Consider the following 121896-nt stretch of genomic DNA (forward strand, 5'->3'; position numbering starts at 1 on the left):
AACTGAGCTCCTGAAAAAATAAGGTGGACAAACAATAAGTACTAGCTGGCTCTCCTGGATCCCCAAGCTAAAGCTGAGGTGAAGGCAAGAACCCGGGAACAGCTTGGAAGGTGCAGACAGTCAAACCCGCTCTGTGCCGGCGCCGCAGCGGCTGCAGAAAGTGACATCTGGTCCGGGATAATCTGCCTTTCCTACAGTGGCTTTATGCGAGGGAAGCACCACTGATCTCAGAGGACTTGTTCCAGATTTAGCTCCGTGTGGGATGAGGATGAGACCGGCTGCAGCTGCTCCAGGCTGCAGCCCCGAAGGCCGGGGCAGCCCCGGGTGGGTGCCGCAGCATCCCCCGAATGCAGAGCTGGGGGGCTTCAGTGCCAGGGGTGGATGCAGCCAGCAAAGGAATTCCTGACCCCCAGGCACAGATTGGGCTTACCCCAATCTCCTGACACACATCACAGCCCCGCAGCTGGGAATGGCCTGAGAGAGGGGTGGCAGGTCACCACACGCTGGGGCTCTGTTTCTAACCTGTGCGTTCAACATCCTTCTCCCGGAGCTCACATCACCGATTTAAAGCCTCTGGGTGACAGATTTCTCACCCCAATCCTTTTATCGGTATCTGGACACTGTTTGTTTTTGTTGTTTGTTTTTCTTAATTTGCTCTTTGCTATCCCAAACCCTTTAAGAATTTCAAAACCAGAGGTGGAGGAAAGTCCCTTTGTGCCCTCTGGCTGTGGCACAAGGAATGGAGATGGTGACTGGTATGTGCAGCCAGGCATGTCAAGGTGTTATGATGGCAACATAGAGTTAGTTTGACTAAATAATATCCTCTATGACAAATTTCCCAAAAAAAACAAAGAAAAAAATTAATATTTTTTAAATATTTAGGCTTCCCTGGTTTTCACTTTGAACTTCTTTCTTGCAAACTTAGATTAACATGTAAATATGCATATAATTAGGCCATTACATACAAAAAATTATCCTGACACCATGGAAAACAGACAGGTTTCCTTTTGGATATATTTTAGGTAAGGGGTCTGATTCTCATTCATACTACATTCTTCATGTTGTGCCAGCAAAATGATCTTGGTTTTAGGCCCATTTTGCTTTACTGAAAAGATGTAAAAAGATACAAAATATCTTTTGTATAGGTGAGGGTTGAGAATGTCCTGTTGTTTTGTGAATTAGAATTGTATTTCACCTGAGTTACAAAAGAGAGAAAAAAATAGTTCAAATACTAGAGAAGTACCACAATAAAATACAAAATGCATGAATTTTAACGTGTATTACTGAAATGTTTATTGGTTATCAGTGGTCATCAATTTATGCTTTCCCCCCCCCATGACCTAAATGCTTGGTTTTTACAAGACAAATGTGGATTTCTTCATAACAAAGTGAATTGGTATGAAAGAATTAGATGAATGGCAACTAAACCACCCCAAATCCTGCAACTCTCATATTCACATGGAGCAGATTTTGCCCTGCTTGGGACCTGTGAAAATTGTCCTAAGAATCTATATTCCTCCTGTTGTTATGTGCACATAATTTGCATTACTGGTAAGGGTTGTAACAAAAAGAAAATACTCTTTAAAATCAAAAGAATGTTGTTCTATTTTTGTTCATTCTGTGGCTTAATTGCATTCTTCATTTGGTGATATGGTTGTTTGTGGCAATAGAGATTTTACAGTAGGATAAAAAGAGCTTTCTCCCTGCTTTCCCATCAAAGGAAAAAATTGTGTTATGAAATACTTTTTGAAAAGCATTTAAATCACCTGACCTTATATTTTCAAATTAATCCAATTATTTTAGTTGATAGAGTGTTTAGTATGACACTGTAGATATGGCCCTGGTTTTAAATCAGTAAGTCACAATAAGACATTTTTCACGGTAAATACCGTGATTTTTTATTCTGAGATGTAGCTGGTCCTGGTCCTGAGAGCTCAAACCCTCCAGCAGTGAGTAAAAATAGTGAGAGAGATCATTCCTTCAGCTGGGGAAGTCCTGCCCTTTGCTCCTTCAATCTGTTACCTGCCCATGATCAATTTTTTTAAATCCTTTCCTCTAGCACAAGAGGACTGGATCAGGTACTTTTACACATACACATGTTCATGTACACTGGTTAAGACCTCATTAATATTTTAAGATTAAAAATTCCTTGTTTTAACAAATTCCTCAGAATTTACTCTTCTTTTCCTTCATTTCACGTGATGTGTCATCCCTCCATCATAGGAGACATCAGTCACTGCCTCTCCCTAACCTGGTCCATCTCAGGGCAACGGCAGGACTGGGGAGCAGAACAAGCTGGATGCCACACTCCAGTTTTCCACATGTTTGGATTTTGAATTTCCAGGGTCCCTGAGTTAAAATCAGGAGGAGAGGAAAGAGGCTGTCCCACAGAGACTCGTGAGGCTTTTGCTTTATTTATAGAGCATCCAAACCTAGAATATTAAATACTGCTGAGGAACAAGTCTGGGCACAGCAAGACAGATTTTGGGATATGCTCCTCTCTGTCACACCAGGAAAAGATGTCAAAACACAATTGAGCTTTCAGTCTAAACATTACCAGCACAATCAGATCCAGCCTCAGAGAGAAACCATAAGCCTACATTTCACTCTCCCAAGAGTCCCTCTGTATCAGGAACCAATTCAGCCAGACTTGGGTTCAGGTTTGAACCAAAACCCCAGCACTAAACTCTCACTGCACAACTGCTTCACAAGGCTCCCTCTCACATCAGGGACAGCTGCTGGAGATTCAGGAGAAAAAGAGCAGAGAAGAACCACATGGCAAGCTCCCTATCTGAAAACACCAACATTTGCCCATTGAAGCCTGGATTTCCCCATTTATTTTCTATACTGACAGCTCACACCACGGTACCTACCCAGGGAAGTGTGGAGATGCTGACATGGCCTCTTGGACCAGGGACCAGCAGCAGACATGTGGGAATTGCTGCTCCTGGCCAGACAGACTGAGCTGGAGACTTGTGCCTTTTCCTGGCCATGTCACACCACTCAAAGTTGTTATTTGACACATGAACAGCCACACCCTGTCCTTCTAGTCACACTTGCTGAGCTCCCTGCTTAAGACCAGAACAGCTGGATTTGGTGATTTGGTCACACACAGCCTTTTTATGGCTTACAGGGCTAAGGGGAAACACTGCCAGTGAAATCATTGTTCCTTCTAAGTGCTAGGACTGTCACCCACCAAAGTATGGGGTACAAATACACATCTCTGTGGGTGTATAGACCTATCTATGTATATATATATATATATATATTTAGATACACTTCCCCATCCCTGGAAGTGTTCAGGGTCACTTTGAACAGCCTGGTCCAGTGGAAGGTGTCCCTGACCATGACAGGGGTGTTGGAACTGGATGGTCTTTAAGGTCACTTCCAACCCAAACCATTCTGTGATTCTCTGTGCACACATGGAGATTGTCTACAGATCTCCAGCCTCTCCAGGAAGTTCTGGTATACAGAAATAATAAACTCTATGGCCTCTATAAAGACCAGACTGCTCTAGAAGTTGCTCCTGCCAAGGCAGATTTGGAGAAAAGCAGTGCAGTATCACTACACCGCCTTTTGTTGACAACAGCCTGGGGATAAAAGAACTTCTTTTATTTCCTTCTCCAGCCTCCCATTCTTCTATAGGCCTAGCAAATGCTCTCAGACAGCCTGAGCTTATAATTTCTCCCAGATAAGTTATTTCACATACTCAAACCTTTGTTTTCTATTCCCCAGAATGATTCTGTGAGAGCTGCCATAGCTCCCAGCTCCTTCTGCACCTGAGAGATGTCCTTGAAGGACTTCAAATTATGAAAATTGAAGCAGGAAATGTAGTCAAAAGCCAGAGTCTGAGGAAGAGAAACAAGAGGTGATAACATATAAGCAGGAGAACAGAAAGAAAGAAGATGCTGCATAATTCCCTTCTGCTACTACTTTTTAAAGGCCTCAAAACTCAAGATCTTTGCCATATCTAAGAAAAATTACCTTTAACAAGAAAAGAAAAATTCATGTCTCTTGGGAGGCACATAGATGTAAAGGTGATCAAACTAGGAAACACTCAGCAGACTACCCAGACTTAGGAACAGCTCTGTGCATAACCCACTGCTGCCTTACACAAAGCTCTGTTTACCATTCTTATCCCCCCAAAAAAGGCAGTTGTCCTGCTGGGGGTCTATTCAGAGCTTTCCCCACCCCTTGCTGATTGATTTAACAAGACTTTGGGAGGAGAAAACTCAATATAATCCCTCTCCCCAGTACAGATCTCTCTACCTCTTCTCAACAACAGCTATTTGGGATTTTTGTGATGGGCTGTGTCTGCTTTCTTTTTAAATACTGTGTTGCTTATATCTCTGAGTTTTACATTCCATTTTGTCATTTTTCCACCCATATTTTTCACTTCATATTTCATGCTGCTTCTTCTGTTTGGTAACACCCTCTCACTGTGGGTTTTGTGTTAGTAGTCCCTGCCTGCTCTCTGTCCTGCGGGGTCCTCTGGTGTTTCTTTTTCCATCAAAGTACTGGGGTCTGAGTTCTTCAAAACAAAACCAAAAGTCACCTTCTCTGTAGCATCAGGGACTGATGGCTGGTTCTAAGAGGGTATTTCTAACCAGATGGGAAAGCTAATTTACCCTCATGAAAACTGTGTGTTGCTTGGTAAGTAGGAATAATACACTGGCTGGCTCTCTGTGTTTTACATCCCTTAAAAAATCATTTTAGGAGTATTAACTAAACTCCCTCAGAAACAAACTGAGAGCAGGATCTTTCCCCTTTCACACTGTCCCTGGGGCAGAGGAGAGCCTGACCAGGGTTTGACTAATGGTGAGGATCCAGTCTCTGCTCCACTTTTGTGGGTACATGTGGAGCTGTTGTGAAGTCCTTGGTGGGGAATTAGATTTCAGTGCAGTACACCTTGGGCTGGGAAGAACTGGTTCTGTGCTGGGTGAGCTGTACCCCTCCCTGTGAGTGCCTTGCAAGGCAAAGTGGACTCAAAAGGCTGTTGAAATGACCAGGAAAAAGTGTGCACCTTTTTTTCCCTTTTTTTTTTTTTTGTACTTTAATCTTTCCACCAAGCCTAAAAAAACACTTTTTTTTTTTCTTTTCTTTTTCTTTTCTTAGTTCCAATTTGGTGAAACCCAATTTTAAAAACACAGCATCCTGAGAGCAGAAAATGGATTTCAGTGTTCTCAACATTGCTATAAATAGTATGTCCGCAACCAGCTTGACTTGTACAACAGCTTTAGCCAGATTGCAAATCTGAAGGAAATTCGGATAATATTTAGAATGAGAAAGGGTTGTTATATTCATTGTTATGGAAAGGAAGGTCCCCAGATATTTTTTTTAAATTATGTATCATTATAAAAAGTTTATTTTATGACATTAGTAATCTCCTGTTCTGAAGTCTTGCCAATAATGACTTCAGCACGTACTGACAAATGGTTAGCAAAATTTCCAATTAGATGCAGAGACCACCTTATTAAGACCTGAAAGCGTACAGCACTGCTTCTTGCTCAACCCCAGAGCCTGAGAAAGCACTTGGGAAAACTGTAGTCAGTGTGAGGAAAGCAAAGATAATGTGTGAATTGCCTGCAAGGAGGGCAAGAGTGGGGGATGATCTTCAGGGATGTTATAGGCACTTTTTTGAGGGCTGTAGATTCTTGCTTCCCCATAATTTACACTTGTGTAGTTCATTATATGTTTCTGATCCACAAAAGCAGGATGTAGAGAGCTGCTCATTTCCTAAAAGTTTTGTGGAATTCTGTCAGAGATGACAGGAGCTCCTCCATCCCCCCATCAAGTACTAATTAAGTGCCTTTTACAAGAACATCCGAGCAGGTCACTGTCTTTAATGCCTTGCATGCCCAGGCTTTCACCAGTGGAACCTGCTGAGTGTTTTGATCTAATTTAGAGCATCCCCCCTTGCTGCTGTGACCTTGCTTGGGCTGCACACCACATGATGCTTTGCCTCTCAGCCTGGTCTCATCTGCATCCCTGTGCTTGGGGCACCCTCTGGAAAGCATGACGTGAACTTGAATTTTCCCTGGCTGGAGAAGAGGCTGGGTTTTCCTCTGATGGTTTGTGTGAGAGCTCAGACCAGCAAGCAGCAATTTGAAGGAGAACGTGCTGTTCTTCTCTGCAGTGATGGGGCACCAGCTCCTGACTCCAGGCTGTGGGTGCACAGGGAGTTGGAAGGGTATCCCTTGGAGAGTGATGGTGCTTGGATGTTTCTTGTCCTTTGCATTTTTATTAGCTGTCTTACACAGCCAGCTGTGAAAAACACCTTCCAAGTTGCAGGGCTGTGCTGGTGTGAATTTGAGGATTTTGGTGGGTTTGCATTTTCTACGTTATGTCATAGGAGATTTGCACCTACCATGCTGTCAAAGCAGTAATCCAGACTGAAGGAGGTAAATAAACGCTCCCCTAGCAAGGAAAGGACAGGTGAGATATGTCTTGGCATACAGAGATGTGTATGCAGTATGCCTACCTCATCCCTCCTTAAGGATGTAAGTGATGTGAATGTGCTTTGTACCAGTATTGAGGAGCAAAGTTTGGGTTTGTGCTATTTCTCCTTCAGTCCTAGAGCTGGCAAGGTGAGTGCTCCCCACCACATCCCCACCTGACCCTCTAATTCCTTACCCTGAAAAGAGATTTTTCTCATGCAAACCAGCAGCAAGGTGGGTTAGGGTTTTGTTGTTGCTCTTGTGCCCTAAATGGGCACTGGGCCAGGGCACAGCATGGGGACATCTCCCTCATGGGGCTGGGACAGCTGAGAGCATCATCTCCACGCAGGATGTGGTGCAAGGCCCTTCCTCCGTGGTTAACCCAAAGTAGGTCTGGTTTCTGCAGCTCTTCCTTGGAGCCAGTGCACTGACATTTTCCCCTCTTCCTTTAAGGAAAAAAAATAAAAATCTAGCATTTAAATATTTGCTTTGGTAAAGGATGAAATGGAAAAGTAGGTCAGATTTGAAGGATCCCAGCCCTGACAGTGTCCCTTCTAGAGCTCCAGACCCAGGTTTTTGGGGAGAGACTGAATATGACTGCAGCAGTGCTTCTCTCGCTGATTTGTGCTCTTCGTGTTCCTGTGTATAAAATCACCCTCAAAACACCCAGGACAAATTATATCCCCACGATTTCAAGGGACAAATTTGGTTGCCAATGATACATTTATGAAATGAAGTTCCCCCTGTTCAGCTCCATTGAAACTTAGCTGGGTTTTACCATGAAACAAGGTTATTTTTTTTACTTTTAAATAGTCAAAGCTAAATTAGCTGGAACCTAATTACAGAATGCTTTTGATTAAAGCCAGACAATGTGCTCTCAAAGCTAGGATCAAAAATGACAAGACAGGATGGCAGTGAAAGATTAGAAAGGAAAAGAAAAATGACTGATTTGTTTTTAAAATCAAATCAGGATTGCTTTTTGTACATGGAACAAAGGTTGCAGCCAAGTCAGGCAAACATTTTGGACCAAGGAAAACTTGACTTTCAATAATATATTTTTTACTTTTATTTCACAGGCATATAACTGAAATCCAAAAAGAATCCAAAAAGAAAAACTAAAGATTATTTCTGCATCTATTCTTAGAGACCAGAAGATAAACAGTTGCAAGCCTTATGTGAGATCGAGAAATCTTTCTAAGACAGCTTGACTTGTAGACATGATACTTTTGGTCAACATCAGCTGTGCAGCCAAACAGCTGGCTGCTCTTGCCTTAATCACTGAACCTTTAGAAAGTACTCCATAATTATTTTCATTCCATACTCCAAAAATAACCCTGTTTAAAGAAATTGTGTATGTTGCTAGAAAAACAAATGCTGATCCAACAAAACTCCTTTCAAAAATACTTTTGTACCTTTAGCTTAATAATGAGCAATAGCCTCATTGCTCTGCTTTTTTGAATCCTGAAGACTTTTTATTGTCTGGCAACACATTGAGATGTGCATTTTTTTCCCAAGCTATTTTGCTCTAAAACAAGCACATGTGGGTTTCTGTATGCAGACTTTATTCAGCTTCTGAGGATGGAATATTCTGCAGTCCTGTGGCATTTCAAGCTATTTACCTCAGCATACAGTGAGGGGGGATTGATGTCCAAGCTTGGCCCTATCATGAGCACACAGGGAAAACTGAGAAATGAGATTCCCTGAGAAATTAGGTTTAATAAGGATTATTTCTAGCCAGGGGTATACACCTAGGATTTGAAAATGCAGTTGTGGAGGGAGCTTATGGGTGTTGGAAAATGTGGTACAGGACGTGGCTGGGACCTAAGGTCTCTCCCATGGATCACCATATGTGATTCCTGGCCAAATGGAAGGCAATTCTTGGCTAACCCAAGGCCTCATATTTTGTTGCTCTTCTGTTATTAAATTTTAGAGTGAACACACCAAAAAAGTGAAGCCAAGCCATGAAATGACTGGCAGTAGGCTTTGGGATGGGTGAGTGAACTCTGTGCCAGGAAAAGGTGAAAAGCTCCCTGGTGCAGAATACAGCCCCAGGGGAAAATATTGAAACCTAATCAAAATGACTGGGAGATTTAAAAACAGTTGAAAGATCCAAGAGATGGCACCAAGCTCTCCTTTCTAGGAGATAATGTATTGCAAACAAATTTGATGGAGACCCTGAGAGGATGAAGTGACCCTCGACAGTGTGGATCTCGAGAAGAATGACAGGTAGAGTGTGAGACTGAGGCCTGGCTGGAGCTGGGAAATCTGGTGTGCTAAGCGCCATATGGTCCTCCTAGCGCGTGTGTGAGACCTCATTTCCACACCCAACTGCTCACAAAAAAATTGCACTGGTGCTATCACCAGTTGCCTTAAATTCTCTCCAAACTGGGTGACCCCACCATCTGGCCCTTGCTGCTGCAGCTTGGATGACCCATGGGCCGTAGGCTTTGTGCTCTGCCACATGCAAGGAAAGATACTTTCTCTAATATTTACCCTTTGTGCACACACCTGCAGATACACCTGGCTTACATTTAATGTCCAGCCCAGGAGAACAAGAGATTAGCCTTACCCTTTCCACATCAGCAGGCAAAACTAAGGTTTAAATCAAAGACATCCCAAGGGGAAAAAAAGCCTCAGTGTCCTTTTCAGCCCCTCAAGGCTGGCATGGCTCTCACTGGTGCAGTCCTGGGCAGGGGCAGGAGCACTCCCATCCCTTCAGCTAGTGTCCCCATCTCACAGTGACCATTTCTCCATTCCCACAGGGAAAATTTGATCTGGAGCCATGTGCTGAGGAGTGGTGCTGGCACAGTCGTGCTTCCATGGATCTGCTGCTTTTCCCATGTGGTCTGCAGTCCATGGGTGTGCAGAAAAAGCCTGGATTCACTTGGTCTGGTGTTTTGACCACACTGTAGGAAATTATTTATGAGAACACAGTTTTAGACAGCCTTAGGAAGAAGTCTAACACACATCTCTTGGCAAAGCCCTTTGAGAAAAACCTTTCCAAGGTGCAAATGAGGGGCAGGCACATATTGATGCTTTTCCTACTGACACATAACATCTAAGAGATCCAGTTCTCACACTTGCCATTAACCAGGGAAGCTTCCCACCTTCTATCCAAATGAAAAATTAAGGTATGTGCTTCCTAGAAACAGGAAAGAAATCACTGCTGTTAGCTGGACAAAATGCTAATCCTGAAATTAGGACTGTAGCTTTTAAACTTGCCCTATTAGGACTTGGGCCAGTTGAATTTATTTTTTTTGATGAGCACTAAAGCTCCACTAGTGTCCTGTGGAAAACTTTGGCCCTCAGCAGTGTTGCAAGACTGGCACATGGCTGCTTCCTCTTACAGCACTGCTGGACTCTTTCCAAGGAAAGGAAAGGGCAGGAGCCTCCTGTGTGTGAGATTCTGTGCCTATGAAATACTCTGTCTTTCCAGCCTATATTTCATTCAGCATGGAGATTTGTAACTGCATCTCTCTGGCTTTTATTGATTCATGCATGTCAAGCCCAGTCATCCAGGTGTGAGAAGAGTGAATATAATGTAGTGTCCTGGGGTACAGCTTCTTGCTGTATCACCAGTAATTGCAGACTTATCATATCTTCTATCCTGAATGTGCATTTCAGAGTGTGTATTATTACACAGGATCAAAAAACTGTGGAGCTTTAATGTCAATTTCAGAGCAAGGTTTGCATTAGGATGCTCAGGAACTGGGATGGAGGTGCTCTTATTTCTGAGCTGACTGGGATAGAATTTAGAGAGAAAAGAGCAGCTGTGAGAGCCAGAGACACTCTGCCATATCCAACAGCAAATGCTAATAGCCACCTGGAAGAGTTAATAATGGCAAGAGGCACTGAACACTGGCTATAAATGCAGGCTCCTGCCATGGTTCTGCAAGGATTTCCAGCCATTGGGGGAGCTGAGGTGGGGATGGCCAAGCACTGAGGAGCACCAAGAGGAAGCACAGCTGGAATGGTGGAGAGGGAATGAAAAAAACCCCAAGAAGAGCATGAGGGAGCTCCTATATCTGTTGAAAACCCAAGTGTACTGACCTAGAGAACAGTGGGGGAAATAATCCCAGTTTGCAGCCTGCTGGTGGTAAAGGTTTTAGGGGCATTTGCTTTTATTTTCCTTTCTTTGATAATTTTTGAAAACTGAAGTTCAAGTGCTACTTTCATCTCAGGCTTGAAATTGGAGGTGATTAGTAAAGGGTTAGTGAATTAAGCTTCCACTTCTCTGTGGCAGACAATGGAGATGGGGCAGACGTCTTTTTCCAAAATACACTACTGATAAAATTAAGGAAAAAAATTTCTCCACATCTTCCCCAGTCCACTGCTAAGTTATTCCCTTACTAAATGTTTCAGCATTTTTTTGAATCTCTCAGGAGGTTTTTGAACTGCTTCAATACATCCACAGCTGTTAAGTCTCTCCATGAAAGAAACCTATTAAAGGAAACAGCACATGAGAGTCACAGTAAACAGCAAGTGATGAAACTTCCCACAGCCAAGGGCTTTGTTGGTGGGAATACCAGACACCAGAGCAGGAAATCTCTGCAGGGGGGAGAATGGTTACCCTGCTGCTCTTGGGGACTAGACTAATTCACACACAGTGATCTTTGTGGTCCTCCCAGTATGGGATATTCCATGATAATTTCTTCTTCAGGCATGACAACTGAAGGCAGGTGGCTTGCAGTGACCTGGCTCTGCATCTATACCAGTGGGAGAAGTTCTGGCTGGAAGTCAGATGGATGATTGTGCATCCCTGCCTGCTTGTGCATCTTGGAGATTTATGGATGCTCTGTCCTTCTGCCTCTGTAAGGGGACTCTGCCTCCCACAGCACCGGGCCACCAGCAGGCAGTTCCTAGAATTGCTGAGAAATGTTTCGTATTTCCTAGAGGATGTTATATAAATAAATAAAAGCATGCTTGATAATATTTTTTAAGGAAAAGTATCCATTTTCCTCCCCTGTTTTTTCTCCTAGGGTAGAAAGAAAGTAACACAGAAAATACAAGAATTTTTAATTGAAAAAAAATTAAATGTAATTCTAACCTGAAAGCTGGTTTTGATATGGTTAAAAAAAATTATTTACATTTTCAAAAATCTGGACCCAGTCCCACTGCTACCAGACTTCAGCTGAGTTTGTTCCAGATATATAATTTTGACACAAAATCGCCTGCCTCAAGTTCCAGTGAAAACTTCATAAATTAATGTCCTTCCAACTCCCCCCCACCCTGTTTCCCTCCCATCCTGTTTACTCCAAGAGCGCATTTAGACTATTGTTTGTGGTTTTTATAATAGAGATTTAGTTTGAGCAAAACTAATTGACTTATTTAACTTTTGCAGATGGCTGATTCCTTAAAGAGAGTAAAAGCTTCAGGTATTTTTTAGGCACATCTCTGACCTACTTATGGCCGAAATCCTATTTGAGTGCTGGTGTCCTTCTGGTGGCACAACCGGCTATCAGGGTGGCAGTGAAGTTAGATCTGCAAATGTTTGCAGACTCGGGCTCTCAATCTAAAGGCTGTTGTGCTCTTAAACGGGGTGATGGGTTTGTGTCCAGAGCCTTTACTGGGGCAGGACTTTGCTCCATCGCAAAATGCTCACAGTGCCGTTTTAATGCCACAAGGAGTGCTGCCGGTGAGCGTGGATGGACACGGGGAACCTCCGCTCCTGCCGGGCTGTGCCACCCGGGATGCATTAGAATTGTTACGGCTCTGCTGGGAAACGAGGCCAGGACAACATCAAGGCAGAAAACGCGGTTCTGCTGTCAAGGAAATGCTCGAAAAGCGGGAGGGAGCGAGGGCTGAGAGCACAGCGCTGCAGCCCTGCGGCCGCGGGGGAGACGAGCGAGTTCGTCCCGGGAGGGGGAAAGGGGAAGGAAGAGCACAGGGCAGCGGGTACCATCCCCTACAATATTAATAGTTTCTGTGCGTGCAGTCAGGAGGCAGTCTGTTTTCTTTTTTTTATTTTTTTTTTAAATTTTATTTTTCCCGATGTCTTCCTTCTCCTTCCTGTCAGAAATAAAATTTAAAATAAAAAAAAAAAAGAGAATAATAATAATAAAAAACAAGAATAACAACAGTAATTTGAAAAAGACGGCCACCGCTATAAAAAGTGCCGGCTCGGCGGGGGCAGCGGGCGGGGGCCGGGCGGCTCCGCGGGGCGGGGCGGGGCCCGCCCGCCTGCTCCGCCCGGCCTGCGCGGGGGCAGCGCCGCGCATCCCGGCTGGCTGGGCGGGAGGGAGGCGCCGGGAGGCCCCGCGCCGCTCGGCTCCGCCCCGCGGGGCTGCGGCGCCATGGAGGCGGTGGACCAGGTACGCGGAGCTCCGCGGGCGGGGGGCGGGCTGCGCTGAGGGGCGCGGAGCGGGCGCGGTGCTGACCCCTCTCTCTGCCCGCAGCTCGCCTCCGCGGGCACTTTCCGCGTGGTGAAGGAGCCGCTGGCCTTCCTCAGGGTGCTGGAGTGGGTGAGTCCCGGGCTGGCAGGGGTTGCGGGGGGGGCTGTCGCCAAAGTGCGCGCCCGGCGGAACAGGTGGGAGCTGGGCCGGGCGCAGGGACGGGGACGCGGGGCGAGGGGCCGGGGACTCGGGTCCTCCAGCGCTGTGGCCGGCGGGGCGGGCTGGGGGCTGGGTTTGTGGGTTACCCCCCCCCCATCCTTGTGCTGGCTGTAAACGAATTTAAAAAAAAAAAAAAAAAAATTCCACCAACCAACACCGAGGAAAACAAAATCCTCGTTATGCATTTAGCAAACTTGTCTCTGGGCCGAGCGGGGAAGGAGGCAGATAATTGGTGTGCGGAGCAATGTCACTGTGTGTTGCTCTGATGCTCATTCGTAGTGAAGTCTGCAGGTCAAATGACATCCATCGCCAGTAGGTTTGCGGGAGCAGAGAGCCTCTCTGAACGGAAAGTTCAGAACATGTCATGGAGGATTAATCACATTCCCCTAACGCCGACTGGCTGGGGAATTATGTAAGGCGTGTATTTTGGGGGGCGCATCCCTGTGCGGGTGCGTTTATCCACATGTCAGCACCTGCAACGTGCAGCCTGGACCAGGGTGCCTCTGAGGGGCTGTTCTGGTGTGCTGGGGTCAGCTTCTCATCCCAGACTCTGTCCCTGCTCACCAGAAGCAGCTCCTCTTCCCCGCTGGGCACCTTGAAGCATCAGGTCCTGTGGAGTTGGGTGATGGTGATGTGGTGGTGCCATGGCCTGGGACAGGGTGGCCCCACAGTGGGGTCACCTGTGTGCAACAGTGAATGGACAAGGTCCCTTGTGTTCTTTGCCCAGAGCTCTACAAACCCAGCCAGCACTGCTGCCTCTGCCTCAAGGAGAAGTCAGGACATCCAGGGGCTGAGCCCAGGGCGCTGGTCGGAGGGTGCTTCAGTCACTCTGCAGCGCTCACTGCGGGGCAGAAGAATGGGGAGCAAAGCTGTTCCCATGGCAAACAGCCGCTGGCAGCATGGTCTTTTGGCTGTCTGCCTGATGAGGCTATGTCTGATGGAGCTTGGGAAGCGAGCCCTTCTGGGAAGGACTCTGGGCTGATGGGCATGGGCTGTGCCATCGAGAAAATCATTCCCGCCCCAGTCAGTGTGTTGGCATCCTCGGGACAGCGAGTGGGAACTCTTCTCTTGGCACTTTCCTGGGTCTGTAACTTCTTCCAACAGCTGAATATAAAAGCTGCCTTTTTCATGGTTGGAAGCCACAAGTGGAACTCTTCTGGCTGCTGGAAGTGCACGTTGCCTGTGTGTGTACACATACGTGCACACGCGGCTGTGCGTAAACAGCTCTCCCGACACGGCCCCAGTGGAACTGTCCTTGGCAATAAGGGAGTATAGGAGAAGGGTGCAGAGTGTGTGAACATTTAAGATGATCTGAGAAATTACTTTCTCTCCATTTGACATGTATGAGTAAGTAGAATTAAGTACAGTTTATGATATTTCAGAGTGTGGAAGACCTTATTTTTTTTTTAATATACTTGAAAGGCTTTTTGGATTACTGAAATTCCATCTCTATTCAATTAATCTTATTACTCCCATCTTTCTTCTCTTCTCACCATGCCTCCAAACCATTGTCCGCCTTTCTCTACCATTTCCAGTCTCAACTAATTGCCCACATCTCCCTCAGACTCCTTTTATCAGCCTAATCATAATTTTAAACTTTAAAAGAAGACCAAATGCTCCAGTCAATTCTGTGTCCACTTGCATGTCCCCCGGCAGCCTCACAGACCTTGTTGCACTTGATCAGTTCAGTCAAATTACACCCCTAAATACCTCCCACTTGAGTCCTAGATTGCATCTGCAAGGAAATAAAGTTCATAGCCCATCTGGTGACGCAGCGATCCTGGGCGTTGGGTGGCTCTCGTGCCTGGGGGGGAGGCTGTGTGGTGTTGCAGCACAGATGGCAGAGCTGTGGGAGTTCCTCAGAAAGGCTGGTAGGGTGGAGGTGGTGCAGGCTGAAAATGTCCTCAGCTTGTCCATGCAGTCCAGCCTTGAATTTTCACTCTTGTTTGGGCAGGTTGGGGTGGCTCAATAGTGACTCTGGGGTGAGCTTAATTCATGAACCTCTGCTGCTGAAATTCCTGTGTTTGTGGGTGCACACATCTGCTGGTCTGGAGGCAGCTGAAGTGGCTGTGGGTTTCTCAGATGTGAAACTGTAACTGTTGCAGAATTAATCTTTAGGTGTGCAGATTGCAGTTTTCCTGTAGTGTGGCTCAGACATGGACCTCTGTCTTGAGGTGCAGGGACCTTATCTGACCTTCTCAATTTCCTACTTTGATGGTCACCTAACACCCAGAGAGAAGCTGCTGAGATAAGGCTGATTCTTCTGACTATTCATAGCACTGTAATATGTCTTCATTTGTATTTCCCATGTACATTGTAATCTTATTTTCAGACAAGAAATTGCATTTAGAAACCATTAAGAGACAACATTGGCTCACGCCTGGGAAAGGTTAAGAGAAAGAAAAGAACCCAAGAAACTGACTTGTAGCAATTATGCAAGAGTTGCGTTTTCTGAGCTCTACCTTGCCAATAAAGCATGTGATCACAAATCTGAGCTTGGAAAAATGCACACAGCTGTACTGGGTGAGGCCTGGGTGTTTCCAGCTTTGAGTCAACTCATGGCATATGCTGGGGCAGGGAAGAGCTGTTCAGAAGCTATATTTGTTCTTGCTCCTCTTTAGTCCTTTGGCTGTTACTCCACAGATCTTTGCATGAGAAGAATGTTCTTCTGAAGCTTATTTCTCAGGTAATCCACTGTGGCACTACAACCAGTAGCAATGTCACAAACACTCTTACAACATCATTTGAAAAATAACTCTCTTATACATGCACCTGACAATAATGAATAAGGAAAGATGCAAGAGAAGAAAGATGTTCGTTCATCTCCCTGGATTAATTTCAGTCCTGTGACTCTCTGGGTGTGTTTACAGTGCTCTTATTGGGGTCTGCAAAAAGTGAGCAAGACAAGCAATTTTGTCACTTTCGGTCTATTTGTTTTGCACTTGGTGCCTCTCTGGAACCCTAGAAGAGGAAATTAAAAAAAAGCAAAAAGCAAAGCTCTCCCCATGCAGTGTGTTGGGTATAGGAACAACCTGCTGTACTCAGGCTGCTACTGGCAAAAATATTTTTGTAAAAATGGGAACTTTGTATCTCTAGGCTGGGGGATGGGAATGGGTGGTGGTGGGGGGGTTTGTGGGTGTATGTTTAATTTTGTGTAAGCCAGTACAGCTTTTATCAGGGCATGAAGAATCATTTATGTTGCAAGACAAATCTTGTGGATGTTATGGCTTTTCTTAATAGGACAACTTGGAAGTGAACATTAGGATGTTCAGTGAACTCAAATGTGTCTGAGTTGTTTTATTTCTTTATAAAAAAAAAAAAACAACACATTGCAGGCCTTGCATGGTGGGCTTTTATCACTGTTCATTAGCATCTTCATGGGATGTACCAAAGAGTTCCAGAGCACTGCAGGGCATTTGGATGACAAATCTCTGGGGGAAATTGGATGAAGATGGTTTGAAAAATCTGTGTATGGTACACACAGACCAAGCTAACCTTGCTTTGCCTCCTTTTCTTCGTGCTGTGATTACTTGACTGGTGAGCCAGGAAAAAGGCCAGGCTGTTGCCTGCCTGGCAAGAGTCAAGCTTGCTTTGATGGTATAGATTCTGAAAGGGTTAGCACCTCTTGCCTTGCACACAGATGTGTGTTCAGAAGGCAGAGGGAATCTGAATCTTGAAAGACTGATAATAAGTCTTGTCTTTTGTCCTAGTGCTGATTGCTCATCTGGCCGTGCAGCGCTTTTGTTGGATTATATTTGCATGCATATGAATGGACATAAGTAGCTGTGTGCTTTCAAGTGTGCCCTAGAAAAGCCTAGATATCTTGAGATGCTGAAAATAAATGGGAAAGAAATAAGAAGGTAATGCTTGCATGAAGCATGTGTGATTAGTAGTTTGCTCTGTCTAGTGTATCATAGGCCTGAGACATTTTATAGTTGCTTCAGACTCTTCATCATATTTCCATATATTTGTTTGGCCTTTGCTTAACCGGAAGGCTGCTGGCTACTCTGGTGTGGGCAGACTTAGTTGATGGAGCAGGGTTAGCTTGCTAAAGCTTAGTGCTCCTCAAGGATGCAGGGTGGAAGAGTTGAATGTTGTATCTTCTCTACCCACATATTGAAAGAAAAGCCTTAAAAAAAAGTAATATTTCTTATTGCCTGATGATTTTGCTTATACAGTGCCAGGATCAGATGCTGCATTTGGTGCTGGGCCCATCCATCTTGATGTGTAAGAAGCATATACACATGTTAAAAACTGTCAAGTCTTCTGATGTCTGCCTGGGGATGTAGGTACTTGGCTGTTCTTGTAAACTGGGTCCCAGTTGCTACCTCAGTGGTCTTGTATGTGTAGTGTCAGGTCAGTAAAACATGTGCTACCAAATTAAAAAAATGTAAATCCATTTCTACGGTATTTTAATATTAGAAAGGTAATTACCGTGTAACTAACCCTTCCCTATAAGCTGTCATTAATTGGATGATTTCTTATAGGCAGCTTAGTATAATGCATGCAAAATACACTGCAGCTCTGGGCAGGCAAAAACTGCTGTGATGAACCAACAAGATGTGAGCATCCAAGAGACCTGAGCCCTGGGAACAGGCTTCATTTGTCCTTGGCTTTGGGCCTGCAACTTCTGAGCACTTATTGGGGTAATCTGTAGGTAGGGAACTCTGTCAGACAAGTTATTTTTATTAGGAAAAAGGCAGGAAGTGGGTTTTGCCATTAGACATGAGACTCTGTGGTGTGCAATAGGAAGGATCTGAGAAGTTTTTGTAGTCTCACTGGGGGCAGATGTGGAAGCCATATGTCACTCTGCCAGTGGGACTGCCATAGAGGCACCAGAAGCACTAGCAGTGCCTACATGGTGTTTTACCTTGTGGTCTCAAAATCTCAGCTTCTACAAGTCTCATGATTCAGAAACCTCTGGCTTTGAAAAAAGATACAGTTTTAGATCAAGGTAGCAGAAGAAAGATGGGAGCTCTAAAGACTGAAAACCCAGAACACAAGTGAAAGAATCGGAAATCTGTCTTGTGGTCCCACATTTTATGCAGTCTTCAGAGGACTGACTGCTTTGCTGTTCACATCTGTGATTATCTGCATGCATATCTGGTTGGAAACTGAGAACTGTGTTTATCAGCAAGTTGCTGTTAAAATGGTACAAATGCTGATACAGGGGAAGAGAAAAGGTCAGCAGTGCCTGGCCACATTGCAAATAAATGACATCTTTCATCTGGAAAATGCCTACCATTTTCCATTTTAGGACCATGTTGTGATCATGGAAGAGCTGATTTTAAAAGGTCACCTAATAATTTGTTTAAATTCTGATGTTTCTCAAGCAACCCAGAGTGTGACCTGGTATAAAATAGTTATGTAGGCTTGGCACATATGCTTGAGAGACAGGGCTTCAGGAGCAGGACTTTTTGGAGTTATGTGCTGCTAGTGTGGGAGCACCTGGGAGAAACTGGTAAAATCTCATGGTAAGCCATATCAATGGCTGCTCTTATCTGAGTGCAGCTGTTTGAAGCATTAGGAACAGAAGATGAGGAAAGAGACTCATTAATGCTAAATTTGATTATATATGCAAACCAGGTTTCTATGAAAAGAAGAACAAAAATGATCTGACTTTCAAACTAGCAGTAAGATGTGTGGAGATAGAGGGTTCTGCTATTAGACAAACACAGTTAAAATCTCCTTGACAATTTTTATGAGGGTGATGTTTCAGTCATCACTCCTGTAAATCAGCATCTGCATAATTGGAGCTCCGGGTAAAAGCCCTGCATGTTGACATCTCTGGATTCAGATGTTGCAGTTGGGAGAGGACAGGCTTGGAGCTGCTTCTGATAAAACCCTTTTTATCATTTGGATGCTCAGGTCCCTGGCTTAACCTGCATTCATGGCACTGTGTACGATCCCAAGGGGCAGGAGATGTTGCTTGGTGAAGTTCTCCACTCTGCTCCAGGGGAGAGGACCTTGTCTTGAGCAGGGAAAGAGGAGAGGCAGAAAGCAGGTAACACTGAGCTGGTGGTGGAAGACAAAGCTACACCTTTGCAAGCCCAGCTTTCCCCTTGGGCACTGAATAAAATGCTTCTTAGTATGGGCCTGGGGTGCAGTGTGGAAAACAGCACTTGGCTGGCTGTCCAGCCCAGCAGCTGCCAGAGGGGTCTTCATGGATTTTACTCCTGGGGGGATCTGCAGGGTGCTGTTAAGAACATTACAGAAAGTAACATACAGTGTGGAGATGCTGTGTTTAAGGTGTTTGTTCAAAGTGGCATATGTGCTGCAAAGTGTGACATTGTTGCTAAGGTGACAGTGTGCTTGCTTTTTGGCAAAAGCAAAAGAATACTGAATATAGGCAAACTGTAAGCTTTTGCTTTAATTTGCACAGTTTTATCTTCTGGCCATTGTAAGAAAGTTCTCAAGTTTGTGTTTGGAAGCAGTACTGAATACTTTGCTCAGTTAAAATAGCTAATAGTGCTTCTCAGTCTTAAGGAAAATACTAAATCACATAAAATAATGGGGATTCCAATTATTGTAATTGTAGATATTATTTATGTCATTGAAAGGCTTTGATATATAACATTTATTTAAGTAAGGAAGTATTATCTAAGAATATTTTATATGAACAAAAATATTAGATGTTGCATCCTTAGCAGCCTGTGGATGCAGGCATATCCATGGATGCGTGCTCCAGGTTTTTGGATGGGGTATTTGCATGCATTTGCAAGCGCTCAGACCTAAGCTGGAATGGATGGTGCAGGAAGAACTCCTGTGGGTCAGGCTCAGAGGTTGGTTGTGGTGGGAGGGAACAGAGTCTTGTGTCGGACGGTTCTGCCATGGTGAAGTATTTTCATAATGCTGCCAGGGGAGAAGGATCAGCAGAGGATTAGACTGGCGTGGCCCCTAAGGAGAGAGGGTTTTCCAGATGAGCAGCCATCTGTGGCATGAAGCAAATGTTATGGACCTTAGTGTTGAGGGCAAAGCAGAAAGGTCTCACAAGATGAATGTCAGCTTTGGCCCTTAAAGCAGCAGGGTAGGTGCATGACCCAGGAAGAAGGCTCAGGAAAGGCTGAATTAATGTGCTCATTGCCCTTTATTGTTTTACCTTTCCTTTTTTCTGATGTTCTGATGGATAGATAAATGTGTTTCTCTGAGCAAGCTGTTCTGTCTGTGCCCTTTCCAGAATGGTTTAGCATCTGGGAGAAGGCTGTGTTAGAGGCAGAGCCTGTGGGAGCTGCTGGGCTAATACTGTGGGGAGTAGAAAGTGCTGCAGCCTGAGGCATGGGTAAACATTGTGGGGAGCTCTGAGGGCTCCAGGTCCTGGATAACTGCTGGTGCAGATGTTCCAGCCCAGTTTGGCAGTGCCATGGCAAGGCAGAAGTTGTTCAGGATGTTTTTAGTGATCCAACCATGACGCAGAGGGCTTTTACTGGATTGGAGAAGCCTCTTTGATAAGATGACCCTATCATAGTCACCAAAATTTGCAGGAGTGAAGTAGTGTTAAGGAAGCAGGAGAAAAACTGAAGCAGGAAGATTTCAATGAAGTGTTATACATTTTCAGAGGAGAGGTGTACAGTCCCAGACTTGCTGTCAGAAATAAATCTGATTTGACTCTCTTGCAAAAGTCCCAATCTGTCAACTTGATCTTCATTCTATGAGAAATACCAGAGACTGCTGGGAACAGCCTGACTTGAGTTCACTAGAAGTACTCAAAAGTCAGAAGTATTGAGGGTGAAATTCTACCCAGAAGATTTCAAAGTGAAATGCTATCCAACATCAGCAAGATCATTGGCACATCAGAAAATAATTTATAGTAGCAGCTCTACTGTAGTTCTTTGAATTTCAAACAGAAGTTTACTGTGTTTGTCCTCAGTCTTTTCCTGATATTAATGCTCTCTCCTCCTGTGTAATTTCTCAGGTAATGCAAGTCCGAAGTATCTTTGGCTTGAAGGGATAAGCCCCGGCTCAAATCCTTTGTCACATGTATGTTGAGTGCTTGTTTTGGGGTCCCATGTTTGACACTGCATTTGACATTCTTCATATTAGGTGAAAAGCTTCTGTGGCATCCCAAATAGTATTAAAGAAGTAGCAAAGTCTTTCTTTTTAGGTTCCCAAAAACGAAGGAGACATCTGGCTTCCTGGTTCAGCCTCCCTGAGGTGGGCTGTGTGGTCCATGGCTGCCTTAAGCATTCAGCCCAAAATACTCCAGGAAGCCAGGAAACATCTTAAAGTTATTGAACAAGCAAACTTGAGCATTGCTTGAACTGTTTTCAGAATAATCTTCTCCCTGGCTGTGTGCTGGGGGTATGCTCAAAGCAAAACCAAACAAGACAAGGCCCCCATCTGCATGCAAGATCTAAAACCACATTGTTGTGTACCCCTGCTCCTCCCCACACAGAAGCTATGTTGCACACAAAACACCACTTCTTTGCATCAGTTTTTTACCCCATTTCCAACAGCCTTTGTATGGAGGGAAGGGTGTCTTGAAGTGGTTGGACGTGGCAAGGTCACATCTCCCTGTTGGGACTGCAAAGGGGAATGATGCTCTTGGGTCTGTATCTTGTGCCCATCCCAAGGGGCTTAGGTTGGATACTGGAAATTGATTTATTACTAGTGAATATGAATATAGCAGTAATTATCCTTTGAAGCTGAGCAGTTTCTCTTAGTGATTTTTTAGGGACTGTGCTTGAAAGCCAAAGCAAGCGTGGGATTCCCCCACCGCCAAATCCAGCAGCTGATAAATCCGGCAGAGCTCTCCTGATTGCCATCTCCAAGGGCAGACAGCGTGCTGGAATGGAATTAGGACCCGGTTTGAATGAAGATGCCTGCCAAAAAATTAAACAATGGATGCCTTCCTGTTTAATTTTAACATTTTAATTAAATTCTTCACTGCTGTGTGCCTTTGATCTTGGTGAGCTGATACACATGGTGTGTGCTGTTGTGTCGTAGCAGCATTTTGTTCTAATCTTTCACGCAGATGCAAGGATGCATTTGAGGATGGATAAAAGTGCAAAAGCTGCTCACTGCCAAGTACTGAGTGCATTGCAAGCTGCCTTTTCCAACTGGTGACCCATGGGCATGTGGACAGAGGGATTACTCACAAGTATGGTTCAGTAGAGTTTCTCTCTAAACATATTGACTCCCTTTTTTTAATCTTCTGTGAACGGTGCTGCAAGAAGAGTTTCCTTGATGGAATTACTCATTGAGAGGGTTGAGGCCAAGAGTGGAGATTTTATTGCAAAAGGGATTTAACTTCAAGTGGAATAATTAATAAACTTTGATTCTTCAGTCAGAGAGCAGAAGCAATGCTGTTATGTTGTTGGTTGGGCACATGCATTGATTAATCCCAGCCAAGTGCCCAGTTTGGGAGCATTTGGCAAGCAGTTGCCTTTCCTTGCAGCCAGGCACAGAGCAGCATGAAAGGTATTGGAAAGAGTTTCCTTGTGGATTATAGGCTGGGGAAGGTGATTGAGGACCATATGGAATATTTGTCCTTTGCAATGTGGGTTTGTTCCTAAGATGTCAGGGAAGAAACTGTCATTGCTGCATCAAAAGAAGTCCTTGGTAGAGCTGCTTTGGGAAAAGAAATTTCATTTACTTGAGGGAAAAATAATTCTTAATCTTTGTAAAATGCCACTTTGGTGAGATCATGAATAGAGGAATATTTGTGACAGAAACTACATTAATTCAACAAAAAATATTTCTGTAAAGAGATGTTCTCTACAGAAATGGCTGTATTCTCCTTCACTGCATGCCCTGCTGCGATGCCCCAGGCTCACTCCTTCTGGAGAAGTCAGTGATGGGACCCTTCTGCCCATTGCAATGATGTAGTCTGGCTGTGACACCAGATTTCCAGAGCAGGGGCAGTGTGAGGGGCCAACCCAAGCTTGCTGAAGGTACAGCACTGGTGTTCCCAGGGCAGATGTTGCAAGCCCTGAGCACTGGCACTTAGAAAGAAAAGTCAAGATTTTTTTGGAGAGATGGCAACTCTTCTGGAAAAAGACACGCGCGTCTAAAATGCAGAAAATTGTTTTGGTTGAAAATCATCATCTGGCATCTAAGTCCATGAGTGCATGCTGGGGTTGTGGTCTATGCATATATTGTGTGCCTAGCCCTTTTTCTGGCCGACTGTGGCATTTTTCAGAGCTGTGCAGGGGCAGCACAGTCCACTCAGCAGAGAATCGGCATTCCTTCGCCTCCGTGTTTTGCTGCGTTGGCTCCGTGGGCTGCGCGTGGTCCCGGGGCTGCGGCGGCAGCCTGTCACTCGTGGCAGGCAGCTCTGCGGAGAGGGCGCCCGTTCCAGCACAAAATCTGTGCCTGTCCAGATTGCGAGGCCCTGGCAGGCAGCAGGAGCTGGCTCCACGGCGGGCCGACATATGCAGGGGACGCTGGCTGTGCCACGGGGTATGAGCCTCCTGCCACTGCTGCTTCCCAGGCGGGGATGATGCCATGAAAATGAGCTCCTTGCTCCCACGGCCCAGCGGTGGTCCCCACTGCAGGGACCAAGTGCTGTCACTGCTTTTTTCTTTCCGCTTCTCCTTTTTTCATTCTCTCCACCATGGTTTTCACAGCAGAATGACAGCAACTGGAGAGGGAGATGGGGTTCGGGTCTCATGGCAGAGCTGCAAGAGCACAGCTTGTGTTGCTGAAAAATCAAATAGAAAAGCTCTTTCTGCCATATAGCTCACCATGGCGTAGTTCGCTCATTTCTAAAAATGGCTTTCCCTCTTCAAATTTATGTGCTCATTAGTGCTGGCCACCCATGGGTGCAGAGTTGTTTGTTCATGCAGCTGGAGGAGCTCTGACAGAGCTCATAAATGTTCATTGTGCAGCTTAGTCCCCCAAAAGTAGTGACTCAGCAGTGATCAGACATCTCTCATGGGACAAACAGTTCCCAGCTATTCCCAAATTGCACTGAAACCCGCGTGTCACTGGGCTGCCAAAAGGCAGGCCTTGAGTACCCCACATCTGTATTGCTTCTGCACAGAGAGATTGCTAAGCATGTCCTGGGTGTTAGGACAAGAGTACTCTTGCTTCATTTAAAGGAGAATTTATTTTTTTCCTGGAGATTTTTACACTCCACCCCATGATGCGCTTTGGGATGCGTTCAGCTTTCTCTTCTGAATAGGGCTCCAGATGATGGAAATAAATTATCATAAATTAGAATAGATTGCACTCTTCAGCATCTCTACATCTGTCATTATGTTTCTTTAACAGTTCAGTTTAACATTTATACACACTCTGACAGCAGCTACTGGTGTGTATGCTATAAATATTGGCTTGCAGAAGACATTAATGGAGTTTAGGTAAACGTTTGATGCTGCTGAGATTCTCTTCCATATGGTGGTACGCAGAAAAATCAGATTCAACACGCCACATATAGTGGTCACGTATTCCCTATGGACTGGCCTCCTGGCGTTGTAGCAGCTCACTACCCCACCAAGAAAGCACAGGTGCCTTCAAAGAGGAAGGTGAGATTCTTGCAGTCTATCCTGATTTTTATCACCTGTATTTGTCTGTGATGCTTAAAGCCAACATGTAGCATGTAGAGATGGGAAGTGCTTGTGAAAACGAGACCTCTCCCAGAAGCAGCAGTCAGGCAGCAAGATGTGGGAATGCTCTGCTTTGAGCATGTCTAAAGAAAACTATTGGGATTTTCTGGCCCAAGGTGCCATTTTGTTAGACAGCAACTGAGTGGCAGGGTGAAAACTTTGTGCATTGCTTGGCCACAGGTGCTAAACTGTGCTAATTTTTTGCTCTACCCCTAATGCAATTATAATCAAAACTACATGGGGGGAGCGTGGCATGAGGGTTTGAGGAGTCTGGCTTGCATCCCTCTGACTTACAGGAGGACAAATAGCTGAGACCATCATGACAAGAAGCAGGAAGAAATACATTCTGATTCCTCTATGTTTCTTCTGTAGTTCAAGAGAATTTGGGTGTCTCCCATAGGTTTGGGGTTTTTGGGTGGTTTGTTGGGTTTTTTTGTTAGTTTGTTTTTTCATTTTGCTAATTGCAACACTTGGATTAGTGTAGCCTGCTGACGTGGCTCTGTCCTTTGCAGTTTCTTGGATTTACCCCACTTTCAAACTAGAAGGAAGGTGAGAGGTCTGTGCCAGGCTCAGCACTGCAGAGGAGCAGTTGGGGTAAAGCAGCCCAGCCCCTGCTCCTGATGTGGGGCCCTGGGAAACATCTGGCTCGTGTGGCCCTGGGTCACATCTGCTGCAGAGAGCAGTGCCTGCTGCATTTGCCCCTGTGTAATGCAATGTAAGTAATGAAGTAACCATAATGTACAAACTGACTCAAAGCAGGGCAGTCTGAGGAGAAAGTGCTCTTCACACTGGTAAATTGCTAAAGGTCTTTATGATGCCAGTGAATTAAAAATCTGAGAAGAAAAAGCCCTCCAGTGCTGTAAGTTCAAGATGAATCTTTTAAAAGCTGCTGGTGGGGAGGGGAAGAGATAACTTATCTGAATGGAAATGTATTTAAACTCTGTATCTTGTATAGTTCTGGGTAGCTGCAAAGCAAACAGTGTGTTCCCTGTCACTTGGAGAGCTGGAGAGGTTTTTGTATAGACTGAATAGGTTTCCGTGTAGATGTTACCCCTTTTGATGTTAATCATTAGTCAGGTTTTCAGTCCTTTGCAGGTTATTTCTTTTAAAAGAAGTTGCTTCAGATGTTTTAGTGATTCATTCTTGTTTTTTCACACTGGCAGTACAGAGGAGCCTGGTGTGCTCCTGCATCCTGTGAGTGTCTGGAGCCACCTTCCCCCTGACTTTGCAGAAACCTCTCTCTTACCTTTGAGTTTCCAGGTTTTATTGTTGTTCTGACTGCTTGTGTGGTTCTTCTGCCTTAACTTTCCTCTGCTTTTTTGCTCCTGTGGAGAAAAAAAAAGTTTTACGAAACCATTAGCAAAATCTTTTTGCCCAGAGCAAATCCTTGCCCATGAATTTCCTTTGAACACTTACTCATGGCTGAGCTTGAGGCTGGCATTTAGGTCTCTTGAATGGTGCTTTAAAAGAACTAAACTGTACTTAAAGAAAGGCAGCATTTACATTGGCCTGATGCTAAAGATATTTTAGCCCAAACAGTGAAATTTTTATGCTGAGCCTTGGTCAAGCAAGGAGCCCTTCAGCCTTCTCCAAGCTGAAAGAGAAGCTGGACTCTGGGGAACAGTTTCAAAGCATTGAAACTCTTTTATCATTGTTTGTTGTATTTGGGTTTTTTTTGTGTCTCTTAATTCTTTGAGGACTGGAGAATTCAGATCTTTATAGATTGGGTGCAACTAGGACAGGTGTGGATTTCTCCATGGTGCCCTAATATAAGCATTCAGAATTTGGGAAGGAATGTCCAGTGAGAGGAAATGAAAAAAATCTGTATTGGATCACTTGTCATGAGAATATCTCTGTGAATTATGTATTTAATTAACTACATTTTTTTTAAATTTAGCTCTTATCTATACTGTAAAGATAGTTTTGGCTGGAGAGGAGAGAAAGGAGCCCTTATTCTGGATGGGTTTTTCTGTTTGTTTTCAAATACACATGATGTTCTCATAGGAAAGAAGTCTGTGTACTTCTTTTTCATCAAACCTTTTAGCTTTCCCATATGGCTGACATTCATAAATTCTAAAGCTGTTTCTTTTAAGCCTTCTCCCCCCATTGTAAATCTGGATATGACCCACTCCTAGTTCCTACTGTCACCTGTCCCTGGCTGAAAGGCCCTTTGGGGTAGGACGGGAGAAAAGTCACACTTTTTGCATTCCAATCAGTGCTGGATCTCAGAGTTTAAAAATATCGCAAGTGAAAAACATGGATGTGAGTCATACAGAAAGCACCCTTCATTTCTCAGGAAGTAAAAATATCAGAAAAACACATTCTTCAGATGTTTCCTCCTGTTGAGAGGTAGCCACATCTAAGATTTCCATTTGAAGTGTTGAATCATAAACATTGGTTCCCTGCTGTCACAGTGACCACTGGATACAGGAGACGCCTATTAAACATTAACAGCTCATGCTGTGCCAGTGCTACATCAGTCACAAGGCTCTGGGTGAGCTTTACATGAAGAGCAAAATGTGGAGGAGGCTGTGATGTCATTTCTTGGGTCAAGATACTCCAGTGCTCAATCCCAGTCTGCAGTAAATGTCCCACTTCTGGAAAGTTCTGCTCTCACTTTGGACCTAAACACTCATCCACATGTGACACCTGTATATTCCAGGGCAGTATATCTGCATGCTTTTGGGGGAGCGACCTCTTTTCAGTCATGGCCTTTATCCCTCAGGGGCTGCAAGACCATGGTTTTGTATCAGCCTGCTTTAGTGGTATTTGTGAAGCAAGCACGTTTTAAAATGCATATGCATTTCCCTCTGTTTTTACAAGATTAATATTTGAAAGGCTATTTAATACAAAAAATGCCTAAAATTGTTTAAATCTGAGACATGCTGGAGAGATCAGAGAACTCTTATCAGCTGTTGAATTAGTAATGTTGAATTAGAAGTAAGAAAATCCTTTTCAATTTAAGTGGCTTTTCTCAGAACTTTTTTCATGTTTAATATCTTCATTCATCCTTCTCATAATTGTTCCAATTTCAGCACACCCTGAGTATCCATGCAGGTGTGCACAATGCACACTGTTCAGGCCCTGATCTATCCAGCCAGGCTTTACATCCCTGAGGACCATTTGGAAGCCCCCAAACCATTTGTCTAACATTTTCTTCTTGTGGATGAAAAGATTGAGTCCTTCATGGATAATGTCATACTTGTGTTTGAAAAACCTGCTTGTGCTGCTGTCTGAGAGATTGGAGAGATCATGAGTGCTCTTCAGTGTAGATGCTTTACTATTATCTTCCAAGAATCTTTAAAAAATTTGAACTGGAAATAACATTTGCATAATACTTTGTAAGAACGCTACCATGAAGCTCTTCAAGGGGAATTACAAGCATTGTGTTTTTTTCTTCATAACTCTTGGAGGGGTCAGCCTCTCTCCAGTCCCCCTTGATAGCAAGCTGCTGTGAGAGCTTGGCAGAGCAATGTGTGTCCTGGTCACATCAGATGGATCTCATTTGTGTTGTCGTTCATAGTCATGATAGGCAGCAAATGGAGTGGAGCCCGAGGCAGCACTTTGCTGCCTGAAGTTGATGCCTGATGAATTATGGAGATAAATAAGGCGAGAGTCTACCTTTGCTTTTCCCTTTGAGTGTGCACATAAGTGTTAGGTAGCTCACGTTTGAGAAGACAAAGTGAAATGAGCTTTCAAATATTTCCTTGAAGTTGTCTTAATTATTTCATTATACTGTAAGGAACAAAGCAGAAGAATCAATACGCCTAATTATTACATCTAAATGCAAGAGAAATTAGTCAGTGAACTCTCCCTTCTCTAGGGAGGATTAATCTTCCTATGCTCTATTTCAAATGTCTTTCAGGAAAATGAAAGGCTTATCACCTAGGAAACACGCGGTCCTAATCGCCCAGGTCTGGCTCTTGGATTTATAGATGGTGAGAGGACTCTTAGTTGATCTTCTGAAGCACAAAATTAGATTGTTTTGCTTGTATTTCACCGTTGTAGTTGAGTTTTGTAGCTGGGTGATTTGAATGACAAGCGCAGTTGGGGCATGTGCCTCATGTCACCCCAGCAGGCCTTGGCCGGCTCTGGGTGAGCCGTGGGGATCAGCTCAGCACCAGGCAGGGCCATGTGGAGGGGATGGCTTGGATCCCAATGTGATGCTGTCAGTGGGGCAGTGCTAATTAGCTCAGGTTCTCAGTAATAAGTGCTGTACTGATGAATCTGTATACTTGGAGAGCTGTCTCATTGCCTTTTTGATTGCTGTGTGAGACTCCAAAACAACTGGCATTTGGCTGTGGCTTGATGGCACACAGCCACAAGATGATTACAGGTGTTCCTGGCACGACCTGATTCTTTACCTGAATTAGTCCCTGGATTGAAATGGCAATAATGTTTCCTGCATGCTAGGTTTGGTATGGCAGTAAATTCTGGTCCTGTCTCCTTGCTGTTGTCTTGCACCAAGCCGATAGCATCTTGTGATACTTTCTACTAGATTGCTTATAAGAATTTCAAGCTGTGATACAGATGTAAGGTGATTTCAGATTAAGTGTTACGTTAATAAATGAATCTTCAGCCTCTGCCCTCCGTAAGCTCTGACTTTCTTTAGATTTTGTCATTTGTAGTCATGTGTTGTGGTGGTGGAAATACAAGTCTGGAAGTACTAAGATGTGCTTCCCAAAAATAATTCCAGATTTTTGCATAGGCAGATCATGCCCAGGAATAGAAGCTTGGGTTTATTCCTTGCCTGCAAATCCAACTTAGTGTAAAGAAGACTCAGTAGCTGAAATATGAAGTCTAAATAAAAGAAAAAAGGGCTGTTTCTTTGCATAACGCTGGGGAAATCAGTCTTACAGTTCACAAACTGAGATGACAGCTAGCTGTAGGGGAAGCTTCAGTCCATCATTATTTTGCCTTTTTGGGTTGCTTTACTCATGGCAGTTTATTAATTAGTTTCTAGTTTGCACTCTTTCTTAAAAGAAAAATATTTCAACTCATTATGTATCACCCTGTACCTTTCTTTCTTCCCAAATTACTCTGCATCGTGGTCAGTTCCCATCTTCCCTGGCTGTTGAGATGATTAACTGGGTGATGCTGACTGGAGGGCATGGGACAGGCCACTGATGCACCACCTGATTATGTGGTCATGGAAACCCCTGGAGGTAAGACCTCTTATCAAAATAAATTGGGATTTTCTGCCAACTAATGGTTGGCGAAGCTTGCGCTAATGCTAGATTCTGATGGATGATGTGCTATGGAAGCCAATTAGCCTTTGCTGATAAGCTAGACTTTGATTAAGCTCTTCCAGGCTTTCTCATCACAAGGAACATGTACTTCTCATTGAACATGCAAATGTATTTGCAGTGTGTAATTACAAAATTTTCTAAAGGAGCAACCTATTTTAAACAGGGCTTTTGTTTCACTCTTATTCCTTCATTGCACTCACCAACTCAGTCACACAGGCTAATTCAGCAAACGTAATTGACTGGTTTTAGGAGTTAAAATATCCTGCTGTTGAATGTTTTATGCTTCAGATATCGATTATAATGAAGACCTCTGTGGTGGGTACGCAGCTCTGCAGCCACTCTGAAAGACTTGCCCTTTGCTGTGAGCCTTTGGGATGTGGAGGGCTGGCAGTGCTGGGATCTGCAGCCCCAGCCAATTTAAAAGGGATCTTTTCCCAGTAATGCTGAGAACAGACTCTGTAGCCATAGGCAGGGATAACTTAGGCTGCTGAATGTGCAGCTCATTGCAGTTGATGGGAATTCTGTTATTGATCCAATTAGCTCCTGACTTGTTTACAGGGTGATGGTTATAATGAAAATTGATTATGGCTGTATATCGTGACTTCAGTCTTTGATGCTGGGGATTTGGATATTATGGCCTGCCTCTTGTAGCTGGTAATGGATTGTGAAGAGCATCAAGGAGTTAATGTATTTTCACACTCCTCAGTCACATTTTCTGTGTTAGATTCTCATTTCTGGTGCTGTTAACTGAATGACACTATCATGGTACTTACCCAGGCATACATATTTTGATGGCTTTAGTCACTTTGCTAAGAGATGGCGTGAGCTCCTGTACCTGCATCTATCCATATCATGGTGCTTTAGGAAATAAACTAGAAAATGGACATTTTGTTTCCAGGTATTCATAGCTGTAGTCCTCAGCTGTACCAAAGGCATTCCTATAGCTGTCTGCATGTACCTCCTAGTTGTGGTGCCTTTAGGTTATTGCATGCCTAAGAGCATGGAAATCAGAGTTACATTCTGTTGCACTGATCTGATGGGATCAAAATTTGGTATAGTTACCATTTCCTGATAGAAATGCCATCACAAATTCTCCAATCAGAGCAGTAGAAACACAGAGAAATGGGCAGTGCAATGCCCCATCTGCACTTTCCCTGTTGTCCATCTCCTCTGCTGTGGCTGTGGGGTCAGAGGGTAGGAGTGGAAGGAGCAGAGCAGGTTGCAGATGCACCATCTCCTGTGATTTCTCCAAACTCCCAGTGCTGCACTGACACCTGGGGTAGGGGTAATGGTCTGTCAGGGTATGTCCCTCCTGTCACAGACCCTCTGAGGTTTTTAGGATGGAGAAAACCAAGGATTTGACTGCTGCAGAAACCTGTGGTTGAGTCTGATCCTGCAGGAGCAATCTGTGTGATGCAGGTTTTGACCCTTTTGCAGGTTATCATTGATAACTTCACCTTACAAAGCCTTAGCACTGGGGCTAGTGGGTTCAAAAAATGCTGGATACAAGGAGCATGGTTATTCTTCCCTTCTGAGGCTTTGCTCCCCCAGTCTCTGTCCTCTTGCTGAGCCAGCTTCCTGTGCTCCTCACATGGATATTCCAGGATTTCGGCTAATGACCACAGAGAACACTTCCTGCTCTAAAATCATGTGTCTGTCCTCTTCCAAATTAGCAGTTTTCAGATATCCCACTGGACATTTGGCCTAAAATAATCTGAGTATTTCTACTGTTTCATGGTCATCAGCAGCTTTCATGACAGGCTCTGTGAGGCCACAGTCTGAACACACACTATTGCAGCCTTTATTAAAATTAAAGTCCACCTATAGGTAGGAGTGTTGCAAGGGAAGGTTTCAGGACTGATGTCTGAGTGTAAATACCTGAATTATAAATTAAATTCTGCAGCATTCTGGCTTAAGAATTTTTATGAAATCTTGAGAATTGTCATTCTTTCACATTCTATCAATAGTAACTGCAAGCTTGAGCATATGCTGCAAAAGGCATTGAGGTGAAGTATTCACTTAGAGAGAGAACACAAGTGCCTTTTTCATCTGAGGCAAATTAGCAGAAAAGGAGACAACTTCCAGCAAACTGTAGCTTCCGATCTACAAGCTGATAAAATCTGCATATTAGTCACAAGTTATTTTTCCAGATTTCTAGTTCATTCTCTTTTCTGAATTAAAGATGCTGAAATTCCCTTTCAGTCTCTGTTTCATAACTAGTATACTTGGTGGGAAGGGGAGAAAACAAAATAATCACCACCACCATTATTACAGCTCACATCCAGCAGGTTTTGAATTGGCTGGGTTTTTTGGGAGTAAATCTAAGGAAGAATGCAATCTTTATTGTGACCATGGTCTGTAAAAATTGGATTTTTCTCAAAGAAATGTTACTTTATGACAACAATCTCCCATCTGTTGGATTATTAAATCCAAACCCTTTCAATTTTTAAAACTAAACCCTTCATTGCATGGGTTTGGGGCTCAGCGTCCCAGCACATCCCGTATTAGCACACTGAGTTCGTAAAATCTGAGGTAGGTGTGCACATTGTGTGCAAGTGTGAAAGCAGAGAGCCATTCTGAATCTTTGCAGTGGTGGATGTGTGTCTGTCCAGGGCTTGCTCTGTACTGAATGAATTAATGGTACTTCACTGATTTCACTTGCCTATCAAGGGGTTTAAGTGCCATGAGCTTTTCCCAATTGCAGGAGACATCCCTGGCTGGGAGAAGGGGTAACATCCCTTGCCTCATTTTGTAGCAGTGAAATTAAGGTCTTCTTGTATCAGAAAACACATCCCTTTTTTGTGTAGCAGTCATCAGAGAATCAGCTTTTCTGCCAGAAGTAGCAACCACTGGCTACAGCATGGGCGTTGCTGCTTAGGATAATTCATACGGGTGTTTTGGCTGCAAAACTTGGCTTTTTACAACTCTGTGGCATTACAGTGACTGAGGGCATCTCTTGAGCTTCACTTCAGTCACAGAAGGTGTTTTCTGCACTGTTTTGGCATGTGCTAGTTTGTGTAAGAGTTGCTGAGCCTGAGTTTCTGCCACATTGTGAGGTCTAGAAACGTATTGCTGTTCTCAGTGTTGCCCGTAGTGCAGCTGGCACAATCAGAGCAAGGCCATAAAATGAGTTGTCCCTCATGGATTTTAATACTTCCCTAGTTTGGTGCCACTTTTGGTTAGTGTATGTCAATTTTTGATTGGCTTTTACTGGGTTTTGTAGCCTAAATTTAAATTGTATTCACTTCCCTAGCATGAAGGGATGCACAAGAGGGAGGGTGCATCAGAGGTTATCAGGGAACATACACAGGATTAGCAGACTGGGAATATTGACCTACAAGCAGAAGACAGCAAAGGCTAGTTTGATATATACAGCTCATGGTTCCATTTTAATTGGGTCGGTTTGTGGCAGAATGCTGTTCCACTCTATGCGTTATTTTTCCAGTCAAGAAATCTGCACTTGTGCTTTTCACTGTCTGTCTTTTTCTCCACACCTCTCTTGTCCCAGTTTCCCTGCCCTCAGCCTGATCATTGCCTAGAGATGTACAGGCATTGGTCCATCACTCATGAGGAACATTTTCTTTGGTTGAAATAAGTCTTCCCAGAAGGGCTAACACAGCATTCATATTTTATTCTTCCAATTCACTCTGATTGATGTAAGAGTTGAAGTGAATCTGCACATTTAGATACAGCAAAGACTGTTTTTATCTCTGATGAAAAACTAAAATGCCATTAAAGCAGAATGTTTGCAGTAATTTTCTGTGTATGTGTGCATAAAGGCCATAAGAAGTGGACCTTATTGATTTGATGGCACTCATTATCCTAGAGCTATTTTTTCCACAGGGTCCTTCTACCACAGTTCTAGACTATTTTTCTCTTAAAATTTGCACTGACATGTTTGTGTTTTGGAGGAATTTTCTCTCCACAAGATGAAACACCATCCTGTCATCTAACTTATTTCTTTATTTTTTCACTTGTGGCAAATTCATGGAAGTTAAATGCTAAATTCATGGTGGGCTTGGAGGAATGCATGATTGCATTAGCCTTTATGCACTGTTTTATACTGAATGTCCTCTATTTATTTTCTGTTCAGGAAAATTAATTGATTAAGCCGTGCAAGATTTTACATCCCCAGTGACATGTCATTAATAAAGATAATGTTTTCTAACATCTATATCATTGTGGAGTTTTTTTAATAATTATTGTTTTCAGTATGACCTTCATGTTGGTTTTGTCTTTTGGTAGGTGGAGCAAGCAATGATGTTCTGCAGGGTTAAAACAGTCTGTAATACTGTTGAGGTATAAATTGTGACTATTGTTGCACAGAGTATAGAGGCAATGGGTGATTTCCATGCTACCAAAATTCTACTCTTCTGACAGACCAGTGTATGTAAAATATCTCGTGGCTGAAGGAATGTTTCAGGAAAAAAAAACATGTTCTGTAAGAAGCACCTATGCTGTACGAGGTGGCCTAAACAAACAGGCTTAGCCAACATCTCAGTGTCTGCACCCACAAAATCCAGGTGGGAATCTAGCTGGGGCGGGTACCAATTCTCTCTGAGTCATTCCTACTGGGTGGCATCACCATGGGTTGTCATGACCCATCTCCCTGACTTTGCAGCAAATCTGCCTTTGGCAGTGGATAGAAGTTGATTTTTTTCATGTTACTGTGGTAAGAGATTTACAGTCATGGCTCTGGATGCATCCAAGGCAGAGAATGAGGGATGAGTGTGTGTGCCCAGCATGGAGCTGGGCTGGTACCCATCACCTGGGCAGGATACATGCTGCTTTTGGAGCAGTTGCTGCTGAGATATTGCCGTGCTGTGCTCGAGTATTTTGATCTCTGCAAAAGATTTGGTTGCCATTCAGTTGGATTTCCTACAAAAATGACCCCAAAGCATTTTGGATGATGGGAGAAACTTAAGGCATGGTTCACAGGGAAGCATCTCTGGAACTGAGCAAAGGAGGTGAGACAGCCTGATTTGGTGGTGATTTTGACATGTGCCCTTCCCCTGCATCTCCTGGAGGCAGAGAGGCTTCTGCTTGGGTGCTGAGATACAGGAAAGCCTGCAGGAAACCTTCCCTGGAAGCTAGAGAATTACTGTTCCCATTTTAAAAATTAATCCAGATATTCTTCATTTAAATTTGTCTTACCTCTCACATGCTTAAAACTTCTCTACCTGAAATGTGCAATGGAAAACCATTCTGCAAGGATCTGTAGGTTGAAAAAAAGCCCAAACAAGGTATTTCTACAGACATAATAATTTTATTTTCTAAAATCAGACTGTGACTGGACTCTGTCTCTCCCAGGAACTCGTTTAGAGCGGATATATTCTAAAGATTTAATGACCAGAAGCATTTTCCTTGTTTCACAATTACTTTTTTTTTTTTTTTTGAAGTGAATACTCATAAAACATGGGCAAAATGTAAAGCTGAAAGGAAGAGAAGCCAGGAATACTAAAGAGAGAGAGCGCTTGCTTGAAAGTGTTGGCCAAGCAGCTGTTCATGCCTCCTATTTAGCATGAATGGAAGACATAGCCCTGATTAAAAATGGTAGGTAGCAGCTGCACAGCCTGGGCTAAGGATTACCAGATGGTTAACTCTGATTGACTTGTCTCCATGGAGCTCAGTGGGGAGGGAGGAATGGAATATCTGAAATGTGATGAACATGCTAGGTACACAGTTTTTTTATAATGAATGTGCCAGATTTGTTTACATGCTTCTTGAATAAAATATGGCTGCTAGCTTGACTTAAGACAGACATCTTTAGTACATGCTATGTTGCAAAACCTTGCTCTTTTGATTGTAGGTGTGATGATTCCCCCTCATCTCTCCCCCCCATACCCCGGTGCTGTGATACAGCATAAAATAATTGGTTGACAGAATGTTGATTCTGCAGCACGGGGAGGATTTGCACAGATGGGAGTCAAAATATGTCTCCTTGCCTTATGCTAATGCCACCACAAAGGTTAGGGAGAAGTTCAGAGCTGAATGTGGAATCCTTGTGCTGCTTTAGCTGTTGCAAAGTGTTTGAAGTCAGTACCTGGAGGAAGAAGATCTGGATCCAAATGCTCTGTGTGTCTGTTCCCTCTGTTTTACAGCAAAAGGGTACCAGCACTTGCTACATATTCATCATATTATGGTGCCTGTGTGGCTGCTTTTCTTTGACATGTGCCCATGGTGGCCAAAGTGGGATTTTTTTCTACCTTGGAAAGGGCTAGAAATCAGTTATGTCTAAAAAACTGTGGCAAGAGGATGATGCATCAACGTGATTCCAAACAGCACTTTCTTAAGGGGTTTGGCTACATTCCTTACAAATGCCAAACAATTGTCCCTTGTTTAAACAACATGTTCTGTAGGGCTGTAGCTATGTGCAAGGTGGTGATTTCCTCATAAAACCTGCTTTTGGGGTGGTAGGAGAAAGTGGGAATTGGTCAGTTGAGGACTAGAAAGGCTCACCCACCTCTTCTGGACAGTCCCTGGGAAGTAGCAGCCCCATGACTTGGTTTCCCCTCCCCTCCCTTTGATCTCAACTCCTTTTGTTTGGGCAGCAGCTCTCCCAGAGTGTTTTTGGAGAAGTCCTGGAGCTGTGGCACCCTCAAGGCCATGGGTTTCATGGGTAAACAGTCCCTCATGCTTCATCCTGTAGTTTCATGTGATTGCCCTGACTTGCATGGGAGATAAAAAAATTGCAGATAGCTAACAATAGAGGCCAGTAATTTGGAAAGTAATACTGTAGCATGTATTTAGGAAAAAAAAATAGTAATAACAGTGAATAATTTAGAAATGCCAAGATAAATACCATGTTTGAGGGAATGTGTCGCCTCCAGCTGTGGGGAGTGGGAGATGTTGATTGTGTTTCTTTATCCTCTGTGTTGAACATTTTTACTTTGTGTTTGCATTACTTTTTAAAAGCAAAGTACAAATATGTCAAAAAGATGGAGCTGTCGGTTGTGCCAACTCATTTCCTCACATTTGAGTATGAATGGAATTGTGATGCCGATTTTTCTTCATAAATGCTTTTTACCTAGAAAAAATTACTTCTGAACCTGTGACACTTAGTACTTTATTATTGGTCTCACCTGAATGTTGTCACTATATACAAACACAAATAAAATGCTAGTTCAAGCTACTGATATTGATAAGCAAATGTGGGGTTTTTTTATGTGGTTGATTTTTTTATAATTTTTTTTTGGCAACATCAGAGCTTCCTTCCTTCTTCCCAAAATACAAAACCAAACCAAGATGCCATCTGATTTTTTGAAGGTGACAGAGTCTTAAAAGCAGTGATTTGAAGTCTCATTATACTCAAACAATATTGCCAAAGAGGGGAGATTGGGCTGGGGATGGTGGCCACAACCTCTGCCTCTTTGTGGGATAAAATGACTGAGTTTCATGATCCTAGTGTAAGGAGCATCCTGGCTCCAGAGGCACCACAGTATTTCCTACATGTTTCAAGTGTAAAAGGAAAGGCTTACGAGGAAAACAAAGCCATTTTTTCCAGGCTGAGCATGAAGACTGTGAAGTTTGTGGTAGGTTTTGTGAGGCTTTTGGTCTCCCATTGGGAATTGAGCCATTTGGATGTGGTGGGCACCCACGCTTGGCTCTCTCAAGATGGCAGGGTAGTTGTCAGGTGTCCTTGTATTTCCTTTCTCCTGCATGCTGCTAGAAGCCTGATTTCTGCGGAAGACTCATCTTCAGTATGGTCTGCTTCTCAGCGTACAACAAACTGGATTAATCGTGAATATCATGGGCCAGGTAATAGATGAAGGTGATAAATTTGTTAGCAGCCACACTGAAAAGGCTGAAAATTCTGCATTTATGGAGGTTAAGCACTGTTTGTGAAAATACGCCTTTATGGTTGGGCCACACCTTGCAAAAACAGCAAAAGAGGTGGCCTGGGAGAACTGTCCTGCCTGGTGTTGGATTTTAAATTTTCTGATAGCAGAGAAAAGTATGAAAAAGTGCTGGTGTGATGAGAAACTGCTGTACAAGAGTGAGAGAAAAGAGGTTTTTCAGGTGTAATGGGCACACTTAAAAATAACACTGCTGTTTGGATGCACAAAGGGGAGAACAGCTGTTTGAGCTAATGAGCCAACTTGGTGTGGCTGCAGGCACCCTGCAGAGAACTGCAGCCTTTGGGAGCACAAAGCTCCTCTGCCAGCATGGAGGGAAGAAGAGAAGCAAAGGCAGTTTTGTGAGAAAAGGAAGGAATTGATGGGAGGTGCTGTTCTTCCACAGCATGAGTCTTCAGTGACCCTTGTGTTGCTTCAAGCCCTCTGGGAGCCAGGGAGACTGGGATGGGATGGGGATGGGAGATGGCCCTGGTTGCCACAGCTGGGCATTTCATTGTGTGGCTACCACCATATTCTCAGGGGCCTGTCTCAGAGTGTGGGGCATGGGAGGAGAAAAATCTGCCCTCTTCTCACACATGAGGGTAATTTCTGCCTCAGTGATGCTTGGCAAAGCCACGTGTGAAACAGCCTTCATGTCTCACTGAAAAAAGGCAAGACTGCCAAAATTTTGTCTGTTTTGAGTCAGGAAAGAATGTTTAAATCTTGAAAGTCTGTTTGCCTTGAAAAAGATACCAACACCCCAAAACTCAGATCTGGTCAACTGAAGTACTTTGATTTTGATGTGTTACACTGTCTTTTTCATGTGTGTATAAATTTTGTAACACAGTATTTTTCAAGCAAAACTGTTCATTTTGAAAACTCAGAGCAAGGATTTTGACAATGTAATAGATTTCTGTAGAGAACATGTCATCCTTCCTGTCTACAATTATGTGGGACAAATCAAAGCTTTAAAGGAAAAACACGCATGTGCAATAATAGTTCTTTGGGACTTTCCAGCTGCATCATTTAATACCTTATTTCAATTTTAATAGAAAAGGAAAAGGCTAGTGTAGACCCATGTATTTTGAGAATCAATGGCAATTTCTTTTGGGGCTCAGTCAGCTGGTCTCTTGTTGGTGGGAGGGGAAGATGAACCTTCTGCTGTCCCAGCAGCTTTTGGGGGAATGCTCAGGACCATGTCCCACCACTAACCCCACTGACAGGAGCCTTCAGAATGACATGGCTGATGACACCACTGTCACAATCCCAATGGGACATGTGGCTTTATCTGCTGAAGAATGAAGAAATGTAGAGGCATGTGAATGCTGAGGAGCCAGCAGCTGTGCAGCCTTGGCTCTGTGCAGGTTCCTCATTCCTTTTGGAAAGGCAAGGAAGGGGCACAGGTCAGGCTGGCAGCTCTTCTGGGAAGAAGTAGGATTCACAAGGTGATCTTGGAAGAAATGCCAGGTCCTGGGGAGTACAGGTTTGCACAGAGTCTCCTCATGGGTGCTGCTGTTTTCCTCCAGAAGCAACAGGCACCTGTGTATCAGCTATAGGGCAGAGGGGACAGGAGTGAGTGCACCCTGCAAAAGGTGTGTTCCCAAATACAGAGGAGCCTCTTGCCCCTTGGGAGGGGACATGCCCCTGTGCAGCACTGTGTTCAGTACTAGTGCTGTAGCTACTTCTAAAGAGAGAACATTCCTGGCCATCAGAACGTGGTCAAAGTGTGTGGGGAGGATGGGTAGAGCTGCAAATGTTTCTGAAGCTGCCCTTGAAGGTAAGTGTTGATGGCCATGGGTTTTTGTGTCATTTACTGCTCCATGTTGTAAATACCAATAAATGTGAAGTGTTAAACTGTATTGCTCTGGCACATTCCTGTGTTCTGGTGGTACAAGGATGCTTGATGAATTCTCTGTGATAAAATATTTTCGTTTTATTGAGCTACACATCAATAACTGCTTGATGGCAAACAAAAGGTATTTGACTGCTGCTTATGACTCCATGGTAAATGGAACAGATGCAAGTGGGTTTTCATTTTAGTGTTGTGTGCTGAGCTTCAGCCTTCAGAAGAAACAGTGCCGTCCAAACGTTTTTGCATTCTGTATTTTGCCATTTTACTCTCAGCAAAAACTTGTCTTCTCCATGTCATTCTATCACAGATAACTCATTGCTTGACATTTTCCCAGCAATATTTCTAAGGAAACGTTTTGTCCCCAGTAGCATAAACACTGTGAACTAGGATTTATGGGTTGTAAATCAAGGTCTGGTATGCTCTATTGAGAATAACATTTTGCTTTGAATAAAAGCTTGGTGTCCCCATGTCAGGTGACTACAGCATCCTGCCCTCTGCACCACAGGAATTGTCTTGGAATGAGTGTGATGAATTGACTGTTTGGAACTCAGCCTCTGTGTGTGCAGTTGTTTTATGGGTGCTTGGGTGACTCCCTAATACTCATGCAATGTAAATCAAATCTCTCTCGCTGGCTGAATGGTACCTTGAATGTAGACAGTAACAGAATTTGTCTTCTTAGAAACTGCCTTGTTTATTAGCATGAATTGACTGTTAAAATGAATTGTTTGCATGGATATAGAAAAATGTGACAATTGATCAGTTTAAGACAAGTAAACATTGATTTTGTGTAAATCTAGTACATGTTTTGCAATTATAAAGCAGTACAGAGTTGGCTGAAAAGAAACTGTCTTTAATGTGTGTGTTTGCCTTACCCATACTGAGAAATAAAATCTTACCATTGCCCTCCTTCAGTATAAGATACATCTATATATAGATCCAGTGGCTGACATCCCTGCCCATGGAAGGGGGGTTGGAACTAAAATATCTTTAAAGTGCCTTTCAACCCAAGCCATTCTGTGATAGATTATATATTTTTTAAGTATATGTAGGGAGAACATGAATGCATTTACTCATGCAGGTGCATGCACACATACAGAAATTAAGTAGAGAGCGCATGTGTAGGAATGACTTTGAAGTGTCTGGTTTGAAGTGTCACCTCTGAGTTTGACATCTGAACCAAACCTTAATGTCACAAGATTTCATTCTGCTGTTGGTGTGTGGATGTGCCAATGGTAGGCTGCATTAGATGAGGCTGGATTAAATCTCCTCAGTGCTGTACAGGTCATGAGCAATATGGGTTGGCTTTGATTGCCCTCCATGCCTCACTATTCACTTTTCTTTTTTGCCATGATGCTTCCTTGCATCCTTAAGAGTAAGCTGTGAGTTGGAATCTTCAAGGCCTTTTCTGACCTGGCTATAGAGTGAGCCCTCTATTTGGGATCATGCATCATGGACATGTGCAGACATCCCAGCACTGCTGTCATGATGTATGTGATCCCTGAAGTTCTGTATTTAAAGCTTGGGTAGTCCAGGGAAGCTGAGCAGTAGGTTTTACATCTATCTCTGCCTTGCATCCCTGCATTTTGTGTACAAAAGCAGCATTACCCCTGTGGACTGTTTCTGCAACACAAAGTGGGGCTGGACTCTTATACTGGGGGTCCTGGGGGTGTGTGGAGCCACACAGTACTCCAGGGCCATTTGCAGATGTGGAGAGGTGCCTCAGCACCTTGCTCAGGGCCCAGATGCATTTTCTCTTCTTGTGGTACAAAAATCTCATCACAGAGGATTAGAGTGTTTAGTTCTTCATTGTGTGGTTGAACCAGTTAAGCTGCACTTGGTTTATCCACGTGCCCAGATATCATAATGAATTCATCCTGCCCTACAGCATGTGCACGTTCTGCTGAGAATTAGATTCATGTTTTTAAGTTTCTGGGGAAAAAATCCAAGTAAACAGAGTTGAGCAATTGGTCTGGATTAATGGGGACCAACTCTATTAGCCTAATACAACACTAATCTGATTCCAAACTGTTAACATATTAAAGCTGCTTAATTATATGTTTGTTTGACACAATGTGGTAATCCTGTATGATTTAGGGTATATTGTCACAGCTATTGACTTGCAGTGCCTCACCATTGATAAAAACACAATTAAAACCTGTTAGTGTGAGTTAGTGCCTAACTTCAGCCTTTGCTGTATTGAAGTGTGGTTGTTTTAAGGGCTGCCAAGCATCCTCCCTGCTTTATAGAAATAGTCACCACCTCTGTTTCATGCATGAAAGCAAGGAGCTGGAAAGGCTGGTGTTTGCTTTTGCAAGGAATGAATGACTGAAGTGAGAATTTAATCCAAGGATCCTGAGAAGGTCTGGAATTACTTCTAGATTAAACCAGAAGGTTAAGGGATAAGGGCATATAGTACTTGGATGTATTTGGGCAGTTTTCTGGTGTTGTGCAGTATTTTCTCTCTGGTCTGGATGCAGCCATGTTCCAAAAAGTGAAAAGCTTCCTCACATCTGTTCACTGTGAAGAGTGGGATAATGAGATGCAAAATCAAGGCAGAGCACAAGCCCTCTTTGCTTGTTTGAGCCAGGCACTGTCAGAGGAGGAAAAGCCTTCCCAGGAAAAATGGCTCAGCCCTTGCTGAGGTTCCCTGTGCAAAGGGCCTGATCCTGGGCTTGTGCAGAAGCAGCTGCCCTGGTCCGTGATGGGAGCAGGACCAAACCTGGGACATTTCTGCCTCACTCACTTTGCATTCCTGTGATGTTTTACATTTTTCACAGCAGAATCCTTGTGCAGAATACAACATCTGTGTGACTCTGCAGAGAACCAGAGAGAGGGGAGAGATTTGTGACTCCTGGTGTTAAATGATCTGAACACACCAAGGTCACTTACTATTGAAGATCTCACTAGAACTGTTCACTCATATGCCCATGCTAAAACAGGTAGCACCTCTGCTTTTCAGACTGTGAAAACCTCTCCTGTCCCAGATTATAAATTCTTTTTGACATTTTGTACAATACTCTTGAGATTTTCATTGCTCTTAGGCAAGGTTGGTCTGCAAATTTTACATATCATTGAAATCAATACAGATTTGAGGCATTTTTACTTAAAGCTTTCCTATGAATTGAAAATTTTCAGATTTTTAAATGCAATTGAAAATCTTGAAGCATTTCTTGAAGCCTTGATATGAAGATTTTAACTTAAATGTGATATGGGGCTTTGGTGGCTATCCAAAGTGAAAATATTCCTGATACGGATGCCATGTAAAGTGATGCCTTGAAAGCAGAGTAAAACATTTCTGGTTTTGTGTCTGTTTCTGAGTTCAGCATCTGTAAGGCCTAATTTGGAAAAAAAAAACCAAACCAACAAATTTCAGGGATTAATTGATATGAAGATAAGGACAATATCCTCTTTGGCCCTAATGGATAGTGTGTGCTGTGATGGTACCTTCAGTTGACATTATAGTGACAATCTGAAAGAATACAAGGACCTGTGATAGATTATATATTTTTTAAGTATATGTAGGGAGAACATGAATGCATTTACTCATGCAGGTGCATGCACACATACAGAAATTAAGTAGAGAGCGCATGTGTAGGAATGACTTTGAAGTGTCTGGTTTGAAGTGTCACCTCTGAGTTTGACATCTGAACCAAACCTTAATGTCACAAGATTTCACTCTGCTGTTGGTGTGTGGATGTGCCAATGGTAGGCTGCATTAGATGAGGCTGGATTAAATCTCCTCAGAGGACCTGCCTGAGGACCTGCCAGATGGATGCTGTGAGTTTTGAGGTGTTTGACAAGGCTCTGACATTGGGATGGATAATCAGAGGGATAGAGAAGAGGAACAGAAAGTCCTGATTTTCATATGATTCTGAAGGTTTCAAGGCCACTAAATTTTTTTCACTCAGCAGGGCTTTGCTTGCTTCAACCGAAGGACCTGGGGCTTATTGACCAGTAAGGAAGGTTTGTTCCCAGTTAGAGACATTTGCAAGCATGGCAGCTCAAATCAGAATAAATAGAGAGTTTTGAGTCCCTCCGGGAGTGTCTTTCATATGCTGAGGCAGTGTCCAGATGCTGCAAGAATATTTCCTCGTTGATCATCTTCAAAGTGTGGCAATATCTGTAGGCACAGAGTATAGTGGCAGCATTCCCAGTGCTGGTGCTGGGTGCTGGTTTTGTGTATCATTGCTCTATGCATGACATTTCACTGGGAGCCTCAGATAGATTATCTCCTGTGATAACATTTTTTTTTTCAAAAGTTCCGTAACTGATGAAGAGGTATTTGTAACTCATGTTTTCTCTCTAGTTCTTAAATTGACTGTTAAATATCATGCATGTGCATAAAGATATGAGACTGGAAAGATGATAGTCCCCATCTGAGTAAGTTTTCTTTCTGTTGCTCCCACTTTTTGGGCAGCACCATTAGCTCAGACATTAGGGTAAGTAATGGTGCTTTTTACAGTTGTCACTTACCTTTTTCCAAGATACTCTAACCTTCATATCTTATACCTTGTTTTACACATCTGGGAGCTAACTGCTCTTCAGCTGGAATTGTGGGGTTGACCCAAACTGTTTTCCCTGTGGAAATTTAGACCATAAGTGCTCAGTGGGTTGCTTTTTGATAGTAAAGCAAATGTTGGAATAGTAGGTTTCCCTATGGGCTGGGGCAGGCTTGGGTCTCCTCGTTCAGAGACAGCACATGTCATCCTCAAACCCCTACATCCCTCATGGGAACAGGATTAAACTTCACAGTTGGCTTGGGCTCTGTTTTTCTGTAAGGTGCCAGGCTGTGGGACTGACTGTAAATACTGGGAGTTAACACAGGGAGAGACACCTGAACGGGAACAAGCAGCGTGCGGATTTGGAGGAGAAAGTGCCGGTCTTTTCTGGTTATTTGGATAGCGTGGGACAGTCCCCGTGAGTGGTAAACGGGCTGATTGAGCCGCATTTTGGGATCAGATCTGCGTTGATCAAGAAGTTGGTGACACCTGGTGGCGGGCGCTGGCCAAACCCGGGCTCTGCCGCCTGACCCAGATTCAGTCACTCTCCTTTGAATGAGCTGCTGCAGAATTAATGCTGTTTTCTGACAAGGGCAAAATGCTCCACGTGAGAGTTACTGTTTTCCCAGGTTTTGCAGGGATAAAACCCGTTTGAGGTAGTTGTGAGCAGCGGCAGGAGCATCCCAACTCTGCCGTGGCTCTGTGTCTGCACAGGCAGGATCATGTCCCTGACACCATCTGTGGCTTCGCCTTGCTGCTTGAATTTACCAGATCCCCTCTGCTCACATCACCTGGAGTGTATGATCAGTGAAGGATGGGAAATTTTGGGAAGAACAGACTATTAAAGAGGTCAAGTACAACTGGCTTCTTATCTGGTATACTTTGGAGAAAATATACATTTCTATGTATCAAAATTCTTAAGTTTTTTATCACTGGTGAGTATGTGGATCATTTTGCATTGGCAACCAATTAAAAATAATACAATAACATGTTTGCATTAATCCATACCTACTGTACTTGCCAGAGTCTTAACTTGGAAGAAAACCTTTGCCTGGTTAGGGGATTTTTGGAGTCACGGACCCTTTTTGTTGAAAGGACCCTTCCTGCAGCCAGCTGGAGCCTGCCAGGATGGGGCACATCTGGAGCAGTGGCTTGAGATGTGCAGCCTCTGCTGTTCAGGGTGGTGTTCACCCCTGCAGAGCCAAAGAGTGACTCAGCCAGGCTGCAGTTGGGATCCTTGTGCATCTCAAAGAGTAAAATGTACAGTCCCAAAACTCTGTAAAATGAAAACCAATTAAAAGATCCTTGAAGATTTCTTTAAAGTGACTTTTCATCCTTTAAAGTCACATCTCCTGAAGTGTAGCAGCATTATATCAGAGAAATTACATGAAAGGGTTCTTGGGAAGGTAATGTTGCTGCTATCTTTCCCCAGTGATGGCTTTATTGCAAGAGATGAACTATAAAACATATTTCTTGGACAGCCTAAGATCCCAGTATTTTAAAATCAGAGAAATAGAGACTTTTCCAAAATCCTGTCAGTTCAGTTGTACTAAGATGTCTTTTCAGACATAGTTTAATATTTTGGAAGACTTTTTATGCTCAGTTTAATTAGTTTCCTCCAATTGAATTTGGATTTTGCTTGTTGACTTAGTGATTCTTCCCCAAACTGCCTGAGGCATCAAGTTGATCTTGACAGAAATGCTGAAGTAAACATTATTATTTGGTAACTGTGACTGTTCAGAGCTGCACCACTGGTGCCAAACTGTTACTCACTATGACAGCTCATTATCTCTCTGATTCCCAATTCTCTACATATCTTTTTGTTTATTCTGGTGGGCTGAAAATAGATGTGTGTCCATTTTTGTGTGTATTGTTGTTTTCTGTACAGCAGTGAAACCACATTTATTAAGTGTACAACATCTTGTGTAGTTCTAGTGGTGCTGAGGCCAATGGAGAGGCATACCCTGATATAAGCTTGTTTTGTGAAGTCCAGGGTATTATTTATATTTCTATCTATATATAAAACCATAAAGCATATGCTTTTATTTTATTTTTTTTACACATATACACATTTATAATAGTGTGTGAGCAGCTCAGCCTGTGCATGGATGAAGATGACCACTGTCAGTCTTGACTCAGTCAAGGTCAAGTCTGTGTTTACCTGCCAGAGTCAATAAAGAGCATTCCTGATCTAAACACTTAGAGATGTCTTTTTGAGCTCATCTGGCTTCTGGACAGTAACATTTTCCACTCTAGATGACTTCTTTAATAACCCTGGCCAAGTGTATCTGCTGTAATCCATGGGCCATTGTTGGAATTGCTGTAAATTGTTTGGAACTGTTCTGAATCTCTATTAGAGATTTCTTTTTAATGCTTCATCTCAATAAAGGTGAAAACACTAAGCACTGAAACTTGTTAGCACTGTAACTTGCTTCTATACTGTATTATTCAGATGGAATATGAAGATCTGTAAGCCCATATTTAATTGGTAGTTTGTCCCAGTTTTAGTTTGGAAGATGGCCTTTCAGGCACACATGTCCGGAAGATGGAGCAGAGTGAGAACTGTTACTTCCTTTTCTGGTTTGTGTTTCACTGAGCATTGCTGCAGCCTGGGTCACCTTGGCAGTTGATCTTATTTTGAATGGGAGTTTCCTGATTTTGCCCAGGTAGCTGTATCCATGTTGGCTCCCATAAATCTTAACAAAAGCAAACTAAAAAGTGTTAGTTCTTTTTTTCTTACGTACTAGGGGAAGCAGTGATGGAATCATAATTGCAGAGACTTCTCCAGATCAATTGATTGTGCCACGTGGATGGAGGACTCCAAATACAGGATGATGTATTTTTCATGAAACATCTCTCAGCTTGAACAGCTCGTGCAGCATCACCAGGTTGATGAAAGTCAGTATTTCAATTACTTTTAAAATATTTTTAAGGAAAGATGTTGCATTTTTGTCTGTGACCTGGGACAATTTTGATTCTGATCTTTTAACCAAGCAAGTAGCTATTTTTATGTTTAAGCAGAGTCTGTAATCTGCATTACACAGATCAACAGATTATGGCATATTTGGAAAAAGAACTAAAGCAAACAAATTGAAAACCAGATATCTGGCCTTATCTAGGCAACAAACTGCCTTGCCACCCTCATGAGAAATAGGGACAGAGCCCTGGAAGGCTGCAGGTCTCGCTGCAGATATGGTTTAGAACCCACTTCAGAAAGCTACCGATTGTGGCAGGTGCTGCAAAATGCCACTGCAGGGGAAGGATGTCCTGCTCACAGGGCATCCAAATATCTCTGCCCTGTGCAGACTCCAGATGCAACAGGTTGCACTTGTCTACCAAGCCTTGTTCAAAGGGATTCTGCCCTTGCAAGGCACTGGACTGAGAAGCTCCACTAACGTGATCTGCCTGGGTCTCAAGCCCTTACGGTGATGCCTTTTGAAGCAGTAATGTGATTTAGTCAGATAGGAAACATTATTAATCTCAAAGCTCCAAGATAACAAATGCATACAGTTGAATGTGTTACAGGTGTGTGTGATGGTGAATCAGGGCCTTGGAAAGCTTCCAAACAACTTTGGTGCTGGTTGTCGTGCACTACACAAGCTTGTGACAGAACCCTGTTTTCCCTGCATACCTTGGTGGAGTGGGAATGGCAGGGAAGGTTCAAGGGATTGTCTGCAGATTGTTAAGAAACTTATCTGCTTCTCCTTAATTCTGTTTTGTTTATGTTTATTTGCAATAAATTTCACCAGTGAAGAAAACAATGAATAATTTTATGAAAATACTGACAGTTATTCCAGTCCAGAATATTTTTTCCTAAATCTAATTTTCTCAGAAGTACTGGCTTTTTTCTTCAGTGAGCTGGAGTCATTATATTCTGTATGTATCCATTGTCATAAAAATGCTGACAAAAGAATTTGCCAAAATAGCATTTGCTTGCATAAATTTAGCATATAAAAACTTACTTGTGATGAAGTTGAATACAAGGAAAAGCTATTTGCTACAATGAGCACTGGCCCCCATTTGCTGTGCCATCAGTTACAGCTCCAGTATCAGAGACAACTAAAGGTATTCCTGTGCATGGATTAGTGCATATTTATGTGTACTGTATGTCAGGAGTGGTATTTAATGATATTTTAAATAGTGTGGAAGGGGCCTGTGTTGCTGCAGTGAAACACTGAGATGCTGAGGGAGAGGGTCTGACTGCCACTCACCTCTCTTCTGGGATACTCCTGCCTGCTGGGATCAAACTCCTGTGCTTGGCAGCATCTGCGTAGTCATAAGGATTTTAGAAAAACTAGATTTTGCATAGTTTTGTCTTGTAATATCCAAAATGTGGCAAATGGCTCAGTCCCCATTCCTTTGCCTGTTCACCTCCTGCCACATTTTATTTGCCTGTCCCCAATGCACATGCTGTCCATGGTGTAAGAACATGGGAAAGGAAAAAAAAACCAACAAAAAACCCCAAAACCCAAACTAAACTGACCAAACAAAACAAAAGCCAGGAAAGAAATATGGGGAAGTTTAAAGGCTAAGCCTTATAGTGAATGTGCACAGCTCTCAGACTCATTTAAGTCCATTTGATCCTGTCACATCCCTGCATGGGGGATGATTCCCTGTGAAGAGAATTTATGTTTATCTGGAGAACTTCAACCACCCTGATAATTAAAAGCAGGTACAAGGGGTTCAATGCAGATGTTCACAGGTGAGTGAGGAGGCAACCAGATGTTATTTAGCAGCAAGGACTGATGGAAAATGAGCAGCTGTGGGTAAAAAGCAGGATCGTGTCCAGGCATTCCTCAACATGTGTGTATATTTGATCATGCTCAAAGGCTGGCACAGAGGGGGCTGTCTTCATGGATGGAGGGTACAAAAGGAACAAATATGTCTTTCCCTGATGCAGCCCTGATCCAATGCTGTTTTCTCAGAGAAATGCTGTAATAGGCTGAGCTCAGCTGCTGAAATGGCTGCTGTTGCTGCTGCTTGTGAGGTAGGCATAGGTTAGAGAAAGTCAAACTCTTCTAAACTGGCTGAGCCCCAGCATGGTTCACAGCTTTGAGGGTGCTGATGTCCTGGGCAGAGCATGCAGGGAATGCCTTTTCCTAAGAGCTGCTCATCTTGGAAACCCCCGAGAAGAATCAGGTGTACAGGCAGCATAGATGGAAGCTGGAGTGGGATTGACACAAGGAATGTTTGCTGAGAGCTCTTTAATGAACTTCACTGTCTGTCCTTCTTGGGCACTGCAGTGACTGCAGCTTTGTAACTCACTTAGGAGACTTCCCTTGCTTTTAATAGACTGATTTTCTGTGCTCCTTGGTGTTCCAAGCTATTCTGTTACTCTGTTGTCTTCATTGCCAGGGGAACGATGCAAAATCATCTGCTGTCAAGAGGTGAACAGTGACATTTCTGGGCACAGAAAATTATCCCACATCAAGCTATCTGTGTGTACCAAAAACACCTCATGCTACACATATTGTGAGAGTCAGAAAAGTCAGAAGTCAGTTTAAGAAGCTACTTAAGAAGCCCCATCTGGAGTCCATCACAAGGAAAGCATCATTCTGGTGTTCCTCATTTTGTGTTCCTTTTCCCAGCAGGTAAAAGGGGGTACGGGCAGGGATGGTACAGCATGCCTATGGTCTGGCAGGTAGCATGACACCATCTGCATCCCAGCTGCCACAGGTTTGCTCTGTAAAACATTCTGCACTGTTTCATCTTCCTGGGCTTTTCATGGTAAGTGCCTCTGTGCATTGCCAGCTTTCCATGGCTCAACTGGCAAAGCAGTACCTGGGGAGATGGTCCCTGAAGTCAGACTGCTGCTGCAGAAGTCCTTTGTGTAATCCCACACTCATACCTTGAGAAACTTGTCCCTAGATATTCTATATCAATTCAGGTTAAGGGAATTATAATTGAAAATTTTTTTCCTTGTTACCTATGTTTTACATTGTCCTGTATAGTTTCATTTCAGTCTTCATAGTTATTAAAAGCATTTTAGCCTGTTTTCTCAGTGAGTGCACAAATGGTGGTCCCTTACAGTAGAATTTAAAGCAGAGTATATCTTTTCTGTTCCATGTTTGTTTAAGCAACTGTGACAAACTCCCTGGCTTTACAGGTGCATTCCTTTCTTTCCTGGAGTGCATCAAATTACTTTCCTTCTCACTGCTGATCATCAGAAAACTCATTCCTCTCCCAAGTGCTACACTTCTTACCTTGCCTGTGAATCCTGCTGTGGCTGTCTGGCACCTGTGGCTGATACTGGCTGAGGAGGTGTTAAGCTGAGCAGCCACCCCAGAGGTGAGGTGTGGCTTTGTGACACACTTCAGTCTTCAATTCATATGCCGCCCAGATACATACACAAAATAATGTGCTTGATAACAAATTCTGATTTATGAAAGTAGAACTAAACTGCAGACTGATAAATTGGCAAAGTAGTACAGCAATTGTAAAAGATTTATTTTGCTTGACATCACAAGTAACCTTTAGTTCTTCCCTTTGGGTCAAACTGGAAACTCCATGCCTTACTTTAAGATGAAGTTTCTTGCTTGTATTTTCTAGAGGTTGCAGCACCTACCTTCTTCCAATTTTTTTGGAAGGAAATTACCTAGGCAGGAAAAAAAGCCAAGTCCTGCATCACTGCAGACAAGAATGCAGCACCTGTACCTATTTCAGAGTTTTTCCTGTATTTGTATACTGGACAGTCCTGGTTTCTCACTCTCTCTCCTCCCCTTTTCTTAAGTGGCACAGGTCATTTCTGAGAGGGAATAGATGGCATTGAGGTGGAACCTTGGGCACACCCCATTTACCCTGTGGAAGACGCTCTTGGGTGAGTGCCATGTGCTGTGCCATGACTGTAGTATTCCTCTCCAGGTTCCAGCACATTGCTGTGATAGTGCAGAGCAGCATGAGGCATTTGTGTGACATTTATGAGAGGAGACAAATTCCTCTTGACCTGGAGTGATGCATTTCACAGACACGGAGGAGTGTTTTCTTGATTAGGTTAATTACTTAATTTTCTTGTATGGATTTGCACTGTCAGGGCATTTCTACCAGCCTTCCTTTGATAGAGAAAATGTGTTCATGATGCTGGACTGCCACTGATAAATCTGGGCTCAGTTCTTGGCTGGGTCACAGACTTTATGAGATGCTGGCAAGCAGTTCCTTCTTGTGCCTTGGCTGTGAATGAGAAGATCTTTTGTTCTTCTATTGGGAGCTCAGGGCTGTTCCTTTTAATAATGAACTAGCCTCAATGCTATGATGTAAATAAGGCTTTCTTTTGCATATTTCTGTGCAGTAGTTTGATGCCTTAAGGAACCTGTAAATGAAGCAACACACACTTTCAAGATAATATTTGTATAGGAGGTAATATAAAGGTTGATCTTTCTTGGAGGCCTCCAGGGACAGATATGGAAAATATCCACAAAAGCCCACTCACACAGGGTGAATACAGTTTCTATAAATTTAGAAAATTAGCATAATTGACAAGAATTCCCAATTAGAAGCACAGGTGATGAGGTAATTCCCCCTTCTGGTTCAACCCTTTTCTGGAGCCCCCACCTTGGTAATGGCTGTACTTTGTTCATGAAGAAATGTCTCGAAGAGCTGTTCTCAACCTTGGTAGCCAGGGAGAACCAAGATAGGATAGGGGCCCTTGGAATGTGTTTTGTCTTTCTGCCTAAGGAAAGAGCATGAAAAACTACTGGGAAAAGTATCCAGTAGTACCATAATATGCCACAAACATATGTGTAAAGAATACAGAGAATATATAAAAGAAAAAGGCAAAAATCAGCACAGTATGAGTTTGATCCATCAGTTCCAATTGTCTCCAGATTTTTCGTTCTTTTTTCCTATGGGCAACATTATCCTCTCTCACATTTTCATTCTCCTTTGTCTAACAGTGATGAAGAGATACACGTGTTGATAAAGTACTATAAGGGTAAGATGGGGTGAAGATTTTATCTGTTGCAAGTCTCCTCTCTTGTAATCCTGAAAGGTTAGTTGGAGCACTAAAAGGACTCTTTCTGAAAGATATTGGATGGAGTGTTCAGCTCATAAATATTTGTGTTTCATTACCATATCAATGAAAATCTGGAAGGCTGTTATACCCTGTTGGTTCTGTCCTCACTGACTGTAAAATTTTAATTGGTTTTACTTCTGGTGCTTGTTAACCCAAATGTAATGTTGAGTTCCAGGGGAGATGAAATCCCTTCCAAAATTTTGGAAATAATTGTTTAAATAGAGGCATGTTTTTTGTGATTAATTTTTTTCAAGACAAACTGTGTTCTGCTCTTTGCAGGGGAAAAGCCTTCCACTGCCTTTATCCATATCTTTAATTCAGCCAATGTGTTTACAAGGATTGAGCATTAAAATCAAAGCACCATCAGGACTCAGCTGTAACTTTGCCTACAATGACAAGATTGCTAAATAACTGTTGTGTTATTTGTGCTGTAAACTCTGTGAAAGTGGCAGACTTTGCTCTTTTTTTTTTTAATTCCACCTGCTCCAAAATATGTGCCCTAGCTGACACATCCACCCTGACCTTCCTGTGGGAAGCTAATGCTGGCCCTATCCCCACAAACCCCAAACTGGGACCAGAGTCAATGAGAATGGAGAGATCAAGGTGGATCTGCAGAAGAGGCAACTGATGAGCAAAAGAAATGCTCTGGAGGAGACTGTTGCTCACCACAGGGTCAGCATCATCATCTAATCTTTCAGTGCTGTTAGTTATTTCAGAAATCATGTGCCTTATGAATAATGGTCCATTTTCCCCATCACCTCCCAGCACTTAATGCATGTAAAATTGTGGGCAGAGTCCAACTTCCATCTGATTTCTATGCAATTGCTTTTAGTCATTGCATTTAGTCATTTTAGTCATCAACAATCAGTGTTGATACCCTGAAAGCTGAGTGAAAGCAATCATTTTAGCACCCTTCAGTATCACTGTCTACAGAGCGTTGTTTAAGCCTGTCTTAAACATCATCTGCATCAGAGACCCCAAGCTGGATCCTTTTCCTCCCTGCCATGGGAGGGAACACTGGCTGCATCCAGGTTTTGGGAGAGACAGCTTTTGTGGGCATGGGAACCATCACATGAAATGGCACCTGCACGTCTCCACAGGATCCTCCTGGTTGGCCAGCTATCCAAAATACCATATCAGTGTTCATTAGTGGGTGGCAGCCCTGCCCATGGCAGAGGCCTTGGAACTGGATGATCCTTAAGGTCCCTGCCAACCCAAACCAGTCTGTGATTCATTCTGTGATTCTATAAATGTCATGTTTAATATGGTAATATGTATAGTCAAATACTATACACACAGAGAGATTTGTCCTTTAAATTGTTTGAAGACTCTTGTTTACTATAGATTTGTGCCAGCCTTGCTCTTATTTTAAATCCATCCAGGCCTTGGTGTTCTTTGACTTTGATGCTTTCATACTCCTCAGATAGCAATTTATGTGTTTCATTTATAACCTCATGACAGGCCTTGTGTTTCGCAGTAATAAAAAGGGTGTTTTACACTTAAAATGATTAAATTGTCAGCTTCTGAGCACACACTGAAAAACTGTCTATGTCAATTGTCTATTTATGATTTTCATGAGAATTTGCATGTGCAAGTCAGAGGTTTTGTTGCACAATCACATCTGAGTTGTCATAAATTAATAAAAATCCAGGCAGATTTGACAGGTATGTTTGTGATAAAGAATTACTAAAATATGCTAAAAACCTAAAGGGTGGCTGAAACTCAGATTTGGTAATTGACATTAAAAGGATGTGATTTTACAATGCTGCTTAAACCTTCTTTGGCTTAATTTCATTTTATGCAAGGGTGTTTTATTTTGTGTTTTCCTTGGTAGGGAATTAGTCCTGTTACATGCTTTATATGTTTTCTGACTTTTTACTTATATATATGTACTGTTTATCACTTTGAATTTTCATAAGCTTTATATTTATTTTTTTTCTGATTGATCTGTACTTCAGAGTCAGCATCTATGAAAGAATGAAGTATTGTTTTCTTCAGGCTGGTCATGAGACTTTGCAGCAGATGCAGCACTTGGAGATGAAGTGTAAATTCAGTGAGCCCAGCACAGTGCTCTGACACCAGTGTACAAGATAGCCAAAGTAGAGGATGGTCATGTAACTAGAGAAAAAAATACCTCTAATATTAGTATACTACTATAATTTGTAACTGTTTGAAGAATAGGAATAGTATCCATCTTAGTTCTCTGCCCAGTTGTATTTAAGGATGATAACTGCATGCTAAATCGTTAAGTAGACAGAGTGAAGATATTTTATCTGCAAATCTAAGTGTTGCTCAGGTTTCACACAACCCCAGAGTTGCTCTGCACAGCCTCTTGGTGAGGCTAGCCGGTGTCCAGGGAAGGAGAAAGGAATGGGCTAAAGAAGAATCCAGCTGCACCTGGGGTGCACTTGGATTTGTGAGCATGGACATAATCACCAAGCCTAGCATTCCTGGGGTCTGTGCAGGTGAGCTGAGGTCAACCCAAGTGAAAATTTAAGAGGCCATCATCAATTACAGCTCCAGAATCACATACAGCCATTGCTTTTAAGGGAGGGAGAGGGAAGGAGCAGCAGTTTGGACTGAAGAGCTGGTGCAGGTGTGAGCTGAGCAGGTGATGTGCTCAGGTAAGCCAGACCTGCTTGGTCCTTGCTGTTGCTTTCTCTATAATTCCTGTGCAGAGATCTATGGGGCAGGACTGAAAACATGCACAAGGTAAGTCAGTGAGAAAGGGGATCAAGTGATTTTAGGCTTACTAAATAGTCTGTGTAGCCATTGGAAAGAGCTAGGCTGCTCCTTAAGGTAAGGGATGAGGTTGATGCTGAGAAAATATCTGGAGGCATCTGATTTCATGTAAATGTCCTTTGGGAAGGTGCAGGAACAGATTCATAAGTTCCCTGGAATGGGACTCTGCAGGAAGGGGAGTTTTGAGGAAGGGTTGGTGTTGGTGAGGACAGGGTGCTTCACAGACTGGAAGTAAGAAGTCTTCTGCAAAGTGGCCAGATAGTGTGTGGGGCTACAGCAAACTGGGAGAGCTGAGTGATGGGCAGGTGAGGTAATCCTTCCTGTCTTCCTCTTTTCTAGTTAGACTCTGGGAAACCATCACTTTTTGGGCTTCATCCTAAGAAAAATAAAGAAAGAGACACTAAAAATGAATTGAGAGTAGAGGCTGTGGGGAGAAAAGTTGTGGGCTTCAGGCTATTTACTGTGAGGGGTCAAAAAAGAGGTAACTGGGAGGAGGTGAGATCATGTTTGAGTTCTCCTGGGCTGCTGCACAGAGGAGAGGAAGGGAATGGGCAGTTCTCTTGTATGTGCTGGTTGGGAGGAAAAGATATGCTATTGAGGGATAAACAATTTTAAGAGGCAGATGGAGAAACACTGGGGTAGATTTGCCCCAGGAAGTTGTGAGGTTGCAGTCACTGGGAGTCAGAAGTTAGATAAACATCTGCCAGAAAAGATAGAGCTGCCTGGCCTCAGCTCTGAGGGTCCTTTCAGCCCTCTTTGCAATGATGACTTTGAAATCAAATTCTGCACAAAAATAAGACAACACATTGCCTTTCCTCTGCAGAGGAGAAGATGCAGGGTGTGCCCAGGAGGAAGAGATGTGGAATAAAGTGGTTGTGGCAAGGGACAAAATGTGACCGAGACCTGAAACCAGTATTATTTCCTTCCTTCTCTTTAAATATTAATAGACTTTTTTTCCACGCTATTAAGATAGCCAACATTATTCTAAGCTGTTGCCTAAGCCATTAATGCACTGTGCTCTGAGTTATATTTTGCAGGTACTTTCCTTCCCCTGTCCAGAGATTTTGTTATGAAGTACCCTCACTGGTAGCACAGCTGGGATATGATGCAGTGTGGTACTTCATGAACAAGTTCCTTAGACTCTCAAAGTAGTAGTGACTTCCTGGGGCAAGACTCCTTTGCTTCCTTACTCAACAGTAAACAGGCTTGCAGGATGACTGATCTTGATAATAATAAAGGAAAACACACTGTGTGCACAGGGGAAATAATAAGTAAAGGACTTAGGAGTGGTTTGGAGTGGGATTCTTGGGGCTATAATCCTCATCCAAGGATGCTCTCACTACCAGGACGCTGTGGAAAAGTCTGTTGTAGTTAGCAGGTGTATACCATCCAAAAACCTTTGCATGTAATAGAGTGTCAATTTTGGGAGTTACAGTCCCTCCCCCGCCTCCTGAGCCAAGTGCAGTGAGCTGAGGTCCAGGAGATGTAGTGATGGCTGTTGGAGGTGCTCTCTGGAATGTAAATCCTGTGGTTCATGGGGTAGATGTGCATTCAGACAGTTCTGTTTGCCCACCTACAGGGGTTCTCTTGGCCTCTGGTCATCTGCTCAGAACAAAAGCTAAAATCCTGAAGATTTCACCTGTTTGGAAGCACTTGCCATCTGTTGAGATGCTTAGCAGCAAGCCTGGGTGTCAAGCCTTAGCAGCAGCATGTCAGTGTGGTCCATAATTTCTGGTCTCTGTGATCAAAGCTTCCTGATGAGTTAAGCCTTTTCATCCACATCAGTGATGGGAGAACAGGCTTTGTTACCCACTCCTGCTGGCAAGGGACCTGTGTTACTTGTATTGCCCTGTGTGCCCTGGAGTGCAGAGAGCCAGGGCAGGCCCAGGCTGCTGCTGCCTTGGCAAGAGGCTGTCACTCCCCTCCAGCTCTTCAGTCTCAGTAAAGACAGAGCAGGGAACTGCAGGCTCTCTGTTGGCTTGTTAATGCCTGTGCTTGTCACTCTGAGCAGAAATATATGTGGTGGCTTTTGTGTATTAAAGGCTTTTGGTGTTGGACAGGACTGTGGAGAATTCAGAAGCAGCCCAGAAGTTGTGGATTTTTCCCCTTGTCTCAGATATGCTGAGAGTAAATAGCTCTGCCCTCTAGTGCCATTTGCCAGACCTGGTAAAGTGATCCAGGGAACACGGAGCATCCTTTGGAGCACACTGACCTGTGCTGGTCCAGGCTGCTCGGGGCATTCCCATGAGCAGCTGGAACCAGGAAAGGAGAATTTTAGCCCCACACGAGGCAGAAAAGCATGGCATGTATTGGCACTCCTGCTGCACAGCATCCCCACATTCATTTCTGTGTTCTCCCTCAAACAACCCCGCTTAGCCTGGTATTTGCTTTCCCATTATGTTTGTTATGCCTCTGGGAGACATGCAGAAGAGCTAAATGATTTCAGCAGCTTTGCTCTTTCAGCCCCATAAATAATGAATTCATCAGGGTGAGAAAACACATGCCCAGACACAAACACATGCAGAGCCCTGCAGAGGAAAGGGAGTAAAGACAGAAGCTTGAGATCTAAATGCGGAGCCCTGTGACAGTAAATGGGAGCTGCTTTTTGGAGTGAGATAGTGTCAAGGGGTGGGTATGGAGTTAATTGCCTTAAGAAGAGACTAAAAACAATTAGAAGTGCAAGTGAGTGCTGGCTGAGATTGGAAGTGATAAGTTGCTACCTGCTTGGCTTTTGGACAGGGCCATTAGTTCGAAGGAGATATTTGTTTTATCATCTGTAAGCCCTGTCTTCAAGCATCAGATGAAATAATTTGGTTGTGGCTGGCACCCTGCAACATGACAAGGGGTACAAATGCATTGTGAACCAGCTGGACAGCCCCAGCTTGATGGGGCAGGATAGTAGGGTTTCAAAGAATCTGCATTTCTAGAAGTTTTGTAGAAGTAAATAAAAAAATAAATGGAACTTCTCAAGTCCCACACTTCCCCTGCTGAGAGTACTGGCAGAGATGGTGTATGTGCAACTAGACACCAGGGAATCCACCCATTCCTCCTCCTCTGCTTGGCTTGTTGTGAACTTCTCAGGCTTGCAAGAGCTCTTTCCTTGCTGATGCTTTGAGTGCTCTTTCCAGGAGAGATAATGTGCAGTGGGAGGTGTGAGCCTGGCTGGTGTGGGGAGCACAGCAGCCCAAAAATCAGATGTCTGCAATCCTGGGCTTCACCAGTGTGGTAAATGAAATACAAGAGGTTCACCTGGGGAGCCTTAGCAATGTTATGCTGGCTGGAGATCTTTGTGTTAACTGTTAAATTATTTTCTGGAAAAATTGCAAAGAGAAATACACTGGTTTGCAGTTAGTCTTTCAAACATGAGTACTCCTGGACAGCCAGGGGAGCACATGGGCAGCTCTTGAGTTTAGCAAATGCTGCAACTTCAATTCTCTGAGCCATCTTAGCTTGATTTGCACTGATAAGAACTAGGGCATTTTCATAAAATTTGGTCCTCTACCTATAGCCATATCTAAAAGGTTTTACAGGTCAGCTGCCAAGATTAGGTTATCTTTTGTGAAATTAAAAATTTGTTTGGGGAAGTCTGGACAATTCCATTTGGAGGCACTTTACTGCTCAGCAGGTGACGAGGAGCGAAAAAATTTGTGCGCACAGCCTGAAGATACTGAATTTCTGATCTTAACTGGTGCTTAGAGTTCTTACCTTGGCATCAAAACTGTAACTCCTTGACTATTGCATAAATAACCTTCCAATATGCATGCACTGATTAATTTTCTTCCCCTTGATGCTCAGGCCATCTCTGACAACTCATACGACCTCTCTTGACCTGCTGTATTAGTCTCCTTGATCTCTGAAGCAAGTGACTTCTACAATATTGTGCTGAGCTCCTTCCTTCTCCCCACAGATTTTGAACGTCATTAACTTCTCTTACCCACTTTGACTGGGGATAAACACTGTGTCACTGTGGGTTTTGTGAACCCAGCTGGCTGGGCTGAGCAGAGGCCTCTTGGTGCCTTCAGATGTTCACCCTAGAGCTGACAAAGTGAGGGTGAAGGGAAAAGAAGCATTAGTAATTCCTGAGTTCAGGAGAAGTTCAGCCAGAGCTTCCCCCAGTAACTGCCAGTTTCCTTCTCATCCCCCTTTATATATTTAGTTGTAATGATGAAAGTTCATGTATGAATGCAATTACCAGATAATTTTGCGGATCATCATTCCTAGGAGTGCTACAATCATTACAGGCTGAAATAATACAAGTAGAAACATAATAGCAAAGAGAGAGAGGCGTGAGCAAAAAAGAAAGTAAGTTTTTAGCTGAATTTTGGAAGGAGACAGAGCTAATGAGTTTGAGCTCATCCAGATGGCAACAGCAGGCATTACTTTCCCTAACAAGAGGTGATATGCGTCTGGAAAATAAAAGTGAATTAAAAAGTTGCCTGATTAGTGATATGGGGGTGGAAGGGGCTAGGAGTAGACTGAAACAACTAAGGTATTGTGGATTTGCATGTACTTAATTTTATTCAGAGTGACTGATACTAGGCAGTTCATAAAAGCAGGCTGCTATATCTGTGTAATCCCTAGCTGTCTTTATTTTTAAAATAGTACTTGGGCTGAGCAGTTTTGTTCCTGTTGCTGCAACAGAGTGGCCAGGGAAGAACAGAGGTGGCAGCAGTAGGTTTGCCCCAGCCTGGAGATCAGCACCATGATGTGCCAGGCTTTTGGACCACTGGTGTGCCCACTGTTCCATGCCCTTCTGGAAGACAGTCCACAGCATCAAACCAGAGGCATGTGCATTTTATGGGCTCAGTTATCCTCCTCCCTGTCCTGTCAAACCCAGAGCACAAAGCCCCTTGGGGTGGCTGCAGCCTTTTGCAGCTCCTTTGCCTTTTTTTTTTTTTTGTTTCTTTTTTTGTGAATCCTGGTTAAGCAGGCTGACAGAGCCAGGAGCTGTATAATTAGTGGGAGCAGGTCCCCGTGTTTGCATCGGGCAGTTGTTAGCAAGGCAGTTCCAGGCTGAGCTCACCAGGCTCTGCCCTCACGCTGTGCCAGACGGAGCTGTCGGTGAAAATGGGCACAGGTGGGCTGCTTAGCGAGATGGAAAATAATTATGAGAGCATTAGTTTTAGGTTGAAATAAATGGATTGTCCAGCTGTAGCTGCTGTAGAGAGGAAGCTGAATGTTAATTAGATGCCACCAGTAATTATGGTGATTATGTATTTTTTGAGTGGCTGTTGGGAATAGTTCAATTCACTTCCACAGGGTAATGTGAATGACATTTCTAATCGGTTTAAGGAAGTGGAAAGGTACTTTTTTTTATTTGCTTTTTGTTCCTCTTTAAACAATGACAATTGCAGTAAAACAAAGCTACTGGAGGATGCAAAAAAATGTAAGTTGTTTGATGTAACTGCTCAGAAAAAATGATTGTTTATTGAAGTAAGAGAAAATGCTTTGTGTTTGCTGCAAGAAATACATCCTACTTTTCTACAGAGAAAAATTAGACCCTGGCAGAGATGGGACTTAAATCTGTTTTTCCATCTCATGGTGCATTTTCTTAACTGTGAGACAAGCAGACCTCTTGAAAACAACTCTGAATTTATTTTGCTGGCTTTCAGGCCTGTTTGATGCTTCTCTCTCCTTCTTGCACAGATTAAGGTGATGCCATAAAATTAATTGAAACAGTGATTTTGTAAGAGACTATTATTTATATTACTTGCCAAGGGCCAATTTTAATATTTAGATCAGAAAACTAATTTTACAGGCTTGTCCATGCATGGGGCCTCTCTGAAACAGTTGCTCCATACATATTTATGTAGGCATTGTGATAAATCAAGTGCCCACATGCGAATCTGTTCAGCAGTATCTGTTGTGCTGTATATTCAATTTTTCTTTCAGTTTTTTCTTTCAGTTGTAGATCAAGCCTCTCGCTTATACCCACTAGTTAAGATGTGAACACATTAACATGCCACCCACTGTGTCTGATAACCTAACTAACACCTGTGATCTCAGACAGCCTCAGCTCAAATTCACTCTTAGCATTATTTGTCAAGATTATTTGTAGAACAGATTTGCATAAATTGCCAACAAGCATGTACTGAACACCCAGACTTTTGTGGACTGATTTACTGGAAATGACTGGTGCGGGAGAATGTTGTTTTCCATGTAAACCAAGCACTGCTCCTGAGGGGGGATTCTCATTTCAAGAAATAATAACAAATACTTGAATCTTACACACACGAAATGTGCAAAAGCCCAAGGACAGTGAGCTGCTTTGCACAGAAAGCCTCTGCTGGTTGGACAAGGACAGTCTTCTGCGATCCACAGGGAAGGTCAACCTAAAGCACTTGTGTGGCTGCCTCACGTGAAACTTAAAAAATGCACCATTCGCCTTCGTTCACAGGGAAATACAATACATCAGCCCCTGACCTTCCTGAAGGTGAAGTTTGGAAGAACCTTGCTGATGGTGATTCAGGTAAGACATTGCCTGGTGTTTGCATTGGCCACGTTACTTTCTTTTGGGGGCATGAATGATTTTTCTGAGCTTTAGGACAATCCCAGATACCCTGATGACATGCAGTAGTCAGCGTATCTCAGACAGAACTGAAGATGTCCCCAGCACAGCATCCTACACTTTCATTTTTGGGGAAATCAGTTGGAGAGGTGAAACCTTTTACCACATGGCCCAACCCTTGCTTTCCTTCAGCTTTGTTGTCCTTGTGGAGTTTCTTCAGTGGTCCCTGGTTGTGTTACAAGGGACCACCTACTTCTTTGGGTGTGACTGGAAGTCCATTACAGAGCTGAGTGCAAGTGTCCTGCAGCATGAGATGGGCACATACAGACATCTCCTCTGCCCTGTACCCTGGCACGGGGGCAGGTCTGTGGCATGGTGTGCCCTTCTCAGAAGCAGCTGTGTTTTGTTCGATAACAGATGCAGTTACGTAGGGGGGAAGGATTTGCACATCCCATGGAGCTGGAGCAGTGGGTGGGTTGATTGCTGGAGCAGCAGGGTGCCCCACATCTGGGAACAAGCCTTGGGCTTACAGCTGGCTCAAAACTTTTGGTAGGTTGGATGCATCTGGGAGCATGTGATTTGCCAAGGGGAAGGCTCCTGTCTCCACTGCAAACACAACAGCCTGTGCTTTCCTTAATTACTTCCATCTAAGAAAGCTGATGGCTTCTTTGATTGAACTATGTTTAATGAAAAATAGGTAGCAAGATGAATGCATTGTTCTTGCATCTAAAATCCACAGGTAATTAGAACTTGTGGAAGCAGTAATGTACTTCCTTTTCATTTCTCCCTGACCAGTGAGTCAATTGAAATACATTTTCATCCTTTCATCCACAGTACATTAATTTGGGGAATACAGGGACCCTGCACACATTTTCTTGCATGCTTGGGCCGCTGTGCAAATGGGAAAATTAGGCTGGCCTTGATTTACCCACTGCTTACACAACCTGTGCTCTCCTCTTCCAGATTCATCCTGAAGGATCTACTGCTGTTTGATGGGAATTCATCAAAACACACTGTGTCACTTCACGAAGAGCACAGAACAGCCTGTGACTCTCGTTTCTCCTCTTCTTTAAGGATGAAGAGTTAGAAATTTTAAATGGACACATCACAAGCAGTATAGTCAAGAGGAAGATTAGGAGTTTTGGCAGGTTTTGAATCTTTGAAGAATCAGACCACAAGGATGGTGATCTTGATATTAAGGCCTGTGTTTGTAAGAGTGATTGCTTTGCCATGTTCTCCTTGAGGACCTGGCTGAGCATCCAGAGAGGGCACATATGTTGTCACCTCCACTGAGGCAGGCTGGCTCATGCTACCAGATGTGTTTTGTTGCTTTGAGCTCCTCTGTGTGCTGTGCATTACCAGCACTTGTAGGAACAGTAGGAGATTTTGCTGCTTCTGTTGCATCCTCAGTTTTCCTTGTTGTCCTTTACTCTCCTCCTGTACTTGGACACAGGAATAGTTCTCAGTGAGGCTGTGGGCCCTGCTTGCTGGCAGGGAGGTGGCAGCTCATTGACAGTGCCACCACCAGGGTGACTTTGGCCATGACACAGTTTCTCTGTGTCTTTGCAGCTTTCTGAGTAAGGAGGTCTGTCAGCCTGAGGGTTCATTTGCACAAACACCATGGGTGGGAAACCTAACACTATGTTGGGCCATGTTTATTTTAAGTGTCAGGGCTGCCGAGAGCTCTGTCAGCCTAGGCAGTCCCCCAAGCCATGGGAGCACCAGAGCTCTCCAGGCTGGACATGGTGGAAGTTTTCCTGGTTTGACTGGGAGCACTGTGGTACTGCTTGGCAGCCCAAACAATGGCAAAAATTATTTTTTTATATTCTTGTCTTCAATAGTGAATGAAGTTTAGTGATGAGAAGAGGACAGAATAACACAGCTCAGGGAAGAGATGTCTTCCCAGAGAGCTCTCACAGCACACAAAAGGGTTTTTTAACCCTGTGGTTCCTCTGGCCAGGGTGTCTCAGGCTTGCACAGGAAGCAGTAGTTTTCTGTGTGGCTGCAGAGCATTGTGCTGGGGCTGGTCCATCCTTGCTGTGGGGTGGGAGAAAGGGTGAGCAATTTTATTTATTTTTTTTACACATTTTTAAACTGGTGCTCTGTTTCTCTCACTCCTGTGTTGATGGACACTGCTCTTGTCCATCCCAAGGATGGCTCCAGGAGCAGGCTGAGTGAAGGCTGGGGTGCTGTACCCCTGCCTCTGGTTGTAGGAGGCAGGGTGGTGGTTCTTCCAGGAGGAAAAACACCTCAGATGAAGCAGTCTCCCATGGTTCCCACATGGACCTGGTGGTGCAGTGAGTGTGCTGCTATGCTCTGTGTTCTTGTCCGTGTGTCATTCCCAGCACAGGGAGGGGCTCCTCCAGGCAAGAGAGGTGACTCTGGAGCTGGTCTAGGTGCATGTAGGGCCCTGGCACTGGTCCCCCCCAGCATGGGCACCTTCCTCTGGGACACCACTTTGGGAAATGTGTTGTTTCCTGTCTTTTCCTTGCCAGCTCTCAGCAGTTTCTGTGCATGCCCACCAGAGAGCAACCCCAGCACAGGGTTGTTGTCTCCAGAGACATAGATTGTAGGGCTGAGTGTGAGGTCAAATCCATCTTTCCTCACCCTTTCCAGCCCTATCACCTCATCCCAAACCTGAGCTGAGCAGTGAGTTCAGGCCCTCTATGTCCTGGGCAAGAGGAGTATCCCACAGGGAAAGAAGGACATGCTGGAGGAGAGAGGCAGGAGACCCGGGCAAACCCAGTGCCATCTCTGGGAAAGGACCATGCCATGAATTAGCAAGGGACATCTATCCAGGATGTACAGGAAACAAGGGTTCAGACAGAGCTGAACTATTTGGATGGCCAAAAATCTGGTGCTTTTTGCAGTTTCCTGTAAGTGCATAGACAAATTGTACTCATCTTGGAGAAGCACAGAGTCATTTAGTCTGGAAAAGACCTTTAGGATCCTGGAGCCAAACAGACATCTCAGTGGGTATCTCTGATGCTTGAACAGGTAGCTGGGTATCTTGGTGGGGTTTTCTGTGTGAGACTCTGTCCCAGTGTTTGGGGAAGGAACAAAGCCATGTTTTTCATGTCTCCTTAGGCTTTGTGAGGTCATCTCAGCCTCTGGGCTGGCAAGAAGTCCCAGGGTAGGCAGCTGGGCTTGGAGGTGGGGTTCAACTGTGCAACATCAAATATCTTAATTGAGCTGCCTGGGTCGGGAGGGAGGGGTGGGTAAGACTGGCCTTTCCTGGGATAGACACAGCTCAAGGGACCGAATCTCCTGCAGGAAGGACCTGTCCCTCCTCTCTGCTTCCTCTGAGCCGTAGGAGCAGCATTCACAGGCCAGTGGTGGTGCCAAGATCTGTGGCATTGCTGAGCTGCAGCCCCAGTGCCTGCAGAAATGGGCTTTGAGAGAAAGCTGAGGGAAGAAACAACTGCTTGCTATTTTTATCCTTGCACCAGCCCCCGGGGATTTCGATTGACAGGATTAGTTATGAAGCCAATATTATGAGTTTAACTATGAGTGAAATAACACAACTTCTGTGGGAAGCAGAGTAAAAGAGGCAATTATACAGTAGTTTAATAACAGCGCACTGCTGGCTGGGTAGCTGAAAACTTACAGTTGACAGTAATTAGATTTTTCCATTCTTCCTGTTAAATAGCTATAAAAATTACAACAGAAAATAATCTGATTCTCTTTTATTTTGTGCTGTTTTCATCATCCAGTTGGTATCCATTTGGCCTTCTGATTGTTCTTTATATGGTTTTAGTATCTGGTATTTAAGACATGCAGAAATGGGACAACGTTAAAATGCAGAAAGCACTAGGAATGAGGGAATGGCTGTAACACTCTTCTGAGCATGAGGAATCCAGGGGATGCTTGAATGGACAGTGAGAGCTTTCCAAATTGACTAACTCTGAATAACAGTTGGACTTCTAACTGCAGGAGTTATTCCAAATCATTTAAAATTAATGTAAAAAAATGAGAAGTTAGGAATGAAATCCCCATTTACCTGTCTGTTACTGTAATGTGCCAGGTGTAGATAAGCAGGAGGGATGGAGGGAGGTGCTGTGGCACATCAGTCTGCACTGGTTGCTTGCTGCCTTCATCTCCCTGCTGGGATGGGAGTCCATGCTGTGATGCGATTCTGGGCTTCACTCCCACCTTGGGCTCCGTGCTGGGATGGGAGTGTGACTGGTGGGGGTGTTTGTCGTCTGGCAAAAACCGGACTTGGACAAAAATCAGTGAGGTCCCTCAGATCTGCAGGGCATCTTCTCTTCCCAGTCTTTGCTGCTCTTCCATAGCCCTGCAGTGCTGGGATTTGTGCCCCGTGGTGCTGGGGCTGTACAGGCATCTCATGTCCCTGTTGTTCATATCCCAAGTGATGCTTCTTTGTCTGCTGCCCTCCTTTCAAGCACTGTCCTTTTTTTTTCCCCTCGGTGTCTAGACAGCAGTAAGTTTTCTCTTATGGCATAAAAATGTGAATTACTTTAGAAATATACAGTTGTTAAACTTGCAGGGTGAAACTTAATGAGCCAACAAATGTGTGTCGTTTGGCTGCTTATGATCATAGCTTGAAAGTGCAGTGCAGCACAAAGGGAAGAACTCTCAAGCTTGCTCTCACCATTGAAAGCTCAGGATGGGATATTTGCTTGGAGATTAAAAGTACTCTTCCTTTTGCTCTCCTTTTCCTTGTAATGTAAAAGATCCAGGTATGGTAAATGGTATCCTGGTTGTGATGTTGTGCAGGGAATTTAATGTGAGGTGGTGTTTGTAGCTCTGGTGCCTGGTGGGATCTCTGACACACAATAAATACATTCTGTGGCAGCACACCCAACCTCAAAGCACAGCATGTCTCTGATTTTATTGTTTTTACTCTGTCATGGCAGGAGCATCACAATTAAACTTCTCACGGGTGTTTCAGTTTTAAAGCACTGTGGAGGTGCCCAGAGCTGATAGCAGGCCAAAGGCCACCTCCAGGTTTGCCTCTACCCTGTTTGGTTCCACTAGTCAAAGAAATGCGCCAAGCTTTTGGCAGATGCAAATGCTCCAGATGGTACTGGGAAAAGTGCAAATGAAAGATTTGATTTTGGCCCTTCCTCATTCCAGTAAAATCATGCTCATCTCTCTGGTAGAGCCTTTTTTTTTTTAGGGCCTTTTAAAAACTTACCCCTTTTTTTTTTTTTCTTTTTTTTTTCCTACCTCTGAGCCTGTGAGTTGCAGCTCATCCCTGTGTCACTGGCAGTTGTTCTGCTGGTTGTTGCAATCTGCCATTCTTAGTGGGTACCTCCCAGCATGTTTTTCTGGTGCTAGTCTTTAAAAAGTGGATCTAATCCATTAAGCACAGTGTCTGACTTTCTGCATTGCCAGGTTTGAGCTAGGTGGGCAAGGTACTGAGTAGTGCCTGGGGTCTTGATACCTGGACATGTACTGGTGAAGTGCAAACTTTTATTGTGTGCTGAAACAAATATTCCCTCGTGTTCTGGGTTCCTACTGGCCCATGTGAAGGACAGGGGCAGCTCAAAACAGCTGGTGCTGCTCTTGGGCTGTGTCTGCTGCCTCCATAGGCAGCATCATTCTTCTGCAAAGCTCTGGTGGAAGAGCAAGAGGCTGGAAGGAGTCACCTTCTGGGGCTGCTCCAACCCGTGGGCCACTACCTGGACCTAATTTTGGCTTGGGGGGATGAGGGAGAGGAGAGCTGTCATCTCCCCCCTCAGTTCCATCTGGAATGGCATGTGTGCTCCCAGGCATGTGCTGTGCTCACACAGTGCCCAAGTCACCACCCTGTATTAGCTTATTCCAGCACATGTCCTTGTTACAAAATTAGATCCATTTTGCAAATTGCTGCTGCACTAGTAATTGAATTGAAGAGGTATTTTTGTTAGTTTTCTTTCTCTTCTTCCCCCCCACCCTTTTTTTTAACTGGAGTAAATCAGGAATAAGTCAACAGAATCAAGCCCTTAGTGCTTTCAGCAACATGCTCATTTAAATTGGATGCAAGAGGGTGTCTGTGTTTACATTTGGCCTGCCAAGAATCTCTGTTTCAGAAACTGGCTTACATAATATGTCAAAATTGGTTTACTCATTAGCATTGCAAACTGCGTGAAACAAGCCGCAGATTGATAAACTCGCAGCAATATTTGCATCCGGATCTGAGTGGCACAGGGGGAGGGGAAGTTCATTAGGAAACGTTCCATTTCCACAAGAAAAACAAATGGTTTCCAGTTACAGATCTCAGACTTCGTTAATTTTCTGTCTTCCCAAATTTAAATAAAGATTGAGAGGGAAATGTGAAAATCTCTGTTGGCAAACAGGCAGCCTGTCTTAATATTCCCTGTACTGGTGGGCTGTTTACAGCAGAGGCTGCAGGTAGGCTGATTATCCTCTCCCAGCTGGAGCTCCAGCCCCTCTGCCAGGCTTCAGCCTTCTTGGACACCACTGCTGCCTTGATTGATGCTTTCTCTGCAGCACAGGTGGGATGGACACTTTAATATTAATTAATTAACTTTTCCAAATGTGGAATGGTCACCAATGCAGTAGCATGGTCCAAAGGGTCTTTGTTGGTGCTGTCTGTTCCTGGCTTTACCTGGGCAGGGCGAGGGTGCAGTCCAGCCTTGGGCAGAGCTGAGGATCCTGATGTGGTTTAGTGGTGGACTTGGCAGTGCTCTGTTACGTTGGACTCAGTGATCTGAGGGGTCTTTTCCAACTTCTGTAATTCTGAGCTGACCTTATGCAGATGCCTTCCCTGAGTCCTGCAGTATATGCTGCCTGTCCTGTTGCTGGTGTCACTGCATCCCTTTCAGCAACACTGGCCATGAACCTTGCACAAAGTTGATGCAAATCTGCTATATGTATACTGCTTTTCAATAGTACCTAAATTAGTTTGGGGCTTAAATCCCAGGTAGTTTTTTAGTTTGCTTTGAAACTCCCAACTCAAAAATCAGAAGTAAAAAGCTGTGATACAGCACAGAGACATGGCATAGCAGTGCTGGTGTTGGCAGTAGTTCTTCTCGTGTTTGGTGATGCTGAGTGCCCCATCAAGTATTTCAGATGAATTTTTGGAAACTACTCTAATAAAGCTGGAGAAAGGACCGTGCTGCAGGGTCTGCTGCAGCCTGACAAGTGTTTTGCCTTGTCAGCAAACACCAGCACATTTGCCTTCCAGTAGTGTTAGAACTGACCTACAGCATTTGTGGTGTGTTACCAGTTAGGGAAAAAAAGCAGTCCTTGGTTTCTGTATCCTGTGGAGTTGTGTTACTGTGTTGTTTGGAGGAGGTTTGTTACAGGACAGGTCCTCATCTGCCACAACCCACTGTGCTCTGGCTAAAGCTGCATCCCTACATCCCACACAGGTGCCCAGGAGCACACATGTTTTGAGGGCTGAGACATGGCAGCTCTCAGCTCAGCAAAACTCTTTTAATGTATGTTTTTCAAAGTTTTCAGAAGACTTTAGTGAGTTTAAGTAAGCAGTTGTTAGCTGTGGGAAGGGATTTTTCTCAGTGGAAAATGAAATGAGAGGTGTTTGCATTTCACTCTCACACCTTGCAGCAAGAGGCTGGTCACCATGAGATACAGCGCATTTGAGTGCCAGCTGGAGAACTGAATGCAGTGAAGAAGGCCAGGAGCAGTGAGATGCATCAGCTGGGGAGCTGAGGCAAGCTGAGTATCCTCCTGCCATCCTCCACCAATGTGCACCCACAGGCTGGAGAAGAGCTCCCAGGGCTGCGGGAGAGCCAGCATCACTCTTTGTGCTGATGCAGTGGGTGGTAAGTTTTGTGTGGTCCTTGGTCACCTTTGACCACGTGGAGTATGAATGTGACTGCAGAGTGCAGGTCCTGCCTGCATTTATAAGGCATCTAAGGGCTGCTCACACTTCAGGGGGGGAGCAAATGCTGCCCAGCTCTGCAGACCAGAGCCGCTGTGGTGTTTAATCTTCGTGGCTGGCGCTCAGGAGGTGTGCAGGTAGCTGGTGAACGTTTTTGTGTATGTTAAAATGCACCACACAGCAGAGCAGTGCTTCAGCCTGAAATACTCTCTGAGCATCAGAGCATCTCCTCATTACAGCATCCACCAGTATCAGGCTGTATCTGCTGGAAACACAGGGCCACATCGACAGCAGTGACATCTGTCAGCCTGGCTGTGCAGCTCCTGCTTGTGGGAAAGGGGCCTGGAGTACTATACTCATAAAGGGTTGTCAGAGCATCCTCTGTGCCTGGATTATGCCAGAAGTGCCAGCCCCCAACAGATAATAACAACTGTATTACCAGATGAATTCAGCCTCCTTGCTTTTGTCTTCAGGATTTTCCTGTGAATTCCAGTACTTATTGTAAATCCCAAGCCATTGGGGAAAAGCAATTGTGCTCCAATTTTGTAGTGCAGAGAACTGTTGTCACCTCACAGGTGTATCTGTATACCAGCATGTAACTTCTGTCTCCTAATAAAAGGGAAATTTGCTTTATGTCACGTGTATTTGTAAATGTTTGATGCCGTGGGTGAAAAAAGAGGGTAAAACAGTGATCAGCTCAGCACTGATCAATAAACAGCACAGTATGGTTTAGTCTTTGTTACACTGAGTGGTGTTGGGGCACAGGTAAGTGCAGAGCGGACACCTTTCCAAAAGGGATCCACAGATTCATTCCTGCTCTTAATGTACTGATGTCCTGAATGCAGAGCAGAGTTGTGGGACTGGCCTGAAACCCCTCTTGTGAGGAAGTTTGCTGTGACAGGGTGTGGGGTTTGTGTGGAGCTACTGGGGGGAGCAAATGTGGCACCTTCCCAAAAAGTGGTGTTTGGCTGCCACTGATGTGTCCAGCTCACAAACAGGTGCCTGAGCTCATCCTCTGATACATCCTCCTCCCCCCAACACATGTGGCACAGCAAAGATGTTGTTTGCGTGGATTAATAGCACAAAAATTCTCCCTCTTGGTGCAGGGCAACCCATGGGTTTCCCACTGGTTTTCTCTGATACACAAAAAGGGACAAAAGCTCAGATTTCAGGAGGATGCTTTGGAGGTCTGTGCAAGCACAGGGTGTGCTCAGTACACGTGAAGGTATGGGAGACTTTTCCCCTTTCTGGATGGGCTCCTTGCTGCAGCTGCAGGGCAGCTGTCTGAGGTGCAGTGAAAGGCATCTCAAAATGTAACAGAGTCCAAACAGCCCCCAAGCCCCACAATGAGGAAGCAAGCCTCCAGTGACAGTTTGGAGGATGTTCAAGCTTTTCTCAACTTCAGCCCAAAATTGTGAGCTGATTCTTTTCTATGGAGCACACATGAGGACCAAAGCAATGCTGCATTAGCAGTGGGTGGGAAGGGGCTGCATCTCCCAGCCCACCATGGTGGTACCTGCACCACAACAAAGCAATCAGCCCCTCGCCGAGGGGAAACGCTTTCTCCACTCAGGCTGTGTGTAGTCAGTGTCTAATAATATGAGCATTTTGCCATCCCTCTGCAAACAAGTCTGAGGCTGCTGCCTGATTGGTATATCATCTCACTTTCTCTCAGCATTGATTTTCTTGCTCTCCTTATTTGCTTCATAAAAAGCGAGGCAAGGAGCTGATGCTCGCTTGCTCGCTCTCCCTCCCTCCCTCTCTCTCTCTCTCTCTCTCTCTCTCTCTCTCTCTCTCTCTCTCTCTCCTGTGAGAAGCTTTTGGGAGCCTTTATTTTTAGTATGAGACAAACCTTGCTTTATTTCAGGAGACGCAAGTTGGATTATAAATCCTTTTGTAAATGTGTATGGTGATATTTGCTCCGGTAAGTTATATGCATCTCTATTTATTTGTGTAACTGTACTGGCTGGGGGAGAAGTGGCGTTTTTCAGGAATCGTGAAGCCCACAAAATTGTGTTTAGGCTTGGTTTCTTTATAGTCTCATGCTGAGTCAAACTGTTCTGTGATTTTTAGATATGCTGAAATATTTTCAGTTTGTATTTGTCTTTGCAGAGAGGGATGCCTGCTTTGAAAACTTGTTTTGCACTTCATTTTACTGCAGAAACATGGACAATTATGATTAAAGGGAAAAGGAATTCTTATTTATTGTGTTCCTTCTGGCATTTTAAATCAGAGGTGCCTCCAAAATAATGCTGCAATGTTCAATAGAAAAATAAATCAGAGCTATTTAATATTGATCAAGCTGAAGTATGAAATCTGAATGCCCATTACCTTAGATCAATCTAAAGTATGACAGCTTGGCAGCAACATGCTCCTCATCAAAATATGTTAATGAAATAAAGAAAATCTTTAATTAAGAAAATAGTTTACTTTTCAGAGTGTAACACCATTAGTACAGGTCAATAGACTGTTGCTCTGAATTTCTGCTCCCTGCCTTTGCTTTTACAGCTCAGCAGCCTCATTCCTCAGCCCTCTTGGTTAACTTGGAGACCTCCTTGTTACCTGTGAATAACAGCGAGGTGCAGTTATTTCTCTCTTGCCATCATAGCTCCTGGTGAGCTTTCCAGGCAGCACAAGTCAGAGACTGTAATAATAGGCTGAGGAAAACAAGATGTATAGCTTTATTACTTTCAGACTACCTAATACTTGAGTTTGCAGCATTATATTAACTAATTTATTGACACTTTAATTCTCTCATACTTGAACTGTATCCATGAGTCAATAACTTTGGTGCTCCAGAAGTCTTTAAGAACTCCAGCTGTAGCACAAGTTGGAGCTGCTATGAGAACATGTTTGAGTATGTATCTGCTCAGAAAATCAACAGATTAAACCTAGAATAGTCTGCTACTCTCATGATACCAGGGTATGCTAATAGATATATGAAATGTACTTTAATAGATGTTAGAAGGCTGTAACTGAGTTTATTGAACCGACAGGAGAAGGTAAGGTTGTTGTGTAAGCCAAAGCTAAACTCTTCTAAAATCTGGGAGAAATTTCAGATTGCCAATAACTGCTTAGTCATTTTAAGCTGCTTTTGGACAGCTTTAATTGTTCATTCCCCCTCCCCCCCCCCTTTTTTTTTTTAATGTAATAGTTCGTGTGTCTTCTCACCTGCTTGAAGAGCAGCTGATGGGAATATTTGGTGGTGTGACCCTCAGAGTGGCTCATGGGCTTTGCTGGGTCTGTGCCCTGGCTGGGCTGAGCTGATGCTGGTGCACAGCCAGGGCATTCCACAGGCGAGCCCATGTGCTTTGTTCCTGAAAATGTAGTTAATAGGCACTCAGTTCAGAGGCTTTCTGGTGCTTTTGTGATTGCTGCTTCATAAGGACCATATATATTTATGCAGCTGCATAGCTTGAACGTGTGTGCTTGGCACAGGAAACATGGTACATAAAATGTGCCGTGTGCCACCATGTTAGAGAACAAGGTACATAACAATAGTTGTCTTTTTCATGGTCCTTTAGCTCCTCAGGTGTGGAGGGTATGGGTGTCTGAGCAATGCACATCTCACACACTTTATAACCATAATGCTGCTTGCCTGAGAACAGTGTTGAGCATTTCTAACTTTGCTCAGCCCGAGTATTTGGCTCAGTGCAGTCCTTGAGGTGAACGGGGTGATGGTCAGAGAACATCTTTGGGTGACCCAGGAGGGGAGGGGATGGAAAAGCACAGGTCCTGCTCCTACTGTGCAAAACTAAAGGCCTGGTTTTTCTGTGCCACATAAGTCATCATAGCAGAGGTGCCAGACTGCCCTGAAGCCAGGTTGTGGTTTATTAAGGAAGGCAGTTTATCTCATCCTAATAGCTTTGAAGCGGGAAAAGTGGCTTGAAATGGCTGGTTTGACTGCAGGCAGGGGCAAGTCTCATCCCTGTCCCTGAGGGCAGGTTGCCAACAGCCAAGGGGCTTAAGGCACAAAGAGAAAATGTGGTTAAGTATATTGCTGCAAGACTTTCTTTTGGCAGAGGAGCTTTTGGCAGAGCAGAAATGATCCCATCAGCCCTACGTCTCTACAGGGTATGGCTGACAAACTTGGGGACAGGTGAGCTTGCCCTGCTCGTCATGTCATACATACAGAAGTCTTCAGTGTTTGTGAGGTTTGTCTCTGTCCTTTTGCCCATCCTCATGCTGTAATGTGTGGTGATCCTTCATCTCCAGCTACTTGGTGATAGCAGGTCTGGGGGCAGCTGTACCACCAGTACTCAGCTCTCAGACCTTGGAGCAGCCTCCATCACCTCCCCAGGAGTGTGATGCTCACTCTGCAAGGTGACTTCAGGCTAATGTGCAAACTAGGCTTGGTGCAACTGCAGGGACAGGTTCACAGCATGGTGCTTTGCAAGCCTTGGGACTGAAAATTTCTGATTTGTGCCAGTGGGATGGAGGCATCGCTGTCCCCTGCTAGGAGGTGCATCAGGGTTTGAAAGGGGTTTGAAACATTATTATAGGGAGCTTCATTTTCTTTGAGACCTGTCCTTCTGTCTGCTCCTCTAGCAGCTCATACAGTTCTTAGAGAAATTCCATAAACCCTTTAAAAAATTGATTTCTTATATATCTGTCTCCTTCTGAATGTCCAATACTCTTTTTTAGCCAAGTCCTTGTAAGACATAATGAGTGCTTTCCTCACCTCTGTTGATCCTGTTCAGATTCAATAGAAACTCTACAGGGGGAAAGGCATTTGTATTGATATTGGGTAGCAGCTGCCTATCAGTGCTGGTGATGGCAAGTGGCACTTTATTCTCCATGTTACTCTTGATTAAGAGTTCCTGTGGAATTATATGACCATTTTTTTCCTGGGAATTTTTCTGTGAACATAGGATGGTAGATGACAGCCTAACCTGGAGTTTGGTTTTTCCTGATTTTGCTTGTGGGCTCTCTTTCCCTCAGCAAGCTGAGTACAAGTAGTTTCAAACATTGTGGATTTGACTCATTTGTGCATGGTGGGTTGGAGACTCAACTCATCTGGTCTGAGCAGAACTGGGGTCTCTGGGTCCCTCTTGAGCTTGAGGTAATCAGCTGAGATGTGGGATGCAGGCATTTGAGAGCTGTGCCATGGATTGGGAGCAGGGAAGGTCCACATTTCCATTCAGTTATGCCTGCTCCTTCATCCAGAGCCAGTGCAGGGAGCCTGATGTGAGATGAAGAGATGAAGCTGCACCTGCCAGTGCTGCAGCTGTGTGTCCCTGCACAGAAGGCAGGCTTGCTGGGGAGCCCAGGGGCATGTGGTGACACAGTGCCAGCCCTGAAGAAGCTGGAAGTGCCCATGGGTGTGTCTGGGCTGCAGCTGAGGTTGGGGCTGGGAACACACCCCCCTGTAGAACCGTGGAGCTTGCTCAACCTTTATTTCCTTCAGTGTCCAGTGCAGATGGAGGGTCTGGCTCTGCCTGTCCTTAGTTTGCAGATGTGACCAAAAAACTGCAAAGAGCCCTTGCACCTGCAGTGAAACTCTTTGGTAAATGATTTCTGGATCTAGAGACGTGACAGTACTGTGAAACTCTTCAGCAGTCCTCTCCTGTCATGTGCCACCTCTTATTTTGGAGGAGAGAAAAAAAAAAAAAAAAAAGGGCAAGGAAAGAAGAGAAAATGAGAAAGATGTGCTAGGCTGTCTGTAGAGAGAGAGGAAGAGACAGGTGATCAGCATGGGGTATCTGCAGTGCTGTACCTTCCCTCTCCTCTCTTTTCCAAACCGCTGTGTGTGTGTGTGTCAGGGCTGTCTGTCCATCTGTCCCTCAGGCTGGGTGGGTGGGAGAGCCCTGTGCCACCTGAACCTGTGCAGAGGCTCATCTGTCACCGAAACTCCCCGGCGCCATGGCAAAGCAAATATGCTGCAGCAGGCTGTAAAGCTGTAAACATATGGGCACTAACAACAGATTAAGTGAGTGATTTAGTCTAAGGGGCTTGGTAGATTACCATAAAATGTATCTTAATTAGAAAAGCAATCAAAGTTGCACAGAGTCAATGAGGATGAAACATCTCTGTTGGCAACAATGAGTGTTCTGTCCCCCGCACCAGGGGATGTGGATGGCGATGGATGCAGCTCATCCCTGCTTTGGGGGGGGTTTCCTGGGGTTTGCTCAGTCCAGCCTTGAGTGCAGGCTGCCTTCATGCTGGATTATTTGTTCTTTGAGATGAGACCATCCTGTGAGCTGCTCAGAATGAGTCTGATGGTGGACTCGGGTTCCTTTAAAAGCATTAACAAACCAGAAACTGCTGAAGGCGAAGGAAGAGAGCATTTGCACATTTTCCTTAAAACTCTGTACCAGTACCCAAAGATACATCTAAGTGTTTGCCGTGTATAGTACAGCTAGTCCCAGATAAAGGATTGGGGCTTCTAAGTGCTACCATAACACAAATAATTAATAAGTCTATCTCCCTCACTGTGTCCTTATCTTTTCAGTGAGCATGGCCATAATTAGCTTTCGCCTGATTCTAAGTTTATAGCATGTTCAATTGCTTTTTCCATTCTGATTGTATTTTCTCTGCTTCCTTATTTTAGTGGTCCTGGCTTTATTCCACAGGCCAGAGTCTATAGATTAAAAAAAAGCTGGATGTTCATCTCCAGCAGTGCAGATGTAAAGATTGCAACAGCCAAACACATATAGATACATTATTGGTTTTGTACAAGTGTCTGTTTCTTTTCCGGGGTCTGGGAGGATTTGAAGTACTTTGGGAAGTGGCACAGAAGATTTGCAGCAGCTGGTGGCAGCTGAGAGAAAGAGAAAGATGACTGGCAGTCTCAGAATTAAGTATTTTGAACCATGAAAGAAATGGAGAACATCCAGGCAAGATTTTTGAAAAGTTTTTTCTCTTTGTATTTGGAAGCAGGTATGGGTACAGATTTCAGGGAACGTGAATTAAGGGGTGTGAATAAAAAAGAGACAGGCAAGAGGTGTGGAGCAGCACAGGAAGGGGGAGGATGTAGGGGAGCAGGACAGCTTATAACCTGTCCAGATGAAGTGTTTCAGAGCTGGTGAGATAAGAACAGTGTTGTTAGCATTTCCTAAATATGTTGTGTTTAGGTGTTGCTTTTTATGATTTAAGTGTGGGAAGGAGAGCAATACCATCTCTGGGGACAGAGTATGAGAGGAGTGGCAGAAAAGAAGAGGAGAGGGAGGTTTTAATTTTAAAAATGTTTCTTGTTCAAAATGTTCCCTGTGAATTCCCAGAGCTCAGCAAAGCAAATGCTCATTTATAGCCCATCATCTTAATTATTAAAAAATAAATTATTTTTACCATGTGGGCTGATATTTAGCCAGGAGCAAGTTCTTCTTCCAGCCTTTTGCATAGAGGTGGGTTTTGAGGTCAAAGCCAGTTCCAGTGGATTTTTCCATCCAAAACTGGTTTGAGATGAGGCAATGGGCCCCATGTTTGGAGACAGAGCCAGGGCAGGCGTGTGGGACAGCAGGTGACAGGCAGCAGATGACACCAGATAGTTACACTGGAACCTAGGGAGCTGAGAGGAAGCTACTAATGGCCTCTGATGAGCATGGACGTGATAATAATGAGGTTAATGCCCTTTCATTCACCCAGAAACATCTTCAGGAATGTATAATCCCTGCTAGTCAATGGGCAATCATTAGGTCATAAATAATACAGTGTGATTGAAGGACAAGAGCCTTTCCTGTAATAGTCATTTTCCATCAGTGCCGACCCAGGGAGGGTTTGGTTGGAGCCCCCTCACTGTGCCACATTGCAGGAACCCAGCTGTTAGAGCATTTTCTGGCCAGAGGAGCGCTCCAGCCTCGGTTCTGCTGTGTGCATCTGTCACCAGAGCAGGAAAACTCTCCTCAGGAGCCCAGCTCCATGCAGTAGTGCTGGGAAAGGAGCTGAAGCTAATGGGAAGAACAAGGGCACAAATTAGGCGAGGAAGCAGTTCCAGGAGCCATCAGGGAATGTTGCCAACAGACAGTGGTGCCTGGTGGTGATGCTGGGAGAGCTGGGAATGGGGCCGGGCTCCCTGGCTGGGAGAGGGGCCTTGTCCCAGCCCCAGCCCAGGGCAGATGTTGTGCACACTGTGTACAGCGCTACTTTTGCTAGCTGGGTTTGTGGTCCGTGCCATGCAGGGCTGCAGTGTGCTCTAGCCTTGGTTGTGGTTGAGTCCCTGCGCCTGCGTTGGCCAGCCAGGGTTTAAAGACGTTAAGTTTGGGGGCACTTTCCCTTCCCAGAGTGCTTCCTGTGTGTGCATGTCACTCAGCCATAATGTAAATCCCTGTGATTATTAGAGGGAGTAAATCCTACTTGGTAATAGCTTGGATTGTGCTCTGTATGCATTTATATTACATTATGGGCCATTTTAAGCCCAGATGCTTTTGAACCCACCAGGCAAAAGAGGAAACGAGCAGCAGTCCAATGTTTTTTATTTTATAATTAAATGTTTACACTTGTTACACAAGAAATCCCATAACGCAATAAATCCCATATAATCAGGCTGTAGAGGCTGTACAAAACCTGTTGTTTTCTGGAGGGAGCAGAAACAATTACATTTTTCATTAACCCGAGTGTTTGCTGGGTTGTTGCACATCACCTGTTAGTAAAATGAGAATTGACTTGACCTATTAGAAAAGCTCTCTTGTACCTTACCGTGACTTTCCACGGTTTTGCCTGCGGTGGTCACATGTGGGTGGTGCCAAAGCAGCTCATGAGACAGGAGGACAGGGGAAGGGAACACAGACTGGGGGTGGCTGCTCTCCAGGACTCTGGGCACTTGTGATGCTCTGGGCAGTGTCACAATGTGGATCCTGGTAGAGACCGCCACGGTTGGTTTTTTGATTTTATTTTTTTTCTGGAAGTCTAGGACTAGAAAAGCTCTCAGGCCTAAAAAGGAGCACATCTCTACTGCAGTGACATATGTCACAGCATGAGTCATTCAGGGATTATATGTACAAATCTAAACATGTCTGTCCAACTTGTGCTCCCGTGTCCTTAAATGAAAAGGGCACGAAGGGGAAGCTGTGGAGGCTGCAGAGGAAGAGTCATAACTTCCAGGCTGTTCTGAGGGCAGAGGGCTGTAGGTATGTCTGTGATACATCCCAAATGAAGCCATGTACACCCAGTAATTACTCCAGGTACTCCTAAACCTGTTTGCAGGTTGTATCAGTTTTGTTTCATGGAAGACACATTACCCATGTGTCAGTGTCCATGTGCTGAAAGCAATTTATACAATAAATTTAAAAAGCCCCCCAGCTCCTTGTAAATGCTGACCTCAGACCTTTGACTTATGGTTAGAGGTGCTGGGAGAGCTTGGCAGCTCTGCCCAGTTTGTGGAAGTACCTTTGTACTCCAGCAGCTTTTAACTGCATCCAAGAAGAGATGATCTGTATGTGTCTCTATTTTCTGCCTGTTAACTCTTCCATGCATGCTACCAACCTTAGCTTTAGCTTTCAACTTTGTGGCTGACCCATTAAATACTGGATGAAACAGCTTGCATTACATTTTGAACTTAATAAAAAGGAAAGGCATTACACAGATTCTGTCTGGCCATCTGGAGGAGCAGTGTTCTTTACCCCAACGAATGGCTGTCTAATCCTGTCATATACAGTTGGGCTTTATTCTATTAAAATATAATGAGAAAAGACTACCATACCATTATTTGGTGGAGCTAAATGGGATTTTTAGAATAATCAATGGATGATAAATGAAAAAGATAAAGGTTTTCTTCAAAGCAAAAGAGAGAAAATTGCCTCCTTGGGATTAAAGTATTGTATAACCAAGTTATTATAAAATGATCTTTACTCACTAAAAATACCGCAATTTCATTTCCATAAGTTTTTCCATTAAGAATCAAATCAGGTTGTTGGGATTTTTTTTTCATTTAAAAAAATGCTAAGCATTAAATGAGGTGTTGTGCTTTAAACAGAGGATGTTGTAGGGTTCCTGCCTGCTCTGGGGTCAGGTCTTTCCATCCAGGTGGCATCAAGGGCTGCTTTTTGTGGGTGTGCTAAAATTCCAGACAGAGGTTTACTGCTGTAGTTGGCCTCAGGAAGACTCCATGGCCCAGTGTGGAAGTCATGGAGCAGATTGGTCTCCTCCAGGTGGATGACAGTGGCATGTGTGGTTCTTGATGCCCAAACTTTGAGCTGCTCCCTCATCCCTGGAGTTTTCACTCCACACAGACCAGGGCTGGGCTGGCACAGGAGCCTTCTTAGCAATGCTGCTATTTATAAGGTGGGGACACTAAATCCCAGCAATCAGTGAACTGTGGCTTTAGGGTTTGTTTCTCAGCAGGAGCAGAATATATTTCAGCTTTCTCCCTGTGTAGCTGTTGAAGGAAAATGACTCCAGCTAGTTGTCACCCCCACAAGAACTGCGTCGGCTGCGATGCTATCCACCTCCAATTCATCAACCAGTCAAGTTGATATAATTAGGAATCCCAAAGTCAATAATCTGATAATCTCCAGTGCACAAAGGCTTGTATGTAGGAGAAGTGATTCCAGGAAGTCTGCAGCTCAGATCCGTGCAGGAAAAATGCCAGATTTTAAAAAAGAAACAGGCAGAGACCCAGAGGAGAGAGTGCTTCCTAATCCTTCACTGGTGACATATTTTGGGCCATCAATTCTGCAGTAAATGTTTCTCATACAGTCATTTAGTGCCTTCAAACCTTCCCTTTGCAACCTTAATAACAATGTTCAATTACTGGTTCTACCCTATAAATAAATAATCTCAGTTTAACGAGACACTCTGCTGGGTGAGCAGTGCGGGGGGGGACGTCTCCAGAGCCCTCAGAGCAATGTGCTCCCTCCTCGCTCCACACACACTCTTGGCCACAGTGGGAAATGTAAGGCAATGGAACATTTGGCAAAGGTTTTGCAGTCTCTCTGTTATGGTGGTATGGAGAGAGGGAGGTCTCAGATCCAGAAATTATGCCAGAAAAATAGGTCTGCTTTAGAAACACTTTGAACATGTAAAATGACTAATAATAGTGCAGGCGTTTTGAATATTTCAGGTTGCTCTTTAAAAATGTTAAGAGTTCCACTTGGCTTTCCAGTGTTAGGGCAGGAGTAGGGGACTGGGGGGACCTCTTTGGGAAAGCATCCAGCAGGTTCATTCCCATTTTCCTTCCTCATTGCCAAGAGAAAACATTGGAGCCTAACCACATAGTGAACTGTGTCCCTCACAGCCTGTTTTTGGCCACCACAGCTCCAGGCAAGACTAACACTTTCTTTTTAAGATCTTGCCCTCCTGGAGAACCCACCAAGGAGCCCTCAGGCAGAGCAGATCCTCTCCTTTGCAGCACAATAGGTTTGGGGTGCATCCCCAGCACGTCTCCATCCTGTCAGCCAGCAGGCTGCTGCACAGGGCAGACGTGCTCCCAGAAAAAGCAAGTGGTTTATATAGAATTTTCATCAATTTTAAATGACAGTGTTGTCTTCCTACTGGGATGTTTCAGCTGTAACATGTGCCACATAAGCCTTTTAACTTGCCTTGTCAGGAGCTGTTCTGCCTTCCCCTGGTGCGCAGAGCAGGACTGTTGCTCAGCAGGCATTGCGGGGAATTGTCGCAAAGCCAAACAGGGAGAAGCGATACAAAATCCTCCTGTTTTTCCCTTCCACGGTGGGATAAGTGATGTCCAGGGTCCCATGCTAAGGCACTACCAACTGCTTAATTCACAGCTGGGACTTGGGATCCCTCAGGGCATCATCACACACCACAAGCCCCTGGCCACTGGGTTGGGAAACAAAGGAACCAGCCTTGAGCCTGGATAAATGACAGCACCTGAATGCTGAATTACAGGATTCATTGCCATTGTGTTGAAACCTGGCATTGAAAGAAGGGAGGTGGTTCCATAAATCATATGATGAACTTTTCCCTCCCCTGTGCTGGTGTGAGAAGCAGTTGTGCTCTGCTGGATGTTGCATTGCTTTTTTTTCTCAAAGTGCTAAGGAGCCAACTGGTCTTTAAAACATGCTTGTCTGATTTGACAGGGAAAGCTGGTTTATTGTTGCACAGTACCATAATAAATATAATTTCTGTTGGTTAAGTTATACTGTGGGATTATACTTCTTTATAAAAATATACCTATAGTCCAGGCCAAGGCTGGAGGTCAAAGAGGGAATATCACCATAACAGGATCTGGGAATGGTGTTAATCACTTTACAGAAACTCATTACCTTCTCAGCTTTGTGTCTGAGACCATGAGGAGGAAGGATGATCTTCCAGCCAGGCTAGGCTGGACATGTGAGATGTGCATTGCTCCAGTCTGTGCTGAGATGCACAAATAATGTTCCTTCCTCTCCCTCCCTTCGGGCTGTGGCCTCATTGGGTGGCCTGGTAACTGCTTCCATAGCACACACTGAACTTGTGGGATGGTTTGTGTTATCCCACACAGAATGTGGACCCCTGATCCAGGCTGGGAACAGGCATTTTCCATTTCCCTGCAAGGATCCAGGCACATTTGAAGGCAGCAACCTCCCCACTGTGTAACAATGGCAAGGCAATAGCTGCAGCTGCAGGAGGGATGGAGAGCACAGGAAAAAGCAGGGTTTGCCCTGAGTAGTAGCCTGGCACAGCCAGGGCAGCAAGGATTTATTGCCTCAAGGGCAGCAGGTTTCTCCCATTCCAGGGAATCCAGGCACAGGAATCAGGCTGTCAGGCCTGAGCCTTGGCAGGCAGCAGCCATGGGATAAACAGAAATAACTGCAGCTGGGGAGATTTATCTCGTGTGTAGGGGGAAGCAGGATGTGTGCACACTTGCAGATAGGCCTAGTGCCGAGTGTTGATTTATAGGCAAAGAGTAAATAGGAACATGGGGAAACACTTTCTCTTTCTCCATAAACTTTTCAATTTCAGAGCAGCCAGATTCAATAAAATTATCTCACAGATGGGGGTTTTATTGAATCTGGCCCATAAAGCTCCCATTATGGGGTTTACAACTGCCATTTACACAAATCCTGCTATAATAAAATACAGTGGTGTTTACAGTATTCCTGAAATGGCCACAGAATTACTGTGTGCACAAAAAAACAGCTAGTAATTCTTGGCTTATTGCTCCAGGCACTCCTCTGACAACATAAAGCAGCACAACTTGGGGTGGGGGGGAAGGAGAAATGCAGAGGTGGGAAGAGAAGAATTATGCTGCTGCTTGGCCAGGATACCCCAGGGAAATACCATTGATTTACTGCCCTCACTCTGCACTCCCTTGATGGAAACTGTAAATATGCTTCCTAAAGGTGCTTTGTGCCCTCAGCATGGGGCTGTGGGCACTGGCTGGGCATTACTGGCAGCTGGGTGATCCCAGCCATCAGCAGCATCTGCTCCAACCACAGCAGGGAGCCAAGCTGGAGCTGGCTGAGGCATTGCTGACATTTGGTAGAAAGGTCTGGTAGCATGGTCCTGGTCCTTTTCCTTTTCCCACCTGCCTTGTGGGTGCTGGGTAAGGGTGGGAGCCGGTGGTTGTGCCTGGAGGGGTTTGCTGAAAAGCTTCTGGTTAAGAGCTGGTTGTGGGGCTAAAGGGTGAGTAAAGGCTGCATCTGAGCTGTCTCCTGGTGAGAGTCTGCTGTCAGAGATGTTCCCAATAGGGGAGAGGAAAAACTAGGAATTCTGGAGGAGATGCTTCCTGGGAAGGAATGGCCTGAGCTGTGTTTTTGGGCATGGCTCTATGCCCTTGGTGAAAAAACACGATGACACCCATTATGCTGATTTCTAATGCGTGATTAAAGGAGAGGCATTTCAATTGCACCTCTTTACTCCGCTTGTCCCCTTGCTGAGAGGTTTTGCTCTTTCTTTATGGCAGGTCTCACACTGCTGGCTTTCAAGTTCCCTCTTTATATATCACTGTTAATCTTTGTGCCTATGTACCTGCAAAACATTTGCATTTGCAACTCTGTTAATTAGGCCAGAAAGCAGGTCAGCGTTCCCTCCTGTTCTCCTTAATTTATTGTTTTCTGACATCACCTCACAAATTAACCTGAGGTGATTAATGCTGATTTTCAGTGCTGTGTTACATATAAGGGCAGAAACTTCTTGTGTGTACAGAGGAAGTGTCTCATTTAGGATGAAGGAACACTATTTAAGTTGTAGTGAAAACATTTATTTTGTGACATATTTAACAAGTCAATTCATAGTGAAGTTCAGGTTTCCTCTTTTTCAGTGAGCTCAGCAAGAAAAATTGATTCAGTCAAAGTTTTTATTAACTTTTCTTGTCATTTGGTGCCTAAATACCTTTACAAATCTATCCTCCATGTATGATATACCCTGATCACATTGGAAGAGAGTGGCAGGGTGGAATCTTGAATCATCCTCCTGTTATTCCCCGTGCTCCATCGTGCTCAGCACATTGCTCTGCACCCAGGGAGGGTTGGTCTCCCTGCCCCAGTGTTCAGGTGTCACCCCTGTAATCTGTCACTCTCTGGGGAAAAGGTGCACATGCAAAGCTGAATTCCAAGGAGGATTGTGAAACCTGGGGCTTTGTTTATGCTGCAAATTGGGAGAACTAAGATTAATGGCATGTTTTGCAAAGCCTTGTACAACAAGAAAAGATCTCATTTTTCTATTTATTATATTTTCAGTCTGTTATTTTGCCATTACATCTGCTTGCTGCATAATTTTTCAGTGTCCAAAAACATGGTTTCCTTCCCAGATGTGTTCTGTCTTCCTTTCCTCTGGGTTGCTGATTTTAGCTTATTTAGTTGTGGCTGGGATTGGGCATTTGCTTGCCATTTCCCTTATCTGCCCGTCTGTAGATCTCACAGTAATTCTGTTAAAACTAATGGAGTTACTTCAGAGCTATAGTGCTGCAATCAACAAAATCTAACCTGTCCTTTAATTTAAATTACAACTGCATAAATTGTCCCCACTTCTACTTAGGATCATCCAAGGAGGCCTGCACCAATGGTGTTTGAAGATACCCATGCCTGTTTCCAATTCTTTTCTTTGAACCCTTGATATGAAAGCTTATGTGTCTCTGCCCTGCATATTCCCTCCTTCATTATTTTTCTCCTGGAAGATTAAGATGTGGTAGATTTGCATCAGAACCACCCAAGCTCTTTTTTCCTTTCCAGTTTGCCTGACTTCAGCCAAAGTCTGTAATTCCTTTCTGCTTTGCAGTCAGTTTACTTCACCTCTATGTCCACTTTGGATTATGATAGTAATTTAGGAAAAGTAATTTTAAAAAACACTGTGGTTTTTTTCTAAGTCATACACGAGCTGGGAGAAGGGCAGCTCAGCTCTGTGTTTTGCCACAAAATGGGATGGCAGCTGTGTGAGCTGTCTGGGTCTGCTACTGCTACTTCTGGTTGCACCTTTTAAATATTTCTGCCAGTGTTTTGTTTGGGTTAAGAATTACTCATTATGTTCAGTCAATATTCATCCTTCTCTTCTTGTCCAATGTCACCTGTCAGTGGGGTGATTTAAATAACTGCTTGGGTTGTGAATCCCAAATGGGGTTCAAGACAGGAGGGATGAGCTGAGACACCTGGCATGGACAAATGGTGATGTGTCTGTCTGTGTGGCAACAGAGCTTCGTGTGTCGTGGTTCTCTGCTTTTGGGAAGGGTGCAGGGATAATGTATGGCAATGCTTTAAATGCAAGCAGTGATGGATGACCTGACCCGAGGGGGCCGGTGCTGCAGCTAGAGTTACTGCATGGATCTGCTTGTGGTGGTCGCTGAAACGAAATAAAATAAAAATGTTGTTTGTTTTTGACAGCTTTTTGCAATCTTTGCATTTGCAACATGCGGCGGGTACTCTGGAGAGCTGCGCCTCAGTGTGGACTGTGCAAACAAGTCAGAGAGTGACCTCAGCATTGACATAGCCTTTGCCTACCCCTTCAGGTAACCCCGGCTGGCTCGCGGCGGTTCGGCACTCGGGGGCTGGGGCTGGCCCAGCTCCACTGAGGTTTCCTTCGTTTATAGCAGATTGCAGTTAAGCACCAGGCTGGGGCTCCAGAATTTTCCTCTGGTGTGCAGGAGGAATGAATTTGGCTAGACCTGGTGTGGATGGGGCCATGGCAACTGCTGGGAATGGCAGCTCAGCGGAGGAGAAGACAGATTCCAGAGCCCTGTGGAGGCCAGGAAAGCTTGGGGAGTGGAAAATGGCAGGCAAGGAAAAATGAACAACACATCATCCCAAGATGAAAAACTGTAGTGTAGCCATTAACTTAAACTGGAAATGAGAGAGGTTTCCCATCAATTGCAGTGGCAAGGATCTGAAATAGCTACTCCAAGGGAGGGGGAAGCAAAAAACCAAAATGAGTTTGAACCATAATTTTGAAATGCTTTTTTGAAAATTTTATTAATTGTCTGTTTGCATCTCTTGGTGTCTGAATGCTTTAAACCTAGTGATTTAGGAAAACAGTTTTTATAGGTTTTTTATGGTTTTTTTAAGTACATCTGAAAACTGTAGTATAGTTATAAATACATATATATATATATATAAAATGTTCATGCCATTTAAGATCCTGCTTCAAAAGAGCATTTACAGTTTTCTAGTTTTAGATATGCCAAGTCCACTGCAGAAACTGCTCACATTTGTATAAGGGATTTCTTCAAGGAATTGAGATGATTAAGAAAAGAATGCATAATTCAATCTCAAGTCTAGTACACTGTGACTCTAAAATTATTTTTCTTCCTTGGGAAATCACATGCTGTTTTGCTTATGATCGCTGTGCACAGACCAGACTTGAAAGCATCTATTTCTTTAACATGTTCTAAGATACAGCAAATTCCAAACAGTGGGAACTGAATTTGATTCCTTGAAATGTTATTCTTGCCTGACATACATTTATTACTCCAAAAGTCACATTTCCTGGTATTACATGTTTATTTTTTGTCTTAAACATGTCCACATTTTCTTTCATTTCTGCTTAGTATGCATGGGAGAGATCCTGAAAATTGAGTTATGTGAGTTTGTAATTTGATTCACTTCCAAATAGGTCATTTCTCCAACATTCATTACAAATACACCCTGTAGTGAAGTGCTTTAAGTTTACACAATTATAAAATACTATTTTATTTTAAAAGTTAATAAAACAGAGAGAAGTAGCCATCAAGTGTCTCCTGGTGCTTCACCGGGCACATTGACCATTGTTTCTAGAAGGAAATGGCTGGATCTGCAATTTCCCACAGTTTTACTTATTAGAAAACTGGAAGTAATTGATGGATAATGTAACATTCCAGCATGTTGCAGACATGATGGAAAACAAGGTTTATTTGCAGGAGGGATCCAGCTGTGGCTGTGGCTGGCCCTTGAACTCAGCATGCACAGATGGGATGTCTGGCATGTACAGTGGGGTGGTTGGCTACATGGTGCAAATATACCTGAAATGTGCAGGTGAGAAGGGAGATGACACTTAGCTGCTGTTATAGGAGAAGCATGAATATACTCAGATTTTGTGCAATTTGAGATTTTGTTTGGACACCTGAGGTATATACAAAAAGTGTCCAGAGATACGCAGATTACATGAGGCAGCAGATGTGTGCCTGGAAAATCCGGCTCAGTGCTACCTTGGTGTCATCTCAGTGTTTCATCTAAATAGTCCTGTGTCTTTCTCATGTGTTTGCTATTTTTGCTTTTCTTCAGTGCTCCCTCCACAGAATGGAGATGGGATGCTCTAAAAACAGAAGTGAGTTTAGTTGGGAAAGGCAAGATCTCAGAGCAGTGAATCTGCTTGGAAAAAGCAGCTCAGAAAAGTTGAGGCGCTCTAATCAAGACTGTGCTCCTGGGGCTGAAGCTCATCTCCCTTCATGGGCTTGCAGGCATTGTTAGGTAGGATGACTTTCCCACCAGTTGTCTTGCATTCAGGTCCATCTTCCCATGACATTTTCGTTTCAAATGCCTTCACAGTCCTGATTATTGGCTGTCAACTGGGGGAGGTGTAGGTGGAAGGAGAGAAGCTGCTGAGCATCTGACACCCTGCTGCTGTTGGGGCTGTCAGCAGTGACACTGAAGCAGTCAAAATACCTGAGTGCTGCTTTTTATGAGCTGCACCTTCCAGCATGACTTGAAACGAAGAAAGTCGTGCTACCAGCTGCTTTCATTTCTGTTGCTGTGAATTTGAGGCTTTATTTTCTTCTCCCAAAAGATTAACTGCTAGACCTTGGCCAGTAGATGACAAGCACTGAGAGCTTTAAGCTGGCAAACAAAGTGGTAAGGCTGAATGGGACAGCTTGGCAAAGCAAGAAGGCTTGGTTGTTTTGGAAATGAGATTGAAGGAACCTGAAAACATTCCTATTAAAGCAAGATCACAGTGGGGAGGGAGTCTTCCAGACTGAAAGGATGGACATTGCACTTGCTTCTGAGGCCAATCACCTGAGCTAAGGAAAAGGAGGATGCGGGAGGGTAAAACTAGTGCTGGTGGCAAGTGAGGGTGATTCATGTGGCCACAGGCCAGTCTTGAATGCACCAAAGCAGCGCTGCATTTCTCAGCAGGTAGCTCCAGATGCTCCCAAAACAAAGGACAATCTTCACACCTGCTTATTGAGATTTTTCTCAGCCCCAACCTACAAATAGCAAAAGTCTCCAGCAAGAAATAAAAATGAGTCCAAGGGAAATAATTAGTACAATTAGACAGAGAGTTTTGAAACCTACCTTTAAACTAAGATTAATTCTTTCTTGTTTTTTTGTTTTTTTTTAAAGTTATGATTATATGGAAGTTATGCTTGGCTTCTGTTTTGTCTTATTGCTGTTGTAACTCTGGTAGCAGGAAATTGTGGAGCACCAAAAGGAAAACCCAAAGAAACCTTTTTAATGAGGTGCCTGCTTCTCATTTCTGCTGGAATCACTTTCTTAGGTAGTTCTGGACCTGGATTAATTTTCCCTTTGAAAAGGGGGAAGTGAGGAAAAGGATAAAAGTGTACTAATCACTAGACACTAGCAGAGCAATCTGGTTCAGTGGTGCTTTTGCATGGCTGGGAGACAGGATCCCTGGGAGAAAAGCCCATGTGGTGGTGCCTGTGCAGGGTGGTTGTGTCAGGAGTGTGAGGAGGCTGAGCCATTCCCATCTGAGCTTCTGCTCTGAGCTTGTGCTACTGGGGTGCTGTAACCACTGAAGAGTCTCCCCAGAATTGACATCATTGACCCCAAATCTGGCTCCACCATCTCTTCTGGAACAGATCAGATGGATGCTTTTCCATCCACAATTACACTGATTCATTTAAGCTTCCTGCAACCCACATCCTGGAGTCACCCTGTAATGTGGAAATTAACGTGAAGTCTAAACCCTAATATCCTCCAGCAGTGTCTCCTGGAGCTCTGCCACACTCTTCTACAGGTCCTGCCAGACACTTCCATGCCTAATGTGATATTTATAAAGATGTTTCAAATATTCACGTGAGGTTTTTTTCTCATTTAGGCCTGATTCTAGTTTTATCACAAAACATTTCTTCCTTCCTCATGTTTTAAAGCACAAATCAGCCACTATTCTGGGTACCTGTATATGAATTTTGAAAGTTTTATAAGATCAAATATGGAATAAATTTCTCTGTCCCTACAGTAGCAGTTTTTCTCTAGCATTAGGATCTGTGCTTGATACAGTTTTTTGCAAATTTGGCACACATTAGGATGTTCATTAACTTGACCCTCACCCAGGCAATTATTCTTTGAGGGGTGGAAAAAAAATTCAGCATCTTGGGATTATTTGTTGGCCTCACAGTCCATCACCCTTTCAGATTGGATTTGTCACTTACCCAAGTGCCCTGAAGCAATATGTTTTGTCTGTAATAAGAGTCCTAGTGAAGGTCCTATTTGTTTATTATTTTCTGTGATCCCAGCAACATTTTTATCAGGTACTTTGGGTTTACTTTGATAATAAGTGATTGAATAGTACACCTGTGTACATATTTGTTACTGGTATTCACTATTTTTAAGATGCTTTTTCATCAGTCCTCCTAAAAGCATTTTTGTTTGCTTACTGAGTCAGTACTGGAGATTTTTTGCTACATAATTATTTGTGTCACAAACATGATGTTTTACTTGCAGCTGGCAGAGTTGCACTGAAACACTTGGGCTTCTTCAAGGAGTGATTTAAACGAACCTTTGCATCTCAGAAGCGCTCTGGTGATGATGAGAGGTACTCTGTGCTGATGCCATCACCTGTTCTCTGTGGTTATGCCCTGTCCTGGCCAGGGGAGGAATGCTGTGCCAAACCCTGGCTGTGGGTGATGCTGGTGGGGTCTGTGGCTCGTGGGAGTCCCATGAGCAGAGGTGATGTGCTGGACAGGTCTGCAGGGCAGTGGGAAGGGAGAGCCATCTCAGTCCAAGCCCCTAAGTGTGCTGCCTGGTAAGTCTTGAGGCAGACCCTGGACTAAAATCTCTTTGCCTGTAGCTTTTGGAGGTGCTTTAACCCAAGCCTGCATACGCAGTGTCTGCCCAAGTTAAATGCTGCAAAGGAATTAATTTGGAGTATCTCTTGTCTTTTCTTGGGGCATTCATCCTGAAAACTACTTGGAAAATATTGGCCTAGAGGATGATGTTGTTAAATTTTAAACAGTCTCAGCTAAGCCAGTGGTTAGGTGAAGTGTGTGCAGAGGTGTTAGGAGCACTGAGCCACGTTACTAAAAGGACAGAGTAGGATTTCCTGGTGGTGCTAACTTGAGACCTGGGTGAAAATAAGTCTTTGCATATCTTTGTATCACAGCAGTGAGCAAAACAAATGTTTTCCATTTTATTCTAGATCACCTATTAGTATCTTTTCAGTGTGCTAGTAAAGCTGTCTCTTCAAGTGATTCTTCCTTCTGACGGAAAAGGAAATTGTGTTTTATGGGAGCTTTTCATTCACTTTAAGCATCTCATTTGAATAAAGACATTCCCATTGAGCACCCTTGAAAGTGTTCACCTCATCTGCATGCGATGGGTAGTCTAGTCTTCCATTTGAAATATGACAGCCAGATCTAAATTGCCTGCTTAGAAGCTACAAATGATAATTAAGGAGAGAGCATCTAACTTTTTGAGCTTTGCATCTATCTTTCTTTGGAAAAGGCTTCTGCTAATGTTAGCACATTTCTGTGCCAGTGTGTACTATCCTTCTATTTTTTGTAATCCATTTGTAGTAAATTTTTCTTCAGAATTCAATGAAAAACATTCTGGCTGAAAGATTATAAATGTCTGTGATGGCTGGGAGACTGAGAGCTGCTGATAAATAGGAATTCTTTCAACTAAGTAGTTGCCTGCAGTGCTGACTTTCAGGCGGCTGTGGTGAGCTCTGCTCCTAGACTTCCTGGGAGGTTGGAGATAGGAAGGAATAAAGTCATGGAAGCAGCTGAACTCCTTAAGGTTTGTGTTTTATTTTGGCTGTCTTCATCTTACAGAAGATGCCACTTCTGCAAAACCAGGCTGTGGCCTCATAAACCTCCTGTGCATAGACAGGAGCAAAAGCAAGCCAGCAGGAGTTGTGCACTGGCTTCAGGTGGAACCTGTGCCAAAATGTAGATGCCCCAGTTCCCAGGTGGATTTGGCAGAGCTCCTGGAAAGGTGAGAGGTGCTGGTTAAACTTTGCATGACCCATTCCAGCTTAATGAAAGGATAAATCTCCACCCTGGAACTTCTTAGAACAAAATTTGGTGCTTTTGAGAAGTATATTTTGCACAAGCACGAGTTGCAGGGATGATGGGATGGAGTTCAGAAGACCACAAGCTGTGTCAGAGTGGTCCCTTCTGGATCTGCAGTAGGCTGGTCCATGAAAGCTGCATTAGTTTAATCCCTTTTCTTGCCAAACTGTGACCACCTCATCTAGAATGACAGATCTGAGGTTAACAGCTGAACTGATGAGGAAAAATGTTCAATAATACATCAGCTAAACTGAAGATTTTCACCAATATCCCTGTTATATAAACTAGCTGTGTAGGATGGGCACTGAGGGCTCAGTCAGGGCTTTAATTATCTGTAACAACTGTTTCGAACTCTGATCTCAGCAGTGCTTTTTATACCTAATTTTGACCTCTTAACAAATAATTTGGCTAACCAGAACTTCTACATTTTAACTACTGTTAGCAGAAAGTGGAAATTATGTGAATGAGGGAGATAATGTTGCATCCTGTTGAGTAAAATTCAGAAAATCCTTCAGGTTACAAATATCTCTGATTGTGACACCACGATCTCATGATGGGACCAGGTAACATTGGATAGTTGTTTATGTAGTGATGCAAATGTATGCCAGTGGCATTTCCAGGTCCTATAATTTTCCTTGTTCTATGAACATGATGACTTTTTTTAAAGATAATTAAGGGTTACCTTCCTTCAGAGACAGTAGCAAAGTTTCCCAGAGACTAGAAAGCAGTTTGTCCCAAGAAAATAGCTCAGTGAAGGGAAATCAGAGTATAATGCCACTAGTCTGTACCACAAAGAATGCAAGTGCCCAGTCTGGGAAGGTAGTTGGGCTATAAAGACTGGTGGAGCATGTCTTTGAGCACTGTGCTCTGTTTGCACAGCATGTGTTCCCGAGAAGAGCTGTGAAATTATCTTGGGAGATAAATCTGGGTCTTGGATAAAGGCTTGGAAGTGGGGTTGGGATCACCCACTCAGCTTTCCGAGCACTCCCAGCAGCATGTGTTCTATAATGAGCCTTTTTTGTTGGCTTTTTGGTGCTACGATGGAGTAGTAGGGTTTGCATTCCTGCTACGTGCACAGTCTGAGGAGGCTCATTCCCGCGGCTGGTGCTAGTCTGGGTGTTTCTTCCCCCAGGAGTGTTGTGCAGGCTGTTTCCCAAGAGTTTTGTGCATTTAGGCACAGGGGTTGGGTCCTGCAGGGGGATCTCAAGCTGGGGGTATGGCACTGGTGCCTTCTCCCCACCACCAGTGTTGTCCCTGTTCCATGCCTGCAGACCCCGTCCTCAAAAGGACGTTCAAAAGAAGTTGTGTAGCTTCTCTTCCTGGAGGCCTGAGCACCTCAGAGGGGTTCAGACTCACTGTCTTAACAGGAGAAATGAAATGAGGGTAGAGGGATGGAGCAGAGGGACCCATGTGGTGCTCAGCTCTGGAAAGGCATCGAGGTGAGCCTGCTCTGAGATGCCTGATAAACCAGCATTGTAGGAAAATTGTGCTGGCCAAACATCTGCAGCACAACTATGTGCTCGTGAGGGCCAGGAACCTGACAAACTAAGAAATCGAAAGTGTTAGGAGGGAAGTACTTTATATTATTTTGACTGGACATAAACCAGAAAAGAGTGTAGGTTGCTGCAGCTTTCCTGGTTAGCTTCCCAGCAGCATCTTCTGGGGTTTTTTTGGTTATGCTGCTCTGGACATGGATTTGGATGGGTATAAGCTACTGAAGTCAGCTGTGACAAAGCTCCATCTTTGGGATGGTCAAATGTCCAGGTTAGGAGCTAGGAGTAAATATTTGTAAGATGATGTATGTATTTGTGTGAAATAACTGGTAGTGTTGAATAATTCTAGAGTGATGTGGGCTTTGGAATTTTTTTTTTTGTCATAAATGGAGACATTTTATTGAGGGGACAGAAGTTCAAAGTGAAATATTTTCAAATACTCTTTGATCAGCCAGCTCTATTCTTTCTTCCTGTAGAAAGGAAAGAAACAAAAGACCAGGCTTGGATTGTTGAGTCGGATGGCGAATTTTAATTTTGCTTTCTGTCTCCAGAGAAAAATGAAGCGATTTTGTAGGGGCAGGTTTGTGGTGAAAACAAATGTGCTGCTGCTCTGTAGGGGAGCAGGGTACTGAAGGCACCTTTGGGTGCTGGGGAGTCTGGAAGGGTGTTGTTTTTTGGGGCAGCTGATGGTGTGAGGTATGGAAAACTGCTGGGATAGTTAGCAGGGATGGATAAGCAGCTCTGTTTTGAAGGGCTGTGGTATGTGCAGGCAGCACTGAGATGTGCATCATGGCAGATGGGCAATGAGAAGGCAAGGGATGGGAATACTTGAGTAAGTGGTAATTTCTTCATCATGGGAAAAGAGCTGTTGGAGAGCAGTTTGGGGTGAGAAACAGTCCTGTCATTGTTAGCAAAAGGGTAGAAACCTCAGATTTTACCAGAATTGCACAGGTGCAAAAGGGCCAGGGAGCAGTCACCTCCATGGTAGCTGCTGTCATGCCGAGGGGCAAACACCATCTCCCCCCACAGTTGTCCAGGGCTTGAATAACATCTCAGCTATTTGACTTTGAAAGGCTGGAGAGAACTTCAGCATTAATGGTTTCAAGGTGTTCAAATGTGGTATTACCAGGCTGTCTGCCTGAGACTAACTTCAGCAGCTCCTGGATGCCTGGGTGCAAGGATTCAGATCCTGTTGCTGGATAATGGTTTTGATACTGCAGGGTCTCCCCACTCAGAAGTTTGTCCTTACAGAGCAGATTTGGGGGAAGGAGGAGGATGAGAAAGCTGCAGAGCTTTTCACTCCATCCAGCCTCTTGGAGACTGGAAGGAAGCCTGTTCCCTGCTGTGTGAGCAGCCTTAAAGATAGCCAGGATTTAATGCCAAACATTCAGGAATTCCCAGCATTGGGGGAAGTGTTCTTTGCAGTGAGAAGAGCAGGCTGGGAAGAGTGTTGGAAGAGTCAGTGGACCCCAATTTCCTTCAAGAAAAGACTTTTTATTTGTAAGCAGATTTTTGCTTTCACCTGACTATTAGAGATGACTTTCAAAGTGTTTTTCTTAATGTAGGTAATATCTCTAGAGAAGTTTTACAGCGATGATGATCTCTTTTGTGTGAGAAAAGGCTCCCATTTATTTGTATTCTTCCACTAAACCTACAAAAAATACGTATTTGGCACCTCTAAAGGTATATTTTCCCAGGGACTGGCTGGCTGGAGGGAGCAGTGTCAAAGCACACCAGCATAGTCCTCTGAAATGAGGGAACTCCACTGTGTTCAGGGCTAGCTAAAAGAAATGCCTTTACTCTGTATCCCAGAGAAAGAAAGATGTAAACCTTTGTCACGTTTTTGTGCCTCAACAGAGCACTTTGACTTGCTGAGGGGTTCTCTGCATGTCAGCATTTCACTATTGTATTTTGAAAATTCATTTTCCCCTCATTTTGGAGATTATCAGCCAAGATAAACATTTCCCAAGAAACCCCTCCACAAGCACTACTCCAATAACTCACTTCTAGCAATGTATTTCTCTCAGGGATTTGCAGACACTAAAGGCAATTGACAGTTTGACTTCCAGAAACAACTTGGGGGGAAACACAGCCCAATGAAAAGATAATGGATCTCTGGGTTTTTGCAAGCATGTATGTGGGTGTTGCAGATTTTGTTCCAGCATGTTGTAGACAGGTTGGAGGGTGGATTACAAGATGCTATTTTCAGAAAATAGGACAACCTGCCAAAACAGAGTGCTTTTTTTTTTTTTTTGCCTGTTTTTCACTAGATCCTAGTAAAGGAATGGAGAAACACTAACTCTCATTGAGAATTTTTGGAGGCAGAACTTTATCTGTTATTTATTAATCCACACACTGATCAAAGCCCAGAAGAGGAGATCCATGCTGGTTCATCAATAACATTTGAGTACATTTTTGTGTTAATTACGTGTTCTGTTGGCTTCAAGTCTAAGCCCTGTGTGCATCCCTGTGTGAAGGGAGTGAATCAGACAAGATTAGATCACTCACCCTTCTGCCTGGGCTCTTCTTTGTGCTGGTGGAGTGAGACAGGTCTTTGGGGCAGTTGGCTCTGACCATTTTCATGGTCAAGGATCTTTAGGGGAGCTGAGCTGCTCAAAAAAATGGTGGGTTATGATTAGAAGAAAGCTGTGGTATGAATACTGTGCTGAGGAAGTTGAGGAAGAAAAGGCAGCTTCACATTCACATGGAGAGAGCCCAACTTCTGCTCCCCCATGCACACGTAACAGCTGTAGCTTTGTTCACTGTGTCTGGCTTCATATATTGTTTTCAGAGCAAGGGTAATTAGCATCTGAAAATGTAACTGTTCTTCGCTATTACATGGAACAATGTAAAAATCCCTTTTTTCACTGTAAAACATTCCTGCCCTCTTTTGATCTTGTCAAGCTAGACAATACAGCTGTCTTGTCATCATATTTCCCACGGCAATGGAAAGTTTGCCAAGTGGTAGAAGAAGCCTCAGAAGCCCTTAATTACTGTGACTTCATCAGTGAAACTTGACTGCTTTTGGTGGACTTGCTTCAGATTGAAGTGAATTTGGTGGAATTTGGGCCTGGATGGCTTGGCCATGGCAGTTGCTGTTGACAAAGGGGGTGGTGCTGGTAACAATGAGCAGCGAGGATGACCTCAGTGCAGCTCTGCTGAGTGTGGGGTGCAAGGTCACATTCCAAAGGCAGGAGCTTTATTTCTGAATTAATAGCAATACCCAGGGCAGTACAAGGCAGAAAAAGCCATGGTGGAACTTACAGGGGGAAAGGTTTCCCTAATTAAGTAAATTCATTACCGTTGTGTGCCTTATTTGCATTGTCCATCAATCAGTGAAAATAATTCTTGTTAATGCAGCCTAACAAATGTTAACAAAGTGCAAAGGGTGTGATTGCAAAGGGTCACTCCTGATTTTGTTTAGCAAATGGAGAGTCAAAGGTGGAATGGAGGGGTGGTGTTTGAATTGGAAAAGCAGCAGAAGGAAGGCACTGGCCAAGGGTGACTTGAAAGAAAAAGTGGGGTGTAAACAAAGAGAGATAAGAGAAGATGGAACAAGAGTAAGTCAGAGGAAGTAAGAGACAGAACAGGTAGAATTATATCAAAAGTGGGAGGCAGAGGCAATTAATGTTTTGTGAGTCATCACCAAACCATTCTGCCCCCAGAAAGGCTGACTCAGCAACATCAGTGCGGAAAAAAAATCAGAGTTTTCTTTTGGAGATGTCATTCCAGATCAAAAAGGTTTTGATTAGAGAAACCAGAGTTTCTGTCACTGATCCTCCCCTGCCTAAAAGAAACTTTTCAGATGTATCATGTAAAGTCAGCATCCACCCTTACCACCGCAGGGCTTGGCTCTCTCACTTCTCTTCCCTGTCACAGCTTCTCTTCCCAGGTCTGAATCATGGTCTGTTTTGGGGCCCTTTGCACAACAGAGATCTCAGTTGTTTTGCCATAGGTGAGGTGGCCACAAGAGGCATCAATTAGTGCACATCCTCTTAGATTTCCTCAAGGAAATCTAAAAAAAAAAAAGCAAGTGAATAAAAATACCTTGATGGAAGAAGGTTTCTGTGATCTCGTATCCCTGACAGGTGCCTGGCCACAAAAGCACTACTGAGAAGGTACAAGTGTGGTGTTAATATATGAACATTTTTTTCTGTCTTATGATTCAGAACCAAGGTGCAGTCAGGAAAACAGAGAATAGAAAAGGAAAATGGTCTCCCTTGCTTTACCATGTATTGTAAAGGCTGGTGGTTGTGAGGATGAGACTGGGCTGTGTTGACAGCGGACAGAGGGGCAGGGGTGGGCAGCAACTCCAAGTCTGAATCTTGATAGAAACATTCCGTAAGTTATTTCCTCTTTGGTGTGCACAGGAGTTTGAGCTGCTACTTGCAACAACACATGTGGTCCAGTCTGCACTTCAGGGCTTCTGGGGAGGGAAAGAAAACAACACTATAAAGACATGTTGTACACAATAAAATGCATGCAGAATTGCCTTGTTCTTCTTTTCCCCAAAGCACTTGGATTGTATTTAATGTAGCTCAGCCCAGTTTCACAGTGCTTGTGCAAGTGATGTGAAAGGAGGTGGTAGCAAAAGCATAGAGCTCTCCCCACTGCAGCAAAGCCTGGCTTTTGCTGGGTTCAGCTACAGAAACAGATCCCACATCATTTAGGGCAGCAGGGCCCTAAAACCGCAGCTGTGGTACCTGAGTGTGGCCCTTCAAACACAGCAAATGCCATGAGTTATTGAAGAATCAGAAATTTGAAGGTTTGGACTAACAATAACAACCAGCCAAAGAAACCCCTCCTAGCCTTGACCGTTGAGTTGCGAAGGCTGGGCTGACAAGGAGACTCTTGGTCTGCTGGTGGGCAGAAGCAGACAGCAGTACCCACCTCTGGCTCTGCACACCATTGCTGTTGTCCTTCCTGCCCCAGACTGCAGCTCCATGGGCTGGGTGGGGTGTGAAACCTGCCTTGAAGCTGGCCTTGAGCCCTGATGAGGACTGAGGACAGCCTTTGGCTGCACAGCACTGCATTCCCCTGGGGAAGGAGGGAGGGATGGGCCATGTTTCTTACTGATCCAGAGCCCCACAAAGCCTTCCACAATTTTCAAGGTACTTTGAAACATGGTTTTGTTCTGTGTTAGTACAGCACCCAAGCAGCTTTGTCGTGGTTAGACACTAGCCAAAGAAAAATTGTGTGCCCTTTGTCTTGATTTTCTTCTTAAATCTGCTATCACAGAGCATTACCAACCTCTGTAACTGGCCCAGCCATGGCCAGAAGCATGTCCATGTTCAGAGCCCTGAGGGATTGGCTCTGCTGGACGTGGTGGAAGCTTCCAGCAGCTTCTCACAGAAGCCACCTCTTTGGCCCCCCACTACCAAAAAACAGCCTGTGCAAAACCAACACACAGCTGTAAAAGGAAAGCAGAGAAATCTTCCTTTTTAGACCATGCAAATCATGCATTTCAAATCTTTCCATTGTTGTGGTATTGGTTAAAACAATACCACTTTCTCTCCAGACTGCAAAACTGGCATGACAGGCACTAGGAAATCTTACTTCTTCTTTTATCCCCCAGTTTTAGAAAATAACAATAAGCCCGGATGAAAAGTGTGTGTGCAGTGATGCCAGGAAACAGTAAAGTCAGGAAACTGATCATGAACATTAGGATCTATCTTATGTTTTCAGATTTCATCAGGCTTTGTTGGCTTTATGCAAGAAAGGTGATTCAGCCACTGCTCATCTCTGCAATCTGGGCATACTTGGTTTTTGTTTTCATCCCACCACTACTATGATGACAGGGAATAAAACCTCTGAGGCAAATAACTGGCGTTATTCATCAACCTCTGATGAAAAGGTCCTGCCTACATTTAGGTACATTTAATCGGGACCAGCAAAAGCAAAAAGTCATCCAATCTTCCAATGTCCATTAATCCGTCTTCTGTGATTTCTTTTGTGGGTACTTTGTTTTCCTCTGGGGAATTAACTTTTTATTTAGCCAAATACAGTTATGGCTGCTGATGCTGCCATTGGCTTGCTGTTGCACACATTAATTGCCATTGAGCAGAGGAATGTCTCCCAGAAGGCCTAATCCTTTCTCAGCACCAGATCATCAGTTTTTTAATTGCTGCTGGCTTCGTCCCCTCCACTCACCCTGTGTGGAGCAGAACAACATGATCCCTCATTGGGCTCCACATCTCCAGTGATGAGAATCTGGGCCGTACAACAGGACCTGCCAAAATGACCCCTCCATGTGTCCTCTTTCTTTTTCTGTGTCAGAAATTAAAATTATTACAGAAAAAAGTCTCTTGCTGGAGCTTCCAGACAGAACTATTAATCTGTTTAGATGTGACTGAGTTTATCAGCTCAGTCACTGATAAACACTATGTGAATATCAAGTTAGGACTTAGGTTGCTTAAACCAGTGCATGCAGACTTTTTCTTTGATCCAAGTTGTGTATTTCTGCTGCAGCTTGATTTTAAAAGCCTGTAATGTAGAAGCACTATGTAGCCTGCAGCCCTGTGGGCTAACAGCACAGGTAGCTCTACATTAGACAATTTTATGCAAGGAATTTGTGAACATCCAAACATGGATATCCTATGGGCTTAGTACTGAGGATAAGACCTGTTTTCTTCTGCCTGGATTGTAAGAATTTGAGAATCAAATTGTTTCTCATGTTATCCTTTTTCAGTTGTTGCCATGGCAAAACCCCAGAGAGGAGAGGGAGGGTTGTACCAAACCACTGGAATATAAACTTTTCTCTGGGATTAATTAAAAGATGTGTTCATGTGCTCAGTCTCACCTTGGCACTCACAGGGTTCTGAGGAGCACTACCCACAGGTGCCAGTTATTCACAGGGGTCAAGGTGCATCAGGAATGAAACAGAGCAAATGTATTCATCTTTATTCAGATGACAGTTTCCATTTTCTGTACTTCACCTGCTGCTCTATGGGATGTTTTCCAGGTTGCATCAAGTGAATTTTGAGGCTCCCACTTGTGAAGGCAAGCGCCGGGAAACACTCGCCTTGATAGGGGACTTCTCCTCTTCAGCCGAGTTCTTCGTCACCATCGCGGTCTTCGCCTTCCTCTACTCGCTGGCTGCCACCGTGGTTTATATCTTCTTCCAGAACAAGTACCGTGAAAACAACAGAGGGCCTTTAATTGTAAGTGTTTACAGCATTTGCAGTGTTTTCAGGCATAGGTCTTCAGCTCTTGCTTTTTCAGTTGTTGAGGTTTTGGCATGGTCTGGGAGATCGAGGTGTCCTGCTGCCCAAAACATCTCTGCATTCACCTGTTTTTTATCTTAATGGTGATTTAATATTTTAACAACAAAGGTAATGGAGGCTGTATGCAGGAGAAGTTTAGTCCTATGTATACTTGTGAAATTCTGTGCTTCTCTCCTGCTGCCCAGAGGATGATCACACAAATGATGAACATGTAGCAGGATTGGCATCTCAGCCCTATGTCTGTGATAGTAGAGCTTTATTGGTGGGGAAAAAAGGGAAGAGGAGATCTTAAGCATTGTCCTAGCAGACAGATGAAGCCATGCCCCTGATCAAAGCCTAGCCCGGGAGATTGCTTATTGCTAATTAATGCAGGGTTAAGCCAAATTATTTTGCTTTGAAGAATGCTATGGCTGTATTCCTAGCATGACACTGAGCTCCCAGCATGGTTCTCCACACTGGTTTATGAGCTTTCCAGTTATCATTGTCTGCACCCATCAAACTGTGTCTGTTTATGCTTTTATTTTTATTTTTACTGATTCCTGAAGGCTTGTGATAAAAAGCAAGTGCTGCTGTGCATATATTTGCTCATAAATTGAGACTGTAAAGCCAGTGAGGGCTGTTTTGGTCCAGTTGTCTGTTGCCTGTCAGTACATTTTGGCCCATGATGCACTCCATGGTCTTGCTGGGCAGCCAAACACTGGGTGCTGACCCTCCCCTGAATTTGGGTCAGGTCTCTGTATCTGTGGGCTGTAGAGTTGCAGCACAGTCTCCCTTTCATGGACAACCCTCTTCTTCATGACTGCAAGGAGAAGGTTACTAAGGAAAAGAAAATACTTCTCTGAAGTCTTGGTGTGAAGGTGGGTGGAGTTTATCAAGGACCCATGTAAGGAAAAAGTTAGCTCTGGATTTCAGAAAATTCTAAAATTTATGAAAGACAGAAACCAGACATTTTGCTGAAACTTAAGTGGCTAAAAGCCACCAGTAAAGAATATCAGAAACATATAATGGGAAGAAAAATAAATCACCAGTGCAGAAAAGCTGAATCTATTAAAGGAAGTAACTACAATAACAGCCAGCAAAAGATTAAACTGGAGGAAGGTAAACTTCGCATCTTGGGGGTTTGAGGGAAAGATTTTCCTGCTACAGGGAGATGTGAACTATTCTTTTGAGTTTGCATAATTCAAAACTGATGAACTTTTACCAAAAAAGTTCTCTTTCCATATCAAAGGAAATGAATCCACTTCATTTGGGGTTTCTTTGGTGTCATGGTTTGATACAGGCCAAATGCCAGGCACCCACAAGAGTCATTTACTTACCCTCTTCTGCTACAGTTGGACAGAGGAGAGGGAAAAAAAGAAAAGTAATTAATGTAGGGTTCATGAGTGGAGATAAGGATTGGGAGAAAAACACTCTGAGGGCAAAATGAGCTCAAATTTAAAGGTATAAATTTATCATTAACAGAGTGAGAGGAGGATAATAATTCAAATAAGAAGTAAAATAAGCCCTTAAAACACTCTTTTTCCTGCAGCCACTGACAGCTCAGGGAGACAGGACATGGGAGTTTTGGTCAGTTTGTCACTCAAGATCTTCTGTTCGCTCAGGGAGAGGAGACTTTTTTCTCCTATTCCACGAGTCCCTCCCACGGGCAAACAGTCTTCCCAAAACTGCTCTGGTGTGGGTCACTTGTCCATGGGGTGCAGTCCTCGAAGGATGGGCTGCTCTAGTTTGGAGCAGAGGCCCTCTGTCTCTCTATCTCTGGGAGCAGGGCCTCTGTCTCTGTTCGGGGCTCCACTGGATCTCAGCTTTCTCTGCCATCCACCCGCTCCAGCCTGAGCGCTTTTCCCACGGGCTGCGAGTGCATCTCTGCATCCCCCGTGGACTTCCTGCATTCCGAGGGGACAGTTTGTTTCACCGTGATCCTCCCCACGGCCTGCAGAGGAATCTCGGCTCCGACACTTGGAGCGCCTCCTCCCCCTCTTTCTTTTCCAGTGACCTTGGTGCCGCCATGTTGTTTTCCCTCACACCTCCTCACATCCTCCTCCTGTCTGACTGGAAGAAAACCGCTGCTTGTGGGTACCATTGCCATCAAGTTCCACTAATTCAAAGGTTCTTGCAAGGTCCCACAGCACCGAGGAGTTGGTCTGGCCTTGGTTCGGCGTCGGGGAATCGCTCGCCACGCTTCCGCAGCAGGCCAGGCGGCCCCGCCGCCGTGGCGCGGGCAGTGGCGGCCACCGCGGCCCCGGCGCTGTTTAACGCCTCTCCTCGTGCCGGGTGCTGGGAAGGGGAAGCCGCTGCCGGCCCTGCCCTTCTGCTCGTGGTGGGGCTGCCCAGGGGCGGCCAGGCAGGCACAGCTCGCCGCGGGCCGCACCGAGATGGCCCTGGCAGTGGTGCCTCGCCACTCCTGGAAAAACTGCCCATACAAGTTTTGATTTTCTTCTTAAATGCCATCACAGAGGCATTACCAACCTCTCTGACTGGGCCAGCAGCATGTCCATCTTCAGAACCAACAGAGACTGGCTCTGTTGGACATGGTGGAAGCTTCCAGCAGCTTCTCACAGAAACCAAATCTGTGGCCCTCTCCCAGTACCAAAAACCAGCCTGTGCCAAACCAGCACGTTGGGACCTTGAGGAAATGTAAGGAAATCCTCACAGAGGAGACAAAGAACAGGCAAAATAAAGGGTATCTTGCTTCTTCTTGGTATCAAGTAAGATCTCATTTCAAACTATCTCATGAAAGGATTTGTTACAGAATTCTTCCATCTTAATTTTCTTACGGAAAAGGATTCTTGTTTTTGACCAACCACATTTTCCACTGTAGCAATAGAAAAAGGAAAGAGAAACGATAGTATTAATATGTCACATGATGATGTGGCCATGTCTTGCCTTTGTCCAGGACTTCCCTGAAACTGCTGCTGCAGTCGTGTCTGTCACAGGATGCATAGCACAATCCGCTACATCATTAATGTCACACTGACTTAATTTGTTCTGTGTAATGGATTGTAATTGAATCTACAGGTTAAATTTAACCAGTGTCTGTTACCAAAGCCTCTGTTTGTATTTTCCCAGTATTTAATCCAATTCTATATGGCCTTATTTTTTCAGAATATAAAGATGCTTTTGAGTTTGTCTTACTGGTGAGTGGTTCTGGGAATGGCTGAGGGTTATGGTCAGGTTATGCCTGACAGGAGACGAGTCCCATCTTCCCCAGCCAAATGCTCCTGCAGCTCCTGTGCACTACATGCTCTGTTGTATTTGGTATTTTTAGCAAAAAAGAACCTTTTCTGCCTGGAGCACATCCTTGCTGGTTTCCCTGGACACTGTCCAATGCAATGATTGCAGCACCACAGCCTGGCTGAGGACAGGTGTTGAGTTCCTCTGTGCAGTGGAGTTGTAGGGAAAATGCAGAGCCCCAGAGAGAGGAAAAGCTGGCAGCTGGAGCCAGGAGGGATTCAGTGGTCAAGGAAAAAGAAAACTCGGAGTGAAAACCAGTTTCTCAGGGCTGCAGTGCTCACCTACAGGATGTCACACACTCTGTGAGGGAGGCAGGCAGTGTGTCCTCCAGCTCCAGGCAGATGCTGCTCGGAACTGACGTGTATCAGATCAGATGTGTGAGTATGTCTCATCCCTGAGATTGTTACTTCCAAAGAAAAGTGCTGCAGAAATCTGTGGTGCAGCACGTGTTGGTGCAGCAGACAAGGCAGCCCTTGCTCTGTTTCATCACCAGGCAGGATCAGTGCATCAGGCATCTTATCCAGACTACCAGTTTTCTCTCATAGTGAAGACTTTGAAGATGATAGTTTCATCCATCCTTGCTTCTGCTGCAGTGACTGATCACAATTTCATAGTTAAAACCATTCCTGTTTTAAGCCTTGTATTTCCTCTTGGCTTCATATTTTTTCAGTCTGGGATGACATCTGCCTTTAAGCAGCACTCTCTCAGAGCTGCCTTTTCTCCTGACAAATTTTCAGGATTTGAAAAATGAGTATGACAGGAGAAGCTGAGAGAGGAAAAAACCCCTTTTGCTTGAAATTTTATAATATTTTTTCAAAAGGTCCCTGCACAGGCAGTCACAGACAGAACACTGTCAATACATTGCCAAATTGCAGAAGCCTGACTGGGTGCAGAAGATACGATTATTAGGAATTTAATGACCATTAAGTCACAAGAAACTTGCAGGGAAAACTTCAGTCACAAATGTTTCAAGTTTACTTTGTTTATACAGATACAGGGATATGAGCTGGATGTGCTGAGATCTCAGTGAAGCATCACTTTAACTGTGGAAAAATATTTTAGCATTCAGTGTGGAGTGAGGCATGATAGCAAGGAAATATTTCCAGTGGGAGAAGCAGTTAACTCCTTCCCTGTCTGTTTGGATGGCAGTGGTGTGTTTATTCACTATGCAGTAAACCATTTCTGTTGCTAATGTTGTTTGTCAGGTTTTGGGGATAAAAATCTTTGTTTTGGTCGCACAGGGCCCTGGTTGTGTTACTTATCCACTCCCACAGAGGGAGCAGCAGTGAGATCTTGCACTATGCACCCTCTGCTTCCCTTGCTGGCTCCCTTGAGGGATCATCCGAGGGGGTTCCTACAGATAGATGAACCTAAGAGAGGACCTTGGATTCCCAGTTTCTGAAGGAACAAGGAGCAGGTTACCAGGGATTCAGTACCTCATAGAAACCTGTCATGTGTTTCTGAGCTCTGCAAACCACAGCTGTGATTTTCATTCCATTGCAAACTCCCACGGTGCACGTGTGCAGTGAGGAGCTGGGGTCTCACCTTGGTGGGTACAATGAGGGCAAGGCGGCTTCTCAAGTGACTGATTAGTGCTCAAGAGCCAGAAACTTTTAAAAGAAATTAATTGGAGGTGGTGACTTAGATTTTAAAGGATGTGATGTATAAAATGCCTCCAGTTTTCAGTACATCCCCATCTCTCAGACCAAACTAATCTAAGCTGGTTTCCACTTGTTTAACACCACATACCTGGAGAGGAGCTGCACCCTGGGACTGCCAGCCCAGGCACCTGTGTTGGTGCTCTGCTTCAGGTCTATACATTTGGAGCTTCTTGCAAGTAGAGAGTAACCAACCCAGCTGTGCTGAAATTTTCGGGGATCAGGGATGGGATGCTTCCATATGTCTCTCAGAAAAGAAAGAATAGTCACAGTCAATGGGTATCAGTCCCCATCACTCAGACTTCTTACTTTTCCTATGGTTTCTTTGCCCCATATGCGCTCTATTTAAAATCCACATGCTGACAGCCCTATGTGCCTTCAGGTTTTTCTCTGAGAAGTTATAGCTTGGCCATGAGAAACCACATGCATTCATGTATAAATGTAAATCACTTTATTAATATTCCAGTCAATTAATATAAAAGCATAAAATTATTCAGCCAAGAAAAGTGACTGACATAGCCCTGAAAAGATATATTTCATTTTTATAGTGATTACTTGATAATCTCATTCTTGTGGTGCATAAAGATGCTTATATCTTAAGAAGATGAGATCTTTCCTTTGCATCTGGAATCCCATGAATAATCACATTATGCAAAAAGGCATTTGGTTCTTTACATATGTTGCAGATCAAATGAGTTAAGTACACCCTGGTCTGCTCTTTGGATGCTTCTTTGATTAAACATGTTGTCCTTCCTCACCAGTGTCCAGTTGTCTAAAATAAAGAGCCATCTATAAAAACAAAGACTGGATTCTTTGCAGTTGAAAAATGAAATTAGGAAGAACCTGAATATTTCTTTGCATTTCAAAGAGCTGTTTCAGCCTGCTCTTGTCATCTCCTTTTAAAGCACAAGCCAGGGTGACCTTGCTGTACATGCTGGTGCCTCCCAAAAGGCTCTGCACTTCCCTGCCAGAAGCAGGCTTGCAAGGCCTTAAACTATTGCAAGAAGGATGTAATTCTTTCAAAGCTTCATTCGGCAGAAAATCTGGGGTGGGACCTCGTTCAAACCAAAAAAGAGCTAAAATGCCACTGTAGGAAGGCGTTTGCTGCCTGCGGCAATCTGCTGTTGGCCGCTTTCCCGGCTGGGACCAGGGCTGTGGCTCTTGCTGGGGTAGTTCTTGAATTTTTAGGATGGTTATCACTGTGAAAGCAAATCCTCTGAGTGGTTTGCCTCTGCTGGGTAAAGAAATCTCCCTCTTCTGCTGCATGGCTGGCCATGAAACCTGTTGGCAATGCTAGACAGGCACTAGGAGGGTTTCTGGACCTCAGCATTTGAGGGGCTGCTCCCTTGGGGGCTGTAAATGCGTGAGAGAGCTTTTGCGAATGGAAAGCTTTTGTAGCACGAGCCCTGCATGGAAGCCAGTTACAAGGCATCATCTGCTGCTCTGTGAGGGAGGAGGGATGCCAGGAGCACTCTGGCCAGGCCAGAGCTGAGGTTTTGCCTGTTTCCAGCCATGACAGCCCAAAACCATCCTGCCAGGCTTGGCTGGGAGGGGGAGCAGGGCGCAGAGGGCACACAGGGACATGTGTGTCACAGCCTTCAGGGGTTGATGAAGCCACTGACCAGCTTGGAGCAGATGAAACACGTCCCCTTTCTGAGTGAATGAGCAGCTTCTACAGAGGCTCTTGGTTGGGTGAGGTTGTGCCAGACACTGGGCAATCCAAAACTGTGCTCAGGACGCTTAAGTGACTGTAATGCCCCTTTCAAAGAGGGGCATTTTGCAAAAGCCAGTAAGTAGCTTGTTAGCAAGGAGAAATATTTCAATTATTATGGAAAGAAAAGGCATTCACAGTTCTATTCTAAAATGTATAATATATAAAATTGTTCCAAGTAGGCATTTTTGGCAAACTCATTAATAACAAGTTTCAGCTTGAAAAAGGCAGCAAGAATTTTATTTCTTTTTTCCCGCATACTTCAGGATCTGAAAAAGTCCCTCCTTGTATCCTCAGAGTATTTTAAATTTTGATTTTTGCCTTTCTTTACATGTTCCTATTTTCCTTCTTTCCCAAAGGCATCTGTAGGCACAGCAAAGTATCTCAGCTGCGATCTGAGAGAGAAACTTGGCAATTAGGAGTATAGTGTAATCGTACAACAATACACACTGAAGAGATCTGTAGACACCACTTTAAGAGAGCAACTACAAAAAAATTACTTTGTTCCGAAGGAAAAAAATACTCACCCATGCTGTAGGGATATTAAACATTGAAATGCAAGATTTGTTTTAGTATGCAGGCACTCTGGCCTTAATTACCAAGGAGAAATTCCCCAGATAGACATTAAGCCACAGAACAGCTTAGCTTGAAATTCACTTTTATTTTCAGCATGTCATTATCTTGTAACTCTGTTCCACCCAGAGCTGTGAAAATGTTCACAGAGCCAGAGCCAGAAATGCAAACCCACTTGAAAACAAGAGAGGTTCAAGTTCCAGCCAAAGCTAAAGGTTCACAAAGATTCAAAATAAATAGGAAGATGCAAGTTCTCTCTAGTCATAGAAACATACATTTTGCTCCTTGCATTGCACAGAGAAAGAAAAAGTACTCCGAGAGCCTGAGTCTGGCCATGTAGCCTTGATGACAACACCTACTGAAGAAATCCCAGTGTTCCATTAGCTTTTCTGTCCTGTCTCCTTGGCCAGCTGTTGGCCAGCTAGTGGACAGGCTGCACAGTTCCCTCTTTGAGTCCCACTGTGCCATCTTTCACTTCTGGCTGGGTGTGTTTCCTGCACCCAGCCAGACTTTATGGTTTATGGGAGTTCCTCTATACAAGAGCTGATCCTGGCACCCGAAGAGTAAGAACCCTTTCCCCAAGGCTCTGACCTGCTCTGAAGTGTAGGGGAGCTTGCAGCAGGTTTAAGACTTTGTGAACACCCTGGCACAGGGGAGCAGAGGAAGTCGGGAGAAGGCTGGAGCATGGGGTGTGATGGGGAAGACAAAACCTGAGAAATAACATGAAATTGAGGGCCATCCCCTCAAGGGCACAGTGCCTTGGGATGTTCTAGAAGGGCTTCCAGCCCGGGACATGGGCTATACCAGCAGTCAGACTGCTCCTGCAGATGCAATTATTTGTGCAATGGGCCTCACCAACATGGGGTCAGAGCCTGTAAGCTCAACAGCTGGTGTGTACCCCTGCTGCTGTCACCTGCTTCAAGAATTTCTCTCGCTTTTAAAATTTCTCTCTTTTTAGCAAGTTTTGATCTCCTGTGTTGCATTAGTTTTAGTCAGTTTGTCTCTGTTTGCATCAAATTTCTACCTGCTGTTAAGCATGTCTTTAATTGGAACACCAGTGCACTGATTACAGAGCTGGATTTTGTTTGCTCCAAGTGTGGTGGCCTTGAGAGAGTTGCTTGTCATTTGGAAAATACATTCCCCAAAACTCTGCTGTGTCCCCATCTCTTGTGTCAGTCTGAAACTGCAGGAGGGCTTGGCATCTGGGTTGATAGCATGTCAAACCTCACAGCAAATAAAGAGCATCTCCCATCATCATCCACAGCTCAGCAGACACCTTGTGTTTCTACCAGCTGGAATTTTTAGGAAATGTTTGCAATTGAACTGTTGCCTCTAGGAATCTGTTTCTCATTCACTGCTAAGGCATATGAGATACAATAATTTCTTTTGCTGGAAATCTCCCTGAGAAGAAAAATTACTATGGGCTATATGCCTCTTCCCACACGGAGTCCCTTCGGGTGTTAAGGGAGTTGTCAGCTCCTGGGCTTCACGCTCTTCAAGAGAGCCCATGTGGACAGCATGAAGGAGGTCAGAGGAACTCAGAGCTCGGTGGCAGACATAGGCCTGCCGAAAACAAATTGTTAAAAGAGAAGGATGTATCCTTTGGGAAAGCATCCAAGCACAGTTAATTTAAGCCCATCTGCGTCAGTGGAGACATCCTTTGTTCATGGCTCGCTTGTGCGGCGGCTTTATCGGCTGGTGCCTCTTCCGGCGTGACGGAGGCTCGCGCCCTCCACCCCTGTGGTGCCACGGAGAGCTCCTTCCCCAAATGTCAGGTGTGCTTGTAGATGAGAATGGTGTTTCCTAGGGGTTGCTTATTTCTTTGAGAATCAACCTGAAATGCTGGGTTCTTAATGAGTGTTTTCCCTTCTTTCCGCACACACCTTTATTTTGCAAGGGGGAAGGGGAAGCAGCCCCATGGGAGGTGGGATATCAAGACGCAGCGATGCAGTTAGTGGTATGTTAGACTTTGGCACCTCTGCCATCTGTTGTGGGCTGACAGATGGGATGAAATATGACAGCAGAAAGGCTCTTCTGTTTTAGCAAGACACAAGAAAGCTTGAAAAATCACACCTCCTCCCTCCTTTCCCCCCAAACCCACACAACAACAGTGTCACTTGGCCACTTGTTCTGGCTAAGACAAGGAGAAGTTTATGCCTGTGCATGCTCCTGAGAGTCTTTCGAGGGGAAAGTGAGCAGAGTGGATCAGAGCAGAGCTGCTGGAACCTGGAGGGACCACCCCACCTTCTCCCCTCTTTTCACATGGATGGGAATTAGGAACTAGTGCTCCCAGGGCCAGGGAGGCATCTCTGCTTGGCAAGTCTTGCTGTTTACTTGGTCACTCATGGTAATTAGTGTCTGCTTGGCTTATGCAGCAGGGACATTTGGCCTTACCTGTGGCTGGTGAGAAAATTCCTCATCTGGTACCTGAGAATTAGCCAATTTCAGGTTTTCCCTAAGACAGAAACACTTCCTATTGGAAACCCACCCTGACTGTAGGAGTACCCAGGGCAAGATGCAGCCCTCAGGAGAGCTCAGCTTCTTTACAGGCATGTGTATTTTGTAATTCCTCCCTGTGCATCAGCCTGGTACTGTGAATAGCCACATTTTCAAGGCAACTCAGCATCCTGGGTACCAGCCACATGTTTGTGGGAATCTTGCCTCAAGGCCAGAGGTGCAAATGTCAGCCAAAGGGCTCCACCCCATTAGACATGTCAAGCACTTCTGAAAATTATCTCTATGGGTGATGACAGTAACAAAACCTTCCACTAAGTAATAAACTCTTGGTATTTCTCTCCTCTGACACAAGCTTTCAGTTTTCTGGTGATTTTTAATATTTTTTTCCTTTCCAATGGACACACCAGTATAATGCTTCTAACTAATTTGTCTTTTAGGATTTCATTGTGACAGTGGTCTTCTCATTCTTGTGGCTAGTGAGCTCATCTGCTTGGGCTAAAGGACTGTCAGATGTAAAGGTTGCCACCGACCCTGATGAAGTGCTGCTGCTGATGTCTGCCTGCAAACAGCAGTCCAACAAATGCTTGCCTGTTCGCAGCCCTGTTATGTCCAGCCTCAACACTTCGGTTGTAAGTGACTTTGATTGCTGCTGTTCACCCTTACCTTGCAATGTATTTTCATCTCTTACCCATGTATTGACCTAAACTGACTGGTGTAAACCAGGTAGCTGACATGATTTAATTGGAAGTTCAGGAAAAGGCAGGCTGTGACTCACAGCAGCTCTGCCATGGAGCAGCAGCAGGATGAGTACGCAGGGTTGGGATGGGGAAAAGGCAGTGTCTGTTCAAGTGCATTGATTGCCGCTCTGCTTTTAATTTACTCACTGCAGCTCTTTTGCAAAGGGGTCTGTGTGCTCCTTTAGGAAGGAAAGGTTTGTGCCTTACAGATTCCTCTGAAAAGCCTCAAAATACCAACATAAAATTTGACTTCAGCATGTTAAGGAAACAAACACAAAAATTCCCTCTGGGCCACCTGACCAGTTAGGATCTCTCTTTTTAATTAGTTTCTTTCAATTTTATCTTTACACAATTTCTTTAAACTAGATTATGTTTTCAAACAACAACAAAAAATTTCGGTCTAAAACTCAAGCATTTTTTTGGAGACAAAAAGCAAAGCAGACACTTTGTGAGCTACAGCTAAGGGAGGTGAATTTGTGAATTTTCTCCAAAGCTGAGAAAATTTTCCAGCAGATTTTGGGAGAATCATAGAATCATTTAGGCTGGAAAAGATCTCTTAAGATTATAGAGTCCAACCACTAAGCCAGCACTGCCAAGTCCAGCACTAAACCATGTCCCCAGGTGCCACATCTACACTTACCCCACAGATGGTCACCCCACCACTTCCCTGGGCAGCTTGTTCCAGTGCTTGACAATCATTTCAGTGAAGAGATTTTTTTTTTCTAATAATCAATCTGAGCCTCCTCTTGCACAACTTGAGGCCAGCTCCTCTTGTCCTTGGGAAGGAGGGGTTGGGAACAGCTTTGCCTTATCCCAGGACCGTGCAGGGTCCATAACATTAGGTTGAGCTGTGTGACTGTGGCTGCTGGTGACGAGCTCCTCTTCTTCCCACCCAGGTCTTTGGCTACTTGAACTTTATCCTCTGGGCAGGCAACATTTGGTTTGTGTTTAAGGAGACGGGCTGGCATTCCTCAGGCCAGCGGCACCCTGCGGACACCATGGAGAAGCAGCCTGGTGGCTACAACCAAGGTGGCTACAACCAAGACAGCTACGGGCCCGCTGGTGGCTACAACCAGCCAGGCTCCTATGGCCAGGTGGGTGAATATGGCCAGTCCCAGAGCTATGGGCAGAGCGGGCCAACCTCCTTTGCTAATCAAATTTAGGGTTTGATTGAGGACGCAGCGCAAGCTCTTGCATCCCTCACAAGTAGAGAGTTTAACAGGTCTCAAGTTTCAGTGGCACCAGATTTTTAAGGGTTCTACATAAATTAATACTACAACAGGGTGTTTAATGTCCATTGAAGGTCTAAGCCCACCTCCTTTGGCAGATGAGAGGTGGCCAGTTGGCTGGAGTTGGCCTTTCTTTCCCTGACTAGCCAGACACAGGGGATGTGCTCCTTGCCGGTGACCTGGAGTTGCTGTTGTAGTACGTACTGTAGAGATAACTTTATGGTAGTTTTGTATGTGTTAAGATGGTAGAAGCTTTTTGTAGCCTCAAGTCTGTAGTATTTAATATGCATAATATAATTGAATTTCCTTCTGCATTTTGGTGAAAAACAAAAGTGTTTTACTATGATTTCTACAAATTATTCTGTATATCCATGCATGTAACATTGCACCTAAATTTTCAAAACTGCCTGTCTGTGACTCTTCAGAGCATTTGTTTTGGTTATACCTTTTTGTTTCAGAAGATTTTACTATTATTTCAGTTAACTGAGTCATCCATCTGTAATTTAGTGCATGGATAAGCATTTTCATACTACCAAATGTCTGGACTGTGTAAATGGAACTTCTCGACTTCTGCCACTACGTTTTGTTAAATGTCTGTTTAAAAGAAGTATGCATCTTTTATATATTTTGCAGAGTTGAATATATGGCTTACCCAAGTTCTGAATGCTTTGTAACTAAACTGTTTTTCCTTGAAATGGCATTCAGTAGTATATATGGTACTTGACCAATGTTTATTCCATTTAACTCAGCTAAGTATTCCTTCTATAAATCACTATTTCTATGGATGTTTTGTGAATCTTTTAACGTGAGCTGTGGAGAATAAGGACCAAGTAACTGTGTTATATGTTTACAAAGGTATTTATTTAACTAAGATAACAGAGGTGCAGATATCAGTATATAAAATCATGTGAAAACGCCCTGTTGCTTGATACAGCAACATGAAAACCGCACGTATTGTTGTGACCTTACAAAGCATAAATATTCCTTTATGCCCTCTAATGAGAAGAAAACCTTTCTGTCCGTGCTGTTTCAAGATTGTTAGATATCCCTCTGTTAGGTTGCTGCTCTGAGCGCTAGCTTGGTGCTAATGGAGAATGTAACTGGATTGACCAAATAACCCAGGCTCAGAGGAACTCATCCTAAAAGAGCCAGACTTGTAGCCTGTTTGGATTCCTCCCTGGGAAATTCAGCCCTCCCTCACTACAGCATATGGGATGCATTGACACAAATGAAAGCCTGAAGCACAATGTACTAATCAAAACTGATCATCTGCATTTCTAGATCAAAGTGTATCAGTATATAATCTTATTGTATGAGCTGTAATGTTGAAAGCATCTTAGCTTAAAACAGCTTAGTCTCTTCTATGATTGTTGTAACCAATTTATGGCTACTCAGTGGATGAATCTATATTGTGATATCTATTTGACCCTAATAAAGTTATTGCATACAATGCATGTTTTCAGAGTATGTTAATATTGAAATGTCACTGCCAAATAACAAAGATAACCATTAAAGAAAAATAACTATTCCTGTGCCTGACCTTATTGGTCACATTCTTACTGTTTTCCAACACTTTTATGGGGATTGTTTTAATGTACAGTGGAGTATGACACTTCTGCAGACACCTGTCATTAAAGGTCAGTACCACAAACTTTTTTAAAAAATTAAAAGTGTGCAGTTTAATACCTGCCTGCCTCTTTACCTCTATTTCCACTGCCAGTAGGACTAGTCCAGTACTGTGGAACCATCCCAGTTCTGAGGATTGCTGGAAAGCTATGTGTGATTTGTAGAGAAAACAAACTGGAATATCTAAATGTACTCCTATTCCAAATGAGGGCAAAATACAATTTTCTGGGTTAGTGAAAAAGGTTATTTTGGCTCTTGGTTAATTTGTTTGGGGTTTTTTTGTTTGTTTGTTTGTTTCTTTGGGTGTTTTTTTTTTGTTTTTGAGGTTGGTTGTTTGTTTGTCTGTTTGGGAGAGGTGGGTTTTTTGTTGGTTGGTTGTTTTTCTTCTTTTAAGTTTGGAAAAAACTTAGACATCAGCAAGTCAGAAGAAACTGAAATGTGTGTGTGGCAAGGGGTGTGATGGGATGTCTGCTCCTCATACCCTCTCCCACATAGTCCTGCTTCTACTGGTTTTTTTGTTATTGTTGTTCTTTTGAATTCCCTTTCTATAAATTGATTATGAATATCCCAAACTAATGTCCCATATATAAGCTTCTCCACTAGAAGAAGTTTTTGTGTCAACTAGCTTTCTTTTCATTAATTTTTCCTCCCAGATCAGCAGGATCCCATTCCTAAACTTTACTGTCCAATGCTGAGGGATGGAAATTAGTTTTTCTTTTGTTTATTCCTGCATTTCAAACCAGATTAAATTCTTGTGTAACCATGTGAACACAGGACTGCAGTTTTCTGGAGTTCACACCCCTGAAGGGCAGTTTCTAATACAAGGCTGGGAACAGAATTAAACTTATGTAGTATTTTGGGTACTATTTATGTAACTCTAGGTCTAAGGTTTTTCTCATGAAGGGCAGAACTTGTGGAAGAGTTAGCAAAACGTAGTGTAAGAGGCACATGTTTTCATGGAAGACTTGCCCTTGCTTTACCCAGCTGGCCAGATCTTCACAGGTACCTCAGCTCCTTACTGCTGTACAGAACAGTAGAGCTGGTTGTTACCCTTTGGGGACTGTAATCTTCACTCTGAATTAGGAGATAAAAAAATCTCTTCATCTATACCTTCTCAGATTAATAAACTATGGCAGCAGCAAAAGTGAAAACAAAAATGATGCATGCACTTGTCTGTGTTATGTAAGAAAATGTATTTGAATGTTTCTTCCTCTGGATCTGAGTCTTATCACATCCTTTTGCAGTTGTTGAGAAATTGAAAGTTTATTTCAGCTGGGGATGGTGACTGCATAGCCAAGGGTGGAGCAACTGATGAAAAAGACTGTATTTGATGTTACTTGGATTTAAGACAAATAGCGAAGTAAACTTGAGCATTCTTTGTGAAACTGCTTCTGGCAGCCTTGTTGCTTTCCTACTTCATCATTAGTGAGTATCTCTGCCAGTTAGTTGAATAACTGGGTCAGCCTGGGAGAGAAAAAACATGTTCCTTGATCTTGTGTGCTGTCCCTCCTGTTTTCCCATGTGTTTCTCTTTATAGCCCATTTCTCAGCTACCCAAGTTAGGAGCATGTTTGCGTTATGAAGTGTGAAGCTATGGGGGAGAGACAGGTACATCTGGTGAGTGTGGTGAGGAGAGAGAGCACAGGACTTTCTTCTCTCCAGGTGCCTCGGAGGCCAAGGAAGGGGCACATTCAGCTGCTGGTTTGGGGTTTCCCCCATTGCTCTTGGTTGGGGAGGGGATGCACTTTGCAGAGGTGGAGCATCAATGCCCTCCATGGGAAGGTGCTGAAGAGGGCAGGGAGGGTAATTTTGGGTACCACTGGATCTGCAGCCTGATTCACTTCCTGCCCAGTACATCAAGGAGACAAGGATGAGTTCAGGTGCAAACACAGCCCAGAGGGCTCTGCCCTGGCTAGATGGGGTTGGGGTTTTTGTGTGTGATATTTCTCCTGATGACCAAATCTCCTTCAGTGTAGCCACGAGCTACACATAACAAGAGCCTTAGTGATGGCTAAGACTTGGAGAAAGTTTATGGTCTTGTTGCATGAATTCATGTTGCGATTGCCTGACCTAATTAGGTTAATTGTTTCCAATCTTTATATGCTCTCAAACTGAAAGAGCAATCCAGGCTGTAGCCCTGAATCAATCTTGGCTGAAAGTGTGATGTGCTGATGAAAGAAGCAGTGGCATCAACATGCATTGCACCTCCCTGTAGTCCGCTGCTGACAATATCTTCAGAGTTTCACAGTTAATATGACAGACAGATAAAGAACTGCTGAATAAAAACTGCTACATATTATTTAATTTATTTATGAAAAAATTATTTTTATATTATGCCATATCATGTCACCAGCATTAAGTCCTTTGTCCACTAGTTTTAAGATAGATTTGAGTCAAAATTCCTTATGTATGTGAATGGACGGTCTACTTAGCTTGTGCTCTCCCTAACTTAAATATTCTTTTTTAGGATTTCTTTTTATTCCCTAGTTCTGCTAAACCCAAGAGCTTTTTCTTTTGGAATTCTCTAACATCACCAATATTTTGCTAACATCTAACATCAGCAGTATTTTGCTATTAATATTTGGTGCTGATTGTCCCATCATTTGTCAATGCCATCTATCTTTACTATGAAGACATTATCATTTTGATAGTCTCCCTTAGCAGGGAGGCATCCTGTTTGTTGCATTTAGTTTCTGTTCTTATGTTTTTATTGTTGTGTCCCCCATGAATGAGATTTTAGGTTTTTAAGAATACAGCTGCCTTTCTGAAGTCTAAATGTCCTGTAATAAAATATTTCTCAGAGGGAAAATTACTTGGCAATAGTGTGTTCAGGATTAAAGATCATCTGGTTCCCAAGCCCTGTACAACCTGGCCTTGAATGTTTCCAGAAATGGGACAGTCACAGTTTCTCTGGGTGAAGAGTTCAAGCTATTGCCTGCCTGGGTGCAAGTTAGCAGCTCTTCTCCTGCAGCTCCTGAAGAGTTTCCTGGTGAAATGCAGCCTGAGAGGCCAGGTGTATCTCCTGTTCCAGGTATTTCCTTGTGCCTGTGTCCCTGGGATCCTGCCCGCTGTGGGCTGGCCTCCCCTGCCCAGGGTCATCTCTAAGGGAGTCAGGGCTCTGTCACACACACATTTCACAACATCAGCCTTCTTGAAATGCAAAAAGCATTTCCTTAAAAAAGGAGGGTTAAACTCTGGGAAAATTCCAAAAGGAAAGAGAGGCTGTGACTTTTTGCAGTGGCAATTATTTGAAGTGAACTGCCTGTAAAGATTTTGCAGTTTGAAGTGGCAGGTTGCGTATTTTGTGCAGACAGGATTGTTAACGTGTGAAACATGCTAAAAATTGACCGATAAAGGCACCTGGATATTTCAAACATAAATAGTGTGTACCAAAATAGCTACAGAGCAGATGGCCTGGCTCCACACACACCTTGCTGACCAGAATACTCGAGCAACACACACAGCCAAAATCTCACTGTCTTCAAAGCTGATCATCTGCAAAGGCAAGGGTTATCCTCATGCTACCCTTTATCTGTCAGGCACAAACACTCCTGCATACGCTAATTAGTGTATCCTAGAGGGATAATGAACCCCGGGTTTGTTTGAACTTGCTACTACCCCAGCAAAGCAAATCACCTGTTCTAGAGCTTAGGCTCTCAAAAGTCGGTGAGATTAAAACAACTGTGAGCTGAAACCTGATCTACGGTGGAAAGATCCCAAAACACAGAGGGCTGGGTTTGCCAGCCCGCTCACAGTACTGCCTGCCACTGATAAACAGGCAACTGAGTCTATTTCTCACTCTCATTTTTTACCTTGGACGCTAAGACCAAACATCCCCATTTCACTTATTAACTGGGATGTAACGCTTTTCATGCCTCATTGTATGGTTCAACAGATGTGAAAAGGAATTATCACTTCAACATGATATCAAGACTCTCTTTTTTTTCTTTTTTTTTTTTAAGCTGATGGCAGATTACTAAGCCTGAATTCTTGTTTAATTTTAGTGTGTTAATTGATGGAATAATGAGCATTGATTATATGTGTTTTGGCTTCGTCATTGCAATTACAGGCTCTGTTTTATTCATGAGCCTGTCCTAAAGAATGCACTAGAGATCTAAGACAGCTTAAACCCCTCAGAAAAAGGCTCTGAATTGTTTGAGTAATGACACTCTTAGATGGAAAATTAAAGGTTCTCTTTTCCCATGCTTTTTAAGATAATTAAAATCCAGGAACGGTAAGGTGGTGAACATCCTTATTCATTAGCCTTCAGTAATTTAGCTTCTACTAAATGAGGAAAACATTTTAATTCTCTAGGCCATCTGTTGCAGTCTCCTTTGTGTGTCCCGTTACATAAAGTCTCATCATGGATAGTTTTAACATCAGTATTGTATCCTTTCACCAGGAACCATGAGCTGGGTGAGGTAGTTGAAGTCACTACCTATTAACAGACCACCATGGAATTAAAGTGGCTGCTTGGTGTTTTAAGTTATCCTGTCTAGACACCTCTAGGCAAAGGATCCGCAGAGAGGAGCCCGTGCATGGAGATAGGCGGTGTGACAAGCTGTGTTTTCTAATAGCGATATCCATGCCAATAAATAACAAAGTTCATTGGAGCCCTTCCAGTTCCACTAATGTGCGACTGCTCTGCCATATGGCTCCGTGCTGCTTTTGGAAGCAGCCACTCTCTGCTCGGGCGGGAACCACGGCAGAGGCTCCGTGCTGGATGCTGCTTTGGAAGCGGAGGCAGAGCGGGTCTATCCACTGTGGCGGGGAAATAGAATAAATATTAGAGTAGGAGTGTGCTCACCTAGGAGTAAATGCTGGATCAGGAATGAGGAAATGCTTGGATTCTGACTCTGGCTGTAGGAATAGCTCACTTTATAGCTTGGGGCAAGTTACTTTATCCCACACTGGGAAAGTTTCTCATTAAAATTATAATTTGTATAAATGAACGGATGCAGTGTCAAAGTTATTTGTGATGAAAAGTTACATCCCCACAGGTCTAAGAGGATCCAGGTTCCATTATGAGTTTGTTTCTGTCAAATTCCCCTGTAAAGTACAAGCCCCAGTACTTGCCAGCCCAGCAGTGCCTTCCAGGGGCTGCTGCAGGCTGGTGTATTTAACAGGCTCCACGATTGCCAGGTAGTGTTTACATTATTGATAGGCATGGCTACAAGCAGACTGCTTCCACGGGGCAGAGCTTCAATCCACCTGCTTGCTATTACTCCCGTTGCTTGGAGATCACAAACAGCCAGGCCTTGAGATGTGTGGCTGCAGAGCAAGTGTTCCAAGTATGAAGCAGTACTCGGTCAGTCAGCCAGCTCCTGCTTCCACCAAAAAAGACCCTCCAGCTGCTGAAGGCGTGCCCAAGGGGTAAGTCATCGCTTTGTTAGGGCATCTGGGTGATCTGCCATTTGTCTTGAAACTCATTATCTGGGTGTGTTTGTCTCTGTCACATGCTCTGTAATTAGTTTCTAGCAATTCAGCACAAGGTAAGCAGGTTTTAGGTTTTGATTGAAAGCAGGGAGGTGCTTCTCATGAATGTGAGTCCTGCTGGAAATAAAAGCTATGTGCCTGCTTCAAACTGAGAGTATTGGTGAGGAGGGGGTGGTAGACCACTCTCTCCTGGGAATGGGTGTAAAACTGAGAAATCTCTGGGACCTCTTTCATGTTCATGAAGAAATTACATTGTGTTGCAATGTCCCTCACTTAAAATTAATAATCAGTTTCAGTAACAACTCCAGGCTACTCACTTAGGTGAGGGATTAGAAGCTATGTGATGTTCTTGTGCTGCTTGTAGAGGCCAGTTTCCTTTCCACTGTGAAGGAATGACACTGTCTCTTGGGAAGGTCTGAGTTCCTGGGGTATTAAATAAAACAGAAATGAGCAAACTCATTCATGGAGAAATTAAATACCCAACGCAATTTATTGAGTGATAATTGTGCCTCTCTGCTTTCTCACCACCAGCATACCCATAGCCAAGCAGCTGGCATCAGTAAAAGGTAAGGGGAGCCCTTCTTTGCCCCTTTGGGGTTCAGGTCTTTCATAGCCCACATGCAGAAAGTTCTGGCAGTGTCACAGGGCTTGCAGAGGCCGTGCAGATCCTCAGCTGATGTAAGTCAAGAGGGTCTCATGGGTCCCTGTGCTCCCAGGGACCCATGACAAGGGATGTTGTCACATCTCTTGTGCTTGCCTTTTCATAAAAAATCACAACACAAATCCTCTGTGTAACCTCTGCTGACAGAGGCTTGTGAGTGTGCAATCTTTGAGTCATGCACGAGTGGGGGGAATGAATCCAGCCCAAATCCCAAGTATGCCATAATGCTGAAGTGCAGCACTGACGCTCAGACACGGACATTCCTGTACAGCCAGGCTTCCAAACGGGCCATGTTTTCCCTGATACAGCTCTCTGGGAGTCCAAATGCATCTGGGAGGTGGTCACCATGGCCTGTCCCCATGGTGTGGCAGGTCCTTACTGGATGCCTAGGGTCAGGATAGACCAGATGGGTCTCAAGCCCCATGTTGTGTCATAGCCCTAGCTCCTAAGGAAAGCTTCCTTCAGGGTGTAATTGCATGGGATATGAGGCATGTTGCTGGCCCACTCCAAATAAAATCTGGGCCAGATCCTCTGTGGGTATAAACAGTTTCAGTCTCATTAACTTTAATGAAACTACACAGATCTCCACCCACCCAGGACGGTTCTAACAGAGTCCTTTCAATTATATCTCAAAAGCCTTATTTTTTCCTTTTTTTTTTTTGGACAAACTTTTCCTCCCTCCAGCTCTAAGAAAAGGCTCAGACCTTGAAAAGGCTTTTGCTACAGCAGCTATGGTGTATAACAACTATGCTGACCCCGAGAACAAGCTCAGCAAAGCTGAAACCAAGAGCTTACTGCAGTCCCAGTTTTGGCATTTCATACAGGTGAGGGGATCTGCGTTGATTTCTCACTGGGACAGTCCTGGCTGGGCACTTTGGGTGCAGGAATGGCAGCTCAGGCTCTGTCCTGCAGCTCAGCAAGCATGGGGTAATCCCAAACGAGACTTTAGGGATTTGGTACAAACATATTCTGTGACTTAGTTGCTTTATGTTGAGCCTGTGTCTAACATGGCCAAGGGAGAGCACAGCAATAAACCACATGATGCCTGCTTGAATTTGTTTAAAGAAAACAGGGCAATTGCAAAAAAAACCCAAACCAACCAACGAAACAAATTAAAACCCTTGGATGATGACAGGAGGCTGGATTTGTGAAGAGAAGAAACCCATGGTATTTAATGAGGTGTTTGGTGGTTTGCCAGGGCACTGAGCCCGCACTGAGAGCCTGCCCTGTGCCACAGAGCCATGCTCACTGCAGTCACTGATGGGGTTCCTGGGAGAGAGGGGCAGAAAGCCTCACCCACCTGGCTGGGTATGGTGAAAAGCTGCCATAGTAGCACTGGTGGCTGTAAACTTCCTGCAGGGGTTTTTTCCCCTCCCTAAATTAAAAAAAAAAAAAAAAAAAAATCATCAAGTGGTAGGAAAAGCTATATAGGACTAATAAAAAAGAGCTCAGTAAGTAAATGAGACAGGTAATACCTTTACTTCCAAAAATAACAAAATCACATATCTGGTTGGGGAGGGGAAATTGGCACCAAATTAGAAACTAGGCACCTTATTGAAAAAGAATTGAAAATATCACTGGAAGCAATTAAGCTTGGGGTCCTGAGATGTTTTGGAAATTATTAAGCTAAAAAACAACCCTGGAAATTTAGCAAGTTTTTTTCATAAGGAAATATAAATAATAGATATGTTACAGAATTTTAATAATCCATTCCAATAGGATTGCCCAAAAGAACCAAGAGTAGCAGTACTAAAGTTATGCCTGTAAAATCAACAGTTCCTAAGACCTTCATAGTATGTATTTCTATATATTTGATTATTAAATTTAAGAGGGTTGGTCACTTGGTTGTTCCCTCCTCCCAGTTTTACCAAGACACAGGGCTCCCTTTTTTCCCTAGCAGTTACCAGCTATCATCATTGTCAGATTTTCAGTCACTATTAGCTGTCTTTTTAAAGTTATATTCTGGATTCTGGTAGAAACTTTGAGGAATGTTTTTTCTCCTTTCTGGTTGAAATAATATTTCTGTTTGAATTTCCTTGGATAACTTTTGAAAAACTAAAATGGGTGTGGACATAACAACCTGAATGGGAAAATAAAAAGTACATTAATATTTACATAAGTAGATGTCTTGTTTTTTTCTAATGATGCAATAAAAAAGGAACTTCATGCTTTTTTTTTTCCATTTAAAATCCTCCATAGGGCCAAGAAAACAAACCAAAATACCAGGAAATAATTTCTTCCTTGGATGAGGAGTCGGAGAACAAAATCAATTTTGAAGATTTCATGATATTGTTAGTCAGTCTCACTCTAATGTCTGACCTGCTGCAGGAGATCAAAAATGTGAAAACCACAAAATGATCTGTGGTTTTAAAGAAGAAATGGCTTGGCAGCATATGAGGAAAGCATGAGTGAGCTACACAGAGATACCACTGTGTGCCTGAATACCCTGTGCTGGTTCCTTTTAAATTGAATAAAGTTGTGTCCAAACCTGGTTAAACTTACCCCTCTCTTGAAACACTCCACGAAATCGCTGCACAGGGACTTGTGTCCACTACATTCGTGCTTTGTGAGAGTGAGTGACTGGCTCCTGCTGGGTCCAAGACCAGTTAACAGCTAGGGGCAACCCCCAGCCCAGTTTAATGCCAGGGAAAGGCAGCCCCTGCTCTCCCAGACCTCTCCCTATGATAGTGTGGAGATGATGGAGAGATAGCTGGCAAAATGTGCAGCCCCATCCCTTGAGGCAGGGCTGCCCAGCTCCCCTGGCTCTCCCAGTCACGCAGGGGGTTCAGCCCTGAGCAGAGCCCTACCAGTGATGGGTTTCACAAGGGGCAATGACCACAAAATCTGTTGCTGTCTTAGGTAAAGATGGATTTTAGCCTGTGTGGTTTCCACCCCACCTGTAACCCTGCTGAAGGGAGCATTTATTAGCTTTTATTTCCTCCTCCAACTGCTCTCTTTGTTTAGAGATCACAATGGCAGGAATTTCAAGTCCAACATTTGCAGGGCACCTTTGGCAGTGCTGTGCTTGTATGACCAGGGGTGTGACCCAAACACGCCAGCCAGCTGAATCTGCTGTTCCATGAAACTGTGAAAAGCAGAAGCCAGATAAGAAGTGGTCCAGAACAGGGATGGTGGGAAAGAAGGGTGGCCAATAAATTGTTTGTATTGGAACTGAGTGATATTGGTAAGGGCCAGAGCCTCAGTATTAAATTCTCATCATCCTAATATTTGGTTTGATTCCTACCTACAAAGTCCTGGCTCAGAGCCAGCATTTATCCCACTGTGACATC

General features: G+C 44.0%; 2 protein-coding genes across 5 annotated transcripts; both read left to right on the forward strand.

Annotated features, from left to right (window-relative positions):
• Window positions 1–12626: 12626 nt before the first annotated feature.
• SYNPR (synaptoporin) lies at window positions 12627–112334 on the forward strand. Of its 4 annotated transcripts, XM_014251786.2 has the most exons (7): window positions 12720–12748; window positions 12833–12898; window positions 68764–68981; window positions 84736–84860; window positions 99027–99225; window positions 109356–109547; window positions 110552–112334. In XM_014251786.2, exons 3-7 carry the CDS (start codon window positions 68970–68972, stop codon window positions 110816–110818), a joined length of 795 nt encoding a protein of 264 aa, XP_014107261.1. In that variant the 5' UTR covers window positions 12720–12748; window positions 12833–12898; window positions 68764–68969; the 3' UTR covers window positions 110819–112334. The 4 variants fall into 4 exon arrangements, with proteins under 4 accessions (XP_005522075.1, XP_014107261.1, XP_014107259.1 ...); XM_005522018.3 differs by lacking the exon at window positions 68764–68981 and having other exon boundaries at window positions 12627–12748; XM_014251784.2 differs by lacking the exons at window positions 12720–12748; window positions 68764–68981 and adding an exon at window positions 29590–29699 and having other exon boundaries at window positions 12861–12898.
• A 5381-nt stretch (window positions 112335–117715) lies between these two features.
• On the forward strand, window positions 117716–121237 carry SNTN (sentan, cilia apical structure protein). Its single transcript, XM_005522017.3, has 4 exons — window positions 117716–117882; window positions 118477–118511; window positions 119291–119430; window positions 120806–121237. The coding sequence occupies exons 1-4, from the start codon at window positions 117773–117775 to the stop codon at window positions 120962–120964; spliced, it is 444 nt and encodes a 147-aa protein (XP_005522074.3). The 5' UTR covers window positions 117716–117772; the 3' UTR covers window positions 120965–121237.
• Window positions 121238–121896: the final 659 nt, after the last annotated feature.

This window comes from Pseudopodoces humilis, chromosome 13 (assembly GCF_049639895.1).
Source record: "Pseudopodoces humilis isolate 2021_Gansu_Grassland_sample_001 chromosome 13, ASM4963989v1, whole genome shotgun sequence".
Taxonomy (NCBI): Eukaryota; Metazoa; Chordata; class Aves; order Passeriformes; family Paridae; genus Pseudopodoces; species Pseudopodoces humilis.

Excerpts from the sequence above, each read along its gene's own strand:
- SYNPR (XM_005522018.3), top strand. Across the intron at positions 99,226-109,355 it reads ACAACAGAGGGCCTTTAATT|GATTTCATTGTGACAGTGGT; the intron begins GTAAGTGTTTAC and ends TTTGTCTTTTAG. Across the intron at positions 109,548-110,551 it reads CCAGCCTCAACACTTCGGTT|GTCTTTGGCTACTTGAACTT; the intron begins GTAAGTGACTTT and ends CTTCCCACCCAG.
- SNTN (XM_005522017.3), top strand. The coding sequence starts at position 117,773 with ATGTGTGGCTGCAGAGCAAGTGTTCCAAGTATGAAGCAGTACTCGGTC. Across the intron at positions 117,883-118,476 it reads GCTGAAGGCGTGCCCAAGGG|CATACCCATAGCCAAGCAGC; the intron begins GTAAGTCATCGC and ends TCTCACCACCAG. Across the intron at positions 118,512-119,290 it reads GCAGCTGGCATCAGTAAAAG|CTCTAAGAAAAGGCTCAGAC; the intron begins GTAAGGGGAGCC and ends TCCTCCCTCCAG.